The sequence below is a fragment of the Ciconia boyciana genome, chromosome 1, assembly GCF_034638445.1.
Source record: "Ciconia boyciana chromosome 1, ASM3463844v1, whole genome shotgun sequence".
Classification (NCBI taxonomy): Eukaryota; Metazoa; Chordata; class Aves; order Ciconiiformes; family Ciconiidae; genus Ciconia; species Ciconia boyciana.
In genome coordinates, this window is record NC_132934.1 from 125,210,143 (window position 1) to 125,349,752 (window position 139,610).

Below are 139,610 nucleotides of genomic sequence, written 5' to 3' on the forward strand. Positions count from 1 at the left end.
CAGCGCTGCCCGCACATCTTATTAGTCTGGAGGGGTCGGGGGGGTCCTCCCTGAGTTTGCAGGGTAAGTCTTGCCTTCAGGGCGGTCGCTGCCGTCACCTTAATCGTCCTAGAGAATCCCAAACTCACGGCGGGGGGAGAAGCTGCCTCCTGCCCGCGGGTCACCCGCTCAGCCCCCATCCCTTTAACTACGGGCGCCGTGGGGCTCGCAGCCAGCCTCGCATCTCCCACCTAATTTCCCACCCATGCAACAACACACCCCACACACACACACCCCTCCCCCCCCGCAGCCGCCCCAAGCCATAGCAGCTAACTTAAATCAAACTGCTCGCCATTACGGCCCTTCACTATATTTCAGGGAACTAACGCGCCGAGTGCATTAGGGAAGGAGCCCGCTTAAAGGTTGCCGCGGAGGGAAACCGCCGTGGGGGCTGAGCTTGCCCGCGGGGCATGTTGTAACGGGAAAAAGTGGTTCCCGAGCAGCCAGAGCAGCAGCAGCAGCAGGAGGAAAAGCTGCCGACGTAACTGCGCTAAGCGCCGCTCGGCGACACCCGTCCCCTCCCGCGGGGACTGGCCGCGACCCTCGCCTCCCGCGAGTACCGCAGGCTGCGCTCGCTCTCCCGGGACGGTCCCCACGCTGGCCCTCGGGAGCCCGTCCCTGCCGCGGGAGGGTCACACTGCGTGTGTGTGTCCGTCCCCCCCCGCCATCCGGTGGCCCTGGGGCAACCGCAGCGCGCCTGGGAGCCGCGAGAGCCCGGTGACCTTGGCCGGGGGCTGGCGGGATCCCCCGCGGCTGCCCACGCGTGTGCGCGCCGTCAGGCGAGGCGGCCGGGTGCGGAGTCAGAGGGCAGGGCGACGGGCAAAGCATTCGTTTGCCCTCGCCTGCAGGGATTAGCGCAGCCACGAGCAGCAGCAGCGTGGAGTTTCCATCGCCTTGTCCGCAGTTTCAGCTTGTTTTTCTTCCCAATTATTTTTTAAAGACTCGATGACTTTTCTGTGTGTGGGGGGTTTTTTGTTTGTTTGTTGGTTGGTTGGGTTTTTTTTTTTTTCTGTTTTTGTCTGCTCTGCGCTGCAATGGGGATTTTGAGCTGTAGAACCCGAAACCAGGAACCGTGACTAATTTAGGGGTGTATTTCTTCGGCTGCAATCATTTCAAGACAGTCAAACTTGAAAGCTGGAGTGGAGGGGCTATGAATCGGGGGGAGGCGGGAGCACACTGGGGCTCTGCATGAAGTTTAATACACCCTGAGACCGGTCAGCGTGGGGTGCTGGGGGGAACACGGCACAGGCAGCAAGTACCGAGCAGATTGCCGCATGCTTGAGAGCGATGATGAGGTTTATCATTTGAACACTGATTAATTCAGGGAACATGAGAGCCGCAATTGACATTCCTAAAAACAATTAAATCGGTGGGGAGTACTGCTGGAAAATCGATACGGCCCAATGTAATACGGTTTGACTATAAACAGATTCCTCCTGTAGTAATAAACCACGAAGTGAGTGTGAAGTACGGCGGTTCCCTGGCTGCAAAGAGGTCTTTTCCCTTCCGCGCCCCAAAACACATCCCCCCTCGCCCTTCGCAATGCTCCCCGCCTCCCGCGGCGTGTCCTGGTGAGCCGAGGCGACGGTACCAAATGCCCTTGCGAAATTCTCCGGCAGCAAACCTTCACAACCTCGAGGGGAGGTCGGGGAAGGTATTTAAATAGCTTCCCGAATAAGTAGCGAGAGCCTTTGGTCTAGGACGAAAATAAACCGGGAGTTAAGCTTTAAATATCCAGGCTTGATTTAAGAGCAAGATGCACTCGGCTGAGTGCGCTCTCGGGGTGGCCCCGGAGGGGGGGGCCGGGGAAGGGAAGGGGAAAGGGAAATGCGAAGGGGAGGGATGGAAAGGGGGAAGGAAGAGGAAGGGAAGGGGAAGGACGCCCGCGGCCCCCGGGCCCCGCGCGGGCTGTGCCGTCCCCGCTGCTCGCCGCCGAGCGCGGCGGGGACGTTTCCTGCGCCCGGAGGGGCGGCCCGGCGGGAGGGGGGGAGTGTAGGGGAGCCCCGCGCCGCCGCGGCCCCGCACTGCGCGCCGTTTCCAACAGGGGGCGAGGGCAGCCCGGCTGCCGCCCGGCTCCGCCGCCGCGCCGGGAGCCCCGCGCCGGGAGCCCCGCGGGAGCGGGGTCGGCGAGGGGGCGCGGGGGCAGGTCGCCTACCCGGTCCCGTCCCCCCCCCCCGCGGCCGGCGGCTCCCCCTGGGGAGAGGCCCGCCCTTCCCCGGCGGCTGCGGGGAGGAAAAGGGGAAACCGGCGGCCGGCAAACCCCGGGGACGTTGGCGGAGCTGGCTCTTATTTCGGCCTTGGCTGGCGAGCGGAGCGCTGCGCCCGGGGCCGCCGAGCCCCGCTGTGCCCGCGGCTTGGCACGGGCAGGCAGAGCCGGCTGCCAGCGCCGCGCCGCCCTCCGAGAGCTGCGATCGTGCGGTTTGCAAAGCAGCGGCCGCACGCCGGAACCCCTCGCCTGCGGGCGGGAGCCGGGAGCCCGGGCGGCGGCCAACCCCCCCGGCGACGCCTGGCCGGGCCCGGGGCCCGCCGCCGTGCGCCGGGCGGGGGCGGAAAGCGGCCGCTTCCCGCGGAGCTGCCGCTCTCCGCCGGCTGCGAGGGAAACAGGATCCCGCTGCCGAGCGCTGCACGGGAGCCTGTTCCTGGCAGCCGCCGCCTCCCCGGTGCCTTCACGGAAGAGGATACAAGTTGAATATTGTTTGCACGGCCGGGACAAAATATCCAGGGCTGGCGGAGGGGGAGGGGGAGGGGAGGGATTGTGTTCGCCCGCTCGTGATGGCTAATCCGGGCCGGCCTCCCGGCTGCGGCGGCCAAATCGCTCTCGGATCTGCCAAGAGATCAGCCGGTGCCTCTGCCCGCGCCTCGGGCGCTGTTGGCCTTTCCCTGGCTGGCTCTGGCAGCACGCACATCGCAGCCGCCGAGCGCACGGCGCTGCCTCCGCCGGGGCCACCCGCCCGGGGGCCGGAGCGCGGCCGCTGCATCAGCCGGGGGGGGGGGGCGTAAAGCGTGGCAGCGAAGGAGGAGCGGGGTGGGGGTGCCCCGGGGCGGCGATGCCCGGCGGCAGGTGGAGCCCCCGCCGCTGCCCGCGCCCCTCGGGCCCCGCGCCCCGCCGCGCCCCCTGTCCCGGGCTGGGCGGCGCGGGGCCAGCTGACCCTTCCTCCCCTCGCCCGGCCGTCTGGTGGGAACAAACACAAGCTGTTCCCGGACCCGGGCCGCGCAGCTGGCCCGGCGGTGGCGGCGGAGCGCTGCCAAAGGGGCCGCGGGGAAGGTCCTCGGGTTTCCCGCAAGCGCACACAGGCCGCTGCCCGGGCACGGCGCTGGGGCCGCCCCCGCGGGGCCGCCCGCCGCCGCGGGCGTGAACGGCGGAGGGTCTGTGTGTGTGGTGTGTGCGTGTGCGTGTGGGCGTGTGCGGGTGGCGACGTGCCCGGGGAGCAGCCGGGGACGGCGTGCGGTCCGTGCGTGGAAGTCTGCGGCGGCGAGTGCCTGCGAGACGATGCGCGTGGGGGACCGGGAGCGTGCTGCGAGGGAGGCGGCGCGCGTGTGCCTGCGTGGGAAACCCCGAGCATGTGCGATCGCGTGTGCGGATCAGTGTGAGTGTGTGTGGCTGTGTGACAAGAGCCCCCCCGGGCGTGAGAGAGGGAACGCGTGGCTGTGTGCGAGCTCCTCGGCGTGTGTCCCGGGTGAGAGAGGCGGCGAACGTGTGAGCGCTGGCGTGCTTCCCCGGGGGAGGCAGTGCCCGTGCGAGAGAGGCAGCGAGTGTGCGTGGGAATCAACGTGCGTGTGACACGGCGCGCGCGAGAAGAGGCAGCGTGTGTGCCACACGGAGCGTGTGCGTGACACGGTGCGCGAGAGGCGGCGTGCTCGTGTGACTCAGCGTGCGTGCGAGTGCACGCGTGGGCGAGAGCTGCCGAGTGGCGCGGGGGGCGGGCGCGCTGCGGGGCCGAGGACGCCGGGCAGAAACTCTGCCCTGCTGCCGTGCCCGCGCCCTGCCCGGGCGGCCCCCGCTCCCGGGACCGCCCGCGGAGGCCGCTTCCCGCCGGCGGCCCCGTCCCTTCGCCGGACGGAGCCCCCGGGCCCCTCCGCCTCCGCGCACTGCAGTGCGGCCGGCGCCCGCCGGGGGAGGGAGCTCCCGGGGCAAGAGCCGTGGCTGGGCGGGCAGCGGGCCATGGAGGAGGGACCCCACGCCCTTCCCCTCCCGCGCAGCGCCGAGGGCCGCTCTGCCCGTCCCCACCTTGTTTATGTGCGGCAGGAACTGGGATTTTCCATCTGCCTGCTGCGCTGGTCGTGACCTCCGCGCAGGGCTCGCAGGCATCAGCCCTGCTGAGCGGGGTCGGGCTGCAGCGGGAGCTGCCGCCGCCTCCCCGGCGGAGGAGGCTGGTCCTCGCACATGCTGCCGGTGTGAAAAGGGGACGACGGCCACGGCGGGGGGGAAGGGACGGAGCTGGCGGTGGGAGGCCCTAGAGACCTGCCCTTCCCGGGGAACCCTGCCAGTGTTGTCCTGCCTCTGCACGTCCAACCGCTTCGGCACAAGTTTGCTCTTTCCCTGCCCCGGCCGGATCCTTCCTGCCGGGGACGGCATAGGCCCTTACAGGGGTTTCGGGGTGGGCGTGGGGGATCCCCAGCTTCCCTGCTCCGGAGGGAGTAGGCGACCCCGCTGCGGCTGTTGGAGCACTGCCGGGAGAAAGGCCCTCAGCTCGGCGCGGGGGGCGGCTGCTGCTCCGCTGGGTCCCAGAAACACGGGCCCCTCCATGGGAAAGATGCTGCGCCGGCACGGGCGCCGCTTCCTGCTTGTGTCTGTGACTCTCGCCCGAGGGGGTGGCCGGGGGGGACACACGACACGAACACGGGTCCTGCTTGCCCTGGCAGGGAGGGGGGCTGCCGGGGGGGGGGACACGGACGGATGCGAGATGGATGCGGGATGCGGGATGCTGTCCGGGACGTGGTGCGGCCGCGCTCCCCCGAGAGCCACGTCCCCGCCGCCGCGCCGTGCGGGAGCGCCGAGAAGCTGCGGAGTCCGGGCCCCGGATCTGCCCGTCTTCGTCCGCTCCCGGACACGGGCGAGCCGGCGCTGCCCCGCCGCCAGGCTCAGCCCTGGGGGGGTGACCCGCGGGGGTCCCTCGGAAGCGGCCGGCTCGGGCGGGGGTGCCGGCGGGCTTCGCCTGGAGGCGGCACGGAACCAGCGCTGCGAGGGAGCAATGGCTCTCCGCCTCCTGCGCTATAAAGCAGAGGCTGGCTCTGTCTGAGCAGCCAGCAGTGATAAGAGCTGATTTACAGGTAGGGGTGAAACGTGCTCTGAAAACCTCGTGACACTTTCCTCCGGTGGATTCAAATAATATATAAAGACCGTGAGGTGGCGATCTCCCGGGTAGCTCCTAGGATGCGTGGCGTTGTTGTTAACACATGTTTCAATTTTGGATTGAGACTGTCAATTACCCGCTGAGCTGCGAGTCTTCGCCTCAGGCGGGCTGGGGAGAGGGGACGGGTGTATTTATTAACCTCTCAAGCCTGGCGGAGCAGCGCTTCCAGCCTGTCGCCCGGGCTTTCTCGCACCTTCCCTCCACCCCAGCCGGTGCCACCCGGGCTGCTCCGGCGGCTCCCGCTGCCTGTGGCAGCCGTAATTTGCCTCCTCCGGGCCCTGCGGAGGAGGCTTTCGGTCCTCACGCCAGCAGAGCAGCGCGGTGAGCCCCACAGCTGCGGGGGGAAGGCGGCTCGCCCCGGCCGAGCCGGGAGCGGCTCTCTTGGCCGAAACAGCCCCGGACGGAGCGGGGAAATGCGCGGGCAGCGTTTCCCCGCTCCCCAGAGGCGCTCTCTTTCTCGGTCGGAAAAACAGGCCAGCTCTGCTTGGCATAGCCGCTTGGGTTTAGGTTTTTTTCCCCCAAGCGGAAGAGACACCCGTCTCCCCCGGAGCAAACAGCTCCGAAAACCCGCTCCAGAGGCAGGAGCGGAAGGGCTGACAATTAACATTTCATCTGGTAGCGGAGATCTGCCGGCAGATCGCTCGGGGAGCGCGTCGCCCCCCTCCCGCGGCGTGCCCTCGCCGCATGGCGGGGGGGCTGCTCAGCGCTCCGCGCCCCTTCCCGTGGGGGCTTCCTTCTGGACGAGCCCGCCCGCTGCCCCCGACCCTGCCTCGCACCGCCCCGGGAACGCTCAGCCCGGGGAGGTGCCCAGCACCGCGGTTTGCCCTATTTGCGCTTCCGCCGCTTCCCCTTCAGTCACCTGAAAATCAGCCACCCTAACTCGCTCAACGTGGCGCTTGCTTTCCCTTTCCCTTTCCCCTCCCTCGCCGCCCCGAGCTCCCAAACTTCCCTGGCCGGGGCCGTGCCGAGCCGAGCCGAGCCAGGCGCCCCCCGCACGGCCCTGCACGCCTCTCCGTGCTGGGAGCCGGGAGTGCGCCTCTCCGCACCAAGCCTCCGTGACGAGAAAGGCATCGTAGGCAGCCTATAAATAATTTCCATTATGTTCAGCTGACAGCGCGAGGCGATTAATTTTAATAGCTGTATATTTGCCTGTTTCTCCTAATGCTCTGTAATGAGATGAGAAGCCATCCAACCCCAGATGGCTCCAGCCGCCTCGTTATTTATTTATTTTGTGTGTGCGTGCGTGTGTGTGTGTGTGTGCGCAAAAGAGGGGAGAAGGGGAGGGGGTGGCAGCGGTGGCAGCGGTTCCTGCGGGGCCGGCAGCCCCCGCCCCGGGCTGCCCGCGTCCCCGCCGCCCGCGGTGCAGCCCCCGGTGCTGCCCGCGGGCCGTGGGAGCCATCATGACACTGCACATTCAGCCGCCGGGGACCGGCCACTCGTGCGCACCTCCGCGGCCGCGGGGCCCGGGGGAGGCAGGCCGGGGGCCGGCACCGGCCGGGTATTTCGGGGATATTTATTTAGTCTCTCCGGTCGCGCAGAGCGTGACTGCGGGAGCGCCGGGGGCCGATCGGCGCGGGAGTAAATGCGGCGGATCGATGTCGTTCGGGGTGAGGGGAGGGCGAAGGGGACCACGGATCAAAGCCCATCCTATTAACCTAAATTTCGGCTCTGCGTGGCCTGCGGTCCGGAGGCCGGCGGGCGGGGAGCGCTTTGTGGGAGCCGGGAAAGCAAACACGCCGCCCGCCGCCGGCACCAGCCAGCGACGTGGTGGTGTGTGTGGCGGTGTGACAAAGCCTCGCCGCGCTGAGCAAGCTGTCCCTCAGCCCAGGCGGCGGGCGGGGGAAGGGGAGGATGAAGGGAGATTTCGAAATGTAGGAACGGCGGAGCGAGTCCCAGATTTGGGGATTGCAAAGGTGTGTGTGTGTCTGGGGGGGGTGGGGGGGGGTGGTGTCATTCCCGGGTAGGACGAGGCTGCTTAACCAGGTGGAACAGCACCGAGGCGAGCACCTGTGTCTTTTTCTAAAAGGCGTGTACTGATAATTACGAGAGTTAATTGCATTGCTTTGAAGGTCATTTGAAGTTACGGGGCTGTGTTTTCTTTTCAGGCTAGCAGACAATGCCCGTGCGCTGTTTTAAATGTAAATCAGAGGGTATCCGCATAAACCTGTATTGTAGGATCGAGGCGTAATGGATTCACTCCGGCTGTGCCTGAGCTCGCCACAATACAGCTGAGCCGCCGAGCTGGGAGCGCGCCGGGGTTTCTCTGCGGAAACGCAGTTGCCGAAGAACATGAAAAGCATTAAATCGTGACGGGAAGGGGGCGGCAGTGGGGGGGGATGCGTTTACGCTCGGCGGGGGAAGCTCGGAACCGGAGGGTGCGTTGCGGCGGCGCAGCCACCCGTCGCTAGCAGCCGGGAAGTTTCTCATCCCGACGAGGCACGGGGCTGGCGTGTCACGCACCGGGGCACCGGCGGGGGCGGCCCCGGCATCGCTCCTCCCGCGGGCGGAGGGGGCACCGTCCCTTGTGCCCCGCCGCCCCCCACCTCGGGGACGGCCTTTCCCAAAGGCTGCTTGGGGCGGGGGGGCCGGTCCCTCGCCTGACTCGGGGACGTTGTCCCCGCCGCCCCCACCCTGTCCCCGGGGAGGGGCGAGGCCCGGCCCGGCCCGGCCCGATACGGAGGAATGTGGCACGGGGGGGGACCGGCCCGCAGCGCGTCCCCGCTGCCTCTGAGCCTTCATTAATGGCACTGCCCGGGGCCCGGGCGTCCCGCCGAGCTGACCTGCCGTGCGATTAGCCCGACGCCGCGGGGTACGGCTCTCCCCGGCGGCGCTGCCAACCAGCCCGGCCCTCGCTGCCCCCGCTCCGGCACCTGCAGGCGGCTCCGCCGGAGGCGAGGACGTGCAGCACCGAGCCCGCAGAGAGCCTTTCTTCCCTCCCCCATCCCCTTTCCTCGCTAATAACAGGGCATCGCTCAGAAGACGGTCGCGCTGCACGGAACAAACACTCATTGATTTCCACCGCCGGGCTGCGGAGGGACGCGGGGCGCCCGGGAAGCGGGCAGCCGCGGCGAGCCGAGCCGCGCTCCCGGCCCCGCACTGGGGGAGAGGGACAAGCGGGGGGGGGGTGTGTGTGCAACGAACCGGGGAGGTACCCGACGGCATCCCAGACGGGAGGGTGTGCTCCCCCGGGTGCACAGCGCACGTCCCCGGGGCCGCCTGTGGGGAGGACGCCCCCCTCCCCAAAAATGTGCCGGTGACTCGGGGTCGCCTCCCGAGCGAGTAGCCGGTCGGAGGGGCCGCGGGGCGAGCGGCGGCCGGGGGACGGCTGCGGTCTGCCCCTTCCCGCGGCGCCGGGCCACCCTCGTGCAGATCGCGCCGTGTCACCTCCCTGATGGCAACCACCACCCGCCTCTCCAGAAAAGTCGTCAGCCCGGTACCGCCGCTTCCCCCGTTGTCCACGGCAACCGGCGTATCTGATTGAACCTCGTTGTAGGCAGTGACACCCGCGTAATGGATCATCCTGTCAGTGCTTTTTTATCACAGGCATTTATTTTGGTCACGGCTGGTGATAACTTTGGTGTTTATCCCTTGTGTCGTTACGGGCCCGGCCGCGATCTCCCTCCCGCCCCCCTTCCCCGGGTGGCGAGCGGGGGGACGGGCCGCTCCGGGGCGGCGGGGATCGCGGCTCCCTCTCCCCCCCCCCCCCCAGCCCCGCCCGCCCGGGCGCCGCTGCGAGGGGCGCCCCCGACACCCCCCCGCGCCCCGGGCTCCCGCGTCCCCGGCTGGGGACGGATCGATCTGTTTGGTTTGGTTAAGCGCCCTCCCCCGCTCGCCCCGGCCTCCCCGGGGCCGGGTTATCTTGGGTCATGCGGAGCTGGCGCGGAGTGCCGGGTGCGGTAAGAGGCTCCGGCGGAGCCCTGGTGCAGGAGGGAGTCAGGGGAAGAAAGTGCCGTCCGCAGTTCTCCATCAATCCAGACACTTCAAAAGTAAATAAAGTAGGGCAGGGAAGGGCCTCCAGGGAGGGGAGAGAAGAGGCCTCTGACAGGCGATTGTCCAGGGCGGAGCCAGGGCTATTTCCAGCCCGGGAATAACAACACTTGGGCTGCGGTGGCTCCGACCCGCGTGTCCAGGAAAGACCGGATCTGGGTGTTTGTTTTGCTTTTAATTATTATTTTGACGGAGGGCTGGCGCAAAGCAGGCAAACAATGACCCCAAGCCGTCCGAGCGGGGCACCGGGGGGGCCGCGCCTCCCCAGCCGGGAGGGAAAGAGCCCAGCGAGGGGGCGGGCGGGGGGCCAGGTTTGCTGTCCCCGCCGGAGGTCGGGGCCGGGGCCGCGGGGCCGGGAGGAGCCCGCTGGGGCTGCAGGCGGCGGGCCGGGCCGGGGGCGGCCGGGAGGCGGCCCCGCAGCCCCGCGGGGAGGCAGCGGGAGGCGGCACAGCGGGCAGGGAGGGCCGGTGGGAAGCCGGGCCGGGGCCCCCGGCGCGCTGGCGGGCGGGGGTGCAGGGGGAGGCCGCCGCGCTTATCTGGGTCACTGGGGTTAGAAGGAGCAGCTGATAGGAACAGAGGAGCTGAGCTCCCGCTGCTGCAGAGATAGAGCCGCGATACGGGCCAGGCAGGCACCGAGCTGGAGGAAGGGCGGGAGGGAGGGAGGGAAAGAGGGAGGAGGAGGCGGCGGCTCGTTCCGGCTCCCGAGCCGAGCCCAGGTGCGCTGTGGTTTCCCTGCGCTCAGCGCTGCGCTCGGCAGCCCCCCTCCCCTCGCTCCCCATCCCCCGTCCTCCCCCCCCGTCCCCCTCCAACGTTTAACCCTTTCCCACCTCCGCGGGGCTGGAGGCTGAGGCGTGCGCTGGCCCGGCCGCGTCCCCTGCGGTTCCCCACTCCCTCCGTGGCAGAGACTGATCGCGGTAGGGGAAAAGGGGGGGGGGGGGAGAGGCTGGCCTTGTGGTGCCGAGCACCGCCCTCGGGCAGCTCCCGGGACCCGGCTTTGTACACACACACACGCACACACACACACACCCAGCTGCGCCGAGCCGAGCCAGCCCCGGGGCCGGCCCCCGCCTGCTGCCGCCGCCGCCGCTGCTGCTAGCGCGGCCGATCTCGGTTACAGCCAGCCACCCCGCGGGGTTTGGTGCTGCAGCCGCCGTCTTCCTCCCCCTCCCCGGTCCCCGCCGCCCTTTTCCTTCCTGCTCGGGCTGGGCTGCCCCGGAGCTCCCCCGGCTCGGCGGCGGCGGCCAGTCCCCGCTCCCGGGCCGCTGCCGGCGGGGAGGCGGATGCGGAGCGGCCGGGAAGGGGAAGGGCTCTCCGAGCGCCCCCATCGCGCGCCCAGCCCTTTAATCAATTTCACCCTATTAATTATTAATTTTACGCCAGTCAAGCTTGCCCGGGGGGAGGGGAGGCTGATGTCAGTCGGAGGCGGCGGCGGGGCCGTGTGCCAGGCTCCCCGCTCAGCAACTTTCGGCTCCGCTGGCTCGGGCAGCTCCGCTCGCCGAGAGCCGGGGGAGGCGGCGATTCCCATTCCGGTGGATGATGCGGCCCCCCCCGCACACACATCCACACACGCTCTCCCTCTCTCTTTTCCGCTCCCTCCCCTTCTCTCCCCGCCCGCCCCCCGTGTAGACACATCCATACAAGGGCCCATTGCATCGTAGCGATGATGGATCGTGCCTAGCGGGGGTGATTTGGTGTTGATCGCATATTATCACGGGCAGGTTGGACTGGTTGCTGATGGACGGCTTTCTAGCAAGCCGCTCCTTCCGACGCTCGGGGAAGCAGCTCGATCGAAAAAGCAGCTTGCTTTTAACTCCTTCTCTCACCAGCACGCGTAGGGCAAAGCTTAGCATCTGTCACAACAGCTCTCCGGGTAGCACTTTTCCCTCCTCCCACTCCATTTTCGCCTCGGCAGCCCCGCCGCCGGCTGGCTCTCCCCAGCACCGGGCGGGCACCGGGCAGAGCCGAGGGGGCTGGCAGCGAGGGCCACCCCGGCTCTTCCGCGGGCGAGCCGCCTGCCGGACGGCGCCGTGCCTCCCGCGGAGGGCGACGCCCGTGGGGGTCCCCACGCCCGCCCGGGGAGAGCCCCCAGCCCGCCGCCCCGGCTCGCTCCCCGCCCGGGGAGGCCTGCTCTCTCCCTCGCCTCCTCCTCGCCTTTTTTTTATGTAAGTGCATGCAGATACAAAGGCGGTTTCGTAATGCCTCCCGCCTGCAAGAGCCGGGGACCTTGGCTAACCTTTCGAAAAGCCGATGGCAAGTGCCTGTGACCAGCCCGTACTGACCGCGCCGGGCACCAGGGGAGGGTCATCATTTCGGGGACAGGCAGCGAGGTAGCCATGGATCCACGGCGAAGGGCCTGCTCGCAGCCTGCCTCCCCAGAAACGCTTCGTGCGAGCGCTTATTCTCTGGCGAGAGAGGAAGGCGGCGGAGGGGAGGCTTAACCCTTTCGCTCCGCGCCGCCAGCCGCCTCCCAGCCGCCCGCTCGCCCGCTCTGAGCCGCGCCGGCTAGCCCGGGGCTCGGGGCAGCTCCCGCCGGGGCCAGGAGCCAGGTCGGGCGCTGGCCCGGGACAAACTGCCCCTTCCCCACGTGATTGTGCACGACGGTGTTTGGCATTTTTTTCCCTTTCTTTTTCTTTTTATTTTCTCTTTCTTTTCTTTTTCTTACACAAGGCTCGAAGGAGATGGCGCGGGGAGCTGCCGCCTTATCTCGGTCTTCGCGGCCGGTTTAACTCCCCCCTGCAGCCCCAGCACAGGTTCCTCGGCCCGGGGATTGTTTTCTGTTTGGAAACCGGAGAAGGGGGGAGGCTATCGGCAGGGAAGCAATAGCTCGCTCTCTCTGGAGAGCTGCTCTCCAACAGGCAGCGCCTTGAAATCTATTTAAAGAGAGGGAAAGGCGGGGGGGGGGAGAACAAAGGGGGGGGAGGAGGAGGGGGCCGAACCAGAGCCAGCGAGAGAGGGAGAAAGCGATGGATCAGCCGGTTTGCAGTGTACATCAAGCTATCACATCTGTATATGCTCCGATCGATGAAAAGGATGGATAATATTCGTCAGCTGCAGACCTTTTTCTTCTCACTTCCCAGGGAAAGGACGGGGGGGAAAGAAGAGAGGTAACAGGGAGCTTCAAGGCCAGAGGCACTTCCTGATACGGCCAAATAGAAAAGAAAGGCTGGGGATTATTACTGTTATTAATTATTTTTATTATTCTACAGCAGCCAAAGGGACGACCAGGGGACCGTGCGGCCCTCTCTGCCCGCTTCTTCACGCTCCCACTCCTTTCTTCTCCCCCCCCTTTTCTTTCTTTTTTCTTCCTTTTTTTTTTTTTTTTGTTGAAACTCAGCTGCTTCCTTGCAGGGCTCCGAAGATTTAACCCTTTGCCCGCGGAGGCTTGAGGTGGGTAAGCACAAAAGCAGATCGCGAAAAGCCTTGGACTGGAAAAAAAAAAACCCAACACGCGCCCAGCGAGCAGTCGGTAAAACGCACCGTTACACACACAGCGACGTGGTTTGGCTTTAGGGAAGACGAGGGGGGAGAAAAAGGCAAGAGAGAGATGTAGCCTCTCTCTCTCCACCGCCCCCCGGCTCTGCCAGCCCCTCGCCTGGTGCCGGCAGTTGCACTCTGAGTAAATAGTTCCCACACATGGTCCACATTTTGCACAGCAGCAGCGTGTTTCCTCTCGGTCTCTCGTTGCTGCTCTCCGAGCAAAGCAAAAAAAAAAAAAAAAAAAAAAAAGAGGTTTAGAGGAAGTTAAAAATCAGGCGAGCTGAGAAAAGACTCTGTGTTACACACATCCTGAATGAAAGCGAAAGCCCAGCATTTCGGCCCTCTGAGCGCCAAGCTCTCACCTCCTTAGTAATGTCACTAACCTACATGTTGGACATATCACAGTAATTACTTACACCCGGCGAGACGGGCTCTCGGGCGCTTACAATAGCCGGGCTGGCTGCGGAGCCCGCCGGGGGGAGGTCGGCCGGCCGGCTGCCCGCTCGCCGCCTGCTCGCTGCCGGCGCGGCGGGTCGGGCTGCAGCGGCCCGGGGGAGCGGCCCGGGGGAGCCGGGCTCTTTCCCCGCCGCCGGGGAATTCCTCGCCCCTGGAGACGTGGGTGCCCGGCAGCCGAGCCGTGTTTGCAGAAACGGCGATGTCCTAACCCGCCCGGCGTTTGCTTTCCCAGGGCACCGAGCGTCCCCGGAGGGGCGGCGGGACGGGGGGAGAGGGGATGCTGGTGTGCCGGGCGGTCCCCCCCCGGGGTGCGCCCCGCCGCCGGAGGGTCGCGTCCGTCCCCTGCGCCCGGGTGTCCCCCCCCGGGCCTGCGAACCGCTGCCCGCCCCGCAACTGGGGAGCTGGAAGGCAGGGTACCGGAGCGGTGTGCGCCGCTGGGAAACCATTATCCGGTGTCCTCCTTTTCTTCTCCAGCCAGGCCCCGGCTCCGTCCCCACCCGCCCCTGAGCCGGGATCAGCCAGATGATCCTCCGGCCGCCGGCTGAGTGGCAGCCGCTTCGTGGGTAGCTTTAGGGCTCGGCCACTCCGTGCTCCCGTGACCCCGCCGCGTCTCTCTCCCTCCATCGCGGCCCCTCCGCAGCCCGGTGCCCCATCAGCTCTCGCTGAGTGATATTTAAAAGAAGGGTTGCATTCTCCCCAATAGAAGCCCACTCGTTTCCTTGTTGCCAGGAACAAAGCGTACATTCAGAGGGGTGGCTGTTGACGGCTCCCTCTGTATAGCACTGGAAAGCGGGTGGCCTTTGGTTACTGGCAAGGAAAATTCTAATCAGGGTGCTTGTAAGCGGGGCTTTATAGAAGCTTAGTTACAAAAGGCTTACACCAGAGTAATGCAATAACTATAATAACAGCCAGGGAGCCCTAAAGAGGGTGGAATGTGCTTGTGTCTGGATGATTTTCCCCGCTAGCACAGAGAGGGACTGTTTACCGCCAGTGCCATTAAGTATCGCTGGAAACTCACCAACCGCAGACTTATTTCAATATACTTTATTGTTGTATCTGCTCTAAAAGCAGCTTGCTTCGGACGACTTTTAGATCGTCCTAGAGGAGAAGGGGAGACAGGCCGCCCTCGGGTGTCGGAGGAGGCTCGGAGCGGAGGGGCAGTGCCAAGGGTGAGGGAGCTGCGAGCCGGGGCCCGGCCGGGGCGGGCTGACCGGAGCGCGTCCCGGCGGGCAACGCCGCCGCCGAACAAAGCGGCGAGGCGAAACGGCCCCCCGCGCCCGGCGGCACAAAGCCGTCGGGCTCCCGCCCCCGGGGGTGGGCAGCGACGCCGCCTCCGCCGCCCTCCTCGGCCGATAAGGGCGAGGGGGCCCCGGGGCGGACACCGGGGGGGCGCGGGGGGCGAGCATCGCCCTCCTGCCGCTCCGGCCGGCGGCCCGGGGCGCCCCGGGCAGCGGTAACCCCGCTGTTCCGGCTCAGCCCGGCTCCGGCTCGGCGCGGCTAATGGGATCAGCCGCTGCCCTCCGCCACCGCCGCCGCGTGTTGATTTTTCCAGCCCGCCGCCGCCGCCTCTCCGCCCGGCCCCGCTGCCCGCCGTCCCCCAGCCAGACCCAGCTACCGCTTGGCCGCCGGCGAGGGGCCGCGGCTCCGGAGGGCAGGAAATGGCTTGGCCGGGGAGCCAGGGCGGTCACCCCGCCCCGCCGCGATGCCGGGGCACGGCGGCGGCCGGCGCGGGAGCGGGCTGCGGCGGGAGGCGCCCCGGGAGACCGCGCCGGCCCCGGGCGGGACGCGTGAGGCGGGCACCGCTCCACCCCCGCCCCCCGCGCCACCCCCCCGCACCCCCGAGCAGACTTTGCAGCGCTTTATTTTAACGGAACAACGGAGCGCGGCGAGCAAACTGCTGCTCCGCGCAGGGCAAGAAAAATGGGTTTTTAATAGGCAAGGTCGGCGTGCTTGGCAGCCGGCCACCGCGGCCGGGGAAATAAACAAACAGAGGAGCTGCGACTTCAGGTCGGAGCAGAAGTTGCGCTCCCGGCGAGAGGAGCCCGCGGCACGGTCCGCGGGAGGAGCACGCAGCCGCGCACGGAGCCGCCGCGGCGAGCGCCGCCGGAGCCCCCCCCCGACCCCCCTCCTCGCCCCGCTTCGCGGCTCCGGGGGCGGTGCGCCGGCTTCCCGCGGCCCCGGGACGGGAGCGGACCGGGCGGCGGGGCCGGGGGGAGGCTGCCGCCCTGCGCTGCCGGGCGCGGTGCCGCCGGGCTGGCAGCGGGCGGAGGGCAGCTGGCCGCCCTTGGTTATCGCGCTCCGGCGCTGCGGCACGCCTAACCGCTGCCGTGCGGCACGGCGGGCCCCGGGGAGGCAGGCAGGGAGGGAGAGCGGAGCCGCCCGATCGCGAAGCGGCCGGACGGCGACTGCCGGAGGGTTTCCAGCGGTGCCCGCGGGGCTCCCGCTCCGCCGCCGGCTCGGCGGGGCTCGGCGGTGCCGGCCCCGCTGGCCGCACCGCGGGGGCGCCGCGCTCCCGCTCTCGCCGCGCGTTCCGGGCTCGGTGCCGAGCACTCCCGGCTGCCGCGCATCAGCCTCCCCGCTGCCTCCCGCCGCCGCCTCGCTCGCTCCCGGCTCTGCAGGCGGCAGGGCAGCGCGGATCCGACTGGCCGCCTCGGGTCTTGCTGCCGCTCGTGGAGGGGCTCGGGGGGCCCGTTCCTCCGCTCGCCAGCCCCCCAGGTCCCTTCCCAAGCCTCTTTGCAGCGCCGTCCGCTGCAGGCCCACGCGGGGCGAGAGGCGGCCCCCACCTGAGCGGGGGCTGTGCAGCCCCTCTGCCCGGGGAGGGCTCGACGGGCCCCGCCGTTTCTTTAGCCCCCCCCCGCCAAACCGGGCCGGAGAAGCCCCGCCGCCCCCCGGGGGGAGGGAGGGACTGGCCCGGCGTGCCCTCAGGAGAGGAGGGCGAAAGGAGCCGGAGCAGGAGAGCTGAGAGCGAAGTCCAAGCCTGCGGAAGCTGGGCGAGAGCTCGGGGAGAGGCCGGCAACCTTTCGCCGCTGCCCTCGGCTCCCACCGGAGCACGGCCCGGGCTGGGGCCCCGGTACGGCGGGAGGAGGCACGGGGGCAAGCCGCGCACCCCAAGTTCCCACGGGCCCGCGGCCTGGGCTCCCAGCGCTGTTCCATCGTCACCATAATCTCCCGGCCACACCGCGGCAGACAGCGGAGCCTCCCCGGTCCCGTCCCCCCCCCGCCGCTCCCCCAGCGCAGGGCTCGCAGCTGGGAGCGGAGACAACGGGGGCTGCGACCGGGCCGGGCGCCGGGCAGGGCGGCGGCGGCTGTCAGCGGCGCTCCCGCTTCTCGCCGCCCGGGCAGCTGCCAGCTTTTTGGCAGATCGCTCTGCAGACGTCTCCCAAGGACTCCTGCAAGGGCTGAGTGGGTCACGGGGAATAGCTGAATAGTGCGAGAGGCCGGGCTAACGGAGGGCAGCTCAGCCGAGCCAGGGAGAGCGGGGACCGGGCAGGGTGGAGGAAAGGGAGAGGTGCAAAGAGCCGGGGGGGGGAAGCAGGCAAAGCCACCGGCCTGCAAAATGCTGAGTTTGCAGCATGCCGAGGAGCTGGGGCGCACTGCAGTCCCGAGAGCCAGGGAAGGGGCGGCGGAGAAGCAGCCTGAATGGGGCACAGACTGTCTCTTACAGACCTGGCGTGACCTATCGCTTAAAAAAATCCGGCTTCCCCTTCTAAGTGCCAGGGTGTACCTGCAGGGAAGTCTCAGCCTTTCTGTCTCCCGTCCCATTATTCCAGTACAGTCTAATCCTTGTGTTGTGACCTACAGCAGCGCTCTGATTTATTTTTAATGCGTTCCGATTCCTGTTCCGTTGTCAAGAGATGCATTGAGATTCATTTTCCATCCCCTGCTTTTCAGACTTCTGTTCTGCTGGAGGGACCCGCCAATAGAGTTTAATTCGATTTGATGTGATTTAATGAACACCTTTATCTTTTGTTTTTAGCAGGAGGATAAAGAACACAACCGCATTCAGCTTTTGCTAAATCAGACACGTTTCCCACCGAAATTCCATCTGGTGACACACACTCACTGTAACATTTCATTAACGACCCCCTTGATATATTGATTTTTAATATTTGTATTAAATGTTGTGTAAAATTGAACTCAGGCGTTAGAAGAGATTGTGCAAGTCACAAGACATGACTCCTACTTAATTGTTATTTTTTTCGGTCCTGGAACAACAGTTGGAAAGAGGCCAGCAGGAGGGAAAAAAAAAAAATTAAAAATAAATTCTCCACGGGGGGGGAATGAAGGGCAGTGCCCGGGAAAGCGCGGGGGAGATGGGGAGAAAGCGCAGCCTCTCGGGATCGCGGGCAGCAGGGCCCGCCCCCCCCCCCCCCGTGTCCCCCAGCCCCTGCCGGTCCCGCAGGCCCCGCCGGGCCCCCCCCCACCCGCCCCAGCGCCCCGGGCCGCGGCGGCCGCCCGGCTCCCCGCTCCTTCCCCTGCCCTCCTGGCTCGCTCGCTCCGCGTTGCCTCCCTCCCGCCTGCTCCATATGGTTTCTCCCCTCCTCCTCCTCTTCTCCCCCCTCCATGTTGTCTCCGTGACTCTCCCCGCTCCATGTTACGCCTCCGGCCCCCGGGGGAGCGTTTCCCCGCTGCGGTGTGGAGGGGCCCCGCACGGCGGCCCGGCCCGGCCCGGCCGAGATACGTGGCCGGGCTCAGGCGGGACAGCATGCAGCGCGGAGGGGCGAGGGGGGCACAGCAGGGGAAGACTGGGGGTCGGGGGGGGGCCGTGGGGAGGGGTGCCGGGCAAAACTCCCGGCCAGAGAGTTTCCCGGGTGTGCGGGAGAAGAGCTTGAAGAAGTTCATCTCCCCCACGCTCCCCGCCTTCTTTTTTTCTTTCTCTTCCCCCCCCCCCGGAACACGAGGCATTCAGAGATCAACATAATTCACCTGCATCAAAAAAACTCGCGAGCTATAAACTAGCGGCTGATCCTCCGCTTAGACTAGTGTTTAGCCGTTCATGCATCATGAGTGTCAAATAAATGCCTGATTGAGGCCCTCAGCGGAGGAATTAGCTTTCCTTGTGCTGGAAATGCATAATAGAGAAAGTGCTGAGGCATCCTCCCCAGAGTTAGCTCGGGCTCCGCTCCCCGCGCTCCTCGTTTCGGGAGCTTTCCCTCCCGCACCCCGGCTCTGTCCCCCCCGCCCATGGCCCGCCCTTATCAGCACTCCCAGCTGGCCAGGGGCGAGGGGAGGCCGGGGGAGGCCGGGCCGGGGGCGGAGGGAGCAGCCGAGCATCCCTCCCGCTGCCCGGGTCCCTGGCGCTGCCCCGCCGGCGCTGCGGGGGCTCCGCGGGGAGCGCTGCCCGCGGGCCGAGACGGCGGCAGCGGGGAGCGCCGGGGGGGCCCCCCTCAACGAGCTGCTTGTCGCTTGGCCACCCTTCCGCGCCGGGGGCCTCATTCTGCCGGCGGGTACGACCCAGCCCCGAAGTTTGGTGGCGAAGCGGGGGGGGAGCCGGGCGGGTGCAGCGCTCGGCTCCGCCGCCCCGGCCGCCCGACGGGGCTCTGCGCCGGGCTCGCTGCCCGGACGGGGCCGAAGTTCCCCCGGGCAGGCGATGCCGCCGGCGCTGGGCTGGCGGCCGAGGCACACAGGGGTTAACCGCGCCGCGGCCGGGAGGAGCAGTTAAAATGCACGGGCTGCAGATGCTTTTCAGGCCTCGGTGTCTACCGTTTTAAATTAAAAATATGCACCCGGCCCGACCATGCACCAGTGACCTGCAATTTCCCCTTCTTTTCAAACTGAAATATGGCCAAACTATCTTCAAGTTAACTTAGGGGCTGGGGACGGAGGCGGGGAGGCTGGGGGGGAGGCGGGAGGAAATCGCTCTGGGTTGAGATCTCTGTGTCAAGTTTCATCCCCTCCTGACATTTCTGGCTCCGAGCCAAAGTCCTGAAAATGGAAAATTGGGGAAGGGCGGGCGGTGGGGGGGTGGGGTGAAGGGCGGGGGGGGGGGGAGCGGGCCAGAGCTCTCGGCGGAGCGGCAGTAGCGAGAGGCTCTGGCCAAGAGGGATGCATGAGCGAGCCCGTCTGAGCGGAGCGCGGCGGCATCTTCCGCCATCCATTCCGCCGCCCAGGCGCGTGGAGAGCCGCCGGCCGCTGCCATTGTTACCGGCGGGCGATGCGGGGACCGGAGCCGCCGCTCCGGCGAGAGATAAATAGCCCCTGACACCGCCTCTTCGTACCCACAGCTCGGCAGATTGCACTCGGCGGACGGCCGCAGGTCTGTGTCGCTCCCTTTCGCGGGAGTCCCTTTAAATCACCGCTCCCCCCCCTCACCGCTCCCGGGGGATGCTGCAGACCTCCCTCCCCCCCCCGGCCCCGCACGCCCCCCCTGCGTGCTCCCCCTCCCGCAGCCGGCTGCGGCCCCGCTGCCACGGCTCGGCGCGGCGCGGAGCCACCGGCCCGGAGCGGAGCCCCGCCGCGGGGGGAGAAAAGTCTCTGCTGAAACACTTTCGGCAGGCTGCGCCTTTGCCAGGACGGGTCTTAGCGCCGGGTCTTTTGTCTTGGGGCCTTCGCCTGCGTCCCCCGGGGTGACTGGCGGCTTCCCCGGGAAGAGCCTCCAGGGAAAGCACCGGAGCGTCCCGGGCTGCCGCCGCGGGCAGCAGCGCCCCGGCCCCCCGCTACCAGCGCCCGGCCGGCACTTCTGCAGGCTCGCCTGCCTCCCAGTTCCCCTCTCCCGCCCCAGGAGCCGAGGGGCTCGGGGCGAGCCCTGCCCTCCGGAGCCCCGTCCTGCCCATGGTGAGCGTGACAGTGGCCCAATGGGGGGGGTCCCTCGCCAGCCGGGGTGCTCCCCTCCACCGGCCATCCCGGAGAGGGGGCCGGGGGGCAACTCCGTAGCCAAAGCGCTACTTTCCAGCTGCCCCCCCGCGCCCGGCAGCACCGGGGCGAAGCGGCCAGGCACGTGCGCTCCGGAGCCCCGGGCACGTCTCCGGGCTGCCTTCCCCCGGGACACCGGGGAGCGCCACGTCCCCCGCGGGCGCTGGCGAGCGGCTCCGGCGTGAGGCGAGCCCGCACTGTATTTTTTCCAGCATCCCTTTCCCCGCCCCAGCCGAGGCCGAGCCGGTATGGGGGGGGGGTGTGTGCGAGAGGAGGTTATCGCCAGCCCGAGTTGTTATTTCCAGGCCGGCTGCCGGGAGAGTCTCTCCCAGGTGGAGCCGGTGCGGGCGGCCGGTGCCCGGGGAGACAAAGGCGGGAGCCCGGGCTGCGTCCCGAGTCCCGCGGCGCGGACAAGTGCGGGCGCTGCCGGCTCGGCCGGGCCCCCCCGCCGGCGGCAGGGCTCGGCCGGGGCAGCGGGGTGCTGCCGCCGCCCCGGGGAGCGCGGGCCGGGTTTTCCGAGCGCGTCTTTCCATTTGCATTGACTGCACTTTTAGGCGATTGTTTTCCCTTTCCACTTGTTTGTCTCCTGCTAGCCTCGTAAACTGCCTCATGATTTATTACCTAGGCTAAGTGCTTAATTTGTGAATATGAAACAGATTAAAAGGAGATCGGCGTATTTTAGCAGGCAGGCCAGAGCAAAGCCCGGCAGCTGTTTCGAGTTTGTAGGCATCTCCAACCTCGTGTTAAGCAGGCTAGCCTCCTAGTGAACAAGGGGGTATCCCCGGGCTCTCTCCGAGAGGCCCACCGCCGCCGGCTCCCCGTGCGCACGGCTGGCGCGGAGACCGGCCGCGGGATGGGCGCCGTGGGGTGGTTTTTTGGGGGAGGGGACACCGATGCCGTCCGTCAAAGCGACACCGGCGGCTGTGGGATTCAGGACCCGCTGCGGCTCCGCCGAAGGCGGGCTCTGCCGGCGGAGGGCCCAACAGGCACGCAGAGGGTTAACGACGACTCTGCCCTCTCCTTCAAAGGACTCACTCGAGATAGAGTAAATACGGTCGGGGCGGGGGGGTGCCGCTCAGGCCACATGATGCAAAAGTAAGACAAGCACACTCCGGAGAACAAAGGCTTCCTACCCCCTTCCTCCCCCTCCCCCCAAAATCTGTCTTAATTCTGCAAGTAAACTTGAGCAGCTATAAAACAAAGGGGAACGATGGAAGTTATAGCCAAGGGACAATCAAAATAAATACCTTTGATGCAGTCCAAGCACGCACTCGGTATTTTCGGGAGCCCCCCCTACCCTCAGCCAGGCGGGACATCGCGGGCTCTCCCCACAACAGGCTTGACGTGCACCGCCGGGGTTGTGACTCGGGCCGATTTAGGCCACGTCCCGCAGCCCAGGGAACACCCGCTGCCCGGGGCCAGCACCGCCTCGCAGTCCTGGGGGAGGCGGGCCGGGCCGTGCCGTGCCGTGCCGTGCCGTCGGGGCTGGGGCTGGGGCCGGGGCTGGGGGCAGCGGCAGCGGGGCAGGGCTGCCTCGGCTGTCCCACGGGGCCAGCTCGCCGGGAGGACTGCGAGGTCGGGAGACGTCGCGGTGCGACGTGCCCGGGTCCCCGAGGAGGCCGTGAAGCACAGCGTGGGGCAGGGAGCGATGTCTGGCCCTGCAGCGAGCCGTGCCCCGGCCCCCCGGGTGCTCGACAGGAGCCAGGCGGGGTGGTTTGCCTCCCGACCCGATGGTGGCCTCAGCCCCGGGTCACGCAAGTGGCACCTCCCTGCCCGCGACCCCCTGCTCCCGACTGCCCTGGATTTGCAGAGCAGGCCAGCTACTTTCATGCTTGTCACAAGCACCCTGGGGCAATTCCCAGCCCCAGTGCCCCACCGAGCTTGCCTGCTCCCCCTGCCCCCCTCCCGGCTCCTTGGCCTGGAGGAGGTTTTAATGCATTGGGGTCAGCAGGAGAAGCGAAGGGGGAAAGCAGCAAGCCAGCAGCCTCTGCAGCTGAGCAGACGGTGAGGCCTGCCGGGTACAAACCACCGCTCCTAAGCCCAAAAGCCAGAGAGAGGCAAAAATCTATAACCCGCCCTGTACCTCTGAGCGCTGCTTAAGAACCAGGAGCAAGAGCACTGTGTCACTCCTGCTGGAGCACAGCAGACAGGGCTGGCTAGGAGGAAAATGACTCATGTGCCCTTGTTGCACCTCAAGTGGTTGCTCTGGTGCTGCAGATGCGGCTGGTGTCGGAGCTGTGGAAGGAGCGGGAGACAGGGACAGACCCTGGGAAGAGCATGGGGACCAGGTGTGCAGTGGCACATGTCTGGGCAGGCTGAGTCTGCCGGGGAGTGGGAGAGCAAAAGACCACGTACACGGCATTCAGAAAGATCCCCCTGTGTGTGCATGTGTGAAGATGTCAGAGTAACTCTTGTTTGGGGAAAGCTGAATATAAGCTGTGTCTGGGAAGCAGTCCTGTAGGTACATGTGAGTGAGGGCTTGGGGACACCCCCTCCCACGGTGAGGAAGCACCTGAAGGAAGAGCGCAAGAACGAGACAACAGCAGATACGTGTGTCTACGCAACTGTTTCCATTTGGCTTGAGACAAGGTCCTTCTTCCGTATTTGGGGCAAGGTTTGTGGCAAACCAGTGCTGGAACCCATTTCCCAGGGGCCTGATGGGGTTTGGGTGTAGCTGACAGGTCCCTGCCTTGCGACAAGAGAGATATTGCATAGGTATTATACGCCACGGCTGTTTCTAGCCTTGGGCCTTGTTGTTCACTGACTGAAGGTAGGACTGAAACTTTTGAGCAGCGTGAAGAGCAGTACGCAAAAATGGCCCCAGGGTCTCTGCGCCTCCCTGTCGGTTTTGCACAGAGCTGTTCTCTTGCTAGGTACCTCCAGAATTTTAGCAGGGAGAGAAAAACACAGGCTTGTGTCATGATCATAAGATACAGCGCTTTTCTCTTCAAGCAGTATACATAACAAGGAGCTGGAAAAAAAGACAGGGGCAATGGAAAAGGAAAGAAACGCTTTCCAACTTGTTGGCTTGGCCTTTGCAGTCATGCCTACCTCAGGGAGGGCTATGGCCACAACGTTAAGCCTTGGTTACACTGCTGAACTTCACCACGCTAAAAGTCACCTGGTCCCTCGAGCGCTCTTGTAAAGCACTCCAGGTCCCCATAGAAAATGGTTTGCGTGTGCTTAAAACTATGTGAATTGGATTTGCTTCCAACAGTGCGTAATGCCAGTTTCAGCCTGATCCTGTCTAGCTTTCACTGAATTAACGCCTGGATGGATCTAAGTCCAAATGTCTCAGACCAAAGTGGTTCAGATAGTCCTCCTGCTGCTGTCCCTCGCTGCCCTGAAGGCATTTTAAAATCTCCTTGGAAGTGCTCTTATGTGGCGGTGGCTAAGCCTCAGAAGCAAAGCAATGGAGAACACCACTAAAGCAGAATGGGCAAACCCCGATGGCTTGGAGCAGTTGGCAGGGACACCGAAAGGTATGAAAGCTGCTTCAGTTTGGAGCAGAGGCACACCCAGGCTCCCTGCATAGCCCCGGCCCTTTCCTGCCAGCACTAGTAGGCTGCAGGCGCCCCATCCCCGCCAGCCTGCAGGCCCTCTTGCAGCCAAGCTTACACCTTTGACACTCGCCCAGTAACAGTTTGTCAAGTTGCAACGTCTCTCTTTTTCACTGCTTCCTAACACCTCACCGCCTCCGGAACGCTCCCGAGAAGGGGAAAACTGATTTCAAAAGTCCTGTTGCTGAAAACTCTTAAAGACCTCTACATGACCACCTAAACGATGTCTTCATATTCTTATAATCTCTGTTTATGCTGCCTGTCTGGGCTCTGTTTAGATTTCTAAGCTCTTCGGGGTATGACTCTGCCTTGCATCGTCTAATGTGCTGTGGCTATCATCTAAACACAAAACAGTGGGGTGAAGTTTTGGACTAGGGTAAGGATCAGGTTGTGTAGAGATAAATGCGGGGATCAACACGCTAAATTTCAGTGGTGATTTATCTTTCCACGTTCACAAGTATTGTGTTACCTGAGAGCAGCTTTAGTGTGCTGGGCACTCTGTATACACAGAAGGCAGATTGTTCCTGCCTGCCCAAAAAAGGGAAGCAAAACTGTAAAAACTACAACAGCAGATGACCAGGAGAGCGATGCCAGTCGTACAGGGAGGCAGGCAAGCTCCTGGCTTCAGCCGCGGGCTCCTTTACCACAGCTCTCTGAGGCCACTGCTCCCAAAGCCCATGTCCTGAAGTTAGAAGAGAACAGTGTGCGTTTGTATGCGTGTGTTCATGTGAATGTAATTTTGTTTCTACATAATGTGGATTATCTTTCTTTTAGCGGCAAATCCGTTCAGGGGTTTAGATAAAAAGAGAAATCCTGGAGCCGTTCCCTCCCTGGGAAAGGGCACGTCTTCTGTCGCTTTCTCTGGTTCTTTTTCCGAGTGGTCCTCAAACACCCTTTTTCCTAGCTCAGCATCCGATCTCACCTTGACAGCCTGCCCGCTCTCAGGGTGAAGCGCTCTCACACAGGGAACAGCGGGAAAATGCAAGGAATAAGGCACAGCAGGCGAGGTGCTGCTCGGATGACTGGGAGGAGAAGGGAACCGGGGTGTAGGGTGTAGAAGTACCCCCCAACGGCATTGCACTGGCTGGTGCGATGTCGGGGTACACCCCCACATCCCCCCGGGAAGCCCCCCCGACAGGGAGATCGGGTGTGCCGTAGGTGCAGGACACCTAACGGGCTCTCTTCTTCTGAACCCTGGTAGGACTGCTTGGCTTTACAAAGGGTGAAGGCAACCTTGTCGGGAAAGAGCGCTCCATTGATTTAAATGCAAAATTACCCTCCTGCAGTTCTAATTTCCCAGGCGAGGGTCGTGCAGGCTCTGAAAACATGAAAGTTGTTGATGTATTGGTTCAATTAATTTTTAAAATAAGTTTGAATGCCATTTGTTTCAAATTTGATAGGAAAGTGCTGTAGATTTTTGCAAGCAAAGACCGAGGTGAGCGTGAACGGGGTGTGTATTTTGCATAGCCTTGAAAAGAGAGCTTAAATGAGGCATTCATTTAGTACCAGGCCTCCACACAGCGATGAGTGAGACCTGCGGTGAAAGAAAAAGACCTGAACATCTGTATTTGCTAAGTGGCACCGGCAGCAGTCGGCCAGCTCGCAGAGGAGAGCAGACATGCCGGTGTGAGGCCCAGCGGAGACTGCTGGGTCCCTGGTGCTTTTTAAAAGGAAATAATAGCTTGTGGGGGAACCCTTTCTGGTGGCCTTGGCTCCCGTGACCCCCCTCTGATGTATGATATTTAAACAAGGAAATGTCAATATTGGTTTTCCACATACAGCCTCGTTCTGCTCTCCATGAAAACTAATGACAAACCCCTCGGAGAGTTAGAGGAGAGCAGACCCCAAAACAGTTGCTCAGACCCAAATACAGTTGGCTGCAGCAGCCTGGAGGGAAGAAAGAGCAGGTTGTCATGAGCGGCCGGGCGATGTGCGCTTGCAGGTAAATTAGAAAGAAGAGAAGCAATCCCATCCTGCGGTACGCACTGCCTCAAAGCTGCAGGTCTGATGGTTTGAATGATTATTGCTTTTTAAAATTATAAATTGCATTTTGGTACAGCGAGCGAGGATAATGCACTGAATTAAGTGCAACTCAAGGGTGTTTTGTTGTAACAAAGGTGACTTCTCTGCACTCACTTTTTCATGGTCAGGGCTAATGGAGAATTTGATTTGATGGCTATCAAGCAATGGTTTTGGAAAGGAGTGATGCCAATTGTATGAGAAGGTATCCATAAACTGGGCCATCAGATATATCTTCTGATATACGTGTCCTCTGAGGTAGGAAAGTGTAAGTCATAGGAAGAGAGGGTAAGTGTGTCTGACTCATAGTAAAACAAGGCCACGTGGAAAGTATAAACGAAGGGAGGGCTGCTACTAGTAGGACATGAAGGCTGTGGCATGTGTCATGGGAGAAATAATTTTATTGTGGATAACTTGAGCTTAAAGGGGCAGTTGTGGTGCGACTGCATGGTGCAAAACGTGAGGTGGGGCATATACCCAAAACCAAACTTAACCCTTAATCCTGTGCTGCCCTCCTCTTGGTGTTGGTTTATGCAGGCTGGGCCTCTTCAGGTGTTGCAGTAGCAGCTTCAAGGTCCTCTGAAATAACGTGAACTTCATCATAGTTCACCCCAGGGCAAACAGCGTAGCTACACAGGCTTTGTGCTGTATTGGCACCATGTCCTGGAGGCAGTAGCAGAATCAGTGGTGTACGAGTCCCTTAATCAGCTCTGTGCAGATGGAGAATGAATCCTTATGGGGAACAGCTTTCCTGGGCAGGTCGTAGCTGCTTTCCCACTAGAAGGTGCCCATGGTGCAGGCCTGCTATGCTCACCCGGCTCCAGCATGTGCCACGACCTCTATTAGGGCAGAGATGTCAGTGGGAACAGCCTGGGGAACTGAGCGAGCTGGAAGATGCCACGGGCCAGTCTTGATTGCCATTGGCAGGAAAAGCACCTTTGGTGTGATGCATGACTGTGACGTCATGGCTAACGTCAATCTCCAACTGGGACTATGGAAAAAGACCTATCATTCTGGAGAAAAATAAATAAAGGAGTGTTGCTTAGGTATGAGCCCTGCTAGGAAGCAGAGGGACCGTGTATGAAGCTGGGGCCCAGCCATTTCTAAGACCATGTCTGTCCTGTATGATTTTCTGCTTTTGAGGATAAATGATATGGAAAGAGATCTTTGGGACACAGACTGTTTCACTCTCATTATATGAGGCCCAGCACAACACAGTCCTAGCTACAGCTGAGTCTTTTGGGAGCCTGTCTCACCCAAATAATCCACGGCATCTTGGCTACAACTTGGGCCACCTCTTGCACAGAACAGAGTCCAGGCTTGCAGCACCCAGTGAGATGGCACTCACTGCATGCAGTGTTTCCTGGTGTAGCTCAAGAAGATCAGAGATTGGGAAGGTGCTGGAGCAGTGCAGTTAATGCTTCTGTAACACATGGCCCTTGGTCCTCCGAGATCCTGCAGCTCTACACTGCCATTGCACAGCGAGGCTATCTCAGAAGCTGAGATAGACTGAAAAATGGATGGGCATCACCAGGAAGGGCAGCTCCTATTTCTTTATCAGAGGACATGTTTCACCTGGTATCTAGCAGGACAGGTCTACCCTGCTTACTGTCTGCCTTTTGGAGTAGACATTCACGTGAAGGTGGATGGGGAATGGGCTTTAGTGTGAAAGCAGATGGTTTGCCGTGGTTGAAGAAGCCCTAATGGAAGCTGTCTGTGAACTGTCTGGGGAGGAGTGTCTCAACACTGAGCCCCACCATGGCCACTGACTGAACTACTCTGAGTCTTGCTGGAACTGAAATGGGGGCTTCGGCATTGCAGGAGAGGAAGAGGGAATGGTGTAGTGGAGCTCTGTGCATGCGTGCTTCTGTTTGTGCACAGCCAGGACTAGTGCCATTGTAAGAATATGCAGCAGTTGCTTCTTACAGACAAAAGAAAAAAAAACATGAAGCCCTACTGAAGGCTAGGGCTGATAGAGCACTGAAAAAGCCCCAGCTAGAAAAACTAAGCTAGTTCTGCAGTTTGGTCAAGCAATGCTCAGCGTTGTGAATTTGATGAACAACACTAGTCTGTATGAAGACAGGCGACTTTTTAAATGGGATTTTAATAAAGTCAGTATTGCTAAGGCTATCTATAAAGGTAATCTGCATAGGGTTTTAAACAAGTAAACTTAATGATGCCATTAGCGCTTCCGACGTGAATGAGACCGTTGCTGGAATACTGTGTCCGGCTCTGTTGTGGTGTTTGCATGTTAAAAGTGCATTGGCAAATTAATACGGGATCAGAAAAGAGCTACAAGAGTGATTCAAGGTCTGGGAATCGCATCTTATTGCAAAAGACTAAAGAAATCCCATCTATTAATTTATCCAAGAGGAGGCTATGACTTGGTTTGATCATAGTCTTTAAGTACCCTAAGTGTCTCTATGGGGAGATTTCTGATAGTAGAGATCTCTTTAATGTGGCAGACAAAGGCATAATGAGATCCTATGCTGGAAAATGAAGCTCTATGAATTCTGAGCAGAAATAGGTGCATTTTTTTTAAACCAGTGAGGGGACATAACCGCTGGAACAACTGAGGCAAGCAGTGGGTTCTCTGTTACTTAAAAATCTTCAGAGCAAGATTGGATGCCAGGCTAAAAGCTCAGCCAGAATTTATGAGTCTGATACAAGAACGTCTGGCTGAAATTCACTGGCCCATGATATGTAGGCAGGTCAGACCAGCTGATCACAATGGTCCGTTCTTGGTTTAAAAAATCTATGAATTAGGTATTTCAAGTCCCCTGAGCTCCAATATTACTGGAGGTCTTGAAGGAATGCGTTATAAGCTGTCATCATTTGATCGTAAGCAAGCAGGGGGATTGCCTTTTTTTTTCATTAATAAAACTTCCTTTCCAAGAGCTTGTTGGGCACCAGAGTTAAGCATCCGTTAACAAACATGACAACATTTCTTAAACAGTTCAACTAATTCTCCTTCTCCCGTTTGCTCTTTGTTTTGCAGCGGCGCAATTTCATTAACACCGCACCTCCTGATGCTTCTCTCGATGCTATCTTAAATCCCAGCGAAATAAAATAACCTAGGTACTTTGGGTAGCCCCCTTACCCCGTGCTCTCCTTCACGTGCATCCCTTCGTCTCACAGATAGATTGCAGGCTTTCTCTCCACACCATGCATGAGCAGAGCAGGGAAGAAGCCCATCCGTTTTCTAGCGCAGGCCCCTGGGATAGGTGGGAACGCATTGTCTGTCACAGGAGCGCTTGGCCTACAGAGCTCCTGGCTTGCCTGAATGAATGGCAGGGAAGGGGAAAAAGGTATTATGCAGACACCTGGTATTCCTGAAATTATGCAAGCTATTAACCTCCTTGAGGTTGCATAAAATGGCCTCCAGCAAATGGTCAGAATGTTTTTCTTACACGGGAGGAGTAGTTTTCAAGACAACACGAACTTTCTTAATATCTCTTCGAAGGGGGAAAAAAAAAAGATAACAAAAAATCCCAGCCGTGGCTCTCGGGAGTCCTGAAAATCATATCCACGGTTGCGTGGACACACCAAACCTACAATACATTCAGTGCCTCGTTAGTCTCAGTTAATCAAAACTGAAGCAAGAGGTGGGAAGGAGCGCCACAAAAGACGGAGTTTAAAGTCCCGCGGGGACTGCGCTCCCGTCGGCGGGAGTCCTCACCCCCTCCCTCCGCCTCCGCTTCTAAACCCCGCAGCGTGTGATATGCAGGCAGTGAATCAGAGGGACGAGGCCCCGGGGCTCGGCGGGGCGGGCGGGGGGCGCCGCTGCCTCCCGGGGCGCGGGCGGGGAGGTCGGCGGGGAGGCGAGCAGCGGGGGGAAAGGTGAACTCGGAGCCGAGCGGGGCACAAACCCATTAGTCGCACATAACTTGGGAAGACGCTTGGCCTCGCCATGACAACCGGCAGCCCGGGCTGCTCCCACGTCCCGCCGCCTCCCCCGGGAGCCCCTTTCCTTCCCCCTTTCCCGGCGTTCGGGGAATGCGGGGCTGGAGAGACGAGCCCGGTGCGGGTAACAAAAGGGGATGAAAGGAGCTCTGTGGTTCACTTTACACGTCCGAGAGGCATTTTCATGCTCCGTAATGAGAAGGGATCATTCCGAGGAAGTTCAGATCAAAGGGGAGAGCATCCCGGGCATTTGCATAATTGCCGGATTTCGGAGCGCGGGCAGCCGAGCGGCGGCTGGCCGACCTGGGCACCGCACCGGGGGCTGCTCCTCGCCTCGCCCGGGGGCCCCGGGGCGGCCCGCAGAGAGGGGAGGCTGCAGACCGTGCCCCCCGCGGGGAGACGGCGAGGCCTGCCCCGGGAGCGGGGATACGGAGGCCGCGGGGCCCCGGGCGCCGGGCGGGGTGCTGGGGCACGGCTCCGGTGCCCGACGGCAGGGAGCTCTCGGGGGCTCCGAAGGGCGCGGATCCCCCAGTGCGCGGCCAAGCGGTGCCCGGGTCCCCGGGGGCCGCCCCCTCCCCCGCCGCTGCCGTTGTGACGGTGGTGCCGGCGGGGATCGGCTCCCTGCTCTCACCCGGCGACATCTGCGCCGCGGAGCCAGCACGTCGCCTCCCCGGGCGGCTGGCGGGTGGCTCCCGGCCCCGGCCCCGCTGCCAGCGAGCGAGGATAAAGGGATTAAACGGCACGCTCGCTCCGCCGGAGGGGGGGCACTTGGCCGGCTCCGGCCTCCCGCTCCCCCCGCACGCCTCCCCCGCCGCCTGCACCCCCGGCCCCGCGGCGCTGCCCCCGGCCGGCCCCGGCAGCGGGGAGGCACCGGGCGCGCCCGCGGTGCCTCATTGTTCCCGTAACCAGCCGGGGCTGCCGCAGGCGGCCGCGCTGCTCGGGGCGATGGGGCTCGCCGCTGCTGCTACCGGGGAAGGGATGCCCGGGGACACCCTTTTCAGCCATTTTAAAGCGGCAAAGCTGGCGTCTCGCCGCGGGTGCCCGCCCTCCCCCCCCCTCCCCCCGCGGAGCCCACTCCGCGCCCGGCCGTCGCTCCCGGAGATGCGGGGCTCCCCCCCGCCCCGAGGCCGACACCGCCCGCACACGCCCCGCACCTGCGGTTCCCGGGCGAAGCCCCACCCCGCCGCTCAGCGCGGACACCGCGCTCTCCCCGCGCCCTGTCCCGGGGACGCGGCCAGCCCCGGCCCCTGCTCCCGCTCGGGTGCAGCCAGCTCCTGCCCCGGCCCCAAGGCGGGATGCAGCAGCCCCAGCCCCGAGTCTCGGTCCAGCCCGTCCCCGCCCAAGCCGCAGGCTGGGATGCAGGCGGACCCTGCCCCAGCCCCGGCTCGGGGTGCAGCCGGCCCCAGGCCGGGGTGCAGCCTCCCCGGCGGAGCCGCGGCTTCTCCCCGCATGGCCGGGCCCCGGCGGGCTGGCCGGGCGCCAGGGAGGTGAGGTTAGCCTCGGAGCTGGCTGGCGGATGGCATGTTATTGTGAAAAGCGAGCGGGGAAGGCAAATAGGAGCATGGCACCGTATAGGCTCGCCACGTGACCGAAATGTGTTTATCTGGCCCCGGAGAAGCCGGGCTGCCTGCGGAGGCCAACCTTGCTTTCATGGCACAGGCAGAGCTCCCGTGGCTGCGGACGGGGCTGGGCCCTGCGAGAGAGCGGAGACCACTTCTGTTTGCTTTTGCTGTCGCTTCGGCTCTTATCATTTGCCTTGTCATTCATCATCAACCTCTCCCGGTCCCCCTCCCCCTTGCTCCCCCCCCCCGCCGCCTCCCCCAGGGTCAGTCGGGAAAAGACTGGGAATCCATCTGAGAAGGGAGACGCGGGGAGACGGGTCGGATGGAGATGTGGCGGGGGCGAGGGAGCGTGGGGGGGTAAAGCAGCTGCGTGCAGAACAAAGGTGCTGGAGGGTGGCTTTTGGTGGTGGAGCAGAACCTCGTAAATGGGAGATTTCCGTTCACAAGACTCCGCTTGCAGTTTCTGTCCTGCCCTTGAACTGACAAGTGAATATCTGCATCGCAACCAGAAAGTAAATCACGCCGAGCCTGGCTCGGGGAGGGAGCGCGGAACGCTTCAGTCGGTTGCTAAGCGCGAAAAAGTGGAAGATTTCAGCTTTCCAGCGCAGCCCCGCTTCTCCCATACAATATTTACTTTGGGAGCCCGGCGAAACGCGCTCAGTGTCTATTACGGCGAGTGCCGGAGCAAGCTCGCATTTGCGTGATTAAGAGCAAGCGGAGGAGCGGCCGTGGTGCGGAATATCAAAGCGAGACCGCCTTGGCAGGGCTCCCAGGCAGGGCTTTACTGGCACCCGCGGGATTCCGCGGGGCAGGGCGAGCGCGGCCCGGGCGGCGGCGGCGGCTCCCGCTCCCCGCCGCCGGGGCCCGGGGGAAGCCAGCAGCCCTTCGCGGGAGGCCAAAAAGCAAACGTCCTTTCTGCCGGTGCCTCCGCGTTAACGAGGCGCGGGGCGCTGGCCCCGCCGGCCGCAGCGGCTGGGCCGGGCTCTGCCCGCGGGCTGGGCGCCCCGCAGCATCAGCTGCGGCCAGCCGGCCGGTAATCTCATTAGCGCCGTCGCGTTTGGGGAGAAAAGCGCCCGCCGTCCCCGCCCGGCCTCGGGAGAGCAGACAAAGGTCTGCGAGGCAAGGCCCCGCGGCCGTGCCACGGCGGGCCGGCCCTGTTAATGTTCAATCGGGAGCGGGGAGCCGTGCCGCTCCTCCCGGCTCCGCGCCGGGGGGCGAAGCGGGGGCGCCGACCCCCGCCCGCCGCTGCCGGCCAGGCTGCGCCGAGGCCGGTCCAAGGCAACGCGCCTCTCCGTCCTGCCCCGCCGGGATATTTTCTCCTTGGAAGTTATGCTAAAATAACATTTGTGTGCACGTTAATGATTTATTTATGTGGCTAATAACGCTCACATTCTCGCTGATATTTGTCTAGGCGAAAGACCAGCTGCGAAATGCCCCGCGGCTGTAGCCAGTGCTAGAACAGAGTGCCTTGGAACCAGGAATCAATGCTCCTGAAACGAACAAGTGGACAACTTATTAGGCTCAGTCACTCCACACGCCGTCCCCTGATAACGAATAGATGAAGTAGGCGCTGGAGAAAGGACGTGTCTGGGAAGGCCACACATGCCCACTCCTTCGCGGCGAGGCCGGGTAATTCCGCGGGGCGCAGCCGGCCGCACGGACATCCCTGGGCAGGGCGGGGGCTGCCGCAGGCACTCGCGGGCTACCTGGGGCTCGAGGGCGATAAATACGGCGAGCGCCCGGGAGAACGGCTCCAGGAGTCATTGATAAAGGTGTCCGGTTTCCCTGCTGCTCCGGAAAGCACAACCGACAGGTTCAGCGAGATCACGCAATCGTGGCGTCTCTGCCTAGAAACAGTCGCGCTAATTTTGCATTTTTACCATCCACGGGGAGGAAAAATACCTGTCCTCCCGCAATGCAAATCCTTACGCAAATAGATCTGCGGGCACGCAGGCAGCCGCTGCCACCCAGACCTCCCAGCCAAGAGTCGCTGGCCCCGGATTCAGAGCGGCCGGCCGGCAGCAGCACGCCCCGAAAGCACACGGGATCGTGCAAACTCCTCGGCAGCCCCTCGCAACTCGCTGCTGGCTGAGAAAAGTCCGAGCAGGAGCCTGCGGTTAATCTCCGAGGCCTTCATGCATCCCTGGTGAGCAGCGCCCCAGCGCTAAGTGCAATTAACATAACAGACACTAAAATAGGAGAGAGCGGCGCTGAATTTAATTTGCAGGCTTAAAAAAAAAAAGGGGGGGGAAAAAAAACACAAATTAGCACTTGGAGCGGTCTGGTGACGAACGCGGGGAGCCAGGTGGAAGGCGGCGGAGCGGCCCTCCTGCCTCAGAGAGGGGCCGCGGCCGGTCCCTCGGACCCGCTCCGGCAGCCGGGACCACCTTAGTGCGTGCAGCACCGTAAAACATTTCTAGACAGGTAAACTCCTCCGACGGGGATGCCTCCCGCCGCGCCGCCCCAGCGCGGCTCCCCCGGCGGGCGCTCCCGCGGCGGCGGGGGCAGCCGCAGCGCGACCAGGTCGCCCGCGCGGGCGGGCACCTCCCGGAGCCTCCTTCCTGCCCCCCCGACAGGCACACACCGCGATCCGGCTCGCTTTCCTGTCCCCGCTGCCTCGGGGGAGAGGGAGGAAATGGGGGGGGGGGAGAAGCGGCTGGGTAACCCCCTCCCCGCTTTTCCTCACATCCCCCCCCCCCGCTCCTGCAAACTGCCTCCCATTAGCCGCAGAAGTTCACAAAAGAGCGAGACATAAAGAGAGGGAGATCGAGGTTTCCGAGAAAAGGGAGAGGCGAAAATAGCGAGGTAGAGATTAAAAAAAAAAAAAATCGTCGCAACCGAGGGACCCACCGATCGGCTGAGAAGCTGGTGGTATCCGGCCGGGGGAGAGGGGGGGAAGGAAGGGAGAAAAGAGGGCTTTAAAAAACTGGAAGGCAAAAGCTGTTGGGGAGGAAGTGTAAGCCGAGAGGGAGGCTGGGGGAGGGGAGAGAGCGCCATCTTTTCATGTCACAGTCGCAGAGACAGCGCTGGGCTCGGCCACAGCGTCTCGGTTTCTTTTTAACAGCGGAAAACGTGCGATTAGCAGGCAGACGGGCGGAGACTACCAGCCCTGCGCGCACACACAGCCCGCAGCTCTGTCTCCGCGCCGTGTAATCCCAGCGCTCAGCCCTGCTGCACCCCCTCATTAAAAACCCGGAGATTTCCTCCTCCGCTCTCCGAGGAAAACAACGCCTGCCACCGCCTGAACCCGGGCCGCGCCGCCTGCCCCGCACCGCCCGCCCGGGGGCCCCGCGCTCCCCGCCGCCCTGCCCGACGGGCTGCGCGGTCCCCGCCGCTCGGCCCCTGCCTCCCCGCGGGAGGCCGATGTTTACCCCCCGTCGCAGGGGCCGCCCCGGCGGGGGGGGACGACACACGGACAGGCTGCAGCCCCTCCGCCTCCCGTCCCCGGGGGCTGCTGCTCCCCCGCTGCCGGGGCGGCTGCTCGCCGCTCCCCCCCGCGCCCTCCCTTTATCCATCCCGAGGGCGAGGGTGGGGTGCGCCGAGCCGGAGCTCCCCGCGCTGGGGCCGGCGGCGGGGAGCAGCGCCGGGATCCCCCGGGACCCGGCGATCCCGCGGCGGAGCCGTGCACCGCCGCCCACGGCCCCATGAACGGCGCTTTATTCCGCAGCGCTCAAACCCCTCATTGTGTTTGGCAGAATCACCTGCCTCCTCCGGAGCCGGGCGATTAATTTAATGCGATACAGAGCGCGCTCCGTCCCGGCCCCTCCTCGGCGGGGAGATCTCCGCCGGGCGCTCTCCCCGCAGCCGCGGCGCGGAGGAGGGGCACGGCACGGAGCGGCACGGCACGGCACGGCGGGGCGGGCTGGCTGGCATCCTCCGAGCACCGGCTCTCCCGGCGGCGCCCGGGGAAACCTTCCCCGCCCGGTCGTGGCGGCGGCACCTCCGATCGGAGTCGCACAAGCAGCCGCCGCGCAGACCTGCTCGGTGCCCGGGGGGGCTGCGAGGCGGGCGGGGGCCGAGCCGTGCCTGGCGAGGGGATTTGCTGGGTCGTTGCCTGCGCCTGGGGAAAGGCGGGCGGGCGGGGGGTTGGCTGCGCCTAGCGATGGGGGATTTGAGAGGGAAGGAGGGGGTGGCTGGGCTCGGTGGAGGGGGAACTGGCTGCCGCGACTGCTGGGGACGGCGGCTGTTATTATTGTTATTACTGTTATTGTTATTTTTAGGGGGCCGCGGTGGTGGGAGCGAGGGGGTGTGGGGCGGGCCGCGCTCGGCGGGGGGCGATGTGGAAGGGGGGCCGCCGGCTGCGCCCGCGGAGGGGGCATGAGGTGAGGGCGGTGGGAGAAGCGTCTCCTCTGTTTCTAATAAAGGAAACGACTTTTATTGAACGATAAATGCAGGGGAACGAAAGTCGTGTGGGTGCGCCCGGTGGGGGCGATTGATTTGGCGGAGAGAGGGGGAGGCGGCTGCTCGTGCCGGCGCGGGGTGTTTGGGGCGGGGGCGCGCAGCGGCGAGGGGCCGGCTGGCCTCGGCTGCTCCTGCCCGGGGGATCTCGGGGAGGGGCGTTGGCCGCCCCGGTGGAGGGGGCGAGGGCTGCCCCTGTTCGTGGGGGGGCTGGCGAGGGGGAGAGCGGGGTGCTCGCGGTGGGGGGTCCGGGGGGGGGGCGTAGGCCGTGGGGTGGTGCCGCCTGCCCCTCTCGGGCAGGGGGGGCTGAGGGGGAGGTGTCGGCTGCGCCTTGCCAGTTGGGATTTGATAGGGGCGGTAGGAGACACGTCTCCTGTTTCTAATAAAGGAATCGGCTTTTATTGAAGGATAAATGCAGAGAACCAAAGTCGTGTGGGCTGCAGCCGCCGAGCTTCGTTAGCTGCCGATGTGACTGTGAAGATAAAACGCTCCACAATAACTCGAGCGCGAAGAGCGCCGAGGATGGGGACGCGCACTCCCCCCCGGCCCCGGCCCCGGCCCCGGCCCTCCGCCCCCGCCGTGCCCCGCGCCCTCGGCCCCGGCTCCGCGGCGGAAGGTGCCTGGGGAGCCTCAGACCGTGCTAACGGCTCGGCCTTGGGACTTCGCCAAGTTTCTCTGACTTAAGGGAACTCTGGGGATGAGTAATCGCGCCAGGCTAGGGTTTGGGAGGGTGGGTTTTTTTTTTCGCTCGCTCGCTCTCTTCTTTTTTCCCCTTGTCATCAGCTGCTGACCCACTCAGTTCGAGAGCACGGCACCGGCGGGTTTCTGAGAAGGGCGGCGGGAGGAGACGGGGGATGCGGCGAGCCCGGGGAAGCCCCCCCACCGGCTCTGCTCCGGCCCCGAGCACGTCGGGGCTGCGCGGGGTCCCCGCTCTCCCGGCTCCCGTGCGGAGCCCTGCATGTGGCTTTGCCGGGGGACGAGCGGATGCGCGACGCCCGCGCCACGCACACTCCCTGCCTCGCGTGGAGGCCCGTGCAGAGGTTTCCCAGGGCAGCGAGGACACGGCGCGGCCGCGCCTCGCTCTCGGGGAGGTGTCGGGAAGCCTTTTCTACCCGGCATCTCGGCTTATCGCAGGTGGCGACGGCTCAAAGACGGGAGGGGGAAACTCCGGGCCTGGGGGGAGGCCCCCGGGGACGGGGAAGCAGCGCGTAGCCCCGGTCGTGGCCGTGGCGGCGGCGGGCGTGAGCGCGCCCAGCCCCGCAGCCCGGCGGCCGGGGAGGAGCGGCGCCCGCATCCTGCCCGCGGGCCCCGGGCCGGGCGCGGCGGGGCCTTGCCCGGTGCCGCGGAGGGCAGGGCCACCGCCGTGTGCGCCGGGCGCCGTGCCCGCCCGCGGCCTCCGCCCGTGTGCTTGCCGGGCGGCGGGGCGCGGGGGCGGCCGCGGGGTAGGAAGCGGCCGGGGGGGCTCCGGGGGGGAGGAAGTCGCTTCTGCTTAGAAGCGACTCGACGCCGAGCGCGGCCGCCGACAGCGGATCCTGCAGCTTGGCTGGGGGCAGGCCGGGGGGAAGCATCGCCGCCGCCCCGATGCCGTCGGGGGTGCTGCAGCGAAACGACCTGGAAAAGGCAGCCCGGCTCTCGCTCTGCCTCACCCGCCGCCGCCTGCGGTGCCGGCGTGGGGCTCTCCCCAGCGCAGCTCCCTGCCCGCTTTACGGGCAGCGAGGGGCCGGTAAGGCGGGCGGCGTTCCCCGCCTGCGACGGGGGCGGCGGGCGGGCAGGCCCGGGGAGCGGCGCGGAGCGGGGCGCGCTGCTCATCCCGGCGCCTGGCGGGTTTCAGTCCCCCGGTTACCTGCGCGGTTTGGCTGCCGAGAGGCGCGCAAGGGAGCGGCTGCTGCCCTGGTTTGGGTACCGCGGCGGCGGGGGACGACGACGACGTAGGGAGACGAAGCGAGGACGGGGTTTTAAATGGCATGTCTGAACGGAAAGTACTTTTATTTTCCCTTGGTTTTTTGAAGCTGCTTTCGAAAAGAACATTTTCTGCGATAAGAGGTGACCGATCAGAATCGCTGGGGGGAGGTTGTAAGCAGACGTTTTGCCCCAGCTTACTGTTATCTTATCTTTCACACTTGCAGGGCGAAAAAGTGGCTTATCTTTATACCCACCCCCCTCTCGCCTTAATTGCTAAAAACACTGTGAAGTGTTAAGTACAGGACTAAAGAATCTCTCCGCGTGTCTGCCATGCGAGTGAAGGGGGGGGAAAGGATCCGATTTGAAAAATTAGGGGCTTTTCTCTGGAAAAGTACACACGTGTACGCACCGAGAGCCCCTCCCTGCCCCCGCTCCGCTGTCGCTTTGATGTTGCAGGCTCTCATTTCATATGTATGCACCCCGGCGAGCCACCCGCCGCTGCCGGCCTTCCAGCCGGGGCGCAAATCCCGCTCCGCACGCCGGCGAGCCCGGGGGCCGCGCCGCGGGGCGCGGGCGCGGAGGGCGGCGGAGGCCTCCGCTGTCACCTCTGGGGCGGAGTGAATAACCCCGGAGTGTTTATGAACCCGGGCGCGGAATTGGTATTCAGCGCCGAGCCACGGCACCGTCTCCTCGCTTTCTCTCCCCACCCCCTCCGAAACAAAACACAACACAACACAAAACCAGAAGGAGGACGGAGGTGATTCATCGACTGTATCCAATTATTAACATACAAGCTGTAGTCTGCACAAACACACCTTCAAACCATGGCGGTTCCCCCGGCCGCCGTATTATATTTAAACTCGGGAGCGTGGTGGCTGCCGTGCCCCCGCCGAGCCGCCGCTCGCTGCCGCTCCTCCCGGGCCGCCGAGGGACGGGGACGGAGCGCAGCCCGCGCCCCCGGCGGCTGAGGGACCCCGCCGGGAAAAGGGGGTGCAGCCCCCGGCTCCCGCGTATCGCCCTCACAGCCGAAGGCTCGCCCTCGCCCGCACCGCTCCCCGGCCGGGGCCGGGGTTTTGTCTGCCTTCGGCTCCTGTCCTCCCCCGGCGCCCTCCCCGCCGCGCCGCCCGCTGCCCCCCGCCGGGCTGGGGGGAGGCGAGGAGAACGACAACCTCGCCGGCGCTATTTTTACTCCGCTCCAGACTTGTGCGGCGCACGCCCCCTCCCCTGCAGGGCCTTGCCTGGCGGCTGCATCTCCCCGCTGGCAGGAGCGGCCGGGGCTGCCGGCCGCCCTCCTTCCACCTCCTCCGGCCCGGCCGGCCCGCCCGCCCCGCCGCCGGCAGGGCCCGGCCCCTGCGCCCGGGGCAGCGCCCCGCAGCAGCCCTGCGGCCGCGGGGACAGTGCGGGGGCGGGGGGGGACGGGGGACACAGGCGCGCCGCAAGCAGACAAAATGGCCGAGGTATGCAAGTGGGAGAGGTGGCGGGGGCAGCTCGCAGCCAGCCTGCCCTCCTCCTGCAGCGGGGCTGCCGCCCCCCTTCCCCAGCCCGGGGCAGGGGCCGTGCCTCCAGCCCGTCCCCCCGCGGCCGCCCCGGTGGGCTCGGCGCTGCGCCTTCCCCGCCGAGCTCTGCCCGGGCCCGGCGAGCGCTTCCCCCGGCCGCGGCGGCAGCCGGCCCCGGGCGGCGGTCGGCAGGCCGAGCTTGCCGGCGGGAGGCTGGCCGAGGCGGGCGTGTGTTTCTCTGCCTGTCCCTCCCGGGCTGTCCGCTCCGAGCGGCAGACGGGGCCGCCCGGAGGACCGCGGGCATCTCCGCTCTTCTGTGGAGCGGGGAAAGGGTGCGGAGCAAAGCAAACACAACCGGAGAGATTTGTCATTCGCCTTTGTAGGAAAGATAGCGGCGCTTAGTCCGTGAACCGAGCGCGTCTCGGGCTCTTCTGGGGAGAGGGGGAGAAAATAATGGATCTCCTGTCAACAGAGTAGCCCTGAACTGCGAAGTAAAATTATAGTACTGCTGCTATGCAAAAGCCCCTTGATTGCACGGGGAGTTTGCATGGCGGTGTAACAATATGCTGGCACCGTGTCAGGTCTGAAAGCGCTGCAGACCCTGTATAACGCCAATTGAGGCTTGTCTTGTTTTGTTATTCAGATTTCTGCACTTCCATTAAAAACAGCCTTACAATAAGCAATGATAAAGGTCTGATTTAAGACACACTCAAGCAGGGCAATTCAGAGCTTAGGACAGTGATCTGTTATTTATAGGCTTTTCCTAGCACTCATCACCAGGCTGGCTGCACACCTTGCTTGCCTTGATTCATTTTACCTTCGCAGCGCCCATCTCCCCTCTCTCTCGTTTCCCCTGCCCAGGACTCCCGCCTGCTCCGGTTGCCCTTCGGTGGGCAGGGCGGCGGGGCGTGGAGGGGGCCGGGGGCCCAGCCTCGTCGCTCCTGCGGTTCAGTCCCCAACTTTCTGAGGTGCGCGGGCCGGGGGCGGAGGTGGAGGGGGGGGAGGCTTCCAATTAGAGGCGGCGCTGGAGGTAAATGAGAGCCGCCGTAAAGCCATCCCCCTTGGAAGCCTCCTGCGAGAAGCCCATTCTGCCATTAACAATGGATTTGTCTTTACGAGGAGGTTAAGTGCTTAGCATTATCGGAGCAGCCGTTTTTGCGAGCGCATCCTCGCCCGGCTCCGCAGCCTTAGCAGCAGCCTTAGCAGCAGCAGCAGCGCGGAGCCCCGAGCATCTGTGCGCGGAGCCCCCGCCTCCGCTCCCGGGGAGAGAGCAGTGTGCAGCGGCCTGACCCGGGGGTCAGCTCCCTCCGGGGCGTGTGGGAGGGGGGGAGGCGGCCCGGTAATCCGCAAGGCAAGAGCAGGCTCTGAATTCTCCGGGGTTGGCTCGGCGGTGCCCACCGCACCCGCGGCAGGGGAAGGCGGCGCGGCGCGCAGCCGGGCCGAGCCAGGCCGCGGGAGGAGCGAACTGAAGCCCCAATGTCTTCGCCGGGAGCCGCCAGCCTCCTGCTGCAAAGCTCGGGGACCCGGGGAACAAAAAAGGCACAGAGGCGAACAAGCGCGGGTCTGTTCCTCCCCGCCACGGAGGAAACTACGCTCGCAAAGAAAGAAAGTTTAACTACGGTTAAAAATAAAAGTGGAGCGAGTTTACCGCGAGATAACTTGAAGTCATTAGTCAAAGAAAAAAAAAAAACCAGCCCCAACCGCCCAGCCCCACGCGGTAGGCGCGCACATGTGATCCGGAGTTCGCAGCCCGGGGGAAGGGAAGCGGGCGACTTTTGTGATGCAAGTGCGGGCCGATGGCACGGCGGGTCCGGACCTGCGGGGAGAGACAAAGCCCGGATCAATGCAGCCGTGAAGCCGCGGCTGCGGCCACCTCGCCGGGAGACGCGCTAGTTCTGCTTTCCGACCGAAAGAAGCAATTTTAATGAGGTTTTCCCTAGGAAAGGGGGGAAAAAAACCCAAACCCAACAGAGGCCTTTCCTCCAGCTGTGTGCCTGTAACTCACGTGTGTTCAGTCTAATAACTTTTAATGTCTAGCCCTAAAACATCTTTATAAAAAATAGCTTTACAGCGTAATAGGCCAGGTGTCCTTCTGCTTGTTATCGGAGATTAAAAAAACGTGTGAGAGCCTTTTCAGATGCGTGGCACGCCGCGCCGGGAATAAACGCGGCCACTGCCCGGGGCTGTGCGTCCCGCAGGCCGGCACCCTGGGACCGCAGCCCGGCTGCTGCCCTCGGCGGCTCCCCGGGCTCCCCTGCGAGGAAGCCGAGCGGTGTGGCTGGAGTTTCGGGTTTCAGACGGTGGGTATTTCACTTCTGCTTTGAGACAGGCGAGTTTTTAAAGAGAGACGTAGCGAAAACCCAGAGCCCCGTGATGGCAGCTTCACGTAATGCCAACCCTCTGGCCGTGACCCGGCTGCGTGCGCGTGTGGGGTGTGTGTGCACCCCCTCCCCGAGCATCTGGCGACCCCCACGTTTTTTCCAGACGTGGCTTACATTCTCGATTAAACACTTCTGGATTTTTATGGGGGGGGGGGGCGGGGGCTTTGGTAGGGACAGCTTTGGGGAACTCGTGCTTTTCCATCTTCGGAGATAGGCAGCAGCGGCGGAGAGCAGGCAGGCACCCCGGCAGTCTTGCTCTGCCGCTGAATACTCACCGCCCTGCTCGCTGCTTGTGCGCTCTCGGCGAGGAAAGCTTTTGCAGCTCGCAGCGTCTCCGCAGCCTTTTCGCGCAGGGTCTTGGACGTGGCGATTCAAAATCCCCCCCGGGGCGAACTGTCCGCGTTAATCGCCTGGCGTTTGGCTGGCAGTCGCTCCCACACGGAGCGGCGGCGAGAAGGGCTGGATGCGGCGCCGGCGGCGCGGAGGTGGCAAAACTCCCGCTGCCCCGGGAAGGCGCCGGGCGGTGCGGGGGAGCTGCGGGACCGCGGGCCCGCCTGGCCCCTGCGGCCGGGGCCGCCCCGGGAGCCCCCACGCCGCGGGCTCCGCGGGACCAAACCTGAGAGTATCGGCGGGGATGGGCGTTACGAACGTGAAATTTACGAGCCGAGCTCGCCGAGCCAAAAGTTGCCTTGCCAAAGTAAATAGATGCAGCCGATAACTACCAACCCGGAGATTAAAGGGCTCCTCAACCCGGGCAGAAATCTTAAAGCAGCCGTAGAAATGCCAGCGAGGGAAACGGCGCTTCAGTCGCCACCCCACCCCGGGTTGCCACACCGCTCACACGCGGTAAAAACCGCGTTGAGGGCTGCCAAAGCCGGATCAGGCGAAAACGCGCTGTAATAAGGTCCCCTCCCGCCCCCCCGCCCCGCGCAATGCAGACGTTGACAAACGAGTGGCTTTTTTTCCATCTCGATTCAGAGCGGAGAGAAGGGGACCGCGGGGAAAGCGCGAATCCGCGCGGCCGAGCCGCGGACCACGCGAAGTTGGGGGCGGCGGGTGGGACCGGAGAGGGGCCCGGGGCCGGGGGGGGAACCCCCTCCGGGGGTGGGAGGGTGCGAGCGCGCTGTGACCCGTGCGGGGGGTCAGGACGGCTGCGAGCCCTCGGCGGGTCCCGGGGCGGCGGGGATGCCCTCGCGCGACGGGGGGAACCCGGAGCCGGCGGGTCCGGGTGGGGGCGCGGGCTGCTCCGCCCGGGGGGATCCCGCGCGCCGCGCTGCGGCGGGGCGCGCTGGGGGAGCGGGGCGGGAGGGCCGGGGGCGTGCGGCGGAGGGGCCGGGGGCGAGCGGGGCGGCGGGGGGCGGCAGCGCGGCGCGACCCGCCGGGGAGCCTCGCAGCGATGTCTGGCAGCGCCGCCGCCGCCGCCGCCGGGGTTTTGACAGCTTGGCGGAGCGGAGTGAGCGGAGCTTTATGGTAATTGCGGTTCTCCACTGGCCTTCTGGGTAGCGAGCGAGGGGAATATCGGCGGGGCGGGGGGGCGGCTTTCCTCTCCCTGCCGGCCGGGGAGCGCGGAGTCCCCCCGGGGCGCCGCAGCTTGGCAGCGACCTGTGCCAGCCGGGGGGAGCGGGCGAGGCGAGGCGAGGGGCCGGCGGCGCGGCGGGGGGCAAATCAATTAGTCAGGGCAAGGGGGGAACGGGCGAGCGGCCGGGCGAGCTCTGCCTGGGCAGGGAAACGCAGCCAGGGGAGGGGGAAACTTGCAGAGGGAAAAAGCGGTGGCGGCGCTGCTGCTGCTGCTGCCGCCGCTGCCGCTGCTGCTGGCGGCGGCTCCCTCGGTGCAGCGCCTGCCCGGGGGGAGGGGAAGGGAGGGGAGGCGGCGGCTGGAGGAGGAGGAGGAGGAGGAGGAGGAGGGAGAGAGGGAGGGGGGATGCGAGGGGAGCGCAGCGTGCAGCAGACGGAGCCCGGTCTCCCAGCGGCAAGGTGAGGAAGAGCGGCTTTCCCGGCGGACTAAAGAGGGGAGGGGGGGGGAAGAGGAAGAAAAAGAGAGAGAGAGAGAGGAGGAGAAGAGGAGGAGGAGAATTAAATCCCCAGCCACACACACACAAAGCCGCGGCGGCCAGGGCACGGGAGACGGCGGCGCGGGCGAGATGTGGGGAGCGCCGCGCTCGCCAGCGCAGGAACTTCGCCCGGAGCAAGCCAGCAACATGGCGCTGCCAAACCAGAGCCGGCAGCCGGAATGAGCATCGCGGGCTGCCGCTCCCGCTCCCGCCGCTGAGCCCAGCCGAGCCGAGAAGCAGAGCCCTTCCCGCGGGCACCTGCCCCGTCGGCGCAGGCGGCGGCCGCGCTCCTGCCCCCCGCGCCCTGCAGCTCCCTGCCTTCCCGCACCCCTTCCCCGGCCCGCCCGCGCCGGGGCAAGCCGCGGCACACGCACCCACGGAGAGGGGGAGGGGGATCGGGAAACTTTTCTCGCCCCCACCCTCCCGACGGGGCTGCCCTTCTCGGGATAGCGGCAGGGCGAGGCGACGCTGTGGGGACCCGCGGCGCGGACCGCGCACGCCGCAGCCCCGCGGCGCGGCAGGAAGGTCAGTGCTCCGCTCCGCGAACAGCTCCCGTGCGGAAGCGCCGCCGCCGCCGCCGGGTCCCGCGGCGACGGGGCGGCCGCGGGCTTCCCCTCGCCCCGCCGCGGGGACGGCAGCGCGGCGGCGCGGCCGAAAGTTACGGCGCGGGGCAGCGGGGCGCGGGCGGGGGTGGCGGGCAGGCGGCGGCGGGGGGCAGAGGGGTCTCCCGGTGCGTCTCCGTGGCTGCGGTGGCGGAGGGGAAGTTTGGAGGCAGTTGCTTGTAAAGATGCCTGTTTGGGGCGGCAGAGAGGGGGGGAGGGGGGTCAAACTGCCGGTCGCGCCGTCGGCTCCGGTGCGCCTGTGGGGGGTGGTGGGGGTGGTGGTCCCGCCGTCTCGCACTTGGCGATCGGGAAGGCGCCGGGGCAGCGGCGGAGCGGAGCTCCCGGGGGACGGGGCGAGCGAGGAGCGGCGCTGCCGACTCGCGGAGCGGGGACGCCTCTCACGCCGGGCGGGCCGGGCTCCGCGCTCCCCGCCGAGAGCAGCGGGCGGGCCGGGGGCGGCGGGCAGGTGAGCGGCGGGGAGAGCCCGCTGCGGGCTGCCTTCCCCTCGCCGGGAGAGCCCGGGGCGCCGCTCCCCCCCTTCCCTCCGCCCCGGCGGGGCGGGCGCCGCCGCGCACGTGGGGCAGGGCGGCCCGGGGCTTTCCCGTGCGCGGAGCTGTGCTGGCGTGAGGTCCGGCGTGACACGGAAGTTTAGTCAGCCCTAAAATGTAGTTTGGAGTTGGAGAGCGAGCCGGAGGGAGGCTCGGGGCTTGCCATCAAAGGGCCGGCCGGAGGGGGACGGCCAGGCAGGGAGGCAGCGGAGGCTGCTTTGTGAAGCCGGGGCCAATTGGGGCGGCTCTGCGCAGCATATGAGGCATGCATTTGATGTTCGCGGAGCGAGTCCGGGGGCGAGGGCTGCGGAGCGTTCACGTTCCTCTTTCCTTCTCGATGTGTGTGTGTGTGTTGTGTTTTTTTTTTTTTTCTCTTTTCCCCCCCTTTCCTCCCTCCCTCGTTTCCGCGATGTCTGTCGGATCCCGGGTTTGGTGATCGCGGAGGGGGCGAGGAGGAGGCGAAGAGCACCTCCCCCTCTCCCCCGGCAAAAAAAAAAAGCCCCGACCGTAGTGAGCGGTGTAAAACTGACAAAGTGTGGGGACTGGCTTTAATGGTATCGCCTCGGAGCTCCTCGCAGCATTAATTCCCACTAATGAATCTTTTCCAGAAACTCCGTTCATTGCTTTCATCTGCTCTTTGGAGCCTGCAGCTTTTGTATTCGTATTTGTATTAAAAGGGGGGGGGGCGGGGGGAGCCCAGCCCGCACCACGTAGCCCCGTAGCAAAGCCTGGATTTTCCAAAGGTTTCTATTAACTTCCACCGCCCCCCCCTCCCCCTCTCCGCGGCCCTACGGCGGGGGGCGGCCGGGGAGAGCCGTGCCCCGCCGGGGCCGTTTGGGAACAAAGCTGGGGGACAGGGAGGGCGGGCGGTGCAGGGTCTCGGCCCCCGGGGCAGCGCCCGCACCCCCCGCCGGTGGCTCCGCCGCGCCCGGGCCGCCGCCGCCCGCGCTGCCCCCTCCCCGCCCGCGCTTCGCCCGCAGCTTTGTGCGCGCCGCTGCCCGCCGAGCCCGGCGTACCGCTTGCTCCGGCCCCGCTCTCGCCTGCTTTCCTCCCCGAGACGCTGGTGCTTGCCTATCTGTCTGGAGCCCGGTGCCGTCGCGCTTGCGACACAGCGATTCATTTCCTTTCGGTTCTGCTGTCGGAGCCGCTGGGTGTTTTTTTTCCTTTCTTTTTTTTCTTCCCGAGAGGTAGCCAGCGCAGCGCTCACCCTAATTGCTTTTAGGAGGATTAGGAGCAAATTCCCCCCCCCCCCCCCCGGGTTGCCTTCGCGCGCCGGGGTTGCAGTTTATCCCCGGTGCAGTTCTTTGAATTGCTGTCACAAATAGGTGACTCAGAGTTAATTAGGAAGTATGCACCGGATCAATGGGCTGCACAGCTCATTAGTTATTCCCCAGCCTTTTGCAGCGTTGGACCTCCGACTCCTCGCCCCGTATATACCTCCTTAATACGCAACCCGGAGGGCTGGCAGGGACCAGGGAGCACTTCGGGTGAGGGGGGCTGGGTGCGAAGGGGCGTGATGAATACGGACATTGAAGTTTCCAGGTTGGGAGGTTGCGTGTGGACGGGAGGCCGGGTCCCCTCTTGCTCCCCCCCCCAGCCCAGCCCCTCCCGCCCCGGCTATCAAACCTGCCTCCCCGCACGGGCGTGGAGGGCCCTCGCCCGCCCCGAGGTCGGAGGGACGAGCCCGGAATGTTACCAAAAACAAACAGGCACAAAAAAAAAAAAAAAGTGTGTGTGTGTTTATTGGAGCGTACGCTGAGAGAGCAGACAAAATCTCATTTGTCAGGCATGAAGGTGGGCTGTGTGGAAGGCTATAAATATACCGGGGAGGATCGTATCGCGGTCACTTTTCTGTTCTTCGCCTTTTCTAAGGTGAGTGGCGGAGGCTGAGGGACCGGGCAGGGGCTTCTCCTGGTATTGTTTGTCCGTCTGTGATAGATCGGTCTAGACAGCCGCTCAGGCTCCCTGCGAGCTCAGGAACCGGAGCCTGAAAGGGAGAGTGGGGGAGTTGGAGAGGAAAAGGTCACCGCGATATTTTTTGCCTTTTTTTCTTTTTTTTGCCTTTTTTTTTTTTTTTTTTTTTTTTTTTTGGTGGCGATGGTTGTTAACCCTTAAAGCCGAGCGGGGATCTCTGCCGGCTGCTCCGGCCTGGAAGGATGCGGGAGCAGCAGCGGTTGCAGGGATGCTGCCGGAGCCGGGGGCACAGGGCAGTGCGGCTCGGGCCCCGGCGCTGCCCCGTCCATCTAATGGCTTTGTAAGAGCTGTTTCCCACAACAGGAAAAGAGTTCACGATGTGAGCGCCAGATATTTCATTCCCAGGAGTTTCCTCTCTCTGGAAACTCCGAGGAGTGCTTGGAACCGGGATCGGCCGGCCGCGGGGCTGGGGAAGCCGCTGCAGCCCCTCGGGCTCGGGGTCGGCGGGGCCCCGGGGGGTTGAGCCCCGGTGGTGGGGTGTCCCCGGTGGTTTTCCGCCTCCCCCGGCCCCGTCATGTCCCCCCTTCCCGCGGGCTGCAGTGGAAGCCCCGCGGTGGAGGTTCGCGGCCCCGCGGGGCGAGCAAGGTTCCATGGCGCCTTCAGGTCCCATCAACTTTTCCTCCGGCAGCTCGGCGGCCTTCGCCCCACGGGGCCACGTGTGTGTTCACGGTGCGGGGCAGCCCTCGGCTCGTGTCTGTGCACGCGGAAGCCGGGCATACCTGCCTCGGGGTGTTTGGAAGCCCACGGGGGCACGCACACCTCGTGGAGCACAAGGGCAGGCGGAAAGTGGGGTCTGCGTTGGGGCTCGGGTGGGTCGAGGGTTATTTGCAGCTCCTGCCTGCGTGTGTGCTTCCTTTTGTACTGAGACGTCCTTGTTGGATGAGATGCGATCGTGGCGTGCAAGCCTGGGCGGTTCAGATTAAAAGCAGTTAAGGCTTTAGAGCGATAGATAAAAGCTGGGTTTGTTGGATTCGCCTGCAGCGCAGACCATTCCCATTCCTCTTTGTCTGAGCCCTGGTTCCGGGCGCTACAGCCTTATTGGAAATGCTCCCGAGCAGTCCGCGCAGCCAGGGCAGCAGGCAGCTCAGCGCTTATTTACACGTCACATCTAAATACATCTCTAATTAGATAGAAGCAATGCCGGAAATGGCAGATTTGTTGCATATCTAATAGAGACCAGTGCAAACAGACTCAGCAGGGTTTCCCTCTCTTCCTCCCCCCCCCCCCCCCAAAAAAAGACCAGCAAGACCAAGCTAGTAATCTGAGACCGAACAGCAATGACTTCTCCCATTTGAGTGCATTATGAACGACATTGGCGAATGTCTCTATTCTAATATTTAAAGCAATACTTAGGATGTGTGAACTGAATGCCCAAATATGGACTGGGTCTTGAAACAATACTGGTGCCTTGGCTTTATTCCTGCGCTGGTGGACAATCCAGGCTCCGTGTCACGCACTGTATCTGCCTTTACCAGGATGTGCCGAGGGCTGCAGCTTCTCAGGCAGTTCGAAATTGTCATCCCTTTTCCCTCCTCTTCCCCCACCTCACGATAACTCACTTTTTTTAAGGTTGATAAAGAAGCCAAGGTCCCCTAACAGGGATGCCAGAGGCAAGGCAGCTGAGCTCTAGGGGCTCCTGTACAGTCTGCGCAAGCAAACTTGGTGGATCTGTGCAGCTGCGAGACCACACAAAGTTGTTGACATGCTTTCGGGTCTCCGTTTGTGGAGAAAATGGACCCAGGCCACCACAGCCCAAAATAATGAGTGCTGCGCATACCAAAGTAGTCTTAGCAATCTGCGGCTGTCGTTTAAAAGGTCTCTCAACTTTGACTGGTGAGTGGCCCCTGCAAAGACGGGCAAAAGGCCTGCTGCAGCTCAGGTCGTAGCTCTCGCGGCCGCATTGCCCTGGGAGTAAATGTGGCTCGGAATAAATTCGTGTTCGGCACGGAGATGGAGCGGGCTCTGATTTCTGCGCGTCTTGACAAAGGTGCGGGCTCTTGCTAGGACTCTGCAGCGTAGTTGGGTTGCACAGGTGATATGCGATACGCTATCTTTCCCCCGAACACCGCAATAGATCACGTTTTAGTGCGGGCTTAGAAAGAGCAGCATGAAGCCGCGTTTAATACTTCCTCCTTAGGCTGGTGTCGCTGTAGAAATAATTGATGGCCAGAGCGGGCCTGCTCCCCACTTTCTGGGTTTTGCAATAACCTGAGCGCCGGAGTCGAGCCGGCTGGCTGGGGAGAGCCGGGCTAACCCCTTTTAACTACGCCGAGCAGCTCTCGCTGCCTGTGTGCGTGCGTGCAGGAGGCAGCGCGGAGGCCTGGGCTGCAGGCAGGGGGAGTTCCCCTGGCCGTGAGCAGCTCCCGTTAATCCTCGTGTCCTTTCAGGCAACGGGCTTACGGCGGTCGCTGCTGCGGAGCGACCTTTCCCTCCGACCCGACCCGCTCGGGTCCCGTGGCTGCGGTGGGCAGGGGCGTCTCTCCCGGGGGAGCGCGCCTTTCCTGGGGGTTTCTCTGGAGCGGGCAGCCAGCGCTCCTTTGAATGGCTGAGCAGACGAGGTGGGGACGAAAAGGAGGAGGCCAAGAACTCGTCGCAAACGTGGATTTAGGAAAGTTCTGCTGCTTTCCAGCAGGGAATTAATTTTTCCTTGTTTGCTGGACAGCAGTTCTTGGCTGAGCGGAGATTTTTTTCCCCCTCCTCTTCCACCGCTGGAAAAGTTAGCGAGTGAGAGCATGCTTCAGTACCTGCCTGCCTGTTTTCCTTCACTGTTGTCTGAATTATTTGGGACTCTCCCTTCGCACGCAAGCACTCTTTGCACCCCAGACCTACCTCGTGAGCTAACAGATTCGATGCCGTGTGATTAGACATGCAAGGAAGTGCGCTTGGAGAAGATCCTGACAGCATGAAATATAATTTGTGATCTGAAAGACAGTTTCCAGTATAATCTCATTATGCACCACAGACTCCCGGTGTTATTTTGTAGAAGGCGGACAATGATCAATTTACATTGACCTGGGGCTGGGCGAGCTTTTAGATGGTAATTGCCATATTGATTTGCATGCAAAAAGAAGACCTGCTAAAATTAAAGACCGGAAGCTAAATTAAACTAAATTTATTGTCTAGGTGCAAACTAAAAGACTTGTTAAAGTCTAGGGTAGACTTGGAAAGATATGAAATTCAGAGAAAAATGATTCTCATCCTGATCGCTCCGGAAAATGAATGTACATGACGGAGACCGGGGCTGCAAAGACCCCATTGTGAGCGGAGGCACACAAGCCGGGGCTGTTCCGTGTAAGCCCCGACTCTCTAAACAATCGGAGAATAAAATATCTCCTCTGTCCAATGAAAATCTCGGCCTGAATGTTGGGATTGTCGTGCTAAGGAAAACAAAGCTTTATTTGGATAAGACAATTAAAGTGGAAAGCGCAGAATCCACCAGCCACACTGGGAATGGCTCGTATAAAGAGCTGAGTGTATTCAATAGAGCGCTGGGGAAAGGGGGAGGCTCGGGGCTGCGCTCCGCGGCTGAGCCTGCACCAGGAAAGCCTGGCATTGTGCTTCCTCTGCCTGCTCCTCAGCCAGGAGGGGCAAGAGCGCTCCCAGCCAAACGCGCTGTCCTTTCCGCGGCTCCCGCTGCTCTCGAAGCAATCTCCCGTGGCCGGGACCTGCACTGGCGCAGCTCTGCGGGGGGGTCGTTCCCCGTGCACCTCCGGACGGCCTGCGGTGGGTTGCAGTACGCCAGTGCTACCAGCCTGCCCGGTCTTTCTCAGTGTGTTTTGCTTTTCATTTTCAGATGGAGTAGCTCTCGCTCTTACCCCAGGTGTTCATTTAATGCTCGGGAATACCTCACCTAGGGGCCTCAGTATTTGCATATTACAAAACATTTGGGCCTGTATCCTCAGTTATAAAAGTCAGATCTCCTCCTCCACGGGAGTATCGGAGTAGCTGGTGCCTGGCACTGTTGATAGCAGAGAGAAGTACGCCTGTACTTGCACAGGCAGCAGACCCCATGCCTAGGGGCAGCCCAGTGGCTGTCCCTGTGCTTGGCGTGGACCGGGTGCCGTGGGGCTGCCTGTCCCTCACCTGCTGCTGTGTTTTCCCCACGCTCCCCAGGAGTGGGATGGCATTGACGCTGGGGGTCTCCTGGAGGGGGTGGGAGAGCTTTAGCAGGGCTCATTTAGCCACTGCTTGAGTATGGCATTTGTGCATGGTGGCAGGTAGGGACAGAGAAGTGAAATCAAAGCTGGAGGGGCGTATTCTCATCTCTCCTTGAAATTCACAGAGAACTCGCTAATGGCACAAGAAGGGGTGGGCTGAGCTCCTGTTCTTTCTAAGTGTAAATTCCCTCCCTGAGCCAAACTTTCTCCATGTGAAAGCTCCTGCCTATGGAGAGTTCCTACAGGGATCGCTGATCCCTTTGCTCCCATGCTCTGGCGTGCTGGGTTGTGCGCTAAGCCTCTCGGGCTTGCCCACAGCAGTAGGAAGCTGAGCTGGGTGTTGGGGGAAGCCCTTCCCACAGGCTGCGGTCCCCCTGGCTCACCTTGCTCTGGCCTGGTCGTGCTCCCCACACGGTGTTTTCCTTTCTTCCCATTTCAGTAGTCAAGCACAAAGTGGATTAGCAAAGCCCTGTGCAGAATTAAGCAGCCCGGTGTGAAGTTATGCCGAGCTCCGCCTGGAGGACTCGCCTGCCTTCTCCCGGCAGACCTCCCGTGCCGTGCTTTGCCGTGCCAGGGCAGGCCAGGGCCAGCAGGCAGGGGCGGATGCTTCCTGGGGTCTCCATGCAGTGGTGGGCGAGGAGAGAAATAGCTCTGGTTAAAGTTGAGAGCAGCAGGGGAAGCCGGAACAATAGTTGTAAGCAGGACGTGATCTCCCAGGGTAAACGTTTTAATGGAAGTGTAACCTGGCATTGCACAAGAACCCAACCCAGGGCGGCTGCTGCCAGCTGGGGAGGATGCAGGGCTCGGGGAGATGCGTGGGAGGCCGTGCCGTGCCGCGCCAGGGGCGCCCACGGCGGAGCTGTGTGTGCGGAGCCGGGGGCGGCTGCGGCGCGGCCTGCCCTGAGCAGGCGGCTGAAGGTTGTCTTATTTTAGCTACAGAAATATCTCTCTCGATCCGTTACTGCGAGATCTCGTTTGCAATAAACTGTATTGGCTCTCCTCTTTATACAAATTGCTGGTATGAAAGAAAACCCAGCCTATATGCATGGAGGCAGGCATGAGCTAGTGAGATCAGGTTTCCTACTGAGCTCCCGGAGGAGAAGTCAGCATTTGATTGAAGCTACACTTGGTTCTTGGTTCCCAGGGGACAGCAGCCCTGAAACACGAGAGCCCTCCCTCTTTTTTTCCCCCCTTCTCTCTCTTCTTCCTCTAAAAGCCTTTGTGCTGAAAGAGCCTCAGTAGGCATGAATCGCCGGTTTCTCACAAGAGTGTGTTGCAGCCTTTGCTGACATTGTTTTGTTAGCAGTGGTTTTTACCAGGCCAGCAGATTTCTAGCTACGTATAGGCAATGAATAGTTGATGATACTGACCTGCGAGTACGTACTGGCATCATTTGTCGGTGAATCCGATTCGGAAGTCGATTGGAGACGTATCACGTTGGTGCGAAGCACCTTACCTGCCTGGGGAGCGCTGCCCTTTGGCAGGGGTCAGGCCAAGATGGAGATGTGCTTCCAATAAAATCAGCTATTTCCCCTCACTGGTGCCGGCTCCCGAACTGCATATAAGCACCTAGAAAGTGCGCTTCCAGCTCCCGTGGCCTCTTCAAAAGTTCACGCGATACACAAATTTCAGAGAAAGTTGCCGCGTCGTGGTTTCCCTTAGAGACGCACAGTTTGGGTAACGCTAGGAGTCAAACTGGGCAAGGAAAGATTTCCTCGAGTTGATTTATTTTTCCCTTGCTTCCGTTCGGTAAATTCCACCTCTCCTCTAACTTTGCCGCTGATGCAACAATGAGTAAGGGCGGCGGAGGAGGTACAGGGATTGACAGTCAAATTCCAGCTGTGCCCAACAAAAGGCCCGCTGAGAGTGTGCCGCGCACTCCTTTGCTGCCAGGTGGTTGTATCGCCAGTGAAGCTGGACTCGTGTTTTAGGTTATTGCGGTGTTTCTTTTTTTCCTGACGAGGGAAAGGGCCGAAGCTGGAAACGCGTCTCTGCCGGCCGGCTGCGCGGCGGGGCCGGGGCGGCCGCGGGCTGCGAGCGGCGGGGTCATCGCCCGGGGCAAGGCCGGCGGGGGCGGCGGAGGGGCCCCTCGGCGGGAGGTTCGCTGCGATAACAGGTCGGGCGCTGCTGCCGCCGGCCCGGTGCGAGGCGGCAGAGCAGGGGGTGCGGGGGCGGGGAGCCCGGCCTTCCCCGGGCAGGGCTGCTCGGGGGCGCGCCGCGGGGGCGAGCTCGCCGGGTGCCGCTGCGCAGCTGCCGGCGCGGCTTTCCCCGCTGCTCCGGGGCTGCCCCTCGCCCTTCCCAAAAGCCAAACCGAGAGCGGAGCTCGACTTCTGAGAAGGCTTTTCGTCGGGCCGGAGTGCGGGGTGGAAACCCCTCCTCGCTGCGGGGGACAGCCCCGCAGCGCTCGGGACCCCGCCGGCATCGGACTGGCGGAGCACACACCCCCCCCCCCCGCCCCGCAGAAGCCCCCCGGAGCAGCGAGGCTCCGCCTGACCGGCCGCCGGGAACAAGCACGTTTCTGGCCCCGGGGCGGGGGAGGTGGGTAGAGGGTGTTCCTTGTTTCGAGTAAACCAGCTGCAGTAGTTGATGGTAAAGCAACGAAGGCAGACACAATGCTGCTGTTGTTGGTTTGATCTCTAACTGGGGATTGTTAGTCTGGATTTAACTGTGTGGCGAGGGGGGAAGGCGAAGGCTGTTTACAGCCAGTGCAAATAATGTGACAGCTGTTGGAGCGCGAAGAGCCCGCGCCTCGCCGGCAACTCGCACACAAAAGCTCTCGCTGCGGCCGGAGCAGCGCCGGGGCCGCCCCGCCGCTCCCGGAGGCACCGCCCGCCGCTGCGGGGCCCGGCGGGGCGCCCCGGGGCTCGGCGGGCATCCCGGGCGGCGGCGGCGGCGGCGGGGCGCCGAGCCCTGCTCCCCGTGCCGCCGGCGGCGCCGCTTGAGCACACGCCGCTGGGCGGGGAGAAGCCGCCCCCGCTGCTCCCCTCCTCCGCTTGATTTACAAGCGCAGGGAGGCTGCGGGAGGAGCGGCCGGCTCCGCGCCCGACCCCGGCCGGCTCCGGCGCTGGGAAATCCCTCCCGCCGGTGGAAGCGGCGGCGGGTTTGCGCTGGCCTCGCTGACTTTGCGGGAGCGGCGGGCGAGGCGTCCCGGGAGCCCCGCGGGAGGAGAGGGCAGCCCCGCTCGGAGCCGCTGCCGGCCTCGGGCAGGGCACGGTGCGGTGGCCGGCTGTGCGCGTTTGGTCCCCGAGCAGGCGTTGGCGGAGGAGAAGTTGTAATCTGTGAGATGGCAGCCCGCAGCCCCCGATAGCCTGGATGTGCAGGCACCCCTGAAGCAGGTCCTCGGTGAAAACCTCCTCCTGCGGAACTAGCCCGGGCGGCTATTTTCTCCTCAAAGCCCTCTGCATCTAAGCCCCTCGGTTCACCTTTTGAGCGTAGGATGTAAAATGCTGCCTCTTCTTGAAGTTTGCTCCAGTACCCAAAGTGATGTCCCGGCCCTTTCAGAAGAGCCTCTGGAAAGTCGAGGGAACTTGGAGAACTGGGTTCCGGCCTATATTTGTACCTGACATAGTTCTCCTACCTACGAGAATCGCTATGTTTTATATAGTAAGTGACCTCCACGTACTATTGTCTTTTTGACGAGGCGGCTCTGGGGTGGAAAGCAGGTAGCAAGGGGAGATGCTTATTTCCTCCCCCACCCCCCTTTTTGTAATTTCGGTCGATGGGTTGCCTTTATCTATTTCTCTCCAGTCAATCTATTTTTTTTTTTCTCTTTTGGCCTTGACTGTCCCCTTGGTCCTTTATGGATTAGGCTGTGCTATTAGTGGCGAAAGAGCGCCAGTAGTCATTCAACAATTTTAGCATCAATTCCTATAACCTGGTGTTTAATATGACATGTGCCATTTTTCTGCAAGAATACTGCTTGCGAAACTAGTTTCGCCTTGGAGCAAAGGCGGAAAGATAAACAAGCCGGCATAGCCAAAACACTGGCAATCTCTGCCTCTTTCCAAATCTTTTAAAGTCACGGAGTAATATTTTCAGGATTATGCTGCTGCCTCTGAGGAGGGAATGTCGCTGGCGTTAAAAAAAAAAAAAAGGAAAGAAAAAAAGCTAATGCAAATTAGAGAAAAATAATTTTCTTTCAGCGATATGCAATGTATTAGTCACTTGTTATCATGCTTAGAGGCAGACCTCATTTGCGCGTCTGCCAACTCGTTCACATCTGCTCAGAGCTGTTCAGGGCATTTTAACCTTGGCGGTGTCGTGTCGTAGTCCCACGGATCAAGAACGAGTAATTAAAGCTCTAAGCAGCAGCAGCAAAAAAATTCATAGCCGCCCATCTGCATCGCAGTTGATTCGCTGCTTTGTTTCGGTGCGGAGCGCCGGGATGGGAAGGCAGGGCCGGCGGCGGCCTCCACCGGCAACTTTATTTCCTTTATTTCCTTTTTCTTCCTTCCTTTTTTTTTTTTTTAATTTTTTCCCGGAAAAGCCGAGCGTTGTTGTTGTGTTTCCTTTTTTTTCCCGGTGTTGTCCGCACGCCGGGGCGGCTGTGCGGGCTGTGCGCGCCCGGGACGTGCGTTTCTTCGGAATGTCTGGAGAAGGGGATGCGAGGCTGGGACACAGAGTTGCGGGGACGGTTATCGAGGTGCTTGTAACGCTGTTTTCGTAACCGAGGGCTCGCCAGCGCTTTCCAGAAGTGCTCGGGAAAGCGTTTCCCATCAAGGAGAAACGTTAAGCGCCGTAAACCCGACATAAACTTTGGGGCGAGGCTAATTTTTATGCATTGTTTAGCACAAACCGAGCTGTTTGTTTGTTTGTTGTTGGGAGGAGGAGGACCGGGGAGGGGGGAAAGGGGGCGGAGGAAAAAGCCCCAACTTCCCAAGCACTTTTTCTTACGTGCGGCCGCCGAAGGTCCCCGTGCCCCGGGGCCGGCCCCGGCCCCGGCCCCGGCCCCGGCGCGGCTGGGCAGACAAAGCCCTGCGGGGAGCGGGAGGCTCTCGGGCCGGCCGCGCTAGGTAAAACGAGAGACGGAGGCACCCAAGTTTAATATTTCGCTGTTGTGCGCCGGCCATTTGCTGCAGGAGGCGCGGAGCCGCCGTCCCCCGGCGGGGCTGCCGCGGGGCGGGGGGGAGTTGGGGGGAGCGGAGGGAGCCGCTCCCCATCCATCAGCCCCTCGAAGCTGTTGCTCCGTAAATGAGGGAACCACAGGCCCTGTCAGCCGCAATTATGCAAAATGAAGTCGTCCGTGATCAATATCTCCCAACGTCCCCGACGGATGCGTGGGGGGGCCGCCCCCGCCCGGCGTGCCGCGGAGGCTCCGCGCTGGGGTGGCCGGAGGGAAACCAAGGGCGTACGTCCCATTAATCACTCCACCCCCCGGGGGGTGCGGCGGGGGCTGGCGGAAGGAAACGGGGGCCGTGCTCCGGTATTTCTGCAAGGATAACGTTGCGGAAGTGAGCGCAGGCTTTCGCCCAACTCTCTGTCGCAGGAGCCCTGGGACTTCTGTATTAAATGTGGGGGGGTCCCCGTGTCCCCCCCCCACCCCCCCCGCAAGTTTCCCAAGCTATCAGAGGGGAGGGGGCACGGCGGGGCTCGGCGGAGCCCGGTGAATGGCGAGCCCGTGGCGCTGCGCTCGCCCAGCCTCCTGCGGCCGAACAATGGGGGACGGGCGGGGGGAAGGGGCTGGCTTGGTGGTATTTTCCCCCCCCCCCCCTTTTTTTTTCCCTCCCCTCTCTCTTTTCTTTCTGTCCCCCTCCTGAAAAGCAAAAGCCATACGGAATAAAGGCAACAATGAAGGGCTCCCGGGATGCCGAGTGCGCGGCGGGTTAATGGGGTGGGGGCGCGCAGGCCTGCGCTCTCCCTTCCCCACGCCGGGAATGCGGCCTTAAATTACCTGAAATGCACATTTCTGCGCGGCCCGCGGTGCGTGGGTGTGCGTGCATGCGTGTGTGTGTGTGTGTGTCCGTCCCTCTCCCGCTGCTGCCGCTGCTCCTCCTTCGCAGCCCGGGCTCGGCTGCTGCCTGTTGTCTCTGGCAGCAGCAGCGGAAACCTCGCTCCCGTGCATGTGTGTGTGTGCGCGAGTGTCTGTGTGTGGGTGAGTGTGTGTGTGTCTCTAAAATGGCGCGGACGGCCTGGGTAGAGAGATGCCGCGGCGGGTGGGCGAGGGAGGGAGGCCGGGCTCTCTCCAGGGGGCCCCGTCTGCGCGGGGGCCCGGGGGTTTCTGCCGCAGAGACGGTTTGCGGCTCCCTCCACCACCGCCTCCTCCGGCAGCCTTGTTCACGGCACGGCCGGAGCGGCGGCAGGCTGAACCGCCGGGCTGCCCGGCGCGGCGTGCAGGGGAGGAAACCCCCGGCCCCCCCGGAGAGAGCAGCCTGCCCTCCCGCCCGCCGCCGCGGCGTGCGCTGGGGGACGGCGGCATCGCCCGCCACGGGGGGGTCGAGGCGGGGGGGGGCGGGCGCCGTAGCGGCGGTGCGGGGCTGCCGGTGCGGCGGACGGGGTCGGTGTTTCCCCCGAATCCCCGGGAAATCCTTCATGCAGCGATGCCTCAAAGTTGGGTACCAGCCGCCTCGCCTCCCTCGGTGTGCGTGTGGGAGCCTTTGCAACCCCTCTATCGCACCCTCGATGCGTTTTAAACGGGGGGGGGGGGGGGAATGGGAGCGAGGGCCCCTGCCCTGCAGATGTCCCGTAACCTTCAGGTGTGGGCATCGCCGTGTGCCGGGGCAGCCTTGCTCCCCCCCGGGTCGCCCCAAGGAGGCGTGTGTCTGGGGGCCCGGGGCTTCCCCCGGGGCTCCGCGGCAGGCAGTGCCGTGCGGGCTCCGGGGAAAGGCGGCCAGGGTTATTTGAAGGATCGCCAGCCATTTTAACTTTCCCTTATTGGCCTCCTCCCCCGCCCCCTTCCCCAGTTCCTAGGCTTATCATTAATTGAAAACTTTTTTTTCCCCTTTTTGGCTGCCGCCGGCGCGGAGAGCGATGCAATGATTCGCCTCGCAGCATATGGGAAAGGGGGAAAGCGCCGCTGCCGCTGCGGCGCAGCGACTGTCTGTGCCGGGGCCAAGGCGTGACAGACGGCGCGGGGGGGCGCGGGGGCCGGGGCCGCCTCTCCCTCGGGCCGCCTGTGCCGGGGGGGCCGCCCCCGCCGGAGCCCCGCTGCGGGCGAAGGAGGCGGGGGGGGGACACTCCGCCGGGCCGGAGCCAGGCGCAGCGCGGCGGCCAGCCCGGGGCGGCGGTGCCCGGCGGCGGGGTGGATACCCCGGCGGCGCTGGTGCTGGTGCTGGCTGGGCGGCCCCGGCTCCCCTCGAACGGCTCCGCCGTGCCGTGTTTACACGGCAGAAAGTCCCGGTCGCCGTCCGACACGTGACGGTGTGGGAGCCGGGGGGACGGGGACGGGGACGGGGACGGGGAGGGGGCGGCTGGCAGGAGCCTTAAAATAGACGCCGACCCCCTTTGCGTTGCCTGCACGCTGCCTAAACCGAAATGCACTACTGTCGTGCATGACTCAAGATGTATTTTAAATCGGTTTAGCGATCTCGCTGGCGCACTGTGCTTAGCTTTATGGTTAAATGAAATGCCACACGTCCCGGGTAAAGGTCAAACTTCTTCTCTAATCCGCGGATCCGTGCGGCGGCTACTTAGTCTGCAGCTTCCTCCTCTGGTTTACAAAACGTGTCGCTAGCGGTGATGCCGTGTGGAGATTGCAAAAAATAACTCACGGTATTTTTTTCTTTTTTTTTAGAAAAAGCGCAGCCACCCCTGTTCTTTAAACACTTGTCTAATATTAGAGCGCTGGCTGCTGCCAGAGCTTTATACGGCGCATTGTAAGCGGTGCAGCAACACAGTGTCTTTAGTCTCTTTTCTAGCCGTGACACAGGGTCGCTGTTTTTGTAACTCGTAAATATGTACGTCGGAGGTACAAGATAAACGAGGTACCTACACACATTCATAAGCAGCTGCCCGTATTTAAGCTTATAAATACCGTATGAGCGCTGCCCTTTAAATCAAACTCCAGATGAACGGGTTGAGGGCTAATCGAAGTAGATCGCTACGAGTCCCCGATTGCTTTTCACTGCTCTCGCAGGGATTTTCACAAATCTAGAAATGATCCTTTCAGTGGCCTGGAACCGGGCGGTGGCGGGGCGGGGGTGGGGTGGGGGATCAGAGCCGGGTAATTTATGGCATCGTTTATTAATTTCCGAAAGGCCGGGTTGTTTGCTAAAGCGCCTGCCGCTCCGTCGGTGCCACCCGCGCTCGCAGACTTTTTTTCCTTCACCCCGCGCAGCCCTCCCCGCCGGCTGCCGTTGCGCTGCCGCTGCTGGCTCTGTGGCTTGTGCAGTGGAAACTGGCGGGCTGCCAGGCGGAGCTCGGAGGTGGAAAAGAGTAAAGGCGCCAAAAGGGAACTCGTGCGCCGCTGCAATTCTCCTCCCGCCCCGCTTCCTGGCTCGCTGCAGCCGCCGGCCCCGCCGGGCTTCCTCCATCCCCCTCCTCCTCGCCGAGACTTTCACCTGGCACACTCGCCGCCGGGCATCCCGGGGCTGGGAGCGGGGGCTTTTCGCCGAGAGGAGGCTGCCCCGGCCCGGGCGGCGCTCCCCTCCACCCCTCTTTGCCCCAGAGGCACGGAGAAGCGGCGTCTTCCTCCTCCTCCTTCCCCCCCCCCTTCCCGCGGGCATCGGGTTTTTCTCGTTTCCACGCCAGGAGCGTGTTAACAAAACTTTGCTGCTGCTGGCGTCAATGGCTGCCAAAAGTCTGTTGACGTTGCGAGGGAGACCCAAACGTTTCCCTTTTTAATCAGCTGCCCAAACAGCGCGGTGTGTGTCTCTGCCTGCCTCTGCGGCGCGGGGCCGGCGGGGCGCGGGGCGCTGGCTGTTCCCGGCTCGGCACGGCTCGGCTCGGCGCGGCGCGGCGCGGCACGGCACGGCACGCCGGGGCCCCGCTCGGCAGCACGCCGGGAGGCAGGTTTGTGCTTGCAGGCGCTTTTCACAACTGGTTTCGCACGGCGGCATCGCTGCGGAACCGCGTGTGCGTTGCGCGTCTCGCTCCCTCCCCCCCCGCCTCCCTCCCTCCCTCCTCCGTGCATCACCGTCTATATTTAGCTGCAAATGGCTTTATCGGCCAGACACCTCCCGGAGGAAATGCCGTGCGCTCTCCGGCGGCCGAGCCCCGCTCCGCGCCCCGCCGCGTAGCGCAGCGGGGGCGGCGGGAGGGGCCGCGGCACCCTGGGGCGGGCTGACAGCGGCGGGGAGCGCGGGGGGGGCCCGCGGTGGCCCGGCGGGTGGCGGGCGGGGAGGAGGAGGGAGGGAGGGAGGGAGGGAGAGACAGACAGACAGACGTGTCTTCGGTTTCCTCCGTGCGCTGGGGCGCTCAGCCCGCCGTCGGGGTTGCATAACGGGGTGGGCTGCGCCCACCCCCGTGAAAGCTGAGTATAAACAGGAGCGGTGCCCCCCACACCCGCGTCCCCGCAGCGCTGAGGGCTTGCGGGAGCTGCCGGCGTTTGGCCGAGCCGCTGGAGTCCCCTGCGAGCCGCCGGCCCCGACGGGCGGCCGTTTGCGGGGGGGAGAGAGAGGAGGAGGAGGAGGAGGAGGGAAGGAAGGAAGGAAGGAAGGGGCGTGCGAAGAGTTAAAAGTCTGCTGCTTGTTGCGATGAAATTATGGCTGGCAGTGGCGCCGCTGCTCGTTCAGCAGACCTCCACTTTTAAACAGTTCACAAGAAGTTCATCAGGGCGGCGATTATAACTGCACACACGCGTGCACCGGGGGCGGCGAGCGCCAAGGGGCGGCTTTTGGGGAGGGGGCTGGCAGCTGGCAGCCGTCGGGGCGCGGGCTCCTACCCGCCTGGGTGGGCCCTGGGACATCCCGCCACCTCCGTTGCCCTGCCGGGCTTTGCCCTGCTCCAGCGCTGGTGGGACGTGGGGCCTCCAGATCACCCGCTGCGGCTGGGGAAGCTCTCGGCCCCCCGTGCAACTTCAGCGTTTTGCTATCTGCACATGTCAGGGGATTGACGGGCTCTATTTCAGGCACCGCGCCTTATCTTAATGATACACTTCCACCGAGGAAACCAGGCGGGTGCAGGCCGTCCCTCCGAGGAGCGGCGTGGGTTGGCCTCGCGTGTCCCCGAAGGACACCGGGGCGCAGGGAAGCGGGGCCGTGTGCCGCCGAGGCCCGTCTCCTCCGAGCTGGCGTCCGTCCCTCACGGGTGAGACAGCGCACGGGGCGGCTACTAACCTTATGTAAAACCCTAAATCACTCTCTCCATGCTGCTGCTGCCTCTATTGAAAACATTACGAGCGGCGCATCTGGAAACCAGTAAATCTGTCCAGAAACCGTCTTTCCAGTGAAATAACTCCCTTTGAATGATAGCGCGGTATCTAATCTCTGTGGATTTTTGTTTCCTCGCAGCGATTTTTGCGGACTTCATTAGGGAAAGCTAACCGTTCTGGAGAGAGGAGGGTCAACATGCCGTTTCATTAATATACATTTGTTCCAGACGTGGAGTTTTGCACAAAAGGCCTCTCTGAGGGGAGAAGAAAGTGTTGGGGAACAAGGCTTTCCTGCCGGTTCAGTTCTTAAACCTCTCTGAACGCGTGTGAAGTATTGTGTTAAAGGCCCAATCTGGGCTTCTTCCCCATTAAATGCCATAGTGATCATTTGCATATTTTGTAGCCTGACAAAGGAAATGAGTTTGCTGGGGAAGCATGGATGCTTTGGGAGACGTTAGGCATTAAACTCCCAGTGGTCAATCGCCCGTTACTGGCTTGCGTGTGCGCGTAAAAGGAGTATCGTGCCTCCCGCTTAAAGGCTTCTATTTTTGTGAGAGAGGAAGAGCTGAGGGATATCCTGTGCATTAAAGGCTCCCCCTACTTATTAACCCAGCATTTAGCACAGGATGCAGGCTGAGGCTCAGTCAAAAGAAACGAATCAACCTCCGAAGAGCAATTAAAATCTTGCACTGGAATAAATCATGCGCCGCGATAATCCTGTTAATAAAACGCAGCTTGTCCTGACACTTCGCTCATGCAGCAAACTAGAATTTAATGCGAGCGGAGGTGGCGTTAGGCAACGTAGAGGGGAGGAAAAGCCTTTCCCTCTCCGCCGCTGGACGAGAAAATGCGGTTACCTTTCACCTGCCTCTCTGGCTGCACACAGCGCCGATCCTCTTGGACTGCTAATACTTCTCCAGCGAGCCCGCTAATGATTTATTTCCCTGGAGTGAGCAGGCATCATTGAATTACTGAAAGCACTCGCAGCAGCAGCAGCAGCGGCAGCGGCAGCGGCAGCAGCTCCGATGCAGAAGCCACCAGGGCTTGGTGCTTAATCAAATCAAGGGGTGGGGAGCTCGCCAACCCACTTACTATTTTTAACCCCTTTCTCCAAGTTAGTCATGTGCAGACGCTAAAGGGAAGGTTTTTATTTAGATCCCTTCTGTAGCAGCGTCTCTTCAGTTTTAAGTCCTCGCGTGAAAGCTTTATCAGCAATCAGTGTAGCTAATGCACATGGTATGTGGCTGTTCTTGCGATGCACTCCTGCTCCTGTGCATTCCCAGTGCAGGGCTTTTGTGAGCGCCTTTGGGTAGTTTCGCGTGTTCCCCCAGCCCGTGGGGTCTCCCTCCGTGGTTCAGCCCATATGAGATGAAGGTTTGGGGACTGGTGTATACTTGGCCGGCTGAGTCATTTCTTGTTCAAATGAAATGCAGTGGAGAAACTTTTATTTGTCGATAGCCTGGAATGATTCTTAATTTTCTGGATGTGCGCTGGGGAAAAGATCTATCTCCTCTGACCTATAAATGCCCTCAATTTGCTCCTTTATTGCAGGGTATCTCCCTTAGCGGTTAACGTAGGCAGCTCGCTCCCCGCACCAATCCTGCATTCATTATTAATTACCCGGAGGGAGGCTGGCTGCTCCGCCGCGATGTTTGCACTTCCTCCTAGACAAATCTGCTCAACTTTTTTTCCTTTTCTTCTTCTTCTTTTTTTTTTTTAAATAGAATATAAAACCTTGAAGAAAAGCGTCGATTTTTAAGAAGACGTCATGCTTTCTGCAACTCCCCTGTATGGCAACGTTCATAGCTGGATGAGCAATGAAAGGGTCCGCATGTGTGGAATTAATGAAGACAGGTAAATATTTAAGCTTCTGGCAAGTTAAGCCACACTGTAATTCTGCAGCGTGAGGTCTCGGAGTTTGCTCGCTTCCCTAATGCCAGAGTAGATAGCTGCCGTCTTGCATCGAGATCAGCCCAGCTTGGAGCGGGGAGTAGGGGGGGAGAAACAAGACGTGCCTGGGAGCGGTGGAGCAGCCACTGATTTACTATTTAACAGGCAACCTGGGTCAGTGAAGTGGGGACACCTTTTAAAGAGATTACTCCCCAAAGCAGCTTTTAAACATGCTTTTACAATTAATTTATTATTTCATATTTGTGAAGGGGAATTAAACCAAATAGTGCACGTGTTCTTGCGGGGACTCTGTATGCAGAGGGGCTCCTGCCTGCAACTTAGTGTTCCCTGCCTTTGGACCAACAGCTTGTCCTGTGAAATAGGAACAGCGGCTTTTCCGTCTCCCGCAAGTGAATTTCTCTTCCTTGCCACCTCTTTTCCTGCTGAATATAATTCATTAAATTATTAAAATTACAGTCTCTAATAATTTTCAATGGAGTGATGCAGGCACTGGCTGGTGTCCTCTTCCCTTAAACCCCAGCTTTTTAAAAAGCAAAATGACACTGAACAGAAGCTGCAGGTACACCTGTGGTTCTCTGTGCTAATTTTGTGTGGTTTTAGTGGGTTTTTTTTGTCTTTTCTTTGAGCCCGTGTTCTCACCTTTGTGTGAAAAGCCTTCCAGAAGCTGCGGAAAGTTTTTGGTCTTTGCAGGGAAAAACTCTTTGCAAACATAAACTGGAGGAAAATGGCCAAACCTCTCACTCTGCCTTCGCACTCTCTCCCCCCGCTTTCCTCTCAGTTATTTAGGCGTAATATTTTTACGTACTACTTGCAGGAGAGGTGAATCTTTTAAAAATTAATAAACAATTACATTAAAATCGCATTTCTGCTTTAAGGTGATGATGTGCCTTTAAGCACCTTGATTGAAAGGAGTTCTTTTGGGTAATGCTGAAACTTTCCTTCTGCTGCATGTCAGCGATTTTTATCCTTGGGATTTGAAATTTGGCACTAAGGTATATTCCTTATTGGTGCTTTCTGTGATAACAAGTCCCAGTGCTGCAACACTGGTATGGCACAGATGTGCAGCTCCTTCTCTAGCATGGAACAGCTGACGTTCGTATGATATTAGTGTGTGTGTTGTAATTTTCTCCTCAGCAGTGTTTATGCATGGTACATGAACAGGGTATGTTTAAAATAGTGTATTCTTTCCTTGGAAAAAAAAAGGGCAAGGGGCAGAATAGAAAACCTTGAGATGGATCACTTGCGTTGGAAGAGGCTGCTCTGAGATGTGCTCGGTGTGTTCCTGCTGTCAAAACCCTTTAAACCTGTTTTCAAACGGTCATTGCTTTCTAAAGTAGTCGCTGTGCGTGTGTACGAAGGAGGATAAATACAGTATCATATGGGACTTTTCTAGGGGAATCAAAATATGGAGGTGATATAATCTTGTACTGATCCGAGATGCAAGGATGTTTTCAAATAGTAAGCTTCTGTTTCTTAATAGGAAAATTCCCGTTAACGATGGCGATGCACCGAAAAGCAGACTGGAGTTGAGGGAAGAAAATCACCTGAATCACAGTGTGGTAAGAAGTTAATAGCTTCATGCTGCAGCTGAATCCGTGCCTGTCCTCCCCACCCTGTCTCCCACCTCCGGGTGTTATTACATGATCCATTTGGAGAAATTATTAAAATACCTTTCTGTTGCAGCTCTAGCTGGGCTTGGGCACATATGAGTTGTTTCTGTGAAACAGTGAAATAGGACTTCGTTTATTTATCTCGTTAATCTCTTGACACTGACTTCGTGGTGTGTGTTGTTGTATGGCATCATATTCTTACTTTTGCTGTTATGCATAATGTCACACAGCATACTGGCATGTGTAACAAGAATAGTTCATGTAAGCATTAAATACATCAATGTTTCAGCAAAGTTGATGGTTTTCTCCTGTGAGCATACGCATGGAGCGGCGAGTGGGGAAGAAATTCGATGGCAGATCTTTCTTCGTGCTGCATCGTCAGACGCCTCGCCCTGTGAATCGTGTGGCGGTGGCGAGCCCTGGAGCAGAGCTGCGGCGGAGGGAGAGGTCCTGGAGGAGGACGAGGAGGAGGAGGAGAGGCTCTCCATCCTTCCCTTCCCGCTCTCTGTGCCCCAGCCCACATCCTCTTGCTCTGGCAGGGCTGTGGCTGAGGAGCTGGTTGCCGCAGGGGAGCGATGCCGCCGAGCATCATCTCTGGGCCTCTTCTGGCTGCTTGGGCTGTGGGTCCTCACGCCTTTGTTTCTAGCTGATGAGTTTTGGATGCGGAGAGATTTGTATTGATGTCTGTGGTGATATATATTGCTCTGTAGGTTGCTGTTCTCCCATTCTCCAGCCCGATCAGGCTGTGTACGTTTTCACGACTAACAGTGTGTTTGCATTGGTATTGTTTCTCTTCCAAATGCTGACATGTTTGTAGCTTGAGTGGTAGTCATTGTAGCAAAATGTGAAAGTAACGTACTTTTTGTTCTGTAAAGGTGGATGCGACTACAGCACATCGCATTGACAGTCTCGCAGCTCTGAGTATGGACAGGTCTGGACTCATGCGAGAAGGACTCAGAGTCCCCAGTAGTATTGTCTATTCCAGCTTGTGCGGACTCGGCTCGGAAAAATCACGAGATGCTACGAGTTCGATACCTGGGCTTGGATTTACTCCTGAAAGAAATCCAGAGATACAGTTTAAATCTAATCCCCCTGAAGCGGTAGAAAACGCAGCTGTCTCTGGAAAAGCCCCAAATGGCTTCAGCGCTATATACAAAACGCCACCTGGAATACAAAAAAACTCTGTCCCGACGGGGGAAACGCTGGGTTTGGACCGAGCTGCGGGTGACAAGCAGAGTCCCCTCGGTGTCAATGGTGCTAGCTACCTAAGGCTCCCCTGGGTAAACCCCTATATGGAGGGCGCGACGCCCACCATATACCCTTTCCTTGACTCACCAAATAAGTATTCGTTGAACATGTACAAGGCATTGCTACCTCAGCAGTCCACCTACAGCTTACCGCAGCACCTGGCTTACTCGCCTGTATGTACGAACGGTGAACGTTTTTTATACCTGCCTCCCTCCCACTATGTTGCCCCTCACATCCCTTCGTCGCTGGCGTCACCCATGAGGCTCTCGACTGCTTCAGCTTCACCGGCAATCCCGCCTTTGGTGCACTGTCCGGATAAGAGCTTGTCGTGGAAGATGGGTGTCAGCCCTGGCACCCCCGTCGACGCGCATGCCTACCCCCACATCCAGAGCAGCAAGCAGCCCCGGGTCCCTGCCGCCAAGCCGGCCCCCACCAACATGCCGGCAGACCCTGCGCTCCTGCTGCCACACTCGCCCCGGCCATCCCCCCGCCTCCCCCTGCCCGCCCAGGTGGGGGATGCCTATGCCGATTTCCACAAACACTTTCCCAGGATCACCACCTCTCCCTCCTCTGCCGTTACCCTCCCAAAGCCCTACGTGAACGTCGGCGGTGAATTTCCACCCTCCCGCCTCTCCAACGGGAAGCTTCCCAAAGGCAGCGACGCTGGGGAGGCTCCCCCGCCGTCTGCCCCCCACGCGAGGAAAGCTGGCCACGACCGGAAAGATGGCAGGTCCCCCCCACTCCTGGAAAAGCAGACCCCGACCAAAGACCTCACCGACAAACCACTGGACTTGTCGGCAAAAGTCGTCGACGCAGAAACCGCTGGCAAGTCAGACCACGGTAAGAAGATGACGCCGACGGTGCTGGTGCACGGCAGAGCAGGAGGGGGGACGCACTTGCCCACCAGCGACATAGTTCAGAAAGAAACCATTTCTCCCGGGAACGGCTGCCCCATCTACAGGCCTGAAATTATTAGCACGGCGCCCTCCTCCTGGATTGTTCCCGGTCCCAGCCCCGGCGAGGAGAGCGGGAAGAGCGTCCAGCTGAAAAACAAGGCGCTGGACTGGGTGATCCCGCAGCAGCGGAGCTCCTCTTGCCCCAGGATGGGCGGCACGGAGGCGGTCGTCGGCAGCGTTTCGGGTACAGTGTCGGCGGGGGGGCGGCCAGCGTCGGCATCACCAGCTCCCAACGCCAACGTGGATTGCGCCAAGACAGCCAGGAGCTCTGCGGAGAGCACCGCCTCGGTCATACAGCACGTTGGCCAGCCCGTCGCCACCCCTGCAAAACACAGCAATAAGGTGGCCAAATCCTGCAGCCAGGAAGCCAACTTCAAGGCAAGCGAGACCGCCCTGGCCTCCAGCCCCATCTTCCTGCCACCCAACGAGGCGTTTCGCTCCCCGCCTCTGCCCTACCCCAGAAGTTACCTCCCGTACCCGGTGCCGGAGGGGATAGCCATCAGCCCTCTCTCCCTCCACGGGAAAGGACACGTGTATCCACACCCTGTCTTGCTGCCCAATGGCAGCCTCTACCCTGGCCACCTGGCTCCCAAACCTGGCCTCCCCTACAGCCTGCCGGCAGGGCGGGGGGAGTTCATGACCTACCAGGACGCGCTGGGGATGGGGATGGTGCACCCCATGCTGCTGCAGCATTCGGCTTTGGAGATCAATAAGGAGGAGAAGGCAGAAAGGAGGTCGCGGTCTCACGAGAGGGTCCGCTACGAGGACCCGGCTCTGCGGGGCCGGTTGCCGGAGCTCCTGGAGAGCAGCGGGAAGATGCATTTCGAAGTACCCAGCGACAAGAGCGTGAAATTGCATCAGAGCTCTGGCCATGGTAAAAGCTCGGCCAAAAGCGACAAACACCTCTTCCCGGATCTTCTGCGAGATGAGCAAGAGGCTAAAAGTGAAGCAAACGTAACGAAAGCCGGCTTTGCTACAGAAAGCAGTAATCAGGCTAATGACCCTACAAAGCACAAGGTAGAGCAGGCGTCGCAGCACAGAGATTTTATTGTAATGAGAGAGGAGTTTGGAAGAAATAATGATCTTCATGAAACCTATAATTTCAAGCAAGCCCAGAGTTCATCGGTGTTCGGCTTAAGGAAAGAAGATTTATCTGTGAGCCAGCCTAAAGAGAGAGTGACGGTCCAGCCTTCACCCGCTTTCTTGGAAAGCGCTCACGAGAGCGATGCTCCGGCTCTGGCTTTTGGCAAGGTGCAGGAGGACGTGAAGCCATTCTGCATGGGGACCGCACCACCGAGCATCGACGCCAACCAGACCTATGCCAAAGATGGAGCCGACGACACGGAGTCTGCTGATGGCAAAATATTGAAACCCAAGCCGTCTAAGTTGGCCAAGAGGATCGCAAACTCTGCTGGTTACGTAGGTGATCGATTCAAGTGTGTGACGACCGAACTGTACGCGGACTCCAGCCAGCTCAGCCGGGAGCAGCGGGCGTTGCAGGTGAGTCCGCGCGGTCCAACGACCGCCGCGCTTTTTGTCGTTATTTCTCTGTTGCAAGTCGCAGTCAAGTATTAAAGTTGAGAGAAGCAACGCAGGTGGGGAAATCAGAAGTTTTTTTGTTAGGGCGTACTTGCCAGAAACGGTTTTAAATAGCAAAGTAAGTTTGTTAATGAGAGCGAGGCGATGTAAAGAATAGTATGTATGGCTTTTACGTATGTACGCGCTAGTAAGCTTTAAAGGGCTTTTACTAAGATCGGATAGAAATGTTAATGTACGTATGAAATGTTTGTGCAGTTACGGAGGGGAGTCGGACAGGCGTGCATGTTACCTTGGCGCTAGCAATGGCTGTAATTTCTCTGCTGGCCTGTAGTGCCAGCTAGCAAAGCGTACCCAGAAGTTGTGATTAGTATGCCAAACGTGCCGTTTGATGGAGAGGAGTCGCAGCCATGTATTAGCGGGTCTCAGGCAACGTTTGCGCCAAGCGAACGCGTAGGAAAGAGTAGGAGTGGTATTGAGGTTGATGCTGAGGGATGACAGACAGATACTGTGTAGGAATATCCTTAAGGTATTTTACTTTTAATGAAGGGATGAGTTAAGCCAAATTGTTTTGCATTGTTAAGAAAAGAATTGGTTTATGCTTATAAAAATGGATGAAATTATCTAAATGATCCATTGAGTGCCCATTTTAATTACATAGATGGAAGGATTACAAGAGGACAGTATTTTATGTCTACCTGCTGCTTACTGTGAGGTCAGTTCTTCAAATTTTTATTACTAGACTCTTACATAAACCTTTGAGTTAAATTTCATTTCCAAATACACAAAGGGAAGTTTGTGGGCCATGGTCGTCTTTATTCATTGTACAGTTTTGTGTTGTTTTTTTCTCTTTTTGTTTTTGTCTCTTTTTACCTCCAAAATGGAATGTTTTTGTTTTATATACAGTATACGTTTATATATATCTTTTATATATATCCACTTATATATGAAAGAATTGTGTGGCTATTTGCATATAGATGCTAGAACACTCTTTTACAAGTCAGGTGTGTTAAACTCCTACCCTAGCTATCTATCTCAAACCTTGGTTTTGAGCCGATTTTTCTTTGGAAATGCTTTCATATAAGGTAAGGTAAATGAAGTAGCTTTTATCGCAAGACTTTTTTTTTCATATCAATTCTCTTTCTAGCGTGCAATGATGCGCTTCTCAGAGTTGGAGATGAAAGAGAGAGAAGGCCAAACAGCTACCAAAGACTCAGAGGTCTGCAGATTCAGCCAGGCAGACTGGGAAAACTTGAAAGGAAACAGTGAAAAGAAGCCAAAGTCTGTCGCTCTGGAAGATGCCATTGCTGACCAAAATGACAATGACAGATGTAAGCGAATTTAGATGGCTTTCTGAAGCGCGTACGTGTGTCTCTGCCGCGGCAGCTTGCAGCAAAGCTGTGCGGGCAGCGTAATCTTCGTGTGCTCGCGGTGTTGCTGGTTAAAGTCACTGACCTCGGGCTCTGCAGGTACGGAGCTGCCACGGCTGGTGCTCTCCGTGCTTGTTTCGGGGTCTGCGAGTTACTGGTTACGGTTGTACTTGCTTTTCAGGAGATAGTTAACTGTCACCGAAGTTACTGTCTTAAAGAGATTGTCCTTTTCATTGATGGGGCACCACATCAACCAGTGAAAGCAAAGGTCTAGGGCTGTGTTTTAAATGCAGACAGGAGGTGGGGGAAGCATGAGAGACAACAAGGAGTTCAGCTTCCTGAAGGCGCTGTAGCTCTGGGAGATGCCAATATTGCAGCTTCCAGGCAAAGCAAGGATGGAGGACAGGGGGGTAATGGGGGGCAGGAACGGACACGATCTGCCAGGCTGGCTTATCCATAAAAGCTGGCTGTAAAACTCCAAACTATGAGAAGCTAGTTTGCCTGGGTGACTTCTTGCTGCAGTGGCGGGGGGGTACGTGTGCCCAGCTGACGCAGGTCCTTGAGGGCAGGTGGGGGGCTGCAGAATTCCCCATGGGGCTGGCTGCTCCCTCTAGGCTGCAGCAAGGTATCAGAGGACTATGGAAAACGTGTGCTAGCAACCCTGCCCTAAAAGCAAGACAAACTTAAATGGTATTAGTTCTTTTACTGTATGCAAGAAAAAGCACTTTTTTTTTTTTGGAACTCTCGGTAAGCATCTGGTTTCCATCAGTTTCCCAAATTTTTTTCTTTTACCTATATAATTAAGGAATAGATCAGTTCCTCCTGCTGCTACTTTGTTTTTAACAACTCAGAAAAAAAAAATTATGCTGAAAGTATTGCAAAACAAGAGGAAACACACTGCAGACTGCCTCGTGCGCGTGTGTGTGCACACTGTGTAACTGGGTGGTTAAGCGTGCTCTTCCGTAGGTGGAGATTCATGAGTAGGGCTAGGAGAAAATCTCATTCAGGCAATTTAATAACTTTGAATTATTGTTCTGGTCTTTGTTTAATGCTTTTGGCAGAGAGCATGCTGGTCAATCGTACTTGCTTGGTTACTCACCTAAATCAAGTTACTGTGGTATTGCTGTCACTGAAATAACAGCCTCAACAAAAATCGGCCTGGCAAAATAGCAAGGGAAAGTTTTAATTGTGGAAGTGGAGAAGGTACCAGGGTGGGGAGAGGCTGAGCCCCTGGAAGCTGAGCGGGCTTTCCCTTCTCCAAGCTGTATTGAGGCGGCTTTGGGGAGGAAGGCAGGGCTGCCGTTGTGGTCCCTGTGCTAAAGCTGGGAGCTCGGCAGGCTGCCGCCCCGGCTCTCCCCCTTGCATTCCTCCTTGCTCCTCGGAGGGCTCTGGGCACCCTAGTGACATCCTCCGTTAAATCCCCCCCTGCGTGTGCTGGAAAGCGTAAAGAGCAGCAGCCGCAGTGGGGTCCTGCCAGCTTGCTCTGACAGCAGGGCGAGATGGGTCTGGCGGGGGGGAGAGGGGGATGGTGGTCTGCGGGGCCAGGGATGGGTGCAGGGGACGGAGGGAGAGCCTGCTCTGCTCGGGGGGCATGGGGCATGCTGCTCAGGGCGGGCTGTGGCATTAGAGCATAGTTGTTTGCTGAAACACCCCCACCCCCACCCCATCCTTGCAAAAGGCTGATGGTACAGTGCGTCCTTAAATTCATCATTTAGTGAGGTCTCCAGCAGCACTTGAATCTGCTGGCTAAAATGTGTTTGAGACTGTTAATAACTGTTGGAAGCAGGGAACGTATGTTCAGTATTATGTTAGTTCGTTCCTCTCCTCTTCTAATTAGCTCTGACTTAACAGGCTATTTCAGAGTTTGGCCGAATGTCTAAACTCCTAAAAGCACAGATCTGTTCTGCTGAGGGAGCTCCTCTTCCGTACGCCTGGCCGTACAGCCACGAGTACTTACCGGTACAGATTCAGTTCTCAGTAAAAGTTTTTTATCGTGGTGGTTCACCTCCTGCCCCTTGGGATAGCAGCTGATAAATCAGGAAGCCAAGTTTCACACTTCTTGAATGCCTCTAGTGTAGTGGCTTGGGCTCTGGTGGGGCTTGAGCCACCAGCGGTTTTGATGCATCTCTCGGCGAGCGACTCGCAAAGGGACAGTGTGCTCTGCCTGCTCTCCCTCTTTATTTATCAGCAGCGACAGCCAGGGCTACTTATCTCTTGCTTTCCCTTTCCCTCCAGTTTCTAACCACGCTGTTGGTGCGTTGGGCTTTAAAGCTCTCGAACGGGAACTAGCTGATGGTCTGCAACCTCTTCTGTTTTCTTTTCTGCCTCCTGCAAGCGATCTTGCTGCTGAGAAGATGTTTCACCTCGTTTTACGTAGCGTTTGTCCAGCGTTGGCTAAAAGCAAAGCAGCGTGCCTTGACGTGTGTGAGCGGGGAATTTAGGAGCAAAACCGGCGAGCTGTTAGGCACGACCCCCGCTGCGAGCACTTCACCTGCCTGGTGTCGGTGGGGAAGAGGAAAACCGCAACCGAAACTGTGATTGTGGCACGGAGCCGGCTCGCAGGGCTCCTCTGCTGCTGCCTCGGCGCGGCTGCAGCCGTGCCTGGCGTGGAGCGCAGGAGCCGATCGGGGCCCTAGCAGCTGCTCGCCCCCTCGGCTCCTCTAAATCTACCACTGCAACGACAACAACAACAACAAAAGGCTAAATAACACAGGCAGGTGATGCCTACAGAGGCATCTGATGGGATGGAAACTCCTTTTTTTAGCTTGCCCTGGGACTTGTTCATTTTCCTAGCTGTATAGCACGTGTATGGACTTTTTGGGAAGCAAACGAAGGCACAATATCCAATTCCCTAAACTTTTCCTCTGACTTGGCGGTGCATGGCTTTGCTGTACCGAGAGTCTTTTTAAGCTTCATTTTACCTTCTGGAGAAGGGTAAAAGAGGTGTGGTGGGTTGTTTTTTTTTTTTTAAAGGCCCGATTTAAGGGAGGTAGCCGTGTTAGCTAATTAATGAGCAATTAAAGCCAAGGAGTAAAGTAGAATTGCTTTAATTCTCTCCCATCTCGTTTAGGTTTTGCCGGGCATTCTGAGAGCAGCCGCAAAGCTGCTTTGTTGCCAAGGTGACTTGTAAATGTTGCTGAGGCGATGCTGCTCCGGTGCATTTCCATAGCACAAACATGATAAATTATGGGATGCATATGTCATGAGTCATAGGATTGTTCAGAGATCAAGTGATTTAAGCGATTGGCACGGACACGCGCATCAATACGGGCATGTGATGATCGCATGTCGGTTCATAACAAAGCTCCTCTAGCGGTATTGAAAATCATACCCAAGTGTGAAAGATTGAATAAATTCTACAAGCTGTGAGTTTCTTGGTTGGGGAGCATGATTTTACCCATTGATCTAATTTTCTAGGAGGAAGACACTGCATGTTTAAGCCTTAGCTGGGAAAAATAAACCCCGATATGTTAAAAGCCTGATCTTAAGGCATGAGACCGTGGGGAAAAAGTTGAAGCAATTCCTATGTGTGAAAGTAAATGGTGTAGTGTGCCAAAGCCTTTAGAGCTGATCTTCAGCGTCGGAGTGAGGTGCTGGTGTCCCTTTGCATGGTAATCCCCTGCTTTTCTTTCGTCGCTGGGCTGTGTGTATACCTGAACAAATGAAAGATGGAGACAGTAAACGTGTCCTTTGCCCTGGTCAGTTGTTACCTTCCTGCCATGGGACGTAGCACATAAAAAAAAGGGGAAAAAACAAAAGTGTGTGCAGGGAGAGTGGCGGGCGGTTGCTTGTTTGTGCAGTGCGGTAGGCTTGGGCAGAAGGAAACAAATGTGGAAAGCTCCCAAGCGGAGATACTTGGAGGGAAAAATGACATCAGCTAGGTTCCCTCTGCCCCATGGGACACTCAGAATTGGATGCTGAAGGTGACCGGCGGAATTTCTTACTGTTGTTGTGATTTCCATGCTGAATACTGAGTTTTAGCATTTGGATAGTGATTACCGTCCTCCGATGAATAAAGGGTGCCTTGCGTAAGTGAGCGCAATGAGAGGTTGCTCCAGGGAAGAGGAAAGGCTGTTTTTAGCTGCCATGTTATTTGAACAAAAGAATCGCAGCTTAAACACTAAGATGTGTTTCCTTGTTTGCATCGCATGGGAGGGCCTGGTCTCAAGCAGCTGACAGCAACAGGAAGATGGAAAAACGAAGGAAAGGTTTTTTTTTGGGGGGAAGTATGTTTGGGCGTGTGTGCATGTAACTTTCTCGTGAGATTGTAACCCATGCACTAAGGAGATGTTGCTTCAGGCAGAAACCATATGTGAAGAAGCATCTTCTTAATTTTTCCTTGTTTCTAGTTTGGTAGGACAGTGAGAAATGGTTTGAGTTGTTGGTGCTGGTTCTCACAGCTGGTGTGAGACTGGCAAATGCTGGAGGCTTGAGGAAGGAACACATTTAAGAGTTTAATCTCCATACTCATAGAGGTGTGTTGCTGTTTATCCTGTGTTTCTGGCTACCTCGTCACTGTTTGAATAATGATGATGTGAAAACTCCTAAGTATTTTGTTGTTGTTTTCTTCCTTGGATGGAGAAAAGGATGTTGTAGATACATGGTAGGGGGGAACAAAAGCAAATAAATTCTCCTTGTCCTTGTTGGGCATGCACGATATGCTTATGTTGCTGTGCCTCATGTTGACATTTATATCTTAATTTGGGGAGACATTGTGTCTGATCCGGGTTGCTTGCAAAACAGTTTAAGGACAGGGTGGAATCCGGTGGTAAAATATTAATAGAGCCTGCGCTCCGTGAGGCGGTTGCCGCTGTGCCCAGGGGAAAAACCTCTGGGCATGCAACGTGTCCGTGCAAGCTGCATAGAGAGCCTGACAGCCTGTGGGTTATGCCGTGTCCCGAACAGCGACTGACCTTTGTTCTTTTGTGGTGAAAATCCGGCTGTAGAAGAGGCGGGGAGCGGCAGCGGCAGAGCAGATAGGCAAGGACACGTCCCGCGCGGCTCCCCGGCTTTGCCGTCGCTGTCCTCCCGTGTCGATGCAGGATGATTACACAACCCGGATTAATGTGCGGAGATGTCGCTCCTCTAATGGTCTTAACTGCATCTAGCGGGACAGATTTCAGAGACGTGTGTGCAGCGGGCAGTCCTCGGGAGGGATTTTTGGCTCGGCGGCTGAGGAGAGGTAGCTCTGGTCGCCTGAGGGTTTCCCCTCAGATGTGACTGGAGAGCGGAGGAAAAGGTGTCGCAGAGCCGCTGGCAGCGAGAGCTTTTTGGATAAACTTCAATAGGTGCGTGCTGCTCTCCACGGCACGCGGAGCCCCAGAGGAACGGCAACGTTGACGAGCTGTTAGGGAGGTTACAGCGAATGTCTCTCCCCTCTTTTTATTTTTTAGCACCGACGGTTTGAGTGAGCGGCGCTCAGCCTCCCTGTGCCAAGTCTTCTTGCAGATAGAGAAGGAATTAATCTACAGCGGGTCGCTTTTGGTGGTGGTAGGCTGGAATTAGCTTGCTGTTTCCTGCAAACCCCGAAGATTAAGACCATCAACACACCCCCCACCCCCCCCCCCGCTACTTCCTCTGACCCTGTGAAAGCTTCTCTGGGAATTGGTCAGGATGTGCCTGCCTTTTCTTAGACCAGACAGTGTTCGGAGCAGGAAGGCTGTCCCGATCTAGCAACTCTCGGTGTGAACCGTGGCGTGTAGCTGCTGGTACTGCTGGAGACGCGAAGGCTGTAAACAGCAGGACCGTGGCGGAGAGTGCCCTTACCTGATCTGTTTGGGGAAACTGAGCATATAAATAGAATGTTCCCTTATGAAAGGGGAGAAAAATAGCAGATTGCATTAAAAATGTAAAATGAAATCTGACGAAAGCATTTCTAAAGCGATACCGAAAACGTGGCTGGTCCAGCTTCTATGCTGTGTGAAACAGGACTGCTGGTGCTGTTGGTGTGGTTATAGGGTACAGCTGTTGGGCAGCATCTTCCTGCCAGATGTGCAAGCACGGGGTGTTGCCAGATTCATTCTGGTTTGTGGGGACACTGGCGATTTAGAGGCACAGTCATAGTAAGCTGAGATACCTGTTTTCTGGAACATGTCAGCATTGCTGGCTGGAAGAAGTGTGACAAACTGCATTTTAAAGTCTTGAAGGGAGCAGGTGTTGGCCAGACGGCCTTGTGGAGAGGAGGAGCATCGCCAAATAGCAGAATGGCCTGAGCGTCCCGCTCGCCTGGAAAAAGTCAGCTTTTGTTTTGATTTTTCTTGGCCAAATATCTTCTGCTGTTTTATAAAGCAGCCCTGCAGGCAGCTTCCCAAGCAGCATAAAAACGATGCTGGGGTGTCTTTCGGTGCCCGCAAACATCTTCAGAACCTTAGGTGCTACTTGGAGCCATTTCCAAGTTGTGGTGAAGAAAAATCTCATCAGAGAAGTTCCCCACCCCCAGCCTTCCATTGCTGACAACAGGTATTTCAAGGACGGTCATGAAACCAGAAGGTGTGGACAGAGCTGTAGGAAGGTGCTCTCAAGATAAGTTGGAATAGAGTTGGGCTGCATCCAGGGGCTGCCAGTGCCTGGACGCTGGTGTGGTGGGTCTCGGAGGGGACAGGAGGGGAGAGGGGGCTGCAGGGGAGCAACGTCTGCCTTGGCGAGGGGGAAGAGCAGAAGCTGAAGGCCAGGCTGTACGGGGGAGGAGGCTGAGTAAGGATAGGGAGGATCAGGGGGAGGGAAGGGAAATGGAGCTGTCAGGAATCCGGGTAGGAAACCAGCAGATGTGCTTGCAGGAAGGGAAGTGGGAGAAGGAGGAAGGGCAAGGAGGAGGAAGAGGAAAAGGACAGTGAGCCGTGGGGAAGTAGGATGGAGCATACAGACAGTTTGCCAAACAGCGGCAGGCATGCAGAAAGAGTACGGGTCAGCCAAGGGGGCTCAAGCGCGTGGGAAAACCAACTTGTTTGTGAGAATTGTAAATAGGAAGCTGGTTAACCGTGTTGCAGTCTGTACTGCGTGTCTGCCTAACTGTGCCTCGGCTAGTTTGGTTAAACCCAAGAAAAAAAAACCTATTCAAGATGATGATGAAGTGTCATTTTTAAGTCAAGCATCCATCTAAAATTGCTTAAGCTGTCTCTAAGTTTCGGGGAACAGTATTGGAGAGGGGAAGCTGAAGTTAGGGCTAGCATGGCAACGTGTGTGTTTTTGTGGCTAATTTGTCAGACTAGTTTCTGGTAAGCTTTTCAAAGCTCACCCGCTCACTGCTGCTGGAAATACTCCCTGAAAAAAGCGAGGTCTTTTTTAAAAGGAGGTGACAAAGATCATGTGATGTACAGTGACTGGCCGGTTACTTGAAGTGAGGAAGCCTTTTTATAACCTTGGATTCAAGTAGAGCTTTTTGCAAAGTATCACAGCTATTCTTAGTGGTATTCCCATGTACGTGTGTGCGTGCTCCGTATCCCATTTGTATCTCCAGAAGAAAGGACAAACACTTTTAAGTCAGACTCTGCAATTTGATGCGAGAAGTTAGGGAAGGATTAGGAATTAATGAAAGACTAATACTTCATTATCATCAGAAGGTATTTTTGAAAACCAAGTCATTGCAAAGTGGAGCTTGGATTATTACTTACTACAGTTTTGGGGGGTGAGGTTGCTTTCTGAAAAGGGTCTGTGCTTTTGATATCTAAAGATGTTTCTTTATTTAATAAAGCATATTGTGATGATTCTATGGATACAAGTATTGTGAATATTGTACTTCTTAAATTGATGTAAAAACAACACAAAGTATCGTGCTTTTGGGGGTTTTGTACTTAACTGTTGAGAAAACTGCTGCCTTAGGCTGACCAGAGCAGACATGTTTCAAAGTACAATTTTGTGTTTATTTGCATGCCTCATGAATCATGATGGAGATGACATTGAAGAGATCAGAGAGCATAGCTTTCTCACAATGAATTGTTTTGTATTTATTAGGTCTTGTGGTGTTTGTTTTTTTTATTTTTAGGTAACTTTACTAGTACAGAAAACAACCAAGGTCACTTTCTTGAAACTCCAGAGGAAAAAGATCTCTCAAATGAAAAATGTTATTTAGAGAGACATTCTATATATGAAAAAGCGGAAGACCAGCCAACAGAAGATATTGGCCAACATCCATGTCCACGTCTGGACAGGAAGCGTAAACACTCTGGTGAGAGAGTGCAAAATGATGGCAGCCAAAATGAAAACTTTGTGGATGAACTGCAGGATGAACTTATATCAAAAGCAAAAAAGAAGAAGAACTCCAAAGGTAAGACAGCATTTTGCTTTGGTCTCTCTCAAGGAATGTCTTGTGAAAGGAACGTCCCTTTGGCTTAATGTGTTTCCATTTTTGAACTTGATAGTTACTAATGTGAGCACTGTCATTTCACTTAAAATTATATATATGTATATATATGTATGTATATATATGTGTATATATATATATGTATATATAAAGAACTTGGTATATAAGGGTAAAGCACTAGTCATTGGACACTGTAGCCACAGCAGTGCAAGTTACTGTAGTGCATGTAACCCTTAATGAGCGAACCTTTAAAATGCATAGTGTGGTGGTAAAGCTGAGACTATATGCCCCGAAAGTGAAATGTAGCTTTTGTTTTAAGTTGAGGGGGCTTTTTGATTAATTTTTAGTTATTTTTCCATTAGATGACTGGCCTGAGAGGGAAATGACAAACAATTCCTCTAACCACTTAGAAGAGCCCAATTGTAATGAGGTGACCAACCTGAAGGTGTGCATTGAATTAACAGGGCTCCATCCCAAAAAGCAGCGTCACCTGCAGCATCTTAGGGAACTATGGGAGCAGCAGGTGTCACCAGAGAGATCCCCGTCCGGCAAGTTGGGCCGGCAAAGCAGGAAAGATTTAGCTGAGGCTGTTCAGCCAGAGGCCACTGCAAAGGTCAAAGACTTCACAGAAGAAAGGCACACCAAGAAAAGGTCAGAGGCCAAAAGCAATAGAAGTTGGTCTGAAGAGTCCCTCAAAACAAGTGACAATGAACAAGGTATGCAGAGACTACTAGGGAAACCAGCCGGCTTTAGCATTTACAGTGACGCATGCTGCCACCGATGTTAAGGAATTGTCGAGAGCTTTTTTCTTTTTTTTTTTTTTTTTTAATTTTATATATATATATATTTCTGTAGATGTCCATTTGTATAAGGACTGACACCTCCTCTTTAAGAATTGCACTGTAGCTGCTATTTGGCAGACAAGAAAATGTGTTTGTGTATGTGTGTTTAACTATGTGTTTGTGCGTGTGTGTGTGTGTGTGTGTGTGTTTTGGCTTTAAACACTCTTTCATAGATAATGTGAAGATGAAGTTTATGTCTCTAGAGGAGAGCTGGGGGGGCATACAACATGGGCATGCTTCTGGGTGAGGGAGGGAGCAAACAGGCTGCTAGTTGGTGTAAGAGCGTTTAACCACTCGTAGGATTTGGGGGGCTGTGACCCTCTGAAACAGCATCAGCACAGCTAGCAGCTCTTGATCTCGGGAACCCAACGCCTCCAGCACCCTCAGCACTGCTGGGTTTCCCCGCCTTTCCCAGGGCATATGCTCAAGAGCAAAGCTCATCCTCCTCCCGAAGAGGATGCCTTGCTGGTTTGTCTTGGGCATGTCCTGTAAACCCCTGTGGCCCCGCTCCCCAGCCCCTTGGCAGAGATCTTCCCAGCAGCTCTCTCCTAAGGGGTCGCTTCCTCGAAGCACATCAGCTTTCCTTGACTTGTTTCCGGCTGCTTCTTTCCCCCTCACTCCACTTCCTCCTTTTCCCCATCCTCTCCCCCTTTTCTGCCCATTCCCTATCCTGGGGGAGCGCCTGTGGAGGCAATCTGCCAAATTTTCCTTTGGACGGACGGGTCACTCTCCTGTCCCCGCTGTCCTCAGCCCCCGGGCACGTAGCCTGCTCTGCTGCTTTTCCCCTTCCCTGCGACGTTTGCTGCCATAGCTTGGTTGGAGGACTGGTGGGGAACAGCAGCACGCAGCCCACGTGGCCGATCCCCCTCACCGTCCCCTGCACCTCGTTGTGAATCCCCGTCTCCTCTGGGCACTGCAGGGAGCCCTTGTCTCCTCTTTCGGCTTTTCAGGTAAAAGGTTGCAAATACTTTCCTTTTCTTCCTTCCTCTCCTCCTCTTACCCCTCCAAGTCCTCTGCTTGCTTTTAAGGAAAGGTGGTTTCTAGGAGGGGGAGCTCCGAGTTGGACGTTTGGGCTCCTTCCTCCTTCACAGACCTGGGAGCTTCATCAAACTGGTAGACATTCACCCTCAGGCTAGCCTAACCTGTAGTTTAGCTGAGATCCCCTCAAAAGAGAGAAGCACAAGGAGAGTGGATCCTCTTGTCCCGTGCCGTGGAAAGGACCGAGTCCAGGTCATCCTGCACCAGTGAGAGTTTTCCTCGGTAGCATCTCTGAAACGGTCACAGGCAAAAGTATCAGCTTCCCTTCTGTCCTAAAGCTCCTCACCCATCTTTCCCCTTGGTAGGATTATCTGAGGGCAGAAAACGCCAAACTGTGATGCTTATTGATGGGGAAGATTCTCCAAAAGGATTCATGGAGCAGGAGATCAAAACTTAGTTTAAAAGGAGCTTTGACTCTTACTCCCTTGCTTTATGTGCTGCCTTGGCGAGCATGGTATCGGCTCAAACATCCCTGCCCATCACCTGCTCCTCTTTGTACTTTCAGAAAGAGATACCTTGTGGAGATTAAACGAGGGTCACTAACAAGAAGCCGCATTGTGTAAGGATGCTCTAGCTTTCCCCTGCAACGCCTCCCGTGGCAGCAACAGGCTTCTCTAATGCACGACCTCAGGACAGAAAAAGAGGTGGCTCCCGATTTATGCACCCTTCCCAAAGGCATTCAGATTCACTTGCCCCATGGCTATGAAAAACCTCTTGGTTTTGGAAGACGCTATAAAACCATAAACCTGACTAAATTATGCCTTGCCATTCATTGTGCAGAGGCACTGGAGATAGTTCAGGTCACTTTGCTGATGCTCCTCCAGCCCCGTTGAAGTGTAAACCTTTGAATCTCCTTTTCTTAGTTCACTAGGACGAGGACATTTTTCCCTGTTGTGCGACAGAGCATCCTCTGTGTGACAGTTGCATGGGGATGGAGACTTCCAGCTTGTCTTTCTTGCCCGGGACTAGTCCTCAAACTTTTCTTAAACAAGTAGATATTGTGAATATGAGAATATACTCTGTTGCTTGCAGCTTTTTTTTGCTCTGGGGCTGGGAACAGCTGTTCCCGGTGCCCAAACACTGCCTGCGAACGTGGCAGTCTCTGCTGCGGTGAAGCTGGTTGTATCCCAAGAAGCGGGATGTAACAGGGCATCGAGGTCTGCCCCTGCGCCCGTGAAGCCTTAATCTAGCAGCAGCATGATTTGCTGCCTGTGCCTGCAAATCTCCGGGAAGACGGAGGGTGCTGACTTCTGGGTTTGTTGCTCCAGTTGTGTTCAACGTGGGATTTTAGTGTGGGAGCAGTCGCATTGCATTGCGAGCTGCCACCAGGCTGTTGCCCCTCTGTCCCCTGGTCAGTGCCTGCTGGCTGGGTGACCAGGCGGTGGCCACTGGAAATGTTCCCCTGGTGACTCTCTTCCGGCTGTAGCCTCTTTGCAGCCTCACTTGCGGGTCAGAATCATGAGAGCCAGGATGTGGCTTGCCTGAAATAATTTCAGGGCCCTGCCTTATCCTGCTCGCGAGGTGACATTGCCCATGCTGGCTCTCCGGGGCACAGCAGGTCCGTGGGCGTGGGGATGCCTGCAACCTAAGGGCATCATGCTGCTTGCCCGGACCTGTGGCCGAGGCCTGAGCCACGGTCTCTGCTGGGATCCAGCTGAGCAATAACCTGCCGGCGGTGCAGTAGCCAGCTCTTCCGACAGTCCCCCAGGGAGCCGCAGCCGCTCACCCGGCGCGAGGAGAAAACCCGGGCAGTGCAGAAACAAAAGCCCTGAGGAGAGGAGCCGGGAGGATCTCGCCCACCGGGAAGGCCGCTGCCTGCCCCTCGGGTTGCAGGCAGCGTGGCGGCTGCTGGGTTGGCAGGCAGGAGGAGGCAGCTGCCGGGGTGGGAGCTGAACAAGCGAGTGTTCAGGTGACGCGGCAGCAGCTGCTTTTCCGCGTGGACCTCTCTGCAGCCCGCTCCTGCGGGAAGGGAGGCAGGTCCTGCTCTGAGTCAGACTCGCCACAACCCACATCAGTCGGAGGCCTGGGTTTTTTTGGGTTTTTGGTTTACGGTTTGTTTTTTTTTCATGGATATTTGGGGATATTCCTGCTCACTCTTGTTTTTCTTCTCCCTTCACATATGTAGTCGTCAGAAAGACAGGGTGGGATCCCAGGATTAATCGCTTGCCTTTTTTCTGCCCTTGTGTCTTGCATTTCCCAGGCTGACGCTTGGCTTTTTCTGGATCGTGCTGGCCTCTTGCAACGTTATTGATCCCGAAGCTCCTGGGCATAGTGTTGCTACTCTCCATCTCTTAGCTGCGGCGCACATTTAGCCTGGTGCCTGCTGTCACCGCTGTGGAGGGTCAAAGTGGAGCACAGAGTTTACGTGGAGCTTGCAGGCTGGAGTACCCATTTTTCATGGTGATTAAACTTCTGCTTTTAATGCCTCAGCATCCCCGCATGGGAAAGCCTGCAGTCCTTTGAGATAGGCTTCTCTTTCTGTGTTTTTTTCCTCCATCCTTTTGGTATTTCTGTCCTTCTCCAGACCTGTGAGGTTTTTTTCTTTCTGTTCTAGTTTTTCTACATGCAGCAGTTTCTTACTTCCCTTTGCACTTACCAGACCTCATCGCTGCTGCTTTCCATCTTTGCAATTTTTTTAGTAAGTGATTAAGTAGATAATGATGATACTTCTGTACTGGAATTGGGCTTTTCACGTGCTACTCCAATTAGGTTAGTTGGGAACAGGAGAATTAAACACTCCTTACTTCGTGCTGTCTGCAGAGTGGGAACGACAGCCTCGCATCCGTAGGCTCAGCCTACGACTAGGCGCCTGCCTTCAGGATTGCAAAGCCTAAAAAGCTCTCTGGATTTTTGCTGAACAATCTGCACATCGTGTGTCCCGTAAATTCCCTGACATCTGCTTGGCAAGCCGCGGTACGCGTCTTTTTCTAGAAAGTGGCTCGAATGAACTGAGGGATTTCTGTTTTCCTCTTTAATCTAGAAAGCCTTCTGCAAGTTGCTTTCACAGATCTATTTAAAGGAAGACAAAAGTGTGAAGCTGCCCACCAAGAGGATTCTAGATTTTATTTTCTTTTTTGCCGACTGGCTCTGGATCGAGTCTCCTTAAATAAAGGTCTCTCTTCGGGGAGCAGCTGCCTTGTTTGCTGCTGCCATCTCTTCTGTTCTGAAAGTAGCATCACTTCAGAGACTTCTCGGAGCAAAGGAGCCTCTTTCAAGTGCTCAGGGTTTTTTCCGCACCTTCCCTCAGCGGTGTGGTATTGTGTGGCTGAAGTGTCCCTTCCTTTCCAGCAACCTTTAATTTTTCTGCAGAGGAGTTGGTTCTGAGGTCACCTCAATTCTCTTCCCAAGGGAAATTCAGACTATAAAAAGTCAACTTTCCTGTCCTTGTTTTGTTGTAAACCTGCTTGCACTCTGGGAAAAAAAAAAAAAGTAACCATGCTTTTTGCATGTGGCCTAGATTGTGGGATCCATCTTGTTAGAGCTAACCCCCGGAGAAAACCCGGCCCTGCCGGCATCCTGCCACGGGCGGCAGGGCACTGGCCTTAGGTCCCCCATGTCCCCGGGCTTTCTGGTCTCACAGAAAGACTCACTTCTGGACGGAGTCCTCGGGAGAACACAGCCGATTGCTTTTCCCGCAAAATCCCTGCGCTTTGTGATAGAGAGTTGCACAGGGCTTCTGTAGGGACGGCCAAGGCTACTACCAAGAGTAGCCTTTCTTCTCTTGGTCTGTTTTACAAGTACACGTGCTACCAAAGGAGATGTTCCCTGTCATATTGCCGTCTTCGGGCGAAGCTCACCGTTCCCCCCGTGCTGTCCCACGAAGACCTCCTCCATGCTCCCGCCTCTCTTGCTTTCCCCTCCTCCCCCGTCTCTCTGCCCTGCCACCACACCTAGCCAAAGGCGGACAAGCCCGGCCGGGCCCAGGCTGCCGGAGGAGTTGGTTCCCCCTCAGATAAAGCAGTTCCAGGTAAGGAGGCGAGTTTTTCCCCCAGCGAGGCGGTGCAGCGGCGGCTTGCCGCTCTGCCTGTGGCGGCTGGGCTGCGGCAGCGCCGAGCTGGCACGGCACGGCACGGCATGGCACGGCACAGCGCCGTACGGCCTTCGCCGTGCCCCGGCACCCGGCGCGGGGCGTTTCCTTTAGCGATTTTTATCAGAGCGTTATAACTGTTAGCGTAACGTTAACTGGCAAGATGCTATTTGCGATGTGAATGTGGAGCGCTTCAAATATTAATGATTTGAAAATGTAATTGGTAGATCTCTTAAGCAGTCGAGGAGCTTGTGTTAAGTGCTAGCAATGTGTTTTCCTTTTAACGCACCATGCAACGTGTAATGCCTTTCCTTCCCATTTAGGCTTGCCCGTATTCCCAGTGTCTCCGCACATGAAGAGCCTTTCATCCACCAATGCAAACAGCAAAAGGCAGGCTCAGCCAAGCTGTACTCCAGCCTCGAGGTTGGCTGCCAAACAGCAGAAAATTAAAGAAAGCCGGAAGACAGATGGGCTGTACACAGACGAAGAGGAGGATTTCCAACATGCATCTCTGCTGCAGAAATACAGCGAGTGTGAGAAGCCATCAGGGAAACGTCAGTGTAAAACAAAACACTTGGCACTGCAGGAGAGGAGAAGGAGGTCATCTCTGACAGGGGATGACACCACAGATATCGAAAATGCTGAAGATAAGGTATCTTTATTTAGACTTAATTGTCCACCAGCCTCTCAGAAGGCAGAGCCAGCCTGCTTAAAACTAATGCGCTGTCATGCATGCAGGGTAGCGGGGATTGCATTCAAATTTGTCTGGATGCTTTGCACATCTTGTATTTGCTTTTCTTAACCTGAGTTAAAAGCACTATTGCAGGGGGTGAGGAATCTTGCATTTAAAAGCTGTAGCAGGTCTTTCTTAAAATACTAAATATGAGCAGAAAAGTGTAATTCTTTGCTGGCAAAATAAAATCCCATTGCTGTATTGTAAAAATGAGGATTAAAAACCCCCCACAATAATGGTTTTGACAGGTCACGATAACGAGGAAAGTCAGGAAGCGACCAGAGCCTACTTCAGACTGCGACTCCTCGCCACCCAAGTCGTATGAGCAGAAGCTGTACGATCGCCTCCAGCAGACTCCCTCGTTGCTACCTGCCTCGCAGCCCTCGCAGCTGCCGATCGCAAGCCCCCCTCCGGAGACCACCCCGAGCCGGCCCATGCCGCCTGAAGCGCGGAGGCTTATTGTCAATAAGAACGCGGGGGAAACGCTGCTGCAGCGGGCAGCACGCCTGGGGTATGAGGTAAGGTACCTCACCGCCCTGTGGGACGATGGTTTTTTGTTTCAAAAGTTAAAACCCTCTTTCTGGTTTCATAGATGGAAATTTTGCGAAGCGGTAGCTTTGAGTTTGGTCGTTGGAATTTGCAGGCCCCCTCTCTCCTGCTGCATTCCCTTCCCCGGTGTGCTGGGTCTGGGGGCAGGTCGCTGTGGGAATGGGTCCCCAACTGCTGTTGGGTCAGCTGGCGGGGACGCAGGGTAAGCAGCATCCTGCGTGAACGAGCAAAGGGTAAAGTTTTATTGGTAACCCTCGCATCTGTTTAAATATAAGCCATCTGCAAACAGAACGAATGTCTTTTTTTTAAAGTAGTCTTTATGGTGATCTTTCATGAGCTGCACAATTTTTGCTTTTGTTATTTGTGAAGAGCGTGTAGTGTAGGAGAAGGGTTTCATTTTTTGTTCTTTCCTCCAAGGAGTATCTGGTGTGTGACACGGGATGTAGCGCTTGGAGCGTCCTCTTGCATGATCAGATGCATCGCAGGAGCACTCTGCATGCTTTGTGCTCAGAGTCTGGAGCTGCTTGGCGTAGCTGGAACAATGTTGTCTAATGAAACAGCCCCTCTGTTGCTACAAAGATCAGAAACCGATGAATCCCCTAGCTCCGTTGTTTTGAAGCACGCTTTTATTGGGGAGGTATGGGCATATAGGTATGAGCGTCATTGTTGCTCAACTTCAGACCTTGCAAAGAGGTGTTTCATTGCAGAGAGCGATTGCTGCCTCTGGCGTGGCTGCAGGGTTCGCCTTGGTGGTGAGAGGACTGCTTGGACCTCAGAGCTGGGCTTGACCTCCATGCTGGAAGGTGGCATCAGCCCGGGCCCAGGCAGGGCCTGCCCAGCCTCAGGGGTTTGTAGAAACCTCTAAATGCCCTTCGTATAGCTGGAGAGCTTCGTGTGGAGAGAGGTCTTCTCCAGCTCTGGAAGACAGGGTTTGTTGGAAAGGTTTTATTTACCCTAGACAAAGGCTTCTCTTAGCCCAGGGCACTTCAGCTCTAGCTAGGAGGAGGAGAAGTGGTTGTTACAACGTTGCTATGGTAATCTCCATAATTTAAATAATTTAATTTCCTACAGACCTAAAATTTCCTACGGACCCAAACCCAAAATGTGTTGTAGCATGTGCTCCAAGCTATCGGAGTGTATTTTCTTCCTGCACAGTGTCTGTCGGGGCGAGTGCCGCTTGCGTGTAGCAGGTTGCCGTGGGATGCTTGTGCGCTTTTCTTTCCACGCCTGGCATGCTCTGCTGAGCACAGCTCGATGGGAGCAGCTCCGAAACTTAGCGATGGGCTGAGGTCTTACTCAAGCCGCGGCTGAGGGCTCTCTGTTTGCTTTGCTAATAGTGGGGGCTCTGCAGCACTGGCTGTTAGTGGGCTGGTTGCAGAAAGCTGGGGATGCCCAGGCTCACCAAGGTGGGGGTCCTGGGGCCCTGGGGTAACCTCGTGTGCTCACCATGCCTTCTCATCGTCAGCTGATTGAGGATTTTGATTTTCTGACTGAATTCACCCAAGAGTTCAAGCGAACATCACGTTTTTAATAGGCTTAAATATTCCCATCGTTTGACTTGATCCTTCGGCCAGCATTGACAGCGCAGCAGTGGGTCCTGTTGTTGGTGGAGTGTGGGGCAGGAAAGCTGAGTGGGGCAGGGGAGAGCCCGGTCCGTGTGTCCAAGCTTCCGCCGCAATCCGGCATCATCTGTGTCTTTCAAGGCTCGGAGCGGTGGGTGGCTGCGCTGCCCTGTCGGGGCTTCATTCAGCCTGTGGTGAGCTGTGATAGTTAGGTCAGCCGTGGAAGCTCTGTAGCTGTGGGGTTTTTCTTGCTAGCGACCAGACTACCGCAGTTAGTAGAAAGCCGAATTTCCTCTGTCTCCAGAAAAATTAGAATGGTCAAGAAGTTACAAATTCCTCTACTAAAAAAAAAAAAAAATCTCGATGGGTCAAGGTAATTTTCTGGTCTGTGACCTGTGGCAGCTGCACACGTCTGTTTTCCGCCATCTCCGTTAGCGGGGCAGCAACCTTTGGTGGCTGCAGCGCGATGGCGGGGGGCTGATGCTGAAGTGGGAGCACTGGAAGCTCACGGGCACGTGGGAGCTTCTCATGGCTGCTGCGGTGGCAGCAGGCAGCCCCGTGGCCCTTTGCCAGCCCGATAGCAGAGGAGGCGAATGAGTCACGGGGCCATGGCTTGCAAAGGGACGCCAAGTGCTGGTGCAGGACTTGGAGCTGGCAGTAGCTGGCACCGCAGGGCACCGCTGAGCGCTGACGGTGGCAGGGATGTTATATGGGGCAGAGCAGCACCAACAGCTCTGCCCTGAGACTGGGTGAGCTCGTGCCTGCCCTTGGCAGCCTGCCTGCCTTTGCAGCAGGGATGCCTGGTGGCCATGCAAGGATCCCACCCCAGACCCAGAGGCAGCGCTGGCACCTTTGGCATGCAGAGACGCTGGCGAGCTGTATATATCGCTTCTGGACCCATGGGGAGCCCAAATGCTGCTAGCTCAGGTGCCTCTGCCCCACTCTCAGTTGCACAGTATGGATGTGCCCCAGATAGTTGCGGGAAGGAGGACACAAGCGGTTACGGTTTTGTGTGTAAAAGCTGACGTGAGAGTGAAATGTTGAAGGACAAATGCGGCTTGTGTCTGGTCAGCTAAATTGCAGGGCCGCAGCCAACAAGGCTACTTAAAGCCAGTGCGGCAAATGGTCTTTGGCTCCGGAAATCCGTATGGTCTGAGCAAAACCCTGCCGAAGCTGGTGGGAAGCTTTGCCTTTTCTTCGCTAGGCTTCTGCACCAGGCCTTGCTTCGTCAGGATGTTCGCAACCCATCCCAGGGTTGCTCTCGAATCCATTCCATTTTCCCCATTTGAAACAAATTACTTGAGATAATAGTAGTCTTAAAACTGCAATTTACTTTTTGTGAAGAGGGAATTACAGGGAGCGTAAAGTCTTTTTGGGAAAAAAATTACAAAAGGCTTGCGTAATGAATTTGATGGGAAAGGAAACACTGGCTGTCTTTGTGCCGCTTGTTGCTTTTTGGTGTGTGTCTGGACTTGGAAAGTTCTCTGGTGAATTTGGGATTAAGTCCTGCCTGGAAAGGCAGTGAAATGAGAGGAATGTGTGGTGTGTGACAGGGGTGGGGGAAAGATGGTGTTTCTTTTTGGGGGATTTAAACACTCATGAAGACAGGGCTTATCCAGGCAGGGGGAGAGGATTTGCCCTGGGGATGCCTCACACGAGGGTCTGGCCCTGGGTCCCCGGTGGCACCGCTGCAGGAGCAGGAGCCTCCTGAGCATCGTCCTGCCCTTGCACGGCTCCCCTGGGGCTCCTGCACCCTGCCAAGGGACGAGCATCACTTCTGGGGTTTGGCACGGTGCTGCGGGGAAGCGTTACGGCTCAGGTTATAATGCCTCGTCCAAGGGCCATGTTTCGAGGTTGGGTGGAATGGAATAGTGCTTCTTGGTGGCAGCATGCTTGCCCAGGGCATGGGGGTTGCGCAGGGGGATGCTGACCCCTTCCCTTGGAAAAGGGGCAGGAGCTGCTGTAGAGCATGGGTGGGAGAGACTAAAGCGAAGGGCACCTCTTTGTAGATGAGGATGGAGCATGCATATTTGCATGCACCTTTTAACATTGCTGTTTGCAACTGCAAGGCAGCAGAAGCGGCAGCGGCACATATCTTGCCTGGTGACGTGCTAGCTTGACTCTTTGGATTAACTGCGAGTGATTTTCAGATTGCTGGTTTAAATAGAGCACCTGAACAGACATTAAATTGCCCCATGGCACTTTCACAGCCTTTCTCTAACGTTCGTGAGAGATGCTTATGAAACCAAAAGTGTGTTTGTGGCACCACGTGTTCCTGTATTCGGCAGTGATGGCTAATTTTTTTGTAAATTGAATAAATCATCTTAAAAAAAGTTAATGAGGCATTTAATTAATTAACAATGTAGAGTTTTATGGACTTTATGGTTACATTTTGTGGTTAATGACATTCTTCTTATAGCCTCTTAACACAGAATTGCCCGACAGAATTAGCCTTTTCGTCCAGTAGTAGGTATTCCACCCTAGGATGAGCCTTTCCTTTTTACAAAAATAGATGAAAGGTGTTCCTTTATTTTGAGTTGCAGAATCTATTTTAAATGGTAACTGCATGCTAAAAGTGGAGCTGAATACGGCAGCCGCTTCTGCTACCTATATCCATCTGCTAATTTGCCTGGCAGGGTGGTCTGGTTTTGAAGGAAAATTCGTATCTCTGGGGTATAATTTTCCACAGCCCTTTCTTATGGGCTTGAGCGAGTGCAGGGTGAAGAGCATCCATTCTGGACCGATTTTTGGCCTTTGGGCTGATTAGCAGGAACATTAAAAGCCCCTGTTCGGCGAGAGGCAGGACTGTGGGGATGCCGGGTTAAACCGGTGGGTGCGTCGGGTGTAGGTGGTGGTGGACCACTCCGAGCTGGCGGCAGGTGAGGGGGATGCTCTGGTGCCTGGGACTGGCAGCTCACGAGCTCCCCGCTTTAGCCTGGTTAGTGAGGGCCTGCTAAAAGAGCAGCTTCATGCTGTATCCTGGATACCAGCTCTCGGGTCAGGTATACCCAGAGCACAGATTATTGCGGGCTTTCCGGTAGATTTTGAAACGGGAAGAATAAATGCGTCGCACCCAGCGGTTGTTTTATTCTCTCGCTTTGGCAAAGCAAACACTCGCCCCCTCCATGCCGTATCCCACTTTGCGAGGATGTCGCTCGGCCTTCGAGAGGAGCAAATGCAAAATTAATGGCTTGCCACTAATTTGGGAATGCGGGGGCTATTTTATACATGCAGCATCACTTAGAAATGTGGTGGTGGTGTTTTTTTTCTTTTGCATCTGAGACAAATTGAGGAAGACTTGCACCATCCTAAATTTTTGGTTGAATGATGAGCAGTCATTGTTTCAAGGCCGCACAACAGCGTAGAGCTGAGTCTGGCCTAGGCTCTCGACCATGGTATATTTGACTGCAAGATGAATTGTGTTAAATTCACATGGCTTCCCACGGCGCCGGGCTCGTTATTGGAACCTGGCGCCTGGCTTTAGTTGTGCATGCAGAAAACCAGGGTGGGTGAAAATGGGATTTCCCTGATCTTGATAGAGTTGGGCTTTTTTTTTTTTTGTTGTTTGCCGATAGCAAACCGCCCTTTGTGTGTCTTAAATGTGTTTTGTTTCGGGTCATGCGCTTTTTCTTTTTAAAATCAAACTGACGTCGGCTGTGCTGCTGTTGCGCTTGCAGAATTTTCTGCTAAAAAATGCGGATGTCAGAGTAAAAACCTTCCTGCTAGCTTTATGTGTGGAAGTTTTGAGAAGTGGAAAGCTGTGAGTTTTGTCTCTGAAATTGGCACGTTCCCCCTCTGTGACGATTCCTGACGCTGGGGGCTGTGGGAACGTCCCTGCAGGGTGTGGAGCTCTTGGTGCTGCTTCGCACGAGCTGGTCTGCTCGTGGGAAGTCGTGGTCTCCGCTATGTCTCCTGAAGTAGCAGGACTTTCAACGGCTTCCCCTTTTCTTTTCCTTTTAACTGACCGGTCTCAAAGAGGGTAACTTAGGCATATTGGAGGGGTTTTGTGTTTTGCTGCTCCACCCCCTTCAAGAAGAGAAATCTGTGCGTCTCTGCAGCAAGAAATAACTCGATGTTTCTGTTTTTCCTCTCATTTCCAGGAAGTGGTTCTGTATTGTTTGGAAAACAAGGTGTGTGATGTGAATCATCGTGACAACGCGGGTTACTGTGCCCTGCACGAGGCCTGTGCCAGAGGCTGGTTGAGCATCGTGCGGCATCTCCTCGAGTACGGGGCTGACGTCAACTGCAGCGCTCAGGATGGAACCAGGTTAGCAGCACCCCCAGCCCAGCATCGGGGGGTCACCACCACCGGGCAGTAGTTTCTTTGGTCACGACGGTGGGAGAAAGCACCCCTTCTCTCTCTATTTCTTTATCCTCCCCTTGTCCCCCTTCCCATCCTGCACGAAACCTCCAAAGCAGGTGACGCGTGGTGGCCTCCTTATTGCTGGTCCTTGGGCAGGAGCGGGCAGGACTCGGTGACCCCCTGCGCTCCCCGGCTGATAAAGCGGTGGGGGCACGCTTTTGTTGTGACTTGAGCTCAGCATAATTTTTTTTCTCTGGGAATTTTAATACGTTTGTTTTGGTTTTTAAAAGAGTTTGTGAAATTCCCAGCTGCAGGGCAGGAAGGAGCGATACTTGAGCTGCGGCCCTGCTCGTGTGCGCTCCAGGTCCTTTGAGTTGTGCCAACAGAGTGGGCTTTGCCTTGTTGGCAAGGTTACTTTTAAGAGCACTTCAGGCTTCTGCGGCGATTGGGTGTGCGAGTCCTATATATGCTATGTAAAAATGTTGTTTTGCTAAACTGTTAAACTCTATCTGCTCATTTGGTATTTTGGATTTATTTTTTTTTTAATCCCAAATTAGGCTTTTCTAGTTTCCTTCAAGAATAGTAGGGGTGCTTAGTTCCTGTGCTCGCAGAATAGTGAGCTTTTCTTTTTTTTTTTATTGCTTTGTGGTTATAGAAATGCTGCTCTGCATCTTTTTTAAGCTTTTGTGCATCCTAAAGTACCTCTGTGACCACCTCTGCGGGGCTGACCTTGGGGTAACTTTTCCTCAGCATATGCAGGACATTATCCAGTCTATGCATTTTGGGGACAGGTCGCTTTGTATTCCGTGAAGCTCCTGCAGCTTATTGTCTTAAATGGTTTATCACATTCACTATCACCATCCAAATAGCCAAGGAGGTAAAATTAGCATAACTAAGAGTCTGCCTCTTCTGTTTGTAAGCTCTTTATTTATTAACTTGGGAAGGGAGAGTCAGGAAAACAAAAGTCCCAAGCGGCTGGTTAGGATGGTCCATTAGAAGTTCATGATGGTCAGTCGTTACCGGCCCATCATGGCCGAAAGGAAACATTTCTGAAGAAAGATTGAAACCCTGGCTGGATAGTCAGATTCCTTCTCCATCTCCCACTTCTTTGTAAGAAGTCTCAGATCTCTAGGCTGATAAACAGCCCCGCATTTTCTGCTGTCTTCAGCTTTAATACGTGACCTGTGCCACAGCGGCGAGTTGCCATAAAAAGAATCCTAAATTATTTTTGTCTCCCGTGCCGGAATAGCCTATGTAGAAAATTAACCCCAGGAAATTTCCGACCAGTCTTAAGCACCCGCCAGTTCAGAGTCCACCTTGGATTTCGATTCACAAATGGAGCTGATTTGCAAGAAAGAAACTTGGCTTGTGTACCCTGAAAAGTTGTTTTGGGGATAATGCATTTTAGAACGGAACGTAATGATGATCTGATCATAGACGGTAATGCCAGAACTCAGCTTGCGGTCCCCTTTCTTTTCTGATGGCAGACTTACCTTTTGCTTGAAAAGCTGCCCAGCAGAGAGCGTGAATCCAAAAGGCATCTAATATACACATGAAAGATGGTCTAGCTGCCCGAGTTGGGTAGGACAGAGAGCAGAAGTTTCTGTGAGGAGCTTCTGATCGGTGTTATCCCCTGCCTTTTGGTAGGGCCAGACTTCTCTCTCTGTAGAGTAAATCATGACATTCATAAGACAAATCCCATTTCTCTCTTGAAGCCTCAAGAAGCTTTTCTCCTCTAACTTTTAGAAGGAAAGAAGTGTCAGTCTTCCTCAACTGTGTTGCTTTTAAAATTCAAATTCTTGAACATGTTCGCCCCTTGGAAAGGTATTAGAATCTTAAAACCAAAAACCCCCAAACAAACACACCATCAAAGACTTCTCCCCCTCCCTTACTTTTTTAACTACACTGAATATGCCGTATTGCCCCCTCCGCCGCCACCTCACAAGCCCACTAGCCAAAGATATTTTTGGTCGTGCTGGAAGCTCTCAAGTCTCCAGACAGTAACAGTGGATGTGTTTAGTTCTGTTCAGCCAGTTAACGTGAATCCGCATAGAGGAGTGATGTAACTGCATGAGCTGTGATGTAACTGCATGCGCTGCGGTGGTCAGTGTGGCAGCCTGGGGTGTCACTCGGATCCCAGCTGCCTGAAGCTTCGGTCTGCCTGCCGCCTCTGTGGTCAGCGTTTTGGAGGACACTCTCTGAAGTTGTGACGAGTGAGGGTATGGCTTCAGCGTGAACAGTGTCCGTGTGCACGTGAAGGACGTAGGAAGGTTCTGCAAAGTCTGCCTCTCTCTCTTCGGTCCTGTCTGAAGCGCTGCAGGTGCTCCGATCAGGGCGGTGGTTTTGCATGCGTGTGTTTAAGTTTTGAAAGTGAAGCAAAGACCTGAGCCTCTTGCTTTGGTGTTGCCTTATAAGTACCTACGCAGCCAGTCTGTCGTCGGTTCAGTAGAGAAGGTTCGCTCTCAGCCCCTGATAGCATCAGAAACCTTGGTGAAGCCAAACCCAAACGAAGCGCCAGCCTGTAGCGGCAGGGCGAGGGGGCGGCGGCGTTTGGGGGTGTAGGCACGGTGCACTCCTTCCCGTCACCCTCAGCTCAGCGCTGGGGCTCTGCCCCTGCACCGGCTGCTGCCCGCAGCCCGCCGCGTCCGTCCCTCTGCCTGCCCTGCTCACGGCGCGTCTGGCCGGGCTCAGTACAGCGCCTGTGTTTTTTCCCGTAAACTCCATGCTGGTGATGGCTCTCCAAAGGCAGTGCCTGCAGACCCTGAACACCCTGAACACAGAAGCACTCTGCTGCTGAATTAGTAGCTAATCAAAGATTATTGTAGAAGGGGGCGAGATCTTTAAGACCTGTCTCAGAGGTGCCACAGGCACTAAGGGCTCTTAATCGTCTTACCTATAAATAATAATAGGCCGTGCTTAAGAGGTGAGCGCTTTTGTTCCCTGTCAGGAGCCCAGTAAGTGCAGTAGCTCAACAAGGGGCGTAGGACGACCGGTGCCTGACATTAGCAAGGATGGTTGCCGGTGTATTTGGCCTTATCTCCTTGTTCTTCTCCTCTTACCTCCACAGCATGCCCTAGCTGAACTGGCACCGCTTTAAAAACAAAGCCACATGCCAAAAATCCAGGCATCTCCTGCTTCTTAGTGAGGCTTCTCCGTTGCTTCAGACTCCGCTCACTAGATCCACTCTCTGCAGCCAGTTCTGCTTTATCCTTCTCGCTGGTGGCTGATGAGCTCAGCCTTTTTTATTTTTTCCCTGGGAGGCCCATGCCAAGATGGCTCTCTTCCTGCATCCTTTCAGCTGGTCTTGGCAGACCGATACCCTCCAGCAGCTAATTGCATTAAAGAAGAGGCAGCCGGCGTAGCTGCCCTCCTGCAACTTGTGCCTTGCCTCTTCCATGGGGCAGCATTGCGTAATAGAGTAGATGGAAATAAAAATAAAATGCCAAGATATGGTATTGCTCGGCGAGTTACGAGACCTCTTATTGCAGCAAGGAAAATTCTGATGGTGCCTGAAAGGCTGAGAGCAAACCCTGACTGGTCTAAATAGTTTATAATTTTGGTGGTGGAATGATAAACCCCCAGTGAAATGTTTTCCTAACTCTAGTAGCAGTAAAAATAGTAGGAAGAATTCGACGGTACACAAGAGAGGGTTGAGATGTGTGTCTCCTGTAGGATATTGCAGCTCTCGAATGTCCCCAGATCCTTCTGGGGCCTTTTAAAGGGGTTTGTTTTAGAAACGAGCTGTACTACCGTTAACTGTACCATTAGGGATAGAGAGTGTTTATTTCCACGATGCTCAGGGCGGAAAAGATTATATGGGCATAGCAGCCCAGGAGAGGACTCCCAGGGATCTTTTTTTCACATCTGAAAAAGTTGCCGACTCCAGTAGTCACTTTTTTGCATCCTACAAAGAAGATGGTTAAGCTCTGCCAAGACTGAAAAATACTCTCTCCTCTGCCGGCCCTGGTGGGAGAAGCAAACATGAGTAGCTGTGTCTTTGCACGGTCCTGCTCGTGAGCTTGCCAAGAAGCTGTGCTAGCCAGTAAAAGAGTCTGTCAGCATGCTGTTACTGCCTTTTTCCCCCTGCCTTATCTATGGGGAATCTCCTTTTTTTTCCCCTCCCTGCCGGTGTTTTCTTTCCTTCCTTCGCTTCCTTCTATTTATTGTTCTTCTTCCTTCCGCGTGGCTTTACTGCGCCTTTCCTTCCCCTTGCCTCTATAAAGTCCCCTCTCGTGCCCGGGGCGGCCTGCATGTGCTCCGGCAGGCGACAAAGACGGGTCTGCCTGCCCCACTGCCTGCCCCACTGCCTGGCCTGCTGCCTGCCCTGCTGCCTGCTCCTCTGCCTCTGCCCCTGTCTGCACTGCTGTGCCGGGCTGGGTGACCTGTAGAAAGGGAGAGGGGGTCCCATCTCAGGGTTACAGCCTATGCACGGCAATTTTTCCTTCCTGGGGAATGCCCAGGCGCCCTTTAATAAACTCGTCTGGGTGTCGTTAAATCGATTGAAACACTGGGCAGTGATTTAGATGCTGTTTTTAATAAGTTAAGGGATCATCTTGAATTCATTACTGCTTCAAAAGCCACTTAGGTAAGTTAGTTTAAAAAAAACAACAAACAAGAAAACCCACAAACCAATAAACCCACAACACTCTCCCTCCCACCCCCCCACCCCCCAAACTAGAAAATCCTAATTCTAAAATAAAATAGAAAACAGTTCAAAATTAAAGACTTCAGTAAAGTGAGGGAGTGGGGGAGAAAAAGCATCCCCAGCCTTTGGTGGCAGCCGTAACTCTCATCTATTCCTGGTGCCTGGTGGCAGACTTTCAGCCAGGGATGCTTCATGCCCAGTGGGGACAGGAGGGTTTGCAGCAAGGCTGACCTTTCCCGCTATAGATGCTCGGAGTGTCGTGACCCGACAGCTCAGGCCTCAGATGCTTGCTGATAGCCAGAAACACCCGAAACTTCCTCAGCCTCTGTGTCAGCACCCCTATTATTTGTTACCTCTTGTGTTGTATTGCCTGGGATGTTTAGCACTGGCCAGGTCCTGGATGCACGGGGGGCTGCATAGGCATGCAGTGCCGCAGCAGTCCCTGAGCGGAAGCACTGAGTCAGTAGGTGGAGGTGGGAGGGTGAGGCTTGCGGGGGATGCTGGGAATGCTGGCTTCTCCAGCGCCGTCTGTCTCAAGGGCATCAGATAGTTTCAGTGTTACCTTAGTTTCCTGAGAAATTGAGAAAGGGATATTCTGACCCTTTGCAAGTGATCCTCACGGACCTCTCTGGTCTTTAAATTTGAAAGTGGCTTTCCAAAGAGCGGCACGTTGGGCTTTGAAGGCGTGCGCGTGTTGTGCTCTCTGGTGCCGGGGCTCTGAGGGGTGGCACGAGCTGGACTGAGGACTGTGCTCAGCAGCTCGAGGATCACCCAGATGTTTGCTGTGGTGGTGGCCTGGGGCGTGCAGGAGGCAGGCAGTGCGGGATAAGCCCTCTTTCCATAGGGAGCGAGCCGCAAACTCGCCAAGTGCACCTCCTCATGTCAATATAGCATGCATATGCCAAAAGCAAAACTGCATACAGCTTTCCAGCAAGATGGGAGCAAGCGAGAGTGCTTCACGTGTGACAGATGTTAATCACCCTAACTCACAGCCTACTGGAAAGTACTTGGAGTAAACGCACCTGGAACAAACTTCTTTTTGAGATGGATCAGAGTCCCCGTCCCACCAGCAGCGCTATCTAATAGGTGGGAAAACGCAGGTGTGCCTTCCTCTGCAGGCTGTTTTGATCTGCCTCTGCTCTGTCCCGAGCTCACGTGGATGCCAGCCTGTACCAAAGCGGTGGTGAGGTGACATAGAGGGGACATTGCCATGTGTGGCAGAAGGAGTGGTGGGACGTGGCCTCTTCACAGGAGGGAGTTTCAGCCCTGGTTGTTAGCTGAGTGTTGCTTGGCAGATTGGTAGACGGAGTTGAGGGGTTTGCTTGTCTGTGCTTCCGGATGACTTCTTGTAACATCATTCCGAAAGCTTTCCAGGAAGGCAGTATCTGATCCTAGTTAAAGTCCTTCCTTAACTTCTCTTGCCTTTTAATACATGTGTTTAAGAGCTTGAAAGCCTTTTTGGGGGGCAGTGGTGTTGACAGCCTAAAGGAGGAGGAGTGTAGAGTTGAGTTGAACTGCCATGATCAGTGGCCATTGCATTTGACTCCCCTTTCAGTTCCCTGCTCATTGCTATCTAAGGAAACGATGGGATTTTAACACATCTTCATTAGTCTGAAGGGTAATATGTTCTACTTCCAGACAACTCCTCCTTACATATAATCAATTTTAAAGGCAAAAGTTAATGCGATTTATAATGAGCGATAAGGAATTCTAAACCTGGAATTGCAGGCATGTGTATTAATGAATAATCCTTTTGTAGGCTCACAGAATCTATGTCTGAGCTTGTATAGATTGCTCATGCCACGTAAAATATGTTAACTTCTGGGTGGACTAAACTTAAAATAACATGGTTTTTCTATTCTCCGAGTAGAAGGGTTGAATTGTGCTGCAAATATATTTGCAAGTACTATTTAAAGAGGATATAGTGTGGAAGTTTAATTCCCAGCAAATTTTCATAACTTATTTCTGTGTACATAATTTAGGAGCTTTGGGTAACTAATTTCTGTGCTTGCCCAGAGGCAGGCTGAATGAGCCCTTACTCCACAACATGCTGTTAAATTGGCAGAGATTTGGAACGGTAGAGTGACTTGCAGCAAGATGATGTTTGTGAGGCTTCGTGCAAACTCCTGCTTTCTGTTACAGTGGTGTAATGATTTTACTGGCCCTTGAAATATGTATGGCAATGAATAGATGTAACAGAAATATCTGCCCCGAGCAGTCTGACTGTGAAAAGACAAGAGGGGAGGGGATGATGTGCAAGTAAAACTGACAATGAGATGATTGGCAGCTGTATTAATAGTGTTATTTTCTATAAATAACTTTGATCTGAAGTCAGAAGTTTCTTGTCAAACACATTTGCATAATACTGTTGAGTCAAAAGGTAACGCCATGATCTTTTTTATTTCCCTAGACCAATCCATGATGCGGTGGAAAACGATCACTTGGAAATTGTCCGCCTGTTACTGTCTTACGGTGCTGATCCAACGCTTGCAACCTACTCTGGGAGGACCATCGTGAAAATGACCCACAGTGAGCTCATGGAGACCTTCCTCACAGGTGTGTGGCCACATTGCACGGGGCTCTGCTGGTCGTGGCAAATGGGGGGATGTTCCCTGGCCCCCCGAAGTCCCTGCCGCCCGGCGGGGATGTCTCCACGCTGAGGAGCGTTAGGGTAGGCTGCAGTAGCTCCCTCTCTGCCTGCAAAAACCCAGCTGCTGCAGGTGGGAAGCATAGCCATGGATGGGGGCTCCTTCTAATTGACACTTCTAGTAAGTCATAAGGATTATGCCACTATCAGATTTGATAGGTAGTAGGTCAGCGGGCTGTTTTGGTGCCTTCATTTTTCTGCTTGAAATGAAAATAAGAAACTTGCCAAATCAAATAGCTGTTTGTTAAACATAATCATGTTTTCCCATGGTCTTGCTTTTTATCCTTCTAGTACTTGCCTTTTTGCAGGTTCTGCCTCATTTTGTATCTGCAATGCTGAAAAAAGTGTATTAAATGCTTTTGTCTTTAAACATGTCCATGTTCTAACATGGTTTTAGTTTTTTTTCTGTTAGTTTTGGATAAAGACACTTGTATTCCCTAATAACTTTACCTCTGAAAATGTTTGCAGTGTTCACAGTCAATGAGTTTTAAGTACTCATCCACTTACCTGTTCAAATGGTGCAGTGTAGAAAGCACATAGGTGTATCAGGACTTCAGTAAAGTCCAGTATCTTGGACTTCTTAGTGTCTTGAATCCCAGTGTCTTTTCATCAACTCAACCAGCAAATCTCCCAAGTTATGTCTGTAGAAAAGAATTACATCTTCTGAACGTATCTGTGTGGAAAAACCTTTTCCATCAGTTTCTTTGGGGCCACTGTTTCACCCCCAAGTTGGTGTCCAGAATAACGGTGCAGGCTAAAAAGTGCGCTACATCCTGTCTGTCACAAAAATAAAATGCCGCTCTCAGTTACTGAAGCTTCAGGTTGAGTCTGTTCCTCTTAGACTGTGGGTGATTATTTGATGTGGTGGGTCATTATTTGATGTGGTGGGAGAAGGGATGCAGGAGAAAAGTGAATTCCAGGAATATTTGCAAGAATGATGTGTGTATATGCTGTTCTTTGTAGCACATGCATCAGGAATACGGTGTGGGTTTTATTTGATGGAAGGTATGGAGGATGCGTAGTGAGACTGTATGACACACGCTCTGCTAAACTTGCCAGCTTTTTGTTCTCATCAGTATGTTTTTGTTGTTGTTTTTTCCTCTCCAGAGTATTTAACTGACCTGCAAGGTCGAAGTGTTGATGACCCTGGTTTGTACTGGGATTTCTATGGCAGCTCTGTGTGCGGTGAGCAAATGTTACCCTTTATTTCTTTGTATGCGGAGATTTTCAAAACGTGCAGCACGTGGGGGCGGGGGCTGTTTTGTTTTTATGGTGCAGGAAGCTAGGAAGGAAGCAAACTGATTTTATTTACAGATCACGTTATTGGAAGAAAGAGCAAGACCTGCAACAGTCTCTTCAATGCTGACTTGGCACCTTTATTCAATTTTATTTAGATCCAAAAGATGAATCTGGATTTGACATCTTGGCAAATCCTCCCGGCCCAGGTGATGAAGATGAAGATGGCTTTAGTGATGTGTTTGAATTTGAATTTTTGGATGAGCCTCCCTTGCCGTGTTACAACATTCAAGTGTGTCTCTCTCAGGGGTAAGAACAAATACAGGTTTTGGGGTAAAAATAGCTGAGACGATCTGCTTGGCATGACGGCGGTTTGTGTCTGTGGGGAAAAGCGTTTGCATTTATCTAACGTAAATGAAAGAGCAATACCGTAACTGCCGGGCTTTTTAGAAATAAGCTAATAGGAGCTGAGAGGGCGAAGGGCTGACTTGTTGGGGCTGTGCTTTGAGTGCCATACTCCCAAGTGGGATGAGTGATGTTTGAACACAAATTCCTTCCCTCATCCCAGGCAGGCACCTTGGTATAACATCCCAAAATACAAGTGCTTCTAGCACTTAAATTTGGCTGTTGTGTTTGTAAGGTGTTCTTAATTTTGTTTAATGGGCTTTTCAGTTTTGCTGAGTGGACACGCTTTTGTGGATGATGAAATGACACCGTTACTGCTGTTCTAGACTTTGCAGCAAAACTGGTTTAAAGCTCTGAATTGGATCAAACAAATAAGCATCTTACAGAAGATGCTGTGATACTTAATAATAAGCAAAGACCTGGAGAGTGGTATTATCTATTATATTCAAGATATAAATTAGCTTTGTAAACAGCTACCATTTGTCATTTGCACCAATTTTGATGACAGCTGTGGGAAAAATAGTTCTAAATATTAATCATGCAGAAGTGTGGGTTTTAGCATGTTTTTATTATTTGGGTGGTGGATATAACTTAAGTTCTCTAAAGCGGACAAGTACCAAGATTGAATTAAAAAATTGAATTCTTAAACCTGAGAAAAACAACCCTCTGTTGACTTGTGTTTAATATTGGCATCTCTGGAAGTCAGAGGTGCTGAAATTCCTGGTTATAACCATAAGCCATCTCCTAACTTGCTAAATGAGAGTCGGGCTCAGCTGGGCGAACCTTTAACTGTGTGAGCAGCCGTCGGGATGGCTGCCGACCCACGTGCGTGCTCATGGGTCCTGGGTTTATAGGCTCCAGTGCCTCTGCATGCCTGGTCCCCATCCTTCCCCAAAGCTGCAGGCAGCGGTAGTACGAGTAAATACGTACGCGCCTGCACATCTGTTATATTCGGCCCCCTGGGCAGTGGCCTTGGTTTCAGGGGAGTTGTTTGTGCGGGAGGGTTTGTCACACAGCGATATGGTGAAGAGTCAAGAAGCCTGTGACTTAATGCCAGTTATTGGAGCCTGTTTCTCCTTCGCTTCCACAGACCACGAAACTGGCTTTTGCTCTCGGACGTGGTGAAGAGGCTAAAAATGTCATCTCGCATCTTCCGCTGCAACTTCCCCAATCTGGAAGTTGTCACCATCACGGAGGCAGAGTTTTACAAACAGACTTCCCTCAGCCAGTTGTTCTCTTGCGCTACGGACCTTGAAGCTTTTAACCCGGAGAGCAAAGAGCTGTTGGACTTGGTAGAGTTTACAAGCGAACTCAAGACTTTGCTCGGCTCCTCGCTTCACTGGTTGCATCTGCACGAGGACCCTCCCTTCGACATTCTCTGGTGAACCATCAGGCCATTTAATGTACAGTGCTCTATACAGTTACTTCTTTATGTATATGTGTTCAAATGCAATTGTTTCTGTAAAGAAAGGACACTATTAAATATGAAAATATCTTTCCTTTATATAAGAGATCTGAATTCCAGTTGGATGGATTTTGGAAGAATTTTTTTTTAACTTCAATCAGTTTTTACAAAATTGTTATATAATGTTTCTTTAAATGCACACAGGCTTTGGGATAAGTTTGTTATTACTCGGAACACATTTTTTTTTTAAAGAACACACCCACACATTGACTTTGTTTCATACAAAGCACTGATTACACAGAACATACTTTTTCTAGGTGATGTGATCAAAGTCGTGTGGCTTGTTTGGGAGATAGAATTCAGTAAGGCACTTGGTGATATTATTTTTGTTTTTTTGTTTACAGAATTACCTGCTTTGGCCAGGTAAGCACTATTGAATATAATTCAATAGTTTGTAATATAAATTAAACCATATCCATACGCATCAACTAATTGTAAGAACTTTTATATCCTAATTTAAAAGCTGTGAAATTTAGTTTTCACACATCAAACCGGATTGTTTATATATGTTTAAACATTTTATGCTCTTTATTTAAAGAAGACTTTGAACTATTTTTTCTGTACCTTGTAAAATATTGAAAAACTAACATATGTTGAAGTTGCTTGAAACTGTACATAAACTAAATTTTCTGAATTGTGTGTTTATGTTTGAGATCTGTGTTTTAACTTTGTAAGTAAATCTCCTGCCTTTGTATTTATATTTTACAAAAATTTTCTTAAAGGCAATAAAACTGTTGAGAAATGAAGAGGCTAAAGTGACTCCCATTAATTCTGTGCTTGGTTGCAACTCATTAATGAGCTCCGACTCATTAATGTTTATGAAAGGAGGCTCGGCGAGCGCTTCGCAAAGCGGAGCAGAGCTGGCATAGGTGCTGGCGAGCAGCTGATGAAATCTGAGGTAGAATCTGCATCGGCTTTCTAAATTCAAGGTTACAAGAAAACATCGGGCAGGCGCCTTTTGTGGGACAGAGGTTTACAAGTGGTATTCACAATACTTCCTGCATTGCCTTTTAGTTAAAGAATTGTGAATAGGTTCAATTATTTTTCCCCCTTTGTCATCGTTTTAAGTTGAATCAACTGAATTCTCTTTTTAGTGGTGTCTGCAGAGGGGAGGAAAACAGTACCAGGGTAAATGCTTTAGTTTTAATGTGGAGCATTAAGGCTCTGAGCACCCTTCGGGGGGATGTCAGGGGACAGCGAACAGGATGTCACTTTTACACAGCTTGGGAACTTGCGTCTTAAGAGGCTGGGCTCCCAGGGCTCGGGCAGGCCCTCTCTTAAGGGTCCGGGTCTGCCTTTCCCCTGTGGAAAGAAGTTCCCGCTGTGAACCCAAAGTCTGAGTTTTGCTTTGGGGCTGTTTTTAACACTAGTATGTCCTGGGATGGCCAAACGCTTCAGCTGAGGCGTTTAAATCGCCCTGCTCCTCTGATGAGGGCCAGGACACCCACCAAAAGGGTCTTGAGCAGAGCAAACCACCTGGTCCATCTGAGAAAAGCATCTGGGAAAAAGTTTCTCCGTCTGGAGCAGTGAGGCTCAGAGGTTTTGATTAACAAACAGCGTACTGCAGGTTAAATCTTGTGCTCTCGGGGGAGCTTAAGACAGGGTGTGAATTACTCTCTCGTGAAGGTAAAGGAGAATGACGCCTCATCCCTGAAGGTGCCCCAGAGGGAAAGACACAGAGCTGATGCCTCTCGTGGTGTGTTGCCATCGAATCTTTTGCCAAATGTTTGTACTGTGTGGCTTACAGTGGGACTGCTGCTGGGGATAAGGTGGTTTTGTAGCTGAGCCAAGAGGCGAGAGAGGGGTCTGACAGCTGTCTGCTGCTGGCAGCTGAAGTCCCATTTCTGCACAAGACAGGGAATTTTTAGTCCTAATACAACCACCGACATCTTTCTCCAGACTTTGGGTAAGGATGATGATGGTCTCTCCTGTACGGCTTAACACGCACACCCTGGGTTTCCTTTTAAGCCAGCCTCCAGCTTTGCAAGGAACTGAAACACAGGCATCCCTACTGTCCAGCGCCGGCGGCTTTCACCCCCTGATTTTCCCGGAAAGCAGAGGTGGGCCAGAAAAACGAAGGCAAAGGAGAATGTTAAAAGCCATTGTTACAGACACATTTATCTGATCAGCTGCGTAATGCTTGGATGGTTTGAGCTGAGCATGAATCAGCTTCGTACCACTTTCAGGGGTGCGTGGCAGACACCTCACTTTCTTGCTGTGCCCCGCAGGCAAACAGAAGATTGATGCGGCTTCCTCTTTTGGCCAGCTCCTCCTCAAATGATCTTGAGCACGTGCTCCCCAAACGTTTCTGCTTAGTCAGCTTTCCACTATCTCCACCGAGTACAGTTGGGCCTTCTCCATGCTGGCGCTTGCATCCGTGCTCAAATACAGTAACAGCCTCATGCTGTTGTAATGTAAGCGTATGCCTGCCCCGGGGCTTGTCTGCACTCTAAAAATAGGGCTGTGGCGGGGAACACCTGATCGCGGTGCTGTCCCTTGACATAACACAACCATTTTATCTTCTCTAGGATGTGTTTTTTTTAAAGAGACTTTGCCATGCGAGGGTGCTTGAGAGAGCACAGAGGGTTCAGCGAAGGAGCAGGGCAGCGTCCTGTGCTGCTGGGCACACGAGGCTGGCTTGGCTGACCCTATTCGGGGCGGTTTGGGAGAGACTGCCATGGGAGAGGCAGGCTGCGAGCATAGTTTTGCAGTAGGCAAGCCCAGGGGATAGTTACCTTGGGGAGAGGAGAGGTGGCAGGGAGCCAACCGAGTGACAGCAAGTGTAGGCAGGAGAGTCAAAACGCTGGCCGCCTTGCCAGCGTCGGGACTGGCTGGATCCTGCACGGTGCAGAGCCGGGGACTGAGCTAGCCCCAGCCAGCACTGCAGGGCAGGGCTGGGAGGGGGCTGATGTTCAGCATTTCAGCTTCTGGACTCACACTGCTCTCCTTTAAAGCACTTTCCTGTGCATCCTCCGTGGGCCAAAGAGACTTGCTTCACACTGCTGGCATTGCTCCAGGTTAATAAAAAATAAGGAAACAGAAACGCAGCCTTTGGGGATGGTAAAACCCTGCCGATCCCGTATCCTGCCTTCTGCAAGGTGAAAGTGCAGTGTTGATGCTGTTGGGGCCCAAGCCAAGGTGTTTCCTTGAGTTTCCCCTGCTTATCACTTGGATTTGCCTGGCTGGGAGGTTGTGCTGCCCCGTGGAGGTGTTGGAAAACCACTGGTGCAATAGGGGAAAAAACCTATCTCCAGCTCGAGCAGGCAGGTGAGCCTCACTGAAGGGAGTTTCCTTTGTCAAACTTTTACTTGGCGCTGGCTGGGAAATCCCAGGAAATACCCGGCTCCAGGCTGGCTGCCTGGCAGGGGGATAGCCACAGCATGAGATACAGTGCTGCTGAGGCCTGCAAAATACTGAACTCTTCCTTTGCCTTCTTGCCTTATCCAAGAGGGCTGGGTTCTGCGTAATGGGGTCAGCCCTGGGAGTTTCTCATCTGGGTTATTTCTCCCTCCAGACACTGTTGGTTCTTCTGCTTTGCTGTTGTCCCCATCCTTTTGCTCTGGTGGCCTAGCTGGAGACTTGCGCCAAAGACATTGATATGGTGAGTGGCAAGCAAGGGCCAGAGGCATTTGGTCCTCGGTGGTGCTCTTTGGGGAGCAATCTGCTAAAGGGAGAACCCAGATGCCCGCTGGAAGCCTGACCCAGCTTCTAGTTTGTAGGATCACAGGAGCAGAATGCAAATTGTCTTAAAAACTGCTCTGAGGGGCCAAGCTCACTCCATGAATCAAAGAGTTTGAAGCTGACTCCTCCCTTCGTTTCTGTGCTAAATAACGAAACTATAGACAAGACCCATCGTTTGTGCATTAATATGAACAAGGTGTCAGGGAGTGGTAAATGCAGGCAGCTGCCATTCCCAGGCTCTGCGGGACTGCTGGTAAACATTCAGCATCATTTCTTCAGTTCGTACAGGAAGAAGGCACACATTGCTACTTTAAACTTGTGCAGCTGCAAGCTAACTGAAAAAAATACTATCCATCATATCTGTTTAAAATTGTTTGCAGAACATTGTATTTTCATTTCAGTATGGGTCCAGTGTTGGTAGGAGAAGGGTTGGTGCCACTATGCAAGACAAGAGTTGAATGCCACAGTCATGAAGACGTACATTAGGTCTTTTCTCAATGTGCGTATTCACCATTGAGCTTCTGCTAGGAGCAGGGGCAGGAGAAGAAGGTGACTGGAATCCAACAAGTTTCACTTTGTGAGCTTGTAGTGTTGTCAGGGGAAAAAAATCCCCAAACAGATCTGAAGAAGATTAAGTTCTCTCTAAGTACTGCATCTAGATGGCCACACGCTTTTCCCACCTACATCAGTCTCGCTAATTCTGCATTTCACCTGTTGGTGTGCTTTGCATGGGTCCACTGTGATTGCAGAGTGAAGAGATTGTATTTTCCTGCAAGTTAAGTGTGATGAATCATGAGCAGCAACGCTGCCTTCACCCCTTGAGCTTCGGGGTGAAGGCAGCGCGTTGCTTAGTCCTGGTTTGCCAGCCCCAAAGCAAACCTTGTGCACACCATGCACACATTTTGCTCCAGCAGACCGACGTGACTGTAGACGGTTGCTCTCTTGAGCCAGGTATGAACCACAGTTCTGCCACTAAATAGATTTTCCTTTTGTTGTCACATTAATTTGCAACTCATTAATAGTGACAGCAGTGAGGTACTGCACTGATGCAGATTTGCATATTCATGACCAACTTATTATTAAACAAATAAGATTTCCCTAGCTTAGGAAGCACCCAGAGTAATGCCCCATTGTGCATTATATCAACCTGGATGTTTTATTTTCTCTTTAATATGTTAATAGATGCAAGGGGTGCTCTTTTTTTAAGTAAATGTGCATCTATAAAATAACATGTAATTTAAAATATCAGAATCGTTTAAGTAGTAATCCATTAACAAACCTGCCAATAATTGAGCAGGAATACCTATTTAATGTACAAATCAATTAATCAATTCTAACTCCTTGCTTTGTCGCCTGATGACCATAACGCAGGCAGTACCAGCAAGGCACAACCGAATCGCTGTACTGGCGAGGTGAGCGAGGGGCAGACAGCTGATCCCGTGATTTATGGTTCGTTACAGTCAAATTGTTGGGTTTTCATAGTTGCTTGTGTTTTCCCCCAGAGGAGCGGTGGGAGAGAAAGCGAAGCCTGTGCCCAGCACGGTACGCGCTGCTGCTCTCTTGTCTTAGGTGCACCTCTCCGGCACGGCTGGGGAAATGTGGCCAACATGGCTTGGCAGGGCCCCCCGCTCCCCCTTATCTCCGCCGGCAGGCGTTCCCCGTGGGTACCGCCTTGACACCAGCTACGGCTCAGCCCCGGGAGAAGCAGGGCAGCACTCCGGCCCCCGGCGGTGTCACTGCGGTCCTGTGGTGGGGCTGCTGGGGCTGCTGGGGCTGCTGGGTGGTGGGCAGCGCGCTCCCCCCGGCATGGTGGGGAAGGTGCATCCCTGTGCCGAAGAAACCGGGGGGGAAAGCCCCCGAAGTTCAACAGCCACTCAAAATCTGCAGGCAGGAGGAACGGGAGATGCAGGGCGTGGGGCCATCCTGCAGGCGGGTATTTTGGTTTGCTTGCTGGTAATGGTGAAGGTCCTTTCCCCACAAAGTAGCATTTTTTTTTTTCTATCGGGCTATTCTAGCTGGTATGCATACCAAAACCCTCTTCAGCTTCCTGCTGCATCCATATTTTTCATTCCTTTCTGGCTCTTTTAACAATTCGTAGGGTACTGGGCATAATTACACGTGTTGGAACCAGCTGCTTATTGCAAAGTTCCCCTCAGTCCTCAAGTTATTTTTTTTCCTGGCTTGACTTTCCAGAGGCCTTTGATGGTGTTGCCTAACCATGAGGCCAAATGCGGTTCTTACCCCATCCTGCTGTTTTCTTATGAGTCACAAGCCACCCCTTTTGAACCGCTGGCCCGTGCTCCCAGCCTCCCCAGGCTCAGGAGCTCCTGTTGCTGGCTAATTGCAAAGGGCTTATGGCCCTGAAGAAACACAGCTAAAACTGAGGATGGTGAAACGCAGCCGTAAGTCACCCCAAAGACTATATCCCTGCAGATACAGAGGCTGGGTGAGGCTGTTTTTAAAGCCCGTATAAAGCAACCTCTCAGTGCCCTTCTCTAACGGGGGATAATTTAATTTTCTGACATGGGATCTGTCCGTATCTTCATCTCCTCTCCTGGGTCCTTCCATGGCACAATGAGGGGTGCCACGGGGGCCGTAGCCTGATTTCCACTGCTCTGTGGCTGCAGCCATTTCCACGTGCTGAGGATGTAGAGGGTTAGGACAACACATGTGGTAGACGCTTGTGATGTCAGAGACAGTGTTTAGTATTTGTAGCTGTCAAAATTTCAAGGAAAAGGCTCCCTAATGAAAACCCTTTTCCAATATGCCATAAAACTCCTGTTTAAGTAAAGCCTATGCGAAGGCAAGTCCTGACAGGCCTCCTGAAATGAAAAGGGCAGATTATTTAACAGCTGATCAACACTAATAACCCTTGGCAAATACAGTATGCAAATTTAGCACTGGAGCCAACATGCGCTGAAGGGACTCTTCTCTAACAGCCAGGCCTGGCTGCTCTCAAACCACTGCTGTTAATCAGAGCCCAGCGCTGGGAGTGGGGAGACCTGGGCTGTGACTGCCACGTGTTAGGTCAGTGGTCTGCGGGCGCTTGTTTAGGAGCAGTTCTTCCACCACCACAGGAATCTAATGGGCATTTGGTGTCTGACTGCTCGGTGGGGCCAGGCTTGGGCTCCCTTGCTGAGATGCTGAAACCGGTGGCATAAAGCACTGAGGGAACTGAAACAAATAGTTTGAAGCTGGATGTTGTACCTCCCCCGCTCCGTGACATCTTAGGGGGGAAATACCACTTTTGAGTGTCTTTGTGATATGTCAGTCTACACAAAAAAATCCCTTTCTGAATTGGGCTAACCCATGGGCAGAGTTAAGCTGGGCTCTGCTGTGGGTTTCCATGCAGAGGAAATGCATGGGATGGGAACAGGCGCAGAGTGAGGAGTTCATCCTTTTGCCCCTTAGCTCCATGTCACGAGGGCGGCTTTGTAGCTGCCCGGCTGCTCTGGCCAACTCGGCTTCCCCAGCCCAGGGACCCTACCTGCGCTACCCACTGGCTGCTGTGAGCTCCTGAAGACTTGGGGTGCCTCGCTGCAGGGCCAGCTCAGCAGGGCAGCAATTGCAACAGCTACGTGATAGAGCAGGGCCCGTCTCGGGGATCGCTGCTGCTAAATGGGGGTGGTCCCAGCTGGGACCCCCATGAGCTGGTTGCACTCACTAACTCAGCAGAAGCCAGACCCAGGAGACCCTTGGGGTGGGGGGTACAGGGTGGGAGAGCACCCCAGCCCCCTGCAAGGAGAGGACGCAGCACTGCCAGGCCGTGGGAGCAGGGCAAGGGGTCAGGGATGGGCAACGAAGCGTTGCCCTTTTGGTGGCAGTGTGGCATTACCTTGGCTGAGCAAGATGGTTGAGCATGTGCCTCCGGAGCCCACCCACGCCATCCCATTACCTCACCTGAAATGGCTGCCATGCCCGAAGAGCCAGTGTGCCTTCGATTACCTCTGTTTTCAAAGGCTAAGGAGTGAGCTTGATTAGCAAAGTCAACAAAGAGATGCAAATGCACCGCAGCAAAAAGGTGCCTTGTTAGTTTGGGAGTCAATGCCCTGGGTAATGGCAAGCAGCAGCTCTTGCTGTTGGGAAACATTAGAGAAGGGAGGGTGTGTGTTATTCTGGAGAAACCAGTGGCTCAGACCAGCTCACGGCTCTGTGGACACAAAGCAGCGTCTCTGTCTTCAAGGTTATTTAATAGTAAACAAGTGCCATCAGGAGGAAAGCAACCCACTGCTGCCTAAGCGCTCGGGCTTGGGCTATTTTGTGAGCACAGCAGGAGCCGTGGCAGCGGCAGTGCAGGCTGGAGAAATCCAGAAAGCCCCTTCCCAGGATTATTTCTACAGCTACAGATCATCGTGGAAACGCAGCCTTGTGCTCAGCCCATGTTTGACTTGCCAGGGCTTCAAACATCTGGCTAAGTTTCTAACAACGTTATAGTCTTTCCCGCTCAGTGTTTGCCTTAACTTCACCTGCGGTAACTCTCGGTGCTTGTCGGGGCCCTCGGCGCTGCTTTGGCGGCAGAGCAAGGTAAGCTAGCCCCGTCCCTCACCCAGCCGGCGATGGAGAAGGAGCGGGTCTGCTCGGCAGCTGGTGCTGAATCGCAGCAAAACAGCCCCAAGGACGTTTCCGTACACGCACCCCTCTTCTGCTGCCGGCGAGCACGGAGGAATGCGGTATCCCAGGCGGCCTGTTTGTGAAGGCATAAGGCATTTTTTTAAACACACAACAAAGACTTCTGCAGGGCTCGGTCTTTTTGTAAAGTAAATTTATTTGACAGGTTTATTTCTTTATCAGGTATTTGTCTAACCCTGTGACACTGAGAGAGCTGATTTCCTGGTACAAATGTTAAAATGTAAACTCCCAGAGATGTGTACTGTCACAGCCAGTGTCCAAAATATCCTCACCCCAGTTTCACCTAAGTGTCCTCGAGTGACAGCAGGGGACCCCAGAGATGCTGGGTAATCTACACAGTGATCACACCGGGCCACCATGATGTACAAGAGCCAGGAAAAGAGACGGCCCCAGTAAGAGGACAGGAGACAGGCTCTGGCCAGTCCTGGCTGAGTGGTTGGTGGATTCAGGGGTTAAAACCAAGCCTGTTGCAAGTGGTGCCTCCATCCGACAGGATGGGGAGATTAGAAACACCTTAAGCGCCTGAAGGTTTTGCAGCACCGCTGACTGATCAAATAAAAATACATGAATCATAAATCAATGTAATTTAAAGCAGATTTATTTAGAAATTGAGATCGGGCACTAAGGGGCTTGTTCAGATCACTCTAGCTAGCCATTAGCCGCCCCCCCCCCGACAGTGTGTACTGTCTTGGGTTAGGTGACGGTGGGGGTGCAGATCTGCTGCCTCCTGTTTAAATCAGACCTGGGCAGGGGGCTGGGAGCTGGGACAGGGTGACTGGGGAGGTAGCCAGGGTGAGGGAGGGACTCAGCTGCCTGCTCACCCTGGGTTGCTGCTTGGCGCTGGCCACCAGCAGATGACAGCCAGACAGGAGGAGCAGGCGCGTGGTGTGGCTGCAGCATGGCATGAGGTCTCAACGCAGCGCAGCGTGTCAGGGACCACGATCCGTCCTAGCAGCAATGGACACGCTGGGGAGTCCCCTCCTTCACTCGGACGCTGGCTTAACAGGGAGCCTTTGCTGTGCTCCTGCCATCATCTGCTGCCTCCCCTCCTCAGCCTGCAGCAGCCCCGAGGAGCTGATGTGGGGAGACGCTGCAGTTCTGCACAGTGTGTGTGTGGGCAGGGGTGTGCGTGGGCAGGGGTGTGCGTGGGCAGGGGTGTGCTGGCTGCTTGTCCGTAGCCCCAGCTGTGCAGGAGATCCTGTTACCTGACCCAGAGCAGGAGCCAGGAGGGGGTAGGTTGGCTCCCTCTTCCCATCAGGCCTGCAGTCACCCTGCAAACACATTAGTTTTCCTGAAAAGGCACCGGAGAGCTTGAAGAGCAATACCACCGTGGCATTTATTAATTTTTTAGCATAGCTCTCCCTCTCTCCCCCACCCACTGTGATTTGCATACCTGCTAATCCTCTCCCTCCTGCAATAATTCTGTGAAGGATAGGCAAATTATATCTGAGCAATAACTCCTTGACTCCAAAGCTGTGGAAGACCCTGTGTGCCATCATGCTCAGAGCAGAGACTTCCAGCAAGTGGAAGCAGGAGGTTTAACCTCCTAAGAGCTGCACAACATCTACAAGAGCCAAGGAACGCCAGCCATCTTGAGTACGTGAAACCTAGCCCTGCCAGTCCCGGATGGTTCTGCTCCCGGGAACCCCCTTGCCCCTGGCAAAAGTTTGCCTCTAGAAACCTGACGATGCTGCTGTTCCCTACCGGCAGTGTCTCCTCTGCAGCAAAGCTGCTTCCCAGGGGAGAGGGGAGGAAAGCCCTGCGCCCTGGAGGTTTTTTCCTGTCCTCCCACCTCCTCTGTGACTGAGAGGGGACAGGGCAAGTGGGCAGAGGAGGAAGGACAGCGGGGTGATGAGTAGGTGGTGGAGAGCTCTAGGGAACTTGCTGCCCTTATTTGGAGCCAATGGTGTGGGTGGACACAGAGGGAAGCACGTGAGAACGGCAGGAAACTAAGTTTCAGGAGGAAACTTTTATCACATGGTGATAAGCCCCCAAACAGCAAGCATCGCTCAGTGAGAGAGTGCCTAAAACCCCAGTGAGCTACAGTCCTGTTAAAACTGTGCTATGCGCCAGCTCTGCTGGAAAAATAAGTAATTTTTCAGGTCTGTTGCATCTTTGAGGGCTCTGGCATCAGCACAGCATCCTTCTGTGCCATGCGTGCCCCTCCTTGCTCCCTGCCCTGGGACAGCTGCATGGACAGCATGCAGTGGTGAGGGAGGTGAGAGGAGAGAGGTGACACTCACCATCGTATCTGTCCCATGACCCTGAGATACAGCCCCTATTGCTTTTTGCCAAACACAGGCAGTGGCTGCTGGATGGGGCATCAGGGGCAATCAGGACAGCAAACCTGGCATATGAGCCAGGGTAAAGAAGGACTACACCACCGTCCCGTACGCCCACGACCGGGAGTGTCCCCAGGCTCTCTAGGGACAGGCGCCGAGCTCAGAGGCTCACCCCATGGGCAGGGGGAGCCAGGAGGGTGGGCAAGGCACACCTGGAGCAGGCAGGCCAGCGCAGGCAGGCTGTGTGCTCATGCTCATGCTGTGCGCAGCCTTGAAGCGCGCTGGGGCAGTCGTCTGCCCGGCACATCGGTCGCTATGGGCAGGGCTTGCTTCATCAGGCACTGACAGCGAGGTCTAGGAGGTTCCTCTTTCTGGACTATATTAAGGCATGCACAACGGCTTGAGGGTGGGGGTGAGAGGACAGCAAGAAGTTGTGAAAGAGCAGCACGCCGGAGCCCGCAAGTAACTAAGGCCTTTTGGCAGTGTTTCAGAAAATGGGGTGGTCCAGTTAGGGAGTTCAGGAAATTGTCTGAGCTAGATTAAACATTTTCTAAAACTTTCTGGGTGCTTGAGAGCTGACTTGAAAGTTGGCAAAGTTAAATAAAACAAAAGTTAACACATTCCCCTCAATTTATTTTGTTAGTATAAAGTCAGCCTATTTTTCATTAGTTTCAACAACCCCTTCCATCTGAAGGCAGGAGTATCTGCACAGTAAAATCCCAGGACGCTCGCACAGCTACGCAGGGGGCTGCATGTGACACATAAGAGCTTTAGTACACATTTCAAAAGCCATAAAACACGTAACTTTTAGGCATAAACCCAAACTTCTCTGTAGTTGAAGCCTGGGTGTAGAAGAGTCCCTGTGGGTCTGTGGCTCGCTGGAGTCTTCCTTCAGCCCCAAACCCAGGGAACGCCCAGCAGCGGGCAGCCTGCCCTGGCCCTGCTGCTTGTTCTCCAGTAGCTGCACGGTGTCCCGCAGGAGACAGGGCTGCCACAGTTCGGGCAAGAGAAGCATCAGATCGCACATCAGACCTGCACAACAGCAGCAATGGAAACAACAGTAGGGTTTCTTTCTAGAGAGGATGGGGCGATGCTGAAATGCATGGTGCCTGAGCAAAGCAAGAGCTCCTCTGCTCTCATGCCCACCGCGGGCAGCCTCTGAGGGGGCTGACCTCAAGCTGTGTGTCTCCCCGTCCCTTTGGAGAGCAAGCGGTGTACAAGCTGCCTAAAGCGAAGGATTTCCACTGCTCATGTAGGCTGCGCGTGGCCAGGAGCTGCAGAGTAAACCCACACCCTGCACCTCTCTATCTCCCTGGTGGAAACGGAGCCCTTGATATAAAAAACCCTGCCAGCCTGGGAAATTAGCTGCTCCTCTCTCTTGGGAAAAGTTTCTACGGGTGGAATCGGAGGCGGTATCAGGCACAGAGCAGATGTCGGCAGCTTCCTCGCTCCATGGAAATAAGGAAGTAGGGAACCCATTTAGACAAACACTCCCACATAAATCTTAGCCCGATGTTTCTTGCCTGTGCCCGATTCCGTACCATCTCTGCAAAGGGTAAATTGAACTTTGCTTCACTGACGGAGCTCAGTGCTATTAGTTATACCTGTCTTTACGGCAGAGCTGCTTTGGGTGAGAAAAGAAAAGCAGTATGGCCCCAGGAGAGAGAGGGAAATCAGAACATAAATGCAGGTATCAAAGCAGAAAAATGCAGGGAGCGGTAGTAGCCCAGGGTATGTTGGAGAAGAAAACAAACTCTTATCACAGTAAGAGCAGGGGAAGCCATCCCAGTGAAGGGAGGAGACAAGGAGGACAGCTGACATCCTGCAGAGAGGGAATCTAAGGTCTGGGGGAGGGAGAGCACAACCCCAAAGGCATGCCATTGGGAAAGGATGCAGCTCTTAAAGACACAGCTTCACCGAGCGCCTCTGCTGACAGGCAGCCAGAGCCAGCCAGCCAAACGAGCAATTCCCGGGCAGCGAGGGAGGCTGAGGGCAGGTGTGTGAGCACGGGTGTTTTTAAATGGTGCGGTTTACAGTCTCCTTGTCATCCACCAAGTCCTAGGAGAAAGTGAGAGCCTAAACACCCATCTGGAATCTGGTTGGATGAAAATGAATTATTAAAAAAAGTGGGGATTTATTGCCTTTAGAAGATTTATTAACAGGGCAAGGAGAACAACTTCCTGCATGAGCAATGTCAGGAGGCAGGGGCAAGAAATGGAGTTTTGCCTTTGAAGGCGGTCGGCTCCAGCGAGAAGCTGTCTCTGACCACGCAGAGGGTCAATAGCACAGCAGCTCCCACTCAGTTCCCAGTCCCTTTTGGCAGATGCCTAGCATCCGAAGAGCATGCAGAGGCACCAAGCAGAAATGCTAAGAACACTTCCCCTTTCAGTGTAGAAACCTCACGAGTGATGGGAACTTTGGCTAAGCCCTGCGAAAGCCAGGGAAGCCTGTTTGCTCTGCTTTTGGAAGAAGCAACCGCCGATCTGCCCACAGGCATTGGATTTCCAAAACGTCCCTTTTTTTATAGCTAGGAATTGAGAAGTGTGCTCTGACCTCTAGTAGAGGAGGAGTGATGCTGTGGGGATGAGGGAAGGAGGAATGATCCAAGAGAGGATTCCCAGCAGTGAGTCAGAGGGGGAAGAGACTGAGGTGGAACTGGTAAAAATAGTTCAGCGAACAGGGACAAGTCCTAAAAGAAAACAGTCTTTGTGCAAAGAGGATAAAATCAAATCAGAAAGGGCTGGAGCAGCACTATGGAGCTAGAGCTGAAACTGAAGACCAGGAAGAAAAGGCAGAAGGGGAACACAAAGAGAGGATCCTGCCAATCATTGTGCTTTATGTAACATTTTAACACCAGGGCTTATTGGAGGGATTGCTATTTCTAGTAATCTGTGAGTGTTGTCGGCACTGGCAGGTGGGGGTGAAGACACTTTCCCTCCTGACTGTATTAGGACGCCAGAAATAAATACAGTTTTTTTCTGGAAAAGCTGCCAATTACATTCTTCATGTCTGAATGGGGATACTTGAGGAAGAAAAGCTAAAGGAAAGCCCGGTCCCCATGTGCAGATACAGAGAGTACACATAGACCCCCACCCTCTCACAGCTTACCTACAGCTGGGTAGAAGATGGAAAATTACCAGTGTAACCTTCAGAAAGCTGATTGCACCAATGTTTTCCCATTAATGCTGCTGGTGGGACTGTGATTGCATTGTTTAAGATAGCTACAATTGGCCGACAAGCAAAGCTGAACTGTATGTGTACTCTGTGTAAAAACATTTTGCTTTGCTTGCTGCCTGAAATGTGGGTCTTGGTAAGAGAGGTGTTGAAGACAGCCCAGTGGTTTAGGATCTTGCCCTGTCTGATGACCAAAATTCACCTGTCAGTGTTCAGTTGCCCGGTGTGAGACTGACCAGGCAAGGATGCAGGCAGTGCTTGCTCGCAGGTGGAGTGGTGGGCCTGCGTCACAACCATGGCCAGAAGTGTATGTCCAGAACCAACCCGCTAGTCAAGGGCATTCGTGCCCATCTCTCCATTTCAAACTCTCAGACTGATTACAGACAAGGTACACGGCAGCACAAAGAAGATATATTTCCTAAAATGTAACCACTTTGTCCACCACTGATATTAGGCACACTACAGTAAGTATTCTCTGGTTGAGTTCACCTCACGTTGGAGATGGTAAGGAGTAAAAATTCCTACTGGCGCCCTTACCCTGCAAAATACCACAAGACAGCAACTACTCTGCAAATTTGGATTCTGCCCTTCAGTGCCCAAACCTATGAAAATGAATGAGGCCATTTGTCTTGTCACTTCCCCTCTTTCTCCAGGGGATCCGTCACAGGAGCAAATTACAATTACAATGAAAGGGACTAAACCCCGCACGCTCTTAGACTTCCCACAGATTCATCCCTGCTCCTCACCTGCTGTCCATCTCTGATCATCCACTTCTGTACAGGAAGGGAGAGAGAGGACCCTGCTCTGCCTACGTCTTGCATTTTGTTTTGAACTTTTATTTTTCCTGCCTTTGGTTGAATGTCCTTGCATGCACATAACATTTCATTCATGTGCGTAACAGTGACGCTAGCCACACCATTCTCAATGCAACAGAAGCAATTTGCTCTTGTTGATTTACTGTAACGGCTGCTGTCTTTTCTTGACTAAGATGTGAACTTCTGCTCGTTTTTGCTGCAACACACAAAGAAGTGTAATGACGTTACTACAGCTCAGAGCTGTGACCCAGTCCAGAGGAAGGCACCTTGGAGCTCTGACAAAAGCTGCAAGGGAAGTCCCTCTCTGATCCCTGGGGCTGTGGTTTACAAACCAGACGGTAACTTTTGTGTACGGATGGCCTTTGACCACACTAAGACACATATTTGCAGAAGACCTGGCCTGCTGATAGAGACTCTATTTGCAAACAAACAAGCTCATCAAGAAAAAAACAAAGTTTCATTTTAAAGTGTGTTTCACTGGAAACAATACCAAAACCAAGTCCAGCCATTATATTCAAAAACCAAGTAAACGGTCTCCCCATTCCCCATATCTTGAAAATCCCATTAGCTCTGCAACAAAGACTAACAGGGACCAAGCTCTGTGTCAGAGCTGTCCTCTTAGCGCTAAGTCACACGGCATCTGCATCGGAGTGCTTTGTAGGTAGGGGAATACTGCTGTTCTGTACTGGCAAAGCGCTTCTACTGTGAATGCAGATGTCGCAGTACAGCTGGCTAGGTAAAACTACAAAAACAGGCCTGCCAAAGAGCAAAACAAGTAGCTTTAGCAGCCATCAAGCTAACCGTGACTGGTTAGGTTGATGCAAACATGCCTGCGTGAGGCAGGATCACACTAACGCTCTCTCACAACTGGCACGGCTGTGGTGGTGGGCACGCTCAGTGCAGAGCTATCTACCTTATAAGAACTCCCACGTGTTATATTATCTCTTGCAATGGTGCGTACAAATACTTATCTGTAAAGTAAGTTAAAATAACAAATTCTGTGGTTGACTACTGGACGCTTCATGTGAGAAGAGAAAATGGGTTTTCAGCACACTTAAAAAAAATAGGATGAGCCACTAACTCGTCAATATTCTTATTATGCTAGTTAACCTACCCCAGACAGGCACACAACAAGGCCAAGCAATTGTGGTGTGTGTTTGAGCTGAGAAAAGAAAAAAGGAAAAAAAAGAAAAAGTTATCTGAAGGAAAGTTCAGATACATTTCAAAGCACTACAGCTCTAAAAACACCAAAGGAGTTTTATCAAACTTCCCAGAAAAACTTTTCTCTGAGAGGAAATAGGGCAAGTGAGATTTCAAAGGGAGAGATTTTTTTTCCTGGGGTGCAGAGATGATGACTGAAAAAACTGCAACTCTAAGCCTCCTGAGCGTGCATTTGTCCTGAGCTGTATGTAGCGTGGCTACCGACAGGCTGTAATTAAGACGAGAACATGCACTAGGTTCACTGACTAAAGTTCTGGATTAATCTTGGATATAGTTGAGACCCTGGATTCACCCAAAGCAGCTGAGTTACCACAAAGCACTGATTCACAACCCTTAAAAAGAGTGCAGCCTTTTTTAAATTTTTTATTATTTAATTCCTCCACTAATTAACAGCAGGTAGTGAATAGGAAAGTGTTTATCCTCCCCCCCTCAGCTCACTACCCTGCTGTGTTATGACAGATGGAATGTTAATTAACATGACCTGGCAGATAATATTTAATTCAAGACAGAGTATCACGGAAACATCTGACTGCCTCAGGGCTGGTCACCTACCAGGTACGCCCTGAAAAACCCCTCCTGTGTGCCGTCCTAGGGGCACTGATGGCTTTTAGTTGAGCTAATCCAAAAACAGGCTCAAGGCTGCGCCTACACTAGGTTTTGTGTCTCCTTTTGCCCTCGCTGCTGCTCTCCCCGGGGCAGGGTGCGGGTTAGCTGCCTGGCTTCGCCTGCAGCTGCTCCCTGGCCCCTCCAAGCCAGGCAGGCCTGGCTGCGGACTTGTCCAGGCCACACGTCTGCCTGAGGGCGCTGGAGGGGCTGGAGCCGCATGCTGAGGGGAAGGGCCTCCTCAGGGAGGAGAGGTTGGCGGAGCTGCCTCAAGACAGTCAGTCCCTGGGTGACCTCCCTGTTCAACAGCCACGCGCCTCGGCAGCGGGAGCGGTGTCCCTGCTCCATGGCCCGTGTGCCCAGCCTCCTCTTCTCCCTCCTCCCTCGCACAGGCCCAGCACGCCTCCTCCTTCACCAGACATTTCACTGAGCGAACACCGCTCACTCACCAGTATGCCCAGTATACCCAGCACGCCCAGTGTGCCCAGCCGCAGTGGGCTCTGGGCCAGAGGCCAGGCCTCCATCTGGCCTCGCGAGCTGCCAGGGAACGCAGCCCCGGGCCCAGGCCCCGCCACCCTGGGGCAGACGCCATGACAACCCACCGGCCACCCTTGCCTCCCCTGCCTGCCCCACCCTCCTCCTGATTGGCCCACCCTGAGACATGCATGGTGTTGCGATTGGCTGGCTGGGCAGCGTGTGTGCTGCGATTGGATGGCGGTCCCGCCAGGTGCCTGTGCGTGTGGCAGGGCCTGCCGCCATGATGGGAGCGGGGCGAGGGAGGGCAGCATAGGCGGCCTGCTGTGGGCACGGGGCTGTGCGGCAGGATGGAGATGCCTCCTCTGGGGCAGACAGAGCCAATGCCATAGGCGTTCAAGTCGACAGGACAAACGTGTATTTTTATGTACCCAGGTGACAGTGCTGTGCACAGCCCTGTCGCACCAACATTAGCACCCCTCGGCGCTGCCTGTAACACTGTGGGACCGGTTTGCTTTCCCCTGCGCAGACGGAGCCAGCGCATACCTACAGCCATCTCCTCAGACAGAAACCGCAGAGAGTATTTAAAGAGAAACCACACGGAGTATGACTTTATGAAGCCTCAGACTAATGCCAATACGCACATGTGGTCGCAGAGCAAAACAACAAACAAACAAACATTCAGTGGAGGCTTTTTAAAGGTCTGTGTTGCCACAGAAGGACTTGAAAGGGGATTTGACTGAAAACTAGTCGTGAAGAAAAGCACCTGACTCCTCTATTCTCACTTGGTCGGCTCCAGCCGAGAGAAGGCAAGGAGGAAGCAAGCGCTGAATTACAGGTTACCGTATTATTTTTGTAGTAATTGGTGTATGGTTATAAACACAAGTAAAAGAAGAAACTTGTTCCCTAGGCCTGATGCAGGCACGAGGACGACAGCTGCTTGGAGACTGAGAGGTGCTGAGCCCCTCTGTGTGCCCCGCCAGCAGGGCGATGGGCTGGGCTTGGTGAGAGCTGTGAGTACCCAGCGCCCTGCATGTCGCACAGTTTTTATACCAGAGTCAAAATGTGAGCTCTTCAATGTGAGATGCTGAGTCTGAGCAACTCAGCTGTGGTTTTAAATTGAGGGTATTCCTTTAAAATAATGCTATTCATTTGCAAATGCAGGAAGATACTGACATGGTGAAGAAGCTTTGCAAAGCTCCCCCAGCCCTGTAAGTGAAAGATCGGACTTTTTGTTATCTTTGAAAATACTAATTTAGCAGATGAGTTACCAGATGCTATCTCTTAAGAGATCTGGGCCAGTGGTTTCTGATAATTCTAACAAATATAAGCTGTATCATGGGCGTGTGCACACACATACACACACAAACACACGTCTTGAAATGTAGGAATCAAAAAGCTTCTCTGTTGGCAAAAAACTATATACTTTTATTGCCAGGAGCAGCCTTTCTGACCACAGATATCTAAAAGACAGAGTGGTCTTTGGGTACTATTTAGTTTCAAAGGGGCTATAAAAGGCAGATGGTCTCATTAGAAACAATTTATGCGTATATATTTCTAGGAGTTGAACACTGCCAGAATAGGTTTAGCTCTTTCACCATACCGAGGAAAATATCACCACTTGCAAATGTTTCCAGTTTGCAAAATAATGACCTATCCAAAGTAGCTAAGCAACTAATTACTCAAATACTAGAAGGTTATATGCCAATATTATCACATTGTTGGTCTCCTGGGCAAACAACTTCACATTCCTCAAACTGCCATATAGTGTCATTAGACTGTACAGGAAAGTCCTTTCTTAATAGTACAGCAGCAGCAGCCCCAATACCCCTGTGCTTATGCCATCATTTCAACTATTATTTCCAATCTCCAAGTCAAATCACTTATTAATTAGAGAGGCAAACTCTAGCAAACCCAATTACCCGCAGACAGTTTCTTCCCAGATGTGAAGCCCTTCTTGGAGATGGACCATGATCCCAGTTGCTGGGGGATGTTTGTGATTCTTCTCTCCAACATATCAACCTTTACACTCTACCCTGGCAATACCTCTCCCAGTCCCTGCCTGTGACGTGTCTGCTGGATGCATTCCTCCCCCAAGCTCCAAATCCTAGAGAATTCAGCCTATACAGCCTCAGGATGTGTAGAGACAACCATGTGCAGACGTGTACTTTTAAGGCCTGTACTCAATGTCTTTGAATGTTTCTTGGGGATAGAGCAGGCAGAGCACAAAGAAAGCAATGATGAATTGTGTAGAGAAGTGGGGTCAGCTCAGGAAATTGCAAAAGACAGCAGCTCAGAGACTTGGTTTCTGGGTTCACTTAAATAAATACTTTTGATGATGGATTTTCATCAAGGCGGAGACAAGCCCTGTTTCGGGGGGGAGAGTGCTTTTGTGGAAGATGTGTGAGGGACTATGTGGAACACTGGGTTTGTGTGCCTTCATCTCTGGTTTTTAGGATGGTCTGAAGATAGCATGCATAGCAACAAACATGAACTGTTCTCCCCTGTAGATTAGTCACTAGAGAGGCCATCACACATGTTTAACAAGTGCGCTCCACATGCAAGGACTCCTTTTGTGGAACTTGTGCATTTGAGTTGTATGGTGGTGTTGGAAGAGTGGATGTGGTGCCTACAGCCAGCCTATGGTGTGTCTCATGTTGCATGTAAGGTGCCAAAGAAGGAGAGAGATTTTTGGCAAATACCAAGTCTGTCCTTCAGAATAGTTGAGGAATTAATAAGTACTTGGGTCTGTATAAAAGAGGTTGCATATGGGATATGGGGATGGAGAAAGAGGACAGGTAGGGGGATTAGGAGGACGTGCCTGTTTTCTTCAGATAACCTTCTCATGATATTGTGTCTTCGGGATGGCTGCATTCCAGTTCAGACACTCCCTTGGGAGACGGTCACTGGCATTAATTATGCCCACACAGAACAGAAGTGTCCTCAAGACATGAAACTATAGAAAAATCTCTGTCAGCATGAGCAGCTGCAAATTATGTTCTAGCTTCCTGAAAATACCCTTGCTTTTGCCAGGCGCTTGTATAGTACTCATCCCCACAGCATCCAACAGCCTTGGTTTGTAATGTACATCTACACCACCCCAGAACTGAAACAAAATACTTTGCCATCACCTTCTCTCCCACACACGCTTCAGGTACTGTCCCAGTCATTTTCTGCTCACCCTGCTGCTGTGAGCCTGCAGCCTCCCTTGTAAAGAAGCCGGGATTACCCAACTGAGGCCATGTGCCTTCATTCTTCTCACCTTGCCCTGAGAGACAGGGTGATGCTATTTTACAGTCTGCGAACTCAAGCACAGAGGCTAGTGGCTGTATTCTAGGATATTTACACATCAGTGTCACATGGAAAATCTGCAGCAAGCAGGGACTCGAATCCATATCTCCTAAATCCAAGGTTAGTAGATTAATCATTTCCTTTCAGCCATCTGTCCAACAGCAAAGTATTTCTGAATTTGTATTGGATTTCTCCAGGAGCAATTAACCACTGACATACTTTTACCTTACAGGTGATGTAAAAAAAAAAAAAAATCAAAAAAGAATAAAGTACTTACTTAATTACATCATAGATATATATAGCTTAAACCCTTCACTTAATCTGGCTCGTCCAGGACTGATCCTCAATTCGCTGCAAGTTGTTATTTGCTAGAAGAAAACAAAATGTATGGCACCACTGAAAATAAGTAACTAACTTATGAAAAAGTTACCCTCACTAAACAATACAGGAAAATATAGGAAAAAAGGGATGTAAGTTGAAGCGAGCTCTCCCTATGTGTTTATGAGTCAGCCTACCAGATTTCTGGGAGCAATTTCCAATTGTACAGCACCATTGAATAGGCGCAGCATAAAGCACCCAGTATATCTTTATGTACTGGTTCGTGCTCTCACCCATGTGAGGTGATCCCCATAGCAACATACTGCCACGGCAATACAGAGCCTCTAAAGGTCAGCCTAGAAAACAACAACAGTATTTCACAAAATCTCTAAAACAAATACTATTTTATTTCAGCGACATCGAAATTAAACACACTCTAAATTCTATCAGACCAAGGACGTTCAGGCCTCCTTTCAAAGCATGACAAGGAAAGCTCACCAGCCTTTCTGTACTATGAAGAATCCACCTGATAGACACAACCTGCCAGTGAGATTTCTGATACAAAAGAATTGGACAGAGCGTAACTCTGTCCTTCTTGCACAGGAGTAAAAGCTGCAGGTCTAACTTTTATAGTCTATCATACTTGGTGAAACAAAAGATTTATGCAGAAGATCTTCACCTACAGTTCTGCAAGCAGTTACTACTTATCCACAGGGAGGCCAGCAGTGGCAACCACAAAAGGCAACCATACTGATCCTTTCTCACACTGAGCACATCAAGGAAGACACAAAATTCTTATCTAAAATTGAGAAACCAGCTAAGTAGCATTTATTCCAACAACTATAAAACAGTGCCATTTACAGAAAGTTCATACCTCTTTTAGCAACTGTGCCAAGGGGGCTTTTTAGCTATTAATGGACCATCAGTCATTGCAGCTCAGATATCTGAATGACTGGGAAGGTGCAGGTGTGGGCACAGGCAGTACAAACTAACCTCACATGGTAGTTGTGTCTTAGGAGTGGGCAACACAAACTTTCAACCTTTCATTCACGGAAGAAATGTCTCCTGGCATCTTTGACCCATGATCAACCATATGCCCCACAGAGCTGCCCTCCCCTTCAGAACTCTCCTCTGCTGCTGTGGCTGGTCTGGGTAGGGAAAGTCAGGAACAAAGAGCTATGGGAAGACCAGCTATACCCATAGCATCTCTTGGTGTTAGCCCCATCTAGCAAACCAGCTGTAAGCAGCTAAGGAGAGAGTTTCTGAAAGCCACTGTGCTTAGTTCTTGGAAAGCGAGTGCTCTGGAGGGAGAGATTATTGCTCCCCGGTGCCCCTGAAGATGGGTAGATTCACACACCTATCTATTTTACACTGGAGAGTTATCTCCAGAAAGGTCTCCTTTCCCTGTTCTTTCTGCTCCTGTCAGATCTGTCTCTGTTAAATCAACATTACTGGCTTAGGACATGAGCTACGGCCAGAGGCAGGGGCAGCCAAAGCAGGTTAGGACAATACAAAATTTGGTCTCAGCCAAAAAAGGAAAAAAGAGAGAGAGAGAGAAAAAGAAAGGAAACCCCATGCATTTCAGTGCTTTGAGCACAAAGTATTCAAGGGGAAGATTCTTTCCGTTTTCTTCAGCCCTTGTATTCTACTTGGGTGTGCAGGGGCTGTGAAAGCTCCAAAAAGAGACACTGGGGACTCCCCTGGTTAGGACATTATAGTAGGATGCTGTGGCCCAAGTTGCTCTCTTCTTCTCCTCCATCACAAGGCCCAGGAGTACTATGGGACTGAGAAGTTTCTGCAGGACACACTGCAAGGTGCCTGGGGAATGAAAGCCCTCTTCATATTGGAGCAATTGATTTTTGTCAGAGGGCTGTACGGTTCCTTACTGCAGCGTGGGATCAGAAGGGTGCAAACCCCTCTTTGTCCCCTCCTTCACTTCACCTGTGTGTCCTTTTCTGCCACTCCCAAAGTCAGAGAAGAGAATTTTGGCCCAAGCCTTTACAGAAGATAAAGTCTAAATGTCAGGTGTCTCCCTAGGCAAGCAGCAATGGCAAGCTCCTTTCACCACAGAGCACTAGAGGATGAAAAATTAAATCCAAAAGAAAGCATGAGCCATCCATATATCACTCCCTAGGCTTCACAGTACTAACCTCTTACCAGTGCAACAAACATTCTGTGCTCAACCTGAGAAACAGTCAAAACACTAAAACATTTAAAAGGCAATAAACCAGGTCAAGGAAAACAACCTTGACCACAACAGGTCACTTGTAAGGAAGTGACCTGACCTTGTGACAGTGAAAAGGACATAAAGTGGGGTGAAATCTCACCAAAGGCACTACCCATGGCCAGAAACTGGAGATGGAAGCCAAGGAAGAGAGAAAAGTGTGACAGAGAGAAAAAACCTGTTTTTTTTCTAGTGTCCAAAGTGCAGGAAGGCATAAAGCAGCCCACTGCAGTGTTCAGAATGATAAGAGATTTTGAAAGTAAATTCACGTGGGGCATAAGGCAGGAGGAGAGAAGAGAACAGCTCTGCATAATGCCATCATCTCTAGTACTTACTGGTTGTTGTGTCTTCTCGCTTACTTAGGATATATTCTGTTTGGTGCAAGGGTCAGGTCTTGATCTGTTTTCACACAGCATCAGACACAATGGGATCCTGATGTATGTTTTGCTGCAAAAATAGAGATAAATATTACAATGGCTTTTTGCTAATTCATTAAATGCAAGCTGACAAATGAATAAGCTGAATAAAAGCCCTAAGCAGTCTGAGTCTCCATTCTGGGCAGACTGCATCTACCTCTAACGAAGATCTAAGGGATCTGCTTCTTGATTTGGCAACCACAATGCAGCTTGCCCTGCCAGTAGAGCATTATTGACTTGGATAGCGTGAAAATCCATGTGGGATGTGTGGATGTACTCATGGTGCCTGAGTTGCACAGAGAGTTTGGGAAGTCACTCCTGTGGAAGTGTAGGGGCTATATTTGGGATGAGTACAGAAGTATGCACTGTCTGTAAAGTATACGGGTATAGAGCTAGGTAGGGAGTGCTTGGGAGATATGCAGCACAGCCCTGGAGCCAGGACTTGCATGTTTGCATATGGAGAGCAAGACTGGTGGAGAGATATGTTTGATACAGAGCAGTTGTTTCTGCCATAGGGTTTGTCCCTTACAGCAGTGTTTGAGAACAGCCTGAATGGTAAATATTAGTGAGGCATGGGCAAGTGGTGAGTACAGATGAAGAGCTTGTGACACAGCGTATAACGGAGCTGGCATGTGACTGAGGTGAATGCAGTTGCAAGAGTGGTAGCAACATTTCCTAAAAGGTAGCATGCTGGCTTGTGACTATGGAGCCTATGGTTTTTAGGTTTAAAAGCCTATGGTTTTTAGCCTATGGTTTTTATGGTTTGACTATGGAGACTATGGTTTTTAGGCCTCCCTCCACTAATGGTCCGATCACACCGCCTTGCTGCCTTTCCACTCACTCTCCTGTCTGTAAGAGATGGATTATATGTACCTCTGTTGTTAGTGCTTCTGGATCTACTGGTGTGTGCATGCTTCAGCTCTGTGTGGCTATATTCGGGAACAAAGGGGTGTATGTAGGGTGTGGCGTAAGTCCGGTATGCAAAGGAGGCCAAAAGAGAGGGAACCCTTTCCACAGTGTGAGGTGCTGTCTTTGGCAGTGTGTAGCTGAAGGGTATGTCTCGTTTATATTCTGACAAGGCTTGTGGAGGCTGGCCCTTGTGTAAAGGATTGCCTGAGCCCTGTGTGAGAGAGGCCACGTGCGAGGGCAAGAGGGCACACGGGAGGCTGCAGAGGGGCTGTGGGTGAGGGAAGAGGTGTGCAGAGGTGGGGGCTGCTGGGCCATGTGGCCAGGTGGGGTGTGCCCATGAGAGTGAGCCGTGATGGGGTCCATGTAAAGGTGTATAACCCTGACTCTGTATGTGTGGATATCAGCAGTAGGGGCAGGCATTTGGGAAGTGCTGACTCTGGAGGACTTGGTGAGGGCTGGCTGGAGAGGGGCCGTGCAGAACTAGGGGGTGTGGGGGAACAGAAGGCTGTGGGAGGTTCTCTGGGAGCCTCTGGGGAGGCAGGGGAGCAGCACTGCCAGGGCAAGCAGTGCCACAGGTAAGGCATGGGGAGCAGGGCAGTGTGAGCAGGGTGTGGGCAGCCTGGGCAGGGCAGGCAGTGGGGCAGCGTGGGCAGCAGCGTGGCACAGGCGGGCCAGGCAGGGTGTGGGCAGCAGAGACAGGGTGCAGGCAGGCCAAGCAGTGCGGCAGCGCAGGCAGCATGTGGGCTGGTCCAGGCTGCACTGAGCCCCACCACTGTGGTTACGGCAGCAGAGGTGGCAGCACGGCAGCTGGCACTGAGCCTGCCGGCTGCCCTGGCTCTGCAGCCACCCGGAGCTGCGTGGGCAGGGTTGGGCTGCCTGCAGGGGCACTGCCCTACCCAGAGCAGTTGTGCGGCTCAGCCCTGTTTGGAGAGGCACCCTGCCAAGGAGGGGTGGCCGTGCCCTGTGCCACGCATCGCTGCAATACTTGGCAGTGCTGTAATTGCCACCTCTGGAGGCTGTGTCCCATCTCTGGCAGGAGTAAAGGAGACTTGGCAAGCCAAGGAGAGTACTCACAGTTACGCATCTAGGAATACAACCCTTATCTCCTTCACATCATGTGCATTAATGCTCATAGCCATCCCCATTAAGTACTGTTCCCCTTTCATAAAGGGGAGCTGGAAGCTTCGAAAGATTGAATGATTTGTTCAAACTATTGGGCAGAGCTGGGAACGGAACCTAAATCTTCGAGGGCCTCCTGCTATGCTTTAACCACGAAAGGAATCCATCCCTTCCTGGTATGCTTGTGCAATCCATTGTTTTTAAATTATGTCCTTACGAGGTTGTACAGATGTTGCTGGGGGTTGCATTAGACCTCTAGAGTGATCAGTAATGGGGAAGATGTGGAGGAAGGACAGAATGCAACTTGGGTCTCCAAGTCTCAACGTGTTTGCAGGAGCGTGAAGTGGAATCATCATATAAATGCTCCGGTGCTAGACCCTTTCCCCCTAGGAATAAACTAAGGCATAGAGAAGCCCAGTATGATTTTAAGTCATACTGAAAATCTGTGCCAGAGATTAAAGCAAAACCTACTGCTGCTGATGTCCAGTTGTACATCACAAGCCCACCTTCTTCCCTGGGTAGTTTACTCTCTGTAAAGAGATAGAGTCCCTTTATCTGCCGCACAAGAATGTCCCCCACTGCTGCACACTGACAGTCCCTCACCATCCACAAGCTCATTGGGAGGTTCCACTAGGAAACTGGTGCCAGTAGAAAGATACTTCACCTGATTGTTATGTCTTTCTCAATTGACTTTTCCCCTTCAGATGGACATTAACTCATTATGAACAAAACTGTGTGTTCTCCCCCACCAAAAGAAAAGAGAAGGGAGGGATAAAGAAAACAGGAGAAAAATGAATGATTATGGAATAAAACAAATAGAAAAAGGGACTGGCTGAGGGTGAAGACATCCATCCTATAAGAATAAGAAATTAGCTACAGGGGGATGCCAAGCAGATGACTTGTGTCAGCACTGTCATTCTCTAAAAGGATCGAAGGATCTGTAAGGTGCCCAGTGGTGCAAGCACTGGAAGCTGCTGGAGATGTGACTGGCCAGAGCATAGATGGGGACTTTCATCAAGATTTCTTCTGCTGGTGTTGTGGATGGCCTCCAGTTGGCTTAGTGGAGGATGGGGAGGAGATCCTGCAACTGTTTACACTTGAGGTGGAAATATTCCCCTTCTCTCCACATCATTGTTACTTGCTCTTAGGTTTGTGGCTTTTCTTGGGCAGTAGCACAGCAGAACATTCCCCTGAGGAGTGCTGACTTTCTCCAGCAGCTTGCTCAACTGTGGTGGAAAGGGCTGATCCTGAACATCTCCTTGTCGTGAGCAGTGTTCCCAGCCATCTGGAGAACCTCAGATCAGTTCCAGGAGGGCACACAGGGACCTGGGCTGCTGAACCTTGGCTTGCTCAAAGTAGCTGCTCTTGCAGACCAGTGACCCTGTGGCCATGACAAACTGCAGCCCAGCCCAGGAAGAACAGACTTAGTCTCAACTCTTGCCTTGCTGCACTGCTTTCCATGGTCCCACATGGTGACTCATACTTCCCCAACTGCCACTGCCTGCATAGGGAAATTGAGGCCAGGGACTGGCTTGAAAGGGCCCTTGATCTGACCTGCTCCAGTAGCCATTTATGTTCTTACATGCAATATTAAAGCAGTGATACCAGGTCTCTTGCAAAGACTTCTTCTATGCTTGACATTTTTTGACCCGTAGTTTCCAAGGCAGAGAAAGTGATTGTAGTCTTTCTCTTGCCATTGCCACCCGTTCTGGTATAGTTATTTCTAGTGTTATGGTACTGGAGCACTATGGAGCCCTTCCTCTTCAGATGGCATTTTGACTTGTCTTCTTTCAGGCAACACCCGGATGGGAGAATGGAAAGGCAAGAGATCAAAACATTATTTGGTGTGTTAAGTTTTGTGGAAAAGTGGGAAGACCAGCTCCAAACCCTATGCTTTTCGTAGTCCATTTTGGTTTTGACTTCAAGGCCTGTTTGAAATCCTTCCACAGAAAGATGTATCTTCCAAGGAACTCCAATATCTTGAACAAGGAGAAAAACCTTGGTATTCCCCATTCCCTACTCCACCCTCAGTAAAATCTGTGGGTACAGAGCAGTAATCAGAGAGTGATTTCTTTGGGGTAGAGGGTGCACAAAGCACACAAGATCAGAAAGCTTTCTTAATGTTGAATTTGAAGTTTGGCTCTGTGTTATATTAAAAGAGAACTGCTACCCAAAGAAAAGCAGATAAAGAAACCAGCATTTGTCTAGTGTGTTGGTCTTTACAACTCATGAGTTCAACACTAATGAGTTATGGGTTGGCCCATGAAAACATAATGTGTAAATTAGGAATTTAATGATGTGTAAGATTAAAAGCTGTGCGGGGTTGCATTTATTTAAGGCTGCCATCTTGTGTTCAAAGAGGAATTACTTTATCAGACAATGTCCCTTTCACTAGGTTTAAATTGATTCCGTTATGCATGTTATGGAGGGTACTCAAGTGCCCGAGACTGCCAGCTGACAATATTTCCCACTAAATGCCCTTTCTGTAGCTCTCTTTGCAGCTTCGTAATAGCAAACATACCGTGCAAGCCATAATGACTTCATCTTAACTTTCCAAAATGAATAAGTGCAGATTTCCCTCCCCACATCCCTCCCCATAAATTTAGTTGCATGAAAGCTGGGATTCAAGACAAGAGGTGCAAAAACTGAAGTCCTTACTGCTTCTCTATTTGACTTGCTTTCCTGATACTTCACTGCTAAGTCTTCTACGCCCACCCAAAACCTCTTCCCTCTCAAAAAAAAACCCAAAACCAAAAAAACCAAACCAGATTAACCAGTGAGGAGGACCTTTACATGTCCATTTTCATTGCAATGTGTGTAGTTAACTTCTAGCTACTTGCTGGATGGCATCACGACAGTATTTTGCAAACCAGGAATCCTAGTTCTCAAGTCATGTTCTGCTAATGTTGGTAACTGACACAAGCTCTTTTAGGGGCTTGACACTGAGCCAAGCATGCATGCTAGAGCTTCCTGGGATGGCCAAGGGACACTCTGTGGGAAGGGCTCGGTCTGTTTTTGTATGCCCTGATCGCACAGTTTAAAGTTGCATAATTCCTTCTTGATGCAGCAAAGAAAAAGAAGGATGATGGTTGAGTTTTCTGCTTATCTGCAGAGCCTTGATGGAGAACAACTCTGGACGGATTTGGTTCACGTATGTAGCAAAGTTTTAAAATAAGGCCTAAATCAGCTAAGGCATTCGGGCATCTAGTTAGGTATGCTCAGAGGCCCATGCTCCCCACTTAGCTACTTCCTGAGCTTGTGGGCAAGTTCCACCCATCATCCATTGGTTAGAACAATCTCTTAACAGATGGAAAACCTGTTTTCAGAGCCTCATGCTGCCTAATTTGGGCAGATCTAAGCGCTTCTCCTAGTGAAGTGGCCTGACCATCAAGCTATTGACTATTCCAATCAGAGCGCATCATGACTGTATAGACTGATGAAATATTAGAGTTAAGATGGTTGCTAACGCTCTGATCTTGTGGCTAGGGCATCTCCCTGAGCTATAGCAGAACAAGATGCCAGTCTCTGCTCCAAGGAAACATGAAGTGAAACAGCAGCATGAGGAGAGGCTGCACCCATAGAGGTTCAAGTCTTGGCCGAGTGGAGTTTTGAGGCCAGTGTCCCCCCTACCAACGAGTGTCCTGAACCCATGGCTATTGAGGAAAATATGATGGGTGGGTAATAACGAGACACTGGAGCAGAGCAGTGAGTCTCTAGAGAGGATAAGCTGCTGTTGCCAGTCTGAAGTTGGGAGGTTGACTCCGTACAAGGGATGTGGTTTAAGCCTTACACCTTTCATTAGCATTTCCTCCTGACCAGCGGAGGGGGCTTCATATTTAGCATTTGAGCTACTGTGCATGCCTTTTTCAAGCCATTTATGTTTTCAAAGTTGGGTTCAGATAGGACAAGCTTGGATCTATCTATGTTTGCAGCTGATCAGATAGGGACGACACCAGCCTGAAGCTGTCCCTGTATTTGTGTGCCATGCTTGTGTGCAATTTATTCCTTACTGCATATTTACAAGAGCCATTATTTTTAATAGCAGAACAGTATAGCTTTTCATACTTTACTTGTCTTCTTTAATTGGAGTAGAGACCATGCCTTACTATCTGTTTATACAGTGCTTAGCATTGAGTTGCTCAGAGTCTCAGGGGCAAGTTCAACAGAAATATTAGCAAGAAAGATATCTGTAAACATGCTAACAGGACATAGTTCATATTCCTGTTTTCAGCCTTGTTTCCTAGGGACACAAAAGTTACACAAACACAGTTTATCTGTTAGTCCCCAACTATGAGCTTTTGAGCTCCACTGGTCAGCATGGAGTCAAATTTGGCAGAGGGCAGTGTCGACGGCAGTACTTAGAGGAGAAAGACACCAATTAGTACTCCCACCAAAGAAAAGCTGGAAAGAAGATGACACCCATGCTGTTTGGCATCTGATAGCTCCCCAGTCCAAATCTACGTATTTCTGGTTGAGTCACAGCATGTGCTGTCTCTTGCCAAACTGAAAGGCTGGAAAAGTGAAGTGAGGGCATATGTGGGCATGGTAGGAGTCACACAGGACAGGAGGAGGGAACTGCGGAGATGAAACGATGACCTAGTTTGGGTGTTTAAGGAACATGGAAGAGGCCTGAAGCTATAACAGGCTGGAGACTATGAGCTTGGGAAGGATTTGGGGTGCTACAGTGGAAATTTCGTAGCAAGGTAAAGTTTTAAGTGTCACAGGGAGGAAGTTTTGGGGTGTACGACCCAAATTTGCAAGGTTCCATTAGTTCCCTTGCATACAGAGCAAACCACGTGCGACCAGTGTACTTACTTTGTAGTTTGAAGTGTTGAGAGAATTTTTTAAAAAGGTTTGCTGTTCTGTCTGTAATCTAGTGACTGTTGTTTTATAGAAGTTCTTATGAGGGAGAGAATTGCTCCAGAAAGCTCACAGTAATATTTGTTTATTACCTGCACTATGGGAGTCTGAGCCTCCAATGCAGCAGGCGCCATGCAAATATGCTACTGTTACAGTAAACGCAGAAACACTGGTGGAGGAGGCAGGGAGGCAACTTTTTCCCTTGAGTACTTTATACAAAATAAGGATTTGGTGGTAATGCAAACAAATTTAAATGATGCCCACAGGGAAAAACTTGGTTTTGGCCAAGAGAAGCTGGCTTCAGTACCTGCTATATATAAAAACCAGAGTCAACCAAAACATTCCTCTGGGCTCGCTTCTGCCAGCTCCTAAGGTATCCAGAGGAAATTCAATGTGGACTGAAAACCAGGTTAGTACAGAGGTTGTTCACTTGCAAGAAGCCTGAAATGCTGTTCTGAAGATGAATGCCAAAATGCCTTGGCAGTTCAGTCATTGACTGGCATTCCTACTCAGCCAATGTATGTGACTGCTGCTCTGCTGCCTATTTTTAACAGGATGCAACTATTTATCATGCTTCTGGCTGAGATTTTTATAGTTGAGGCTCCTGCCATCCATCAGCTCCAGACGATTTAGAATCATAGAATCACAGAATCACAGAATCGTTTAGGTTGGAAAAGACCTTTAAGATCATCAGGTCCAACCACTAACCTAGCACTGCCAAACCATGTCCACGGCTAAACCATGTCCCTAAGCACCACATCTATACCTCTTTTAAATACCTCCAGGGATGGTGACTCCATCACTTCCCTAGGCAGCCTGTTCCAATGCTTGACAACCCTTTCAGTGAAGAAATTTTTCCTAATATCCAATCTAAGCCTCCCCTGGCGCAACTTGAGGCCATTTCCTCTTGTCCTGTTGCTTGTTACTCGGGAAAAGAGACCGACACCCACCTCTCCACAGCCTCCTTTCAGGTAGGTGTAGAGAGCAATAAGGTCTCCCCTCAGCCTCTGCTTCTCCAGGCTAAACAACCCCAGTTCCCTCAGCCGCTCCTCCTAAGACTTCTGCTCCAGACCCTTCACCAGCTGTGTTGCCCTTCTCTGGACACGCTCCAGCACCTCAATGTCTTTCTTGTAGCGAGGGGCCCAACACTGAACACAGTATTCGAGGTGCGGCCTCACCAGTGCTGAGTACAGGGGCACGATCACTTCCCTACTCCTGCTGGCCGCACGATTTCTGATACAGGCCAGGATGCCATTGGCCTTCTTGGCCACCTGGGCACACTGCTGGCTCATATTCAGCTGGCTGTCGACCAATACCCCCAGATCCTTTTCCGCTGGGCAGCTTTCCAGCCACTCTTCCCCAAGCCTGTAGCGTTGCATGGGGTTGTTGCAACCCAAGTGCAGGACCCGGCACTTGGCCTTGTTGAATTTCATACAATTGACCTCAGCCCATCGATCCAGCCTGTCCAGATCCCTCTGTAGAGCTTTCCTGCCCTCAAGCAGATCAACACTCCTGCCCAACTTGGTGTCATCTGCAGACTTACTGAGGGTGCACTAGATCCCCTTGTCCAGATCATTTATGTGGAATTTATGCCCAGATTAATGTGGAATAAGGGTTTCTCTCAGGATCGCTTTGAGCTCTCCAGTTAACAAACTGGCATATGACTTTGCCATCAAATCTGGGGAGAACTCAAATGTTGCAGTGGAGTCCAAAGCCTCCATCTGGTCCAGCCACCGGTGCGTGTCACGTAGCTCTTCTCTTGCTCCTAATGGTAGCGGCATCTGACAGGCAGCGTGCTGCGCCGATGGGAGCGTCTTACCTGCTGTCTCTGCTCACGCAGCGTTACAGTTTTGCCAGCGTGTAGGGCCAGGAGCAGGCTAAGGTTTCCTTTGTGTCTCCAACTCTTTGATGTTGCATCTATAACATTTAATTTTAAATTTTAAAAAGATTTGGGTCAGAGGTGAGAGAAACAGAAACATCCTGGTTGCTGTTTCTAACGTAAGACAGTGTCAGGGGACATGGTGAAATCTAGCCCCCCTGTTTCCTGTCCCTCACCAAGAGCTTCCCATTGACTTCAGCAGGGCTAGGGGTTTCATCCCCTCTGCTTTTAAAACTTTGCTGACATGAATTTAACAAGCTTTGATATCTATGGGCTGTGCAGGGGATGGGGTATTCTGTTGCCTATTTTGCGCTAATTTATTTTCAACAGATATAATATTGCTGCTGTTAGAAATGTAGAGAAGAAGCAAAACCAAATAATTTTGTCTCTGCCATGACAGAATAAAATAAAGCTTTTAGCAAGCATGAACAGAAGAACCTTATCTTCTATGCATTATAAGGCCAGACTCCAATACCTGTACATCTGTTCTGTATTCCACAAAATAACCTGCCCTGCTCATGGTGTAAAGTATAAAAAGCACATGTGAAAATATGAAAATCTGGCTTGTATCTACCAGCAAGAATCAAAATGTATGTTTATTTTTAGTAGTACTTCCCCCCCCCAAACAACATGATGATGGAAAAGACCATAAATTTCTCCGCTGCTTTAAAAAGTCAAGTATAAAATGTTTTTATTTTACTTCATTGCACTTGCAGACTCTCACCACAACACTCCAAATACAACAGAAACCGCTGCTGACAAGCCCTCCTTTGGTGTTACACACTATAGAAGACTCATCCCTGCCGCAGTCCTGCTCTCTCCACATCGTTTTCATGTATGGATATTAATTTATGTGTTCACTAGAATACAAACGCTCCCCTGTCTCTATAAGTTATAGAAGCAATCATCCAAGGAAGCATCAGAAACTCCTAAAGTCAATTCTGGTGTCATAATTTCATACTCTAACCTGAGATGCCAAATCATGGGCCTTTATGGATGAGAAGCGGGTGTGTGAAAGCACTCCCTTTTCAGAATTGCAGACTTTATTTCTCTATAAAATATATTTATGCTGGGAAATAATAAGTGGCTAACATGGCAGTGCAAAGGGGGATCTGTGTCCCTGGGGACAGCTTTGGGAGCTTGCTCTGGTTCTGGGGAAAGGGAGCACCTGGAGTCCTCTTGGGCAGGGGCTGCTTGCTCTTTCTTGCTCTGCATCCTGCGCACGTAGCACAGTGAGACTCCCAGGATCAGGCACGGTCTCTGATACAGATGCATTAATAAATAAACAACAGCAACAGCAGTAATAATGTTGAGTAACCCTCTTAGCCTACCCCATAATGTTATGAGCAAGCTCAGGAGGGAGGGTTCATCTGCGCCTTCTCAGTCACATAAATCAGCCAGCCTGGCAGAACGTTTCTGATGCATGCAAACCCCCCATTCATTAAGTGCTTTGGGTTCCTGATTTTGCAGCAGTTGTCCCTTGGCTAAACTTGACCATTTCTTGCGCTGCTTCATCCTCTCTTCTCAGCTAATTTTACACTGCACACTTTGGCACCTTGACTTATGATACCTTTCAGCATTTTCCTCCCCAAGGTAACACAAAAATCCTCTAGAAAGGAAGTCATAGAGCAGTAAATACTACCTGGGATAACATTTCAGTAAGAAGAGCTCTTTTATAGACCACCTAAAACTATGTCTAATGCAACTGTGGGCAACCCTTTCCCGTATTTGATTTGTGCAGCTGGGAATGCAATTTTTTGTAGTGGGAAAAAGGGAAAGTCTTCTGGGATTTTTTTGTGTTTCATTCCTTTCCTTTTTCTTCCACACTGAGCTCCTGAAAACGATCAGCTCATTGTGCTTTGTCTTCAGGTATTTCTAGAGTCACGCCAGCCACTGGCCACAGCTGGTGTCTCCCGAGAGTCGCCAGTGTCTCATCTTTCTCATGGTGTACATCACACCTTACCCGAGGCACATCTGAATCCTGCCAGTCGAGGGTGCTCATGACTGATTTGGATTCCCAAACTTAGACCGCAATCGTTTTAAAACTATGTCCTGGCTGGAAACCATGCAGCACCTTCAGTCCCAGCATTCACAGCATTTGCTATTACAGGACTCACTACAATGCTCATGAGAACCAAGTCATTTTGGATGATAAAATATTACCCCACTTACAGAACCTAGTTTAATTACATAGTGCGTGTGTGGAGTAAGCAGGGGATGGGACACAGAAGCAGAATCTTTCGTGTAAGGCAAATTCCCAAGCAACCAGCTAATAGGAGAACATCAAGGATGTTAAGTAGATTAGACACATCAATAGAATCTACATAAGTGATGCCAAATTTAGTAACAGCAAAGGGGAAAACAGTTTTATTTTAAGTCAGACTCTGCTAAGCGGTGGCACCAGGTCTATTCAGGGTTATGTACTGTGTTTCTTTGTAGCACACAAAACATTAAGTGCAGAGGAAGAGTTAACTAAAGTAAATGGGGTTGAAATTTCTGCAAAAAGAATGATGTACTGTACCTATGCATTTTATAGCACTAGGTAAGTAGTTTAATGTCTCAGCCAATATCAAACACTTCATTTGCAAATCTTAGTGTGCTGGGCTCCCTAGTGGTTTGTGTAATAAAATGGGATGGTTAAAGGGCATGTCCTTGCATTAACTATTCCTTCTAAATTTGAAGGGCCCAGCCGTTATGTAAATATTTACTATAATTAACTGCTGGAGTTCACTTGTTGTCCTAGTTTGCAGGAGTTGTCTGAAGTTACTCTTATCCATAGACAGGGAGACGCTATCTGTAAATAGTCACTTTTAACATGACCAAATGTGGTGGAAGAGGAGGTTTGCCTTGTCCTGCTCATCACATCTGACCACTGCAGTCATCATCACCCTGTTTTAGCACCTGCTTGCAGTCAGTTCCTCACCATCCGTAGGCAGTTTCATTTGGTTGTGGATTATCCATAACAGGGGTATGAAGCTGGAACTGCCCTTGTGCGTAACAGCCTGAGCTGGACTGTGGCACAGCGCTGCGAGGATGCAACTATCTGCTTCCAGACCAAAACAGGACCTGGACCCCGTGTGTTCCCAGTGCTGATTCTGCACTACTAATCTCTGCACACCTGAGATGGCTTTGTAGGCAGGGCCATTGAGGTGTCTCTGCACTGTGTTCCCAAAAACACAGGTTGGGGCTGGAGGATAGAGGCACCTGAGGGCGCTGCATAAAGTCAGCTCAAGCCCAGCTAGGTTTAAAAACTCCATCTCAGTACAGGCACTGCTGCATCCAGCTTTTTTCCTGCAGAGCCACTCGGATATCTCTGCATCGTGCTCTGCAGTGCTCTGCAGCGCTTCACCTAGCTGAGGGGCTGTGCTGTATTGAGCCACGGTGCCAGCAAAGGCCGGCGCTGGGCCGATGCGGCGGCCTGGAGCCCAGAGTGCAGCTTGAAGACACCTGAGACCTCGTGCTACCCCAGGTCTGGCAGAAGTAGCCCCAAGCCAGAGCTAATGAGCTCTGCTGGATCTGACTGATTCTTTGTGGACCATCTCAGCTGCCTTTATGTCATGCTGACTAACATACTTGGAGGATTCTCATTACTTGTTTCTTCATTGCCTGGGGTGCTCCAGCCCCTCTGACTACACTGCTCTGTAAAAAAAAGAAAGAAATCAATCTTGAGCTTACAAGTGGAAAAAGGAGAGACAGGGAAGGCCAAGGAGTAGCAGATGTAGCACGGGGTGCCACGCTTATCTTTGCGCTGTGTGCCAAAACATTCTGGCTGTGCTTTTTATTCCCCCATTCTCCCTTAAAATCTCGTTTGACGCGTTTGGCTGCTACGCTGCGCTGGTATGTATGTGTGGGCTTCTGGAGCCGTCTCTGAATCTATACCCGGGAGGAGGAAGGAGTCTTTAAAAATTAATACTGCGAGGCAGCTTTAGTGGCAACGCTGGCAGAGCAAACGGAACCGCTAGCAGGGAGAACCCGGGATCTGCAGGGGGAAACAGGACCCGTGGCTCTGTGCCAGCAGAGGTGACGTACTCCCGCTCCCGCCGAGAGGAAAACTGCCTGCTAGCGACATTTGTGTTTGACCCTTCTGTGAAGCTGTAAGGATGAAGGCTCTGAAAATAACCACTAAAACGTCCCTTGCCTGGCCCCCGTGATAGAAGCCCTCTCTCTGTCTCCCTTCATCTGCTAAAAGAAGAGATCAGACGTTCAATAGCATTTCCTAGTGTGCTTTGCCTTGCGCTCCTCAGTGTGTGCCACAGTGCATGGGAACACAGACTGGGGTGGGCTAGATGGTCTTTCCCCTAACATAGCATCATCTGGCTTTAGTAGTCTAAAGGATTTAAATCTTGGCCCTCCCTTTACCTTGTGTTCAAACCTTTCCTCTATGCCAGGACACCAAGCCTAGGGCAGCAATTTGGCCCTGCAGATTCAGCTGCAGCGGTGGGTGATGTCCGTGCTATGCTAACACTCGCTCTTGCTTTGGTCAGTGCTGTTTATATTTTGCCAGCTGCAGGTGCCCGTTGGCTTAGTGGATGGGGTCAGCGCTGAAGAGCAGAGCTGGCTGGGAAGGTAGGAATGTAACCACTTCCCCCCCCACCCCCTTTTTTTTTTTTAAATCTTGGGCTTTATTAAAGCTTCTAGCATTTAATCTCAAATACATCTAGAACACCTTTAGCAGTCCTGGCATGAAGCTAAAGCACAGGGACATTGAATCGTCTGTCTAAAGGATTCTGGCTGGTGTGACCCCTGCATGTCTGATGACTAGGCTGTGGAGGGAGCCGCGGTTTTATGACATTAAATATTAACAGCTGGATATTAATAATGAAGGCTGACAGCTCCTTTTCCAGTTCCTAAGGTTGTTTCTCCCCCAGCTGCAAGTCCAGCAGGATTTGTGTTTTTTCACTGCCTGAGCATTATGGTCAGGGCCCCCTGATCTCAAAGGGTCAGGGAAGGTAAGAAAAATAACATGGAGGTGTCACTGCTGTGAATAGGAGTCGTTGCTGCCTGCCTGGGCCCTGCACTGCACAGGCTCTGGCTGCCTCTGGTTAGCCTTGTCACAGCATGATGATTGGAAAGCAATTTACCGTTAAAGGCAGAGAAAATGTAGGAGGCTAATAATAAAAAGGGGGAAAAAAAGTGTCATCGGGAGACCTAGCAGCAGATCTTCCTGCATTGCTCGAAGCCAGAGGAGAATAAGCTATTCTAACACGTTTGTGTTTTATTGCTGTTTGGCCTGTGCAAATAATGCAGTTAAAATTTTCATACCGCGCCCTCCAAAATTACATTTTTCTCTCTTCTTTGCTTCTTGCCCTTTCTTGCTATCAGCTGTAGCTTCCCTCCAGCCTAGGTCAGCTGAAATGCTGTTTCAGTCTGTAGCTGTATCAGTCTTGTTCCTAAGATAATTTACAGGAGATGCTAATGCACAAGGCAGACTATTCCCTCCCACCAGCAGCATCACCACAGCTGAATAAGTCACGTCTGTAGCTCAGATCAGGTGGCTGGAGGACAGAGGAACACAAGTCCTTTCTTGAACTCGTGACCCTCAAGCCCTGCCTTGCAATGTGCTAAATGTTGCTGAAAAGTCATCTCAGAGGAATTTGAACAGGGCTTTATTTGAATAAAGAAATACAGCACAGAGCACACAATAGTTGCTAATAAATCACAGGTTGGTTTTATTTCGCTAGTGCAACTCTGCCTTATTTTTTTCCGTACTGGACTTTTCTCCAAATTACATTTTCCCAGTTGTGCACTTTTGTTCTTTTTACTATGTGACAAATGGAGGTGCTGTTTATTATTTATTCTTTGGCTTTAATGTTGTGGAAGCTAGATCAATTCAGTTTTTGATAAATAAGTCTGCTTTTTGCAGAAATTACTTAGTTGGATCAGTACTCTTTTCTTCGTTCTCTGCAAAGGCTGACCTCTAACCCTGTCTACTCTACAGTGAAACCCCATTTATCCAGACCACTTTTAAACTCTGTCTTGGTCAAATCTAGACCATGTCCTCTACTCTGACCCCTGTATCAAATAACAGCCTAGTACCCTTTTATGGAAATCGTTTCTAATGTTCCCCATGCCCATAGTTAAACAGAGTGAGCCGATGCTTTGGATTGACAGCACATAACTTGAAGTAAAACTCTTTTTTATTCTGAGTAGAAGTAACTTACAGCAGATGGCTAAAAAGACATGCAGGGAGAGCAGGACAGAAGGTTTGGGCTGCATGAGGTAGATCTGAGGTAGATCTGGGCCATGATGTGAGATGCTGAGCATGAAGAGAGACCTTAGAAAAAGGTAAGGAGGTGTGCCATCAGTTCAATAGTTTCTCACATCTGAACACAATTGTGTTTGCTGTGTTATTCAACACGACATTAGACA

At 55.1% G+C, this 139,610-nt stretch overlaps 2 protein-coding genes across 11 annotated transcripts; one reads left to right on the top strand and one right to left on the bottom strand.

Annotated features, from left to right (window-relative positions):
* The first annotated feature begins 19,334 nt into the window (after positions 1-19,334).
* BCOR (BCL6 corepressor) lies at positions 19,335-102,086 on the top strand. 10 transcript variants are annotated; one of them, XM_072848135.1, is made up of 15 exons: positions 19,335-19,569; positions 62,689-62,818; positions 64,356-64,434; positions 65,361-68,189; positions 68,887-68,940; positions 69,373-69,556; positions 77,577-77,858; positions 78,242-78,610; positions 84,125-84,453; positions 84,783-85,052; positions 90,746-90,912; positions 98,004-98,149; positions 99,348-99,425; positions 99,635-99,785; positions 100,972-102,086. In XM_072848135.1, the coding sequence occupies exons 2-15, from the start codon at positions 62,733-62,735 to the stop codon at positions 101,264-101,266; spliced, it is 5,319 nt and encodes a 1,772-aa protein (XP_072704236.1). In that variant the 5' UTR covers positions 19,335-19,569; positions 62,689-62,732; the 3' UTR covers positions 101,267-102,086. The 10 variants fall into 10 exon arrangements, with proteins under 10 accessions (XP_072704236.1, XP_072704258.1, XP_072704281.1 ...); XM_072848157.1 differs by having other exon boundaries at positions 78,257-78,610; XM_072848180.1 differs by having other exon boundaries at positions 78,359-78,610.
* LOC140648244 (uncharacterized) lies at positions 46,332-54,284 on the bottom strand. The gene is made up of 4 exons (XM_072853992.1): positions 54,278-54,284; positions 54,088-54,227; positions 52,089-53,354; positions 46,332-46,574 (listed from the first exon to the last, which is right to left on the bottom strand). The coding sequence occupies exons 1-3, from the start codon at positions 54,282-54,284 to the stop codon at positions 52,377-52,379; spliced, it is 1,125 nt and encodes a 374-aa protein (XP_072710093.1). The 3' UTR covers positions 46,332-46,574; positions 52,089-52,376.
* Positions 102,087-139,610: the final 37,524 nt, after the last annotated feature.

Coding starts and splice junctions, on each gene's coding strand:
- LOC140648244 (XM_072853992.1), bottom strand. Junction 53,355..54,087: donor AGGAGAAAATAGCCGCCCGG/GCTAGTTCCGCA, acceptor ATCCCCAGTTAG/AGATCAAACCAACAACAGCA.
- BCOR (XM_072848135.1), top strand. CDS start 62,733: ATGCTTTCTGCAACTCCCCTGTATGGCAACGTTCATAGCTGGATGAGC. Junction 68,941..69,372: donor TACCTGCTGCTTACTGTGAG/GTCAGTTCTTCA, acceptor TTCTCTTTCTAG/CGTGCAATGATGCGCTTCTC. Junction 69,557..77,576: donor CCAAAATGACAATGACAGAT/GTAAGCGAATTT, acceptor TTTTATTTTTAG/GTAACTTTACTAGTACAGAA.